Genomic DNA, 144,179 nt, shown 5'->3' on the forward strand with positions numbered 1-144,179 from the left:
TTCAGCTAAAATCTAACAGTCAACTGTGCAGCAATTTTTACCCAGCCGATTTCGTCGAAACTTGCTCACATGAATTCTTGGATAATTTGAACTTATTCACAGCAATAAGATAAAAATCTATCTCCGCGTTTAGAAAATATTTGCGTTTTATTAAAAAAAGGTTAATTTAAAAGTGCTAATATTTCGTGTCCATTGTTTTTGTTTGTTCCAAATTTTAAAGCTTTATAAAATTTAAACATTTGTTTTTCGACTACCAAAAATCAGAGAAATCGGTTAAGGTTTCCATGCCCAAAAATCGATTTAAAAAATAGCACCTCCGCTCCCGGAAATACCCGCGGGCCTTAACAAAATGATCATAACTTGTTCGCCATTGGTTCTTTTGATATTATTTATTAGGAAATTAGCTATTCCATACAATATTTTTATCTAAGTAAGAAAATATCGGTGATCCAAAAGTGATAACATCACTTTGGGAAATATGACACCATAAAAGACGCAACGATACTAGAGTAAATATTTTGGATGCTTTACATGCCATACGAGTTTCATAATCACAGCTTAATATCTTTTTCGGCTATAAAGGGGAGCAATTTGCTACAGTCTCTACTTGACCAACGAACACTAAAATAGCTCACTTTACTTTTACTCGGAACAATTGTATCTTCGAAGTAATTTGGCTGACAAGGAAAATTAAGTCCCTTTTCAATCTGAAGGACAAAAACGCCCACAAATCACACGTGGTAAACGAAGGCAATTGTGACTGTGGTACCAAGTCAAAGAAATTCCAGTGTTCGGATTGATGAACATTCTGACAAAACCAAGGTCTCAGAACCTGCGAGACATCTACTTGAATTCCTAGAGCACTCATTCACATGGAATATAATTACCGGCCAACACAATCGGCAAAAACGCAAGATCTTGGAGGGTTTGTTTATTGCTTTAAGAAAGCCAGAGCTAAACGAAAAACTGCTGGCTCATCCAATTCAAATGTTCCCCACGGGAGTGACTTAACATTTAAATATGAAAGTACGCGGCAAACACACCAATACTGTATATAATAATAATAATAATAATAATAATAATAATAATAATAATAATAATAATAATAATAATAATAATAATAACTTTATTAACGTGACAAATCTGTAGTAGCTGAGGGGAAAAGTCCCCTCTACTAATTGTGGACACCTAACCTGACTAACTAAAAAACGTAATTAATATATATAAAATAGAAAATATAATAGCCTTTGAAATTTTAAAACATTTTATCCATTTAGTGAACATTTTGTTGAACATATTATTATTGTCTTTCTGATTCAGGAATTCAACGGCAACAACGACCGGAACACCGCTGTTTATAACGACGTAAACCCACCAATCACAGCTCGTTACATTCGATTTATACCAACTGAATGGGCTGGTAGTAATGGAGTAGGCATGAGGGTGGAGCTTTATGGCCGTCAAGGTACAGTAGAAAATATTTTCTTTTAAATTGCGCGATATGGGTTTTTTGGCGCTGGCATATATAAGTGCAGGCAAAAATGATCATCCACGGAATTATGTTAAACATTTCAAAGGAGACATTTATTCAAAGCAGGTTTTCAAGGTCAGAAGGTGCTGTTTAAACTTGCAAAGATTATAACTTGCAAACGTTCTCGATGGACTTGGATCAAACGCCCAGTAAAAACTGGAAAAAACTGAAAAAAAAAATTAAAAATGTATAATTTTCTCCTTTTATTATTAGTGTATTTTTACAATTAATTAAGGCGAATTAGTTAGTCTTTTTATCCTTTTTAATTCTTTTATTAACCTTCTATTTTTATTATATACAAATTGCAACTTTTTTAATATGGATATGTAATTTTCAATTGTAAATAACTTGTAAAGCGCTATTGGTTAGTAATAGAAATAGCGCTATATAAATAAAGTGTTATTTATAGTATTTAGTAATTTAAGCAAACCTCATGATTCCAAAGTAGACGCATGCTCAAACAGCAACTTTCCTCAAGGTCTATTTCTCGAGTTTCCGTCGGTGAAAGTTCCCAAAATTTGGCAGAGGGGTCTAAGTTATTTTGATTCACTTGGCGTTTATTTTTGAGGAAATGTATAGCACCAGTTTTTTTTTTTAACACAGAGTTCAAATTATAGTGTAAAAATGAATATTACCTACCTACTCTACCTACCTACCTACCTACCTACCTACCTACCTACCTACCTACCTACCTACCTACCTACCTACCTACCTACCTACCTACCTACCTACCTACCTACCTGCCTGCCTGCCGCCTGCCTGCCTGCCTGCCTACCTACCTACCTACCTACCTACCTACCTACCTACCTACCTACCTACCTACCTACCTACCTACCTACCTAACATCATTTAACCTAATACAATCTTAAGCAAATATGTTGAGGCATTGCGATGATAGTTTGTGATCTTACTTTGGCGGGGTTTTACACACAACCAACAAGCTTGCAAAAAGTATCAGAAACTGATAAATTATCCAAATTGAAAAGTGATGTACTGGAATCCCGCGAAGCTGAGTACCAAAGGGCCATAAAAACCTAGCCATATATTTTAATAACGTGGTGACCATATTTAGACTATTTAAGGGCCTGTAAACAAACTTTAAGAGTCGCTGATTTAAAAAGACTTTTCATTGTTTTACAAAGAGAAGGTAATTACTTGAATTAATAAAGAAATATTGTCAAAACATTTCTCTGTAGTAAAACCTTAGTTTAAATTCCAGGTTTTGGAGGAGAGCATTTTGGTAAAACAAGAAAACGAGGCCCTGCTTCGTTTTTTCGTTACCTTTTTTAATTTCCACTATTGTGAACTTTTAATCTGTGGTTATGTTAATGAAGATGCTTACAGATATGAAAGATATACGTATTAGAGCGGTTTTCAATCGAGTGTCGTAAAACCAAAACAAATATAATCACTCTGCCCAATCACAAAGTACACAGACAATCCAGTGAGCCTATCAAAAAATGAAGCAAATGCATGAAGCCGGCACAAAGCGCGGAAAAACGTGCGCGAGTAAGTCACAATTGGTTTGGGTTTCACTCCTGATTGGTTTTTGAAAGTGGCGCGGATTTTTTTAACCAATCACTAAGCCTAATAATACAAAACGGAAGCTAGTGCGAATTACATTCGATACACATTTGAAAACCGCTCTAAACTAGTTTTTTATATTTTCAGCATGCACAGCAAGGTCTCCTAAATGTCGAGTGGCTTTTGGCATGGAGGACGGTAGAATCTCTGACGGACAAATCAGCGCCTCTTCGGAACACAGTGACGGGCTTGCAGCCGCGCTAGGCAGACTAAATGCACCAAATACTGGAACCAACCATGGAGCATGGGGAGTTTTTTACCTAGATGCCAACCAATGGCTTCAGATCGATCTAGGTTGGACAAACAGTCTTGTAACACGTGTGGCAACACAAGGAAGACCTGGCAGTGTACAGTGGGTGACCATGTACAAGTTACAGTACAGTAACGATGGTGTGAACTTCCGGTACTTCATAGAACAGGGCCAAACCACAGACAAGGTGAACTGTTATACATTCTGCTCATCTTAGTACTCATTGTCCCAACGCATAAATCGAATTGCGATGACATATCCACAAACGTGGAGGCTTATGCATCCAGTCTGGTGTTTTTCCTACATACATTTACCTAAGTAGTATAAAAGGGACCGGTAACTTCACTTTTTTGGGAGGAATCGCATTAGCGTAGGGAGGAATAAATTAACGCCGATGACGTCATAGACTCATGAATGAAATGCAGTGGATTTAATTAAACTGTGGGTGTTCTATTTTTATCCTGGTTGGTATAACTGGTTTGACTGGATTCACAGTAGCGGTTTAACGTATTGCGCAATATTCGAAATCACTGAACCGTATAGACAGAAATTATGTAAGCCCTTTTTTCGCATAAATTAAATACAGCCGACATAATTGTTTTTGAAAAATAGTTTCATACTCGATACGCTGGAGTGGACTCAGTGATAACAAGCGGTTACAAATTACTCCTAAGCAAAAACGTTTGTATCTCCCCCACCACCACAATTCTATTGTTTAACTCCACCACCATGATTCTATTGTTTTCCTCCTCCTCTTCCTCCTCCTCCTCAATTCTATTGTTTTCCTCCTCTTCCTCCTCCTCAATTCTATTTTTCTCTTCCTCCTCCTCCGTCGCTTCAAATAAATCAATTGTTTGTCCGTCTGACATGTTAAATGAATTTTAAACTTCTTAGCGTTCTTATTGGTTTGAAATTGTTGGCGACTTATTGAATAAATATAAAGTTATGAGGATAACAACTTAGCTTCTCTTAAGGTCGACATAATCCGATTTGCCTTCAATTTGTCTTTAGTAAACTCTCTTTTTAGTGCATCTTTGTATTTTAAAAAACATAGTATTTAATGAGAAATCCCTAACAGCTTTGTTTCTTAAGGCCATGTTACACGGGGCAATTTTTCTTGCGACTTGCAACGCAACAAACTGCATCGTCAGTTGCGGAAAAAATTACATGTAAACACCCCGTTTTTATAACCTGCAATGCATCAAAATGTTGAGCTGCAAGTTGCAAGTAAAGTATAACCAGGTTCTTAATCCATATTATTATGAACTTGTCGTATAACTATCCTCTACTTTTCACAATGTTGCGTAGCAAGTTGCTGTGTGTGACATGTAAATCGCAACATGTCACGCGCTACTAACATCTGATAAGTTCCAGTAGGTGCGTTTTGAACAAACACTGCAAACGCGCAACTTGCAATGTTTTTCAGTCTTCATCGTTGCGTTGCAAGTTGCCAGGAAAATTGCCCCGTATAACATGGCCTTTACTGGTTTAGGAATTTGCTGGAAACACAGACAGCGACACTACTGTATATCATGATCTAAATCCAGTTATCAGAGCACGTTTCATTCGTTTTCGACCAGTAACTTGGGTTTCCTACATAGCAATGAGAGTAGAGGTCTACGGCTGTCAAGGTAGCGTAAAATGTTTTGTTTTACAATCATGTTAGTGTAAGAAACTCCAAAGCTAGTAAGGTTCGTTAAGCTTTTAATCAAGAGGAAAATCAAGATGGCTGACTTACATGGTTAGAGGGGCTATGTCACGCAATTTTAGGCAATTTCGGCACTAAGCAACTGGTCATAGAATTAACTGAAATATCACAATAACTGCTTTAAAAAACTTGAAAAGAACTCAAACGAAACACAGAAAGGCTAAAAAGGGGCATGTTTGAGCAAAATTCAAGAAGATTAAAACGGATTGCGTCCTTGTAAACTTGAAAAGCGTCGGCCCGATTTTTTTCAGGTTTATCTTAATTTGTATGAAAGTACCATTTACAACGCTCGAAAAATCATCTTTGTTTGTGATGTGGCTATTATTTTGTCAATAAAAGACTTTTGCTCTGCCAATTTAAAGTTTTAGAGTTCTTAAACAACGAAAATAAAAAGAATTACTCAAAATACCCTCACTTAGCCCCTTTAACAACTCGGATGAACAAGCATCATGGGAAATCAATCAGCCTCGCAAGGCATCAATCCGCGCCATAAAGACTTGGGACACCCATTTCAGCAAGTATAACGTGACATTTCGTCACGATTTCTCAGAAATGGAGAACCCCCTCCCCCCGAAACCAATGTTGTAAAACAGACAGCAACGGTAGGCATTGGTTTTTCAAGGTACACAACATTGTAGTGGGGCGGGGGTGGGGGGGGGGGGGGTAATTATTGATTTTTTGCCTATTGCGAAGTGCCAAAAACGACGAGTGTCCCAAGAAAAGTGGCGTGGATTGATGATGGCTAACATTAGAAGCCACCAATTTCTTCCAAGTTAATAAACGTTATTTTTTTAAAAAATGTCAGCGTATGATACGGCACAGCTGATATTTAACGTTAAAGTAAAAGTTGGTTCCATTTCAATTAATGGAATGGAAGAACCGAGATTTACTCATATGTCGATCACTAGTTTCTGTAGCATAAAGAGATTAAGAGTATTGCTACTTAACCTTAAATGGGATGCTGGTTCATCACTTGTTACCCCTAGCATTTTGTCATGTTGCCTAAACGGCTTATTATGATATGATATGATATAAGTGCTTATATAGCGCATTTACAACGCTCATGATCAATGCGCTTCACAATTTAAATCTATGGGATGAGACCGGACATCAGCATATAAGGCGCCTATGGCAGCCGCTATCCGTCCATGTGTATTATCTCACCTCACCACCTAACCCATGGAATAGAACAGACCACAACACCGGGAACTTCATGCCCTACTCTTTGCGATGATTATGCACCTGGATGACGAGAGACACTCTGAGAGAGCCCAACAATACAACACAATGATATCAGTCGTCAGGGCGTGAAACCCTACAAACTAGGCCAAGCGCCTTCCTCAAGGGCGTCTCAGTTCCAACGTATAAATTTCCTGACCTCTTATATGATCCCAGTCACTTTTGCTACCACTTAATTTTAGATTCCCATCACTTCCTATGCTCGAATTTTCTCCCACTTAACGAGTATAAACGACTGCGTCACTAATAGTGAAGAATTTGGCACAGGTTGATAACAAAATGTTTGCCTTTCAATAGAACATTGACCCAATCCGGTTTTGTACTTACATGCTGTACAGGACTAATTATAAAAGTCAATATTTTGCTTTTAAACTTAGCTCTGTTAGGTTATATCCCAGGACATGTAAAATATTACGACTCTTTGTTTATTACTTGTAACATAAATGTAATGACCAAATTTCTGGCCCGCTTAAAATTACAAAAACACCGATCTTTGGAGCGACAAATCAGAATAACATTTAATATACCGTTGGCTTTCACTTTGCAGGAGAACTGTCCAAATTCTATTCATTCAACAACGATGCACCAAGCCCAGGTAAGATTGACGTGCATTTTACGGTCGCTCTGCTGGACCAATCTCGTACCCAAATGCTTGAATTAATGGACCTTTCCAAAAGCGACAAGACCTTTGTATCAAGCGGCCCATTCAAAGCGACAAAGTCGCAAAAACGAGCCACGTAAGTCGCGATAGGTCGACCGTCCCGGCGTGTTAAATTAATAAAGACGACGGTGACACAATTGTTATGTTTAGTTTACAAGTGGGTCACATACATTTAGTCTTCATGTAATCCTCAAGTTCTTCCATGAAATAACAGTTACACAACCATTATTTCGTTTGAGACGAACGTTTTCATGTGTAAATACAACTCGAAAAGCATTGTACCATTCGTGCAAATGTGTCCCAATACCGCCGCGTTTGTTCCAAAGTTTCCTAAGCGTGAAACAACCGTACCATGAGTATTACTAGTGAAATTAAACTGCCTTCGCTAAAAACATTACATAAACCCCCCCGTAAACCCTCTAACCCGGACTGCCCTATCCGGCCGTGAAAAACGCATCAGAGATTAGACCCAATGCACGCCAGTGATGTAGTTCCTGCAAATGCTCTTCGATCCGTTTTAATAAAGCTACTCATCCAGTTTTTGATTTTTCCTTTATTGTCATGTTATAAAAACTTCACAATGTGTTTATTTACAGTTGCGATGAACGACACCACGTGGTACTTGGGATGCCACAATGTGAGCAAAGGTGACGCGGAAATGGTTTACTCGGGACTAGAGAGCTATGCAGAGATCGACCAAAAAGCTTGTATAAAGAGGTGCTCCAAGCTTAGTTTCAGTTATGCTGCCATCCAGTCAGGCCTGCTGTGCTTCTGTACAAATGATTTGCCATCAAATCCTATGCAGTACGAGTTTTATTGCATGCTGCCGTACTTCCCAGAGTGGTCTCACAACCAGGTTGCTATGCGATTTTTCCGTGTCCCAACAGAGAACCTTGCGGTTAATGAAGTCAGTATTTCTCACAACAGAAGAAGAATCGGTGAGATTTTTACCATTGCAGCTTCAGTGAACATCAATGAGATGAAATGGGTGACATTTACTGTTCATCCCGGGGATGGCAATGAACTCGTTTTCTGTGATTCCCCCGTAACATACTTCTATAAAAACCCGGGCTCTTACAAGCTTTCCATGATTATCGAGGATGTCAAAGGAAACTATTTCAGCTTCAGTGACTCCATTCTGATCGCCGATAATCTCACGCAACTGGATTTCAAGTGTCCACATGCAGTACCACAAGGACACATGGCAGATTGCACAATAAAACTTGCGAGAAGTCTGGATGCGACGGGGATGCTGACAGTGGAAAACAAGACGATTTCCTCGCGAGAAATCCCAGGTTAGTTTTAGTCCTTCACTTTCAGGGTCCAACTCAGTTCATAGTGCTTTAGCGGTTTAAAGTTATCGTCCTCTGGTTGATGAACAGGTCTGAGTTAGTTCCATTCAAACTCATCATATGAGTTCCATGTTGCAACGATTGTTCTTATGCTTCACATTTATGTTTTAATAAAAACCAATCAAATTTGACTTATGAGAAGAATGATATGGCTTGTAGCAATTCGTGGTTTTCATTAACGTTACAATGACTGCTTTTCAGAATTAAAAACATCAGGAATCTATTTAGAATAACAGATTATAGAGCAGGTAGAAGTAAATGTTACCACCCATTTAATTGGACCAATTTTAAAACAAATTAAGAACAATTTACCGTGGATTAATGACTGTGACACGATATATCAAGTCATTTCCTTTTTTTCAGTGTACACCCAGTCTCGAAATAATAGTTTACTAATAAGACAGACAAACACCAAAGAAGAGTTAATTACCCAAACCAGAACAAGGATGGTTTAGATTCGAAAAGATTTAGACGGATTGTTAATGAAAAAACCTGTAATATTAGGAAACATGCCCTGGTTTGGAAATCCGACGATGTATGGATCGGTCATGGACACTGAAACCATCCATGGCGCCTTTCTAAGGTCTCGGCAACTCATGCTAAGTGAAAGTAATGCCGCATTTCTTCGATTAAGCGCCCTGAGCGCTTATCAATGAAAATTTGGAATTTGGGAGTGGGCGCTTATTCAAGGCTCGGCGCTTATTAAATTTTCACTATTTTCAGCACGTAGCAAGTTTATTTTGCAACAAAACAACAAATGATAACAAACCTTGATTATGTACCAAAGCAGAATTTTAACTATTTACTGAAGCTTTCTGTAAAATATTAAAAAAACTCGGTCTTCGGGGAGGCCTGTTTGTAATACTAAGTCGATTTCAATCTCATTGATGCTCCTCTTGTGGACTTAAGTTTCTTGGGGGAGGGGGGTAGGCGCTTATTCGAAGCTGGGCGCGTATTCGAGGTTGGGCGCTCAATCGAATAAATACGGTACCATGAGGGTGTGAAATGACCTCTCGTTCATTTAATAAAAGGTGCTTTTTGCTAATGTGTGTCTCTTAGATTCTTTCATGAGCCGTTTTGGTGAGGAAGTTCCACGCCACGTGCCAGCAACAAGTGCTGTGCTCGATAATTTATTGAACCAGAACGAACGAATCTATGTGCTTACAAAGAACCAAGTCCAAGAAGAAGGATATCTTGCCAGCCTAGAGGTTAATGTAATTCAACCGGGTCCTATTCGTATCCAGGTTAGTATCATAAACGATTAGAAATCTCTCTTTTAATGTTCACAACCTCTGGACCAATGAAAATTACTTCAGGGAAACCTTGGAGGAGCAGGGATGGCGCAGTGGTGAGAACGTTGGCCTCCCACCAATCCGAGCCGGGTTCGATTCCCGGACCCGGCGTCATATGTGGGTTGAGTTTGTTGTTGGTTCTCGTCCTTGCTCCGAGGGTTTTTCTCCGGGTTCTCCGGTTTACCCCCCTCCATAAAAATCAACACTTCTAAATTCCAATTCCACTGGGAATCCGAGGGCCACAGGTTTGTCAGTTGCAAGATTGTTACGTGCTACCCTCGTAAAATAAAGACGATTTTTTTCCCGGCCGATCAATAAATAGGATCTGAAAGCGTCGTCTTAGCTCAAAGTCAAGGTTTTAGTCCGGAAGGTAAAACGTTTACAAACTGAACCACTTTGATAAGAAATGACAGCTGAAAAAGTCTTAGTAAATTATAACATTAAGTACTACCTTCTAAATTGTCGCTCAAAATGTCACATTCTTCTTGATAGTATTTCGAACTCGGCCTTTATCTTATAGAGCAACCTGTATGTAGCACCCTACTGTTAAGTTATTGCTAAGTCAGGAATCTTATTTTGAGAGATTGATTTTGTTCTAGATTTTGAGGCAAGTGGATGATGAAAAAGAAATGGAATACACTTCAAAAAGTCACATCACTTGCACAGCAGACTCACACAGGCTGTTTATGGATCACGGGTGTTGTGGCTCTTCTTCGTGTGTGCCATCGGACAGCGCCTCATCCAATTTGTTTATCGTCGTGGACGTCATCATGATCCAGCACCTTAGTGAAGGATATCACTCCATAGACTTCACCAACGTCACTCAGATTAAAGTGCTTCCTGGGGATATGCTAGGCTGGTATAGCAGTTCTCAAACTGGCAAAGTTGCCGTCGTTGAAAAAGCGTCGGACGACCGAGGCCTTGTGTTCGAAGGAATCACGGATGGCGGTATGGCAGGACAAACACTTGACACTGGCCTCAACAATTTTCCCTCTGATGGGATATTTGCATTAAGTGCCAATGTTGTTCCGCTATCCTCTTTTGAAGCGTCATTTAATCTTGAACAAATAGCCCGTCAAAAAGTGACTGTAAAAGTTAACGATAATTTTGGAAATAAGGAAAAGAGCAAGGCATTCATCTCGTATCAGCAGGTAATCTTGGGACTGACTTTGAATTTTCCAGAGTTTGCCTTGTTAGGAAACGTTCCCCTTGGTCTAAGTGTTACTAACGGAACAAACGTCAGTTACATCATAGACTTTGGAGATGATCAGGTCAAGGAGGCTTTCAACCAAACAAGTGTGACTCACAATTTCACCTCAAAAGGCACTCATGAACTTACAGTTATGGCCTTCAATGACGTAAGTGCTGCAGTTAGTGAGTGTACGGGGCCATATATATTGGATGCGATAGAAGATCTTACCATTCTACCAGTAGAACCGGTCTCTGTCAATGAAAGCTTTCCGATCACGATCAGTCTCTCACAGGGAAGTCTCGTCGACTTGAACGTCTCCCTTGGAGACGAATCCCCATCGTTTAACGTGAGCATTTTGGATGTGAATGACACTTTTGTGGTCGTCAAAAACCATTCTTATAGAACTGCTGGCATGTATCGCGTCACAGCCTTTGCTACAAACAATCTTACTAGCGCTTCGGCGGAACTCTTAATTACCATCCAGGCACCAATTGCAGGTTTACATGTTTTGGCACCAAAGGGAGTCCACTCCTCAGGTGACGATTTGGTCATCAACGTGTCAGTTACACAAGGAACCGATGTTCAGTATAACGTTACGTTTAATGGCGAGTCAAAGAATGCAAGCGGAGGTTTTGCCACTGTCGTATTTTCCAAGGATGGTTTGACGCCAGGCTTGGCTTTACTTAAAGTGAAGGCGTACAATTTGGTGTCTCACAACGAAAGTGTTACAAACATTTCCATAGAAACGCCCATTTATGACGCGAGGCTTAGGCCTGATCCTTTGGTTATCGAACCAGGGAAAGGTTGGATCTTTGTTTTTTATTATGGAAAAGGTTCAAATATCAAAATAACCTTCTGGAAAGGTACAGGCGAACAGGGTGTTGATGTACCACCACCAGGCGAACAGATAGCTCATTACCGTTCAGGCTACATTTATCCTAATCCTGGTGTATACACAGCACGAGCGAATTTCAGCAATGTCCTTGGATCTGTCATTGTCGAGAAAATAGTAATAGTTCAACACCCAGTGAGGGATATAGAGGTCATTACCGAAAGTCCGAAACCTTTTCCACCTGGTGTGGTCAATGTAACTGTCAGGCAGAATGGAACCATAGCTACCAATGCATCTGTCACGTGTTCCTATGGTGATGGCACGACAAGTGAAAGCGTGGACTTTACCGGAGAATTTAACACTTCTCACAGGTAGTTATGCGCATAACAATTAGAGGGGCTTTTCGGCTTTACTTTGCGTACGCAGCCGACCTCATTCGGTTTATGAAACATGCATGTATGCTCTAAACAATTTAATTTTGGATCAATAACGCAAAAATTAGGGATCAACCAGCGGGGATCTCAGCTCCGGCTCTCAGTTCGTCGAGTTAGCGCAAAAACAATTGAAAAAAGGCCGCGCAGACACTTTTTACTTCCCCTATTTTTTTTTTGGCTTCTAAGTCGACCAACTAAGGGCCTGGAAAAAGAGACCCTTATTGTTACTTATTTTCGCGGAAACTTAATTTGGCGAAAATGGAACGGGCGTATTTCGAGATTTGGGCAGAAAACACGTTTAAAGGAAATAAATTTTGCGAAAATTGTCCAAAAAATACTGGTCGGCATTGTCAAACAGTAAGTCTCAAATTGGCACAACCGATTTTAAATTTTCCACAGCAATACAGTGGAACCCCGATATAATGATATTCCTAGGGAGCAGTAAAATTATATCGTTATATCGTGGAATCGTTATATCGAAATTCCCGATATAACGATATGGCCGTAAAATAACGGAAGATATCGCTCTATCGGGGTAAACAACAGGTACACTTTTTTTACTGTATAAAGAGTCTTAGAATACAGAAGCATTTTCGTATATCATTGTACAAAGCTGTTGTCAGATATTTTAGAGATGACTCGATTACTGTTATGTTATTGGATTAAATTCAATGTCTTGCTTGAATTGTGACAGTGTACTGATAATATCGTTATATCGGGGAAGATTTTACGTTCGGTTCGCTAAATTCTCATCGTTATATCGGGAATATTGTTATATCGAAGATCGTTGTATCGGGGTTCTATCCCATACATTTTACTGTAACTTTTGCCGAGACATAGAATATTCATCGTTATATACCGGGAATATCGTTATATCGAGGATCGTTTTATCGCGGTTCTACTGTAGTTTCCAATGACGCTGAAAAAAAACTTAAAACAGTCCCGCGGAAATAAGTAACAATAAAGTAGTCAGGTTTCGAGCTGCAGGTTTCCTCGTAGCCCTTTTGCTTTTGTCTTCCTAAGCTTATTCTTAGAAAAGATAACGAGAACATTCATATGATGAAAACGACAACTCAAAATACGAAAACATTTGCTAAGTGTAGTTTATCTAGTTGTAAGAAAGCTGAACAGTACACTATTATGATTGGTATCCTCCTTATCATCATCACCTCAACGAGTCTTTGTCTTTACAATGTCTTACTTTTCTTCACAGATACTCCATGGCCGGAGACTACAACATTGTAGCAAATATCACGAATTTGGCCAGTGATGTGTCGACAGAGGCTAATGTTACGCTGATCAAGACTGTAACGTTTCTGGTAATCAAAGCAACGACGTCCGCTGACATAGCGTCTCTGTTCCCTCCACGCAATACTTTTCCTCTTGAGGTCCCAGTTCTTTTCGAAATTGAACGTGATGGCGATGTCAATATAAGTCACTATCGTTATACTTTTGGAGATGGATCTGATTTCAATGCAACGACTGGTAATCACACTGTAGAACACACTTACGTCTCAACAGGAGAGTTTATTGTCACCATCACACTAAAACATCAATTCGGTGAGATTTCAAATTCAACCACAGTGAACATGAAAGAGAGTATTGCTGGTTTAACGATATCCGACGACGCTCCGACGGTTGTGAATTCGTCCACCAATTTCACTTTCGAATGGATTAAGCTTGGTACTGGTACTCTTATTGCAGTTGACTTTGGCGACGGACAGAATGCCATTTTTGGTGAAGACAGTAGCAATATCGACGATTCTTTTATGGGAATCTTCCGACCTATGAACGCTTCGGCAACAAACTTCACATTTCAATACGCCTACAAGAAGGAAGCCCTTTATGAGGTTAACATACATGCATGGAATGATGTGTCCTCTAAAAAATTCCCCCATCGCACTGTCGCTGTCGAAGAGGAATGTGATTATCCAGACCCTCAAATCTTAAATGTTGGCGCAAATCCAGAGACGGCTCTGAATGTTACAAAAGACAGTGAAATTGTCATTTATTCGAAAATCACCATTTTCTGCAAAGCATCATACGCAACCATCTTTGAGTGGGGAGTAGAGGGATATCACTTGCTTAACGAATCAATACCAGTTAAGATGGAAACGGATCTAGATAAGCCAAGTCTAACCATTCCGTCACATGCACTTCCAAATGGAATCATAAGTTTACAGTTTACAGTTAAAATGGAATACATTATAGATGGAATTGAAAGTCAAACTGTTGGATATATCAACGTCCTTTCAACGAATCTCAGCGCCAAAATATCTGGCGGGGATTTTCGCACGGTTAGTTCTCAAAGACTGATAGTAATAGATGGCTCCATATCTGAAGACCCTGATGTAGGGCGGGGAAATCTGTCTGGAATACAGTTCCACTGGTTCTGTCGACGGGTCAGCGAGAGTTTTCCCACGGAAGTAGAAGAATATCCTCCCGTTAGGTTTAAAAAGATTTCTTTGCATTCGGCATATGGTGGTTGTGAAGGAAGCGGTCCACGGATGCTCAATTACTCAGCACCCGAATTTGAAATTGGTCCCGGAATGTTAATAGAAGATGAAACTTACGTTGTGAAACTGGTAATCAGAAAAGACAATCGCGAAGCTATGGTTGAGCAAACATTACAAGTATTTGCAAACGTCCTTCCAGAAGTTGCCACAAAGTAAGTATCCCATGTTAGCCTTTTTATCCCCAGCTTCCATTCTCTCTATTAAATTACCCAATTGGAACAAGGTAGATAAGTTATTTTATAAGACTTCGATTGCCTTGCCTTAGCTTAGTGGACTCCTTTTGTTAGTTGTTGTCATAAAGATATCTGTTTTGATGAAAAGTAAAATCTGTTTTTCATTTCTGGAGTAAATACAAGTCATCCTGCACGGCAACTTATCACGACTCGTGGGGCGTGGCCGATTCCTATACTAACACTCCTCAACTTCAGTAAATAGCGATAAATATTCACCTCGACTTAACAAAATAAATGTTACATACCATTATTCACGGTCCTTTCAATGACCTCGCCTTAGAGTTTACACCAATCCAACCACGTAATATAGGTGTTAATTAATTATTTAATTAATTACATAATTATATTTGAACAGGTGCGAAATCAACTGTGATGACAAAGTGAACACCAACAGCCGACTGTCTATGAGCAGCATCTGTGTTAATTGCGACCAGGAAGGCTTCACATCAGTGTCCTATCAGTGGGAACTGCACGTGCAAAACGAAAATACAGGGAACTGGACATTAGTGGATGATCTTGATTCGAAAGCAATGGTAAAAACTTCTGAGAAAAACCTTGTTCTAAGGCGTAATACCTTGGATGTTGGGAAGAAGTATAAACTAAGTTGTCGCGTGAAAAATGAAGGTGAGTGGAAGCATAGTGCATGCTATCATAACCTCCTGCACAGATAGTCTGCGAGACGATGGTAGGGCATGGCTCCATGAGGGTAAGGGAGCTTTCATTTATGAGTGCACGGGGGTGGGGGTGGGGTGTGTTGGCAAGATTGTGGGGGGGGGGGTGGAAGTTTTGGAAGGTAAGTAGGGGGTACAAGAAATTGTAGGTGAATTACTGGGGGGATTTGGCTTTTTTTTTCATCCAACGAGGGGGGAGCTCGGTAATATTTTGCTACTCCAAGTGATTTTGCCAACCTCCTCTACCCATGCATTAATAAATGAAAGTCCCCTAAGAAGAGGCTTTTGAAAGATGCCGCCTCGCTTCTCCTACTGAACTATTTTGTGTAGTGTTTCATATAAACGAACCAACAAGCTGCAATCTTTAACTCACACCGTGTATAAACATCACACTTGATCTTTGTGTTTAAGTTAGGCAGAAAAACATCAGAGCAGGCACTAGAGCATCTCCTAAGACAATCATCGACACAACATTAACCGATAAAAAAACCGACGTAAACATTTCCAATGGCCCTTTGTATTATATGAATACAAAAAGTCACATATGGTACAAAAAGCGTCATGGTGAATGACAAAGCGACGTTACATTCTCAAAAACAAAGCGGCTTCAGCCGGCCAGCCTTGAATTTTCTATGTTTGTCCCAAGTTCCTTTAGATGTCCCAGAGCAGGCTGTCGTATTATTTTGTACCATGTGACTTGCTTTCGCAAACGGCCTATTTATACTCACGCCTTTTTATCTCCTTTTCACAGAAGGCTTCGAAGGTCGCAGTGAGTACCACTTCATAACAAATGTTCCCCCTCGGAATGGAAATTGTACTGTCTCTCCCACAGAGGGGAAGGTGTTGGAGACGTATTTCAACATTAAATGCCCAGGATGGCATGACGAAGATGGTGTCTTTATTTATAAAGTCCTACACGGGGAGAATCTCATTCAGCATGGCCAAGAAGCAACATTGGTTCCTTCTCTGCTGCCTCAAGGACTGGCTCAAAACAACTATACATATAACTTGACAGTGCAAATTTTTGATAAATACAACAGTTTCAGTGAAGAAACATTGTCAGTGACGGTAAGTATCGACCTTTGTCAAGATTTAGTCCTTCATTGTTAGAAGACACGATGACATCAAGGAACGCTTCAGTTTTTTCTCGCCAAAAATGCTATCTGTTATTTGTTTGAAATTGTTTACATGCACTTTTAAGCCTCTGCCTGGTTTCAGCCTTAAACATCAAAAACCAGATTTCTGCTATTTTTTTAATATACAGATGGGATTGATATTTCACTTCAAGGCCGTAACTAGCATGAGGCACGAAGAGGCACTTGCCTCATCTTGATTTTAACCAAAAATTCAAAACAAAATATCTTTGGTTGGGAAAATAATCCCAGTTGAACAACATTAATTTTTTTAAGAGTTTGTTTCAGAGTTTCTAATTCTCCAAACTTTCTGAAGGGCATGCCCCCAGAACCTCCTAGCAAAATCTTGTCTCGTCTATGCCAAAGGGCTGGTTACGGCCCTGCTTTTGGGCATGCTACTGTCGCTTGAAAACTAGCACATTCCTAGCTATTTGAAGCATTTTCCAACTCGACGAGAAAATGTAAATATATCATGTTAGTTAAGTCATGTGCGGCTTCACAAATGCGTATTTCGTGGAGTTTGCACCAACAAGCAATCGAAGACCTCACGAAGTCACATATCTAAAAATTCAAGGCTCTACCTGTTCTTCATGAAGCGTTTAAACCATAGCATCAAAATCGAGATTTTCTTTGCTTTTTTATTCAATTTTATACCGAATGTAAAGGAAAATTTACATGTAAAAATTAACCACTGCTTTTGTAATTAAAAATTCCAGGTGAGAGAAGCAACGCTGTCCGTAGAAGAGCTAGATTCCCTTACTCATGAAGATGGCTTACTCACGAACATGCGCATTTCGGGGAACACACAGGGTATCGCTCAACTTGTTACAGCGGTCTCTACAGTACTTGATAACCAGGCTGCTGAAGAAAACGAAGAAAACCTCAACCAGAACGCCACTACAGGAGGTGGTGGGGAGCTTAGTCCTGAAGACAGCGAGGCAAAGAAAGCTCGTATGGAGGTTTGTAAAGAGCATGGTAAATTTAGATGGTAATAGTTTCCTCGCCTGTATTCTGAAAAGGCATAAATTGCTTTTTCAATAGAAGTAATGCAAAGCAGAGTTAAAATGTAGTTTATTTACCAACATAAGACGAAAAAGTTCTCAAGAGCTTGTTTAAAGCATAATTGCATCGATAACAAAATAGAATTTGGAATGTTGGTTTTTGTGGCGGAAGGAAGTCCAGAGAACCCGGAGAAAAACTCTCGGAGCAAGGACGAAAACCGACAACAACTAAACCCACATGTGACACCCGAATTAGGAACTGGGCCACATTGGTGAGAGGTGAGCATTCTCTCCACTGCGCCAACCCAGTTTTTTCAGTAGTTTTGCGATTACAGAACGAGCTCTCTGTTTGTTTCAAGAATATTTGTGCCTCTAAACATGCACATTGCCTTTGCAGTCCTATTAAAATGGTGTTGAACGTTACATACAATCAGAAGTGAGGTTATTTTTTGCGCAGTTTCATTTCTTTTGTAGATAAACAAGCAAGGTAATGGTATTTCAGTTATTTTTAACGTTGTTTTTTTTGTGCGTATTTAGATGAAGGAAGACTTACTTGGAGTTCTTCAGCAAATAGAACCTGAGTCTATAGACACTGCAGAGTTAATGGTGGAGGCAATGTCATCTGTTACTAATAACGTCGAGGAATTGTCGAGCAACGCGCAGGTATGTCAAATTCTAGGACATATTCCTCCATCGATCCTCCAAGCACTTTAATACGTGGAAAATATTTTACTGAAGATCACTGCGTTCAAGGCAAGCATTCTATCCCAACACTGATTGTGTCAGTGGGGTGGTAGTGCAGTCTTGCGGCTCTGCTTACCCATTTTCTTCTAACGAACAGGTGTTTAAACGAGACAAGACCTGCAAAACATCACTGCCCGCACTTCAGGAACTCCACCAAACCACCTATCCACCAGCATTCAATCAGTCAGGCACGCAGTTGATCGGTCATTTGGTCGTTCGTTAATTCGGTCGGTCGGTCGGTCGGTCGGTCGGTCGGTCGTTCGTTCGTTCGGTCTGTCGTCCTTTCGATTGTTTTCTTCGTTTGTTCGTTTGCTCGTTTGTTCTTTCGTTCGTTCGTTCGTTCGTTCGTTCGTTCGTTCGTTCGTTCGTTCGTTCGGTCGGTCGGTCGGTCTTTCGAATGTTTTCTTCGTTTGTTCGTTCGTTCATTTATTCATTCGTTCGTTCGTTCGTTCTTTCAGTTGGTGGGTCGGTCGGCCAGTCTTTTATTTAGTCTATATCTAGAAAAGACATCTTGAAAGAACATTTTTTACATTAACTACAATCATTTATTGCATTTTGAAATTTTCATTTTTTTACTCATTGCAGAACAGCATGCTAACTGTTTTATCAAAAGCTGTAACGACACTTTCAGCGAAGAAAAGTGCTGACTCACTGAAGGCATTAGAATCAGTCAGTAATGGCGTAGTGGCGAACCTAGGTAAGTATGTTTGTTTGTTTTTTCAGTAAATGCGAGCTTCATCGTCGAATAGTCCAGTCCCAGAACTCTTCCTTCCGCGCGCACTTTATAGAGGTTGAACCCAGTCGTGCGAAGAGAGAGTCCAGGATAACTTGCATGCGCATACTCAAAACAAACCAATCAGAAGCGAGGAGTGTTGCGTCACTTGCTTGAGACGCGCGTTTAGGTTAAAAATGCTCGCTCAAATGACGAATTCAACTACGCGACCAAGCGCGCGAATAAATGCAAGAAAAATATGTGCTAAATTGCATCCAAAACCAATTCTTAAAACAGCTACAAAATACTAGGAATAGTTGAAGGATAGCTTTTTTGTTGTGTTTTGGCCGTTAGCTTTTAGTAGACACCGACTGGCAAGCTAGGTTTTTTTAAAGATATTCCGGGGATCCTGCTTTAGTACACGCTCGCGTACTCGTCATCTATGCATGCGCGTTTAAAAAGTTGTTCCAAATATGGTTTCCCCCCCAATTTAGGGGAAAAACTGGCGCATGCGCATGCAAGTTATCCTGGACTCTCTCTTTGCGCACCTGGGTTCGACCCCTTTTCAGGGCGCGCGGAAGGGAGAGTTCAGGGACTGAACTACATGGTCGAAACGCTGAGACACAATTTAGTCCAAGCGAGCGCTTTTTTATTTCCAATTTTGCTCCCTTTTACGGATTGTTGATGTTACCGTCTACAGCACTACGAGTCCTGACCAGTTGTGTAATTCTTTAAATCACGTTTAGAAGTTCAATGGGGAATGGTCGTACCCCGCGCCAAGATAAATGTGACCCTCCACGGGAAAACAGGGACAAAGGTGATAGCACGCTCACAACACGCTTCCACTCTAAAACAATAGATTTCGATTTTAGCACGCTTAAAGCGTGTTCTGAAACTTGCCTCATTAGTAAACCCTTTGTTTTACAGGACACACTAAACACAATAAAGCGTGCGTAGCCAAACAAAAAAGCGTGTCAAGCACACTAGGTGTGCTCGCTCGCACGCCTAGTGTGTTGTGCTCGCACGCCTAGTGTGTTGTGTTCGCACGCCTAGTGTGTTGTGCTGACCTAGTGTGTTCAGCACAACACACTAGGCGTGCGAGCGAGCACTAAAAGCGTGTCCAGTCTATTTTATAAAGAAAGATCGTGTTTTTCTTAACCTACCATTCCTTCGCGAAAACGAAAATACGAGGAAACAACTTGTGTTGAAAGGGGTTATGTTACGAATTTCAATTCTCGAGAAAACATCCAAGAAAGCTTTGCACCGTGTATAGTTCAGCAAAAGCTGCAATTCCAGTTCCTAAGGATTTCAATTCTCTTGTTCAGTCTTTTATAGCTTTTCGCTATGTTTTAATTAGTCAGCGACGCCATTTTTGTATCGCGGCTAGAAGATTCGATTCCAGTATTTCGCGGCTTTTCTTTTGTACGATAGGAAAAAAAAAACTTAAAAAACTTTTAAGAGAATCAAAAGAGCAACTGAGCCATGTTATCCACAGCGCGTGCCTATTGAAGGAAGCCCGCACTAAAGCTGGATTTCCACCGACGCGTTTTTTTACCTGCGTTTACGTGCATGAAACTGAAAATTAAGAGACAAGGTATGAACGACTTGAATACATGTTTACGCAAGTCGTTCATACATTGTCTCTAAATTTTTCATGTACGTAATTAAACACATGTAAAAAATTTCTCGTCAGTGGAAATCCAGCTTAAGTTGAAAACCAGTCGTTTTGCCTAAGAGTCGGTTCGCTTTGACCAGTTCGCTAACGTCACTAAGTTTAACGTCAACTGCAGTATATTGTGTTGACGTCTAACAAGCTTTTTAAATTCACACTTGTGTTCCAATAACAGGGAGTGAAAACCCTGAATACTGTTCGGTATTGAAGCCTGAGCAAATTAAGAGAGATTACTAAGAAGTTGAAACTTAATGGGCATTTGTAAATGAGTCTTTCTTTTTTTCTTCCAGACAAAGTTTAAGTAAGTTAAAGGAATATTTTTTACGCTCATTTTCATAGTTGATTTGATCATAACACTGACGGTTAGTTTGGTTCGGAAACGGCCGGGAAACGGTAGATAATAGCTTTAATTTTTGCGTTTTTTCCTCGTGTGCGTAAGTTTGCCGAACATAATCTGTACTGAATGACTGTTGTTTCAGTCATAACCCTAGCGTGTTCTCGAGTGTTCAAGCGTGTTAAATCGCACGCTAAGCGTGACTTCGAGTCGCACGCTAAGCGTGACTTTGAGTCGCATGCTAAGCGTGTCTTCGAGTCGCACGCTAAGCGTGTCTTCGAGTCGCACGCTAAGCGTGACTTCGAGCACACTTATCAAAACAAAAGGTTTAGCGTGCGAAACAAGGCTTGCGTGTCCTGCATTGTTGTAGTGATTAAATATGTGCATATCTGTGTCACAAGACACGCTAAGCGTGCTGTGTTAGCGTGTTGTGAGCGTGCTATCACCTTTGTCACTGTTTTCCCGTGGAGGGTCACAAATGTGAAATGAATGACAAAATTCGTAAGGGTGTGTAACTTCATGGAAACGATTGGCAAAAATAGCTTTCCAAGATTAATTAAGTTTTACACAAATTAATAAATTATAAAAATTAAGGTCTTCACACAAATACATGGAAGCTCAAACGTCGGGAAACGTTCTCCTCGGTTTACAAAGCAAATGAATTTTCAGTGCATAGACGATGCCTTATATACTTTTTACTTACAGGGAACTTGTTTGGGGCTTCAAAGTATCGGCAAGATAAGAATGCACAGAAGTTAGCACTATTAAAAGCCAAGGGCGGCCCAGACCAAAAGGGCGGCCCAGACCAAAAGGGCGGCCCAGACAGAAAGGGCGGCCCAGACAGAAAGGGCGGCCCAGACCAAAATGGCGACTCAAAAGACACAACGCAACAGGTAAATGGTTCTTTAAGTGTTTTGTGCTTATCCTTTGAAATTTCAAATTCCACGCAAGAATTAAATTAAGTTAGAGGATAACCAAAACCCATACATCTTCTAGCTCGATTTATACGAGGTAGATACCATAACGAGAGAACAATTTTAACAATTTTGAACAGTCTGCCTGATTTAACTGTTTTATTTCTTCAAGATGGCTGACCTAGATCAAGAAAGTGATGAAGCGAAAGAACATGTGAGTACTGCGACTTAATAGTTTTAGCTTTATAGTTAGAGAACAGAAAAGATAAACTGAAAATGTCTCTGAAAAGTTAAAAAATTAAAATAAAAATTCCCGCTTATCCTGTATTAACTTAATCCATGCTTTAAACAACCCGGCTCAAGTCGCCTTTAGTCTTGTTGAGTGCATTTAACTTTCGGCCTTCCAAAAACTTTGTAATTCCGTCTTTAGCTGGTGTTTTGACTGAGCTGAACTTAAATGTGCCAACCGTTGCTGGTGCTCCGTCTTTACTTTTTGCGTCCAACATTGTGGGTCTTCCATTTTGTATTTTTGAACAGAAACAAGTCAGTATTTTTGCATTGTTTGTAAGTAACTTTGTCATGGGACATGTAACAGCTAGACCGGTCTGGATGCTGGTCTAGATGGTAAAATCTAGACCGCGGACAATATCAACTTCATGCCATCAAATTCGTAAATTCGGTAGTTCCCAGGCAAGGCCATATAACAACAACTCTAAACCTCATTGGTCAAGCTCGAAATATCAATACTCCTTACTGGTTGGAATTTACAACCGTTATGATTATTGTGAGAATAATATATAACGAGTTATTCATTGCAACTCATTGTCATTAATAGGACAAATGCATAACGCGCGCACGTGGTACGCGTCATCCATTTGCCCGTGGGTTGCACGCTGAGCAAAGCTTGTTTGCTGCTAGCACTGTTTTCTGTGCTACAAAGACATGCACAATATAGCTACTCAGACCGACAAAAACAAGTAAAAATTGGGAGGCTCGCTAAGTACTCAAGAAACTAAAATCGTCCGGGCGATTCTTACTTGATCGTGCCTAACAACCTTCCACGCGCATTCACAACTCGATGGTTACACGTTGCAAGTCAATTTGATAAATTTGTCGATGTAGTAGGCTGTGTCACCGATTAAAAAATATCTACTCCCATTTTTTGCATTGTTTAGGCTCGTAACATGACAAAAACCGCCATGAAACTTCTAGACGACATATTGAACATGCTCGTGACATATCAAGCGACTGGCCAGGAGCCTCAAGTGCTAACAAGTGATCGCATGTCCGCAATCGTCGTGAAAGTGGACCATAAGGATCTCGCAGGGTCCAGCTTTTCTATAGGTGGAGGGTCCTTTGGTCTTCCGTCCAGCAATGTCACCGGAATTTGGGCAGATAAAGATTGTTACGCATTAGGAAAGGTACTAGAGATTACTTAATATTTTTTACTTGTAGCTAGATTTGTGACTTTTTAGCTGAGGAAACCTCTTTCGTCTTGCGTATACCAAAGATTGACAACCAAGAAAAAATGAATAATATCCATGTAAAATATAATTTTATTACAATTATATTTTATGGCTGAGTAATCGGTTAAAATCTTTGTTACTATTAACTGGACTAATTATATTGGAAATTAAGTTTTACTGGAGGTCAGTATTAAATGTTTTAGCATCATCCATTTTTGTTACTCATGCATTTGTGAACTATGAAATCAATGAAAAATGATTTATTGAAGATGTGTTTGACGCTCTAAGAAAGAAAAACGATAAGGAAACGATATCACCAAACTAGTAAGAATTAATAGAGTATTTCTAACCCACGTTTATTACTTGCAGGGAATCAATGCGAAAGACAACCCTTTTATTTGGGATAATTCGTCATCTGGAGTGGACAGTAACTGTCTTGGACTGAAGTTTGAAGATTGTCATGGCCAGGCGGTCAATGTCACGCATCTTCAAGACCCCATTGCTATAACCATCCCGCGGGAAGAGGCTGGCGAGGTACCCGAGGCAGGCAATTTCACCATCGAGGAGGAAACAATGAAAACACATAAATTAAACGTTGATGGTCCCAGTTATTCAATAAACGCTGTTGTACATTCTGGGGGAATAAATTGTTCTCACGAGTTTAAGATCTTTCTTCGCAAAGATACATATCCAACAACTGAGGCGTTTGACTTCAATTGGACCATGAGAGTTATTCCTGGAATTGCTGAGTGGAAAGATGGATTTTCATTGTCTGTTTCCAATTATCAGCTAAATCAATCCAGTTCGGACACTGGAGTTTACTATTTGGGACTTTATTTAACTCTCCATGATGAGTCCCGGACAGATGACAAGTGCTCTAACTTCAACTACACTTTGTTTACTTTTCTTTCTTCTTGCAACTTCTGGGATGAGCAAAACGAAGCATGGATAACATCTGGTTGTGAAGTAAGTAATTGAAATTGAGAAATTGCACTTACCACTTATGAATTTTACAAGGGCTACATATTATGGTACCTCAGGGTACTTTTTTTCAATGCAATCCACAAATCAAATTAAAAGGAACTAGTTAAAATGAAATCGGCACTTAGTAATCTCTTCTGTCTTGGACGTCATTGATATATTTTGGTATCAGTCCCTGCTAGAGGTAAAACTGAAATTACTTGCGTCACGCCCCATAAAATGGATTCTCGTACGAGTAAGCCCATCACTATTGATTGTTTTTATATGGAATCGAGTGGACTTTTGAGCTCGACCTCCATTTGTCCAAAGTTTTCATTTCTGCTTGCAATCAAAATGACAGGGAGTACGAGTTCGCAACATTTAGCGGCTTCCAGAAAATTGAATTTTTCTTGTGCACCCATTTGTATGGGAGAATCTTTACCAAAGTCAAGATTCTTCCATACAGACCTCACGCTCGGTTAATAAGAAATAGATCATGATTATATATGCACGCTCTAGGCTTAATAGCCAACGGGTTCTTTAACCTAAATTTTAGATCGCTAGGATTCTTTCTTCCATTGACCCTTTGAAACAAAAATGAAGTTGTTTATTGTTTTTATTGTTATTTACATTAGGCTGGACCGGAAACAACCTACTCTTCAACAGTTTGTCACTGTACGCACTTGACAAATTTTGGTGGCGGCTTCATGGTTGCTCCGAATCCAATCGACTTTGACGCCGCTTTGAAGGGTTTCACCGATATTGCATCAAATCCTGTTGTGTTCGCGACAGTTATCACCATATTCGGATTGTATTTCGTTGGAGTGATTTGGGCGCGATGGAAAGATAAGAAAGATTTGGAAAAGGTAACTCTAGTTTGGTTAAGCTCATCTGTCATCTTAGGATTTCTCATCAGATGATGACCTCTTCCCTATTTCTAAGTACCACAGTAACAACATCCACTGGTAATGATTATGTTGAAGTGAATACAACATATATCACAAAAGGCGATCTTTTTCATGTAATTGTAGTAACTATTAATAACTATTTTTAAACTATGTACAGAAGCCTATAGCTAGCCAATCCTTTATTTAAATAACTTTGAAAGTTAAGGGTATCGGACTTAAAATAAAATAAATAAATAATGATGTGCAAAGTAATTAGGGGACAAAATTGTTTCAACTATGGAAATCTGTGCGTGGTAACTTTGTTATACGAAGAGTTACCTACCGGTGGTGGACAAACCTTCGTAAATATCCAAACAATTCGGCTTTACAGATACATTGGAAATTTCTCATCTGCCCTAATGGCATGCGAGGTCATTCTCGCCTTTTTGAGATTTCTGTCCATGGTTAGCTTAGAAACAGTGTCAGCCAACACGGGTTGTCCCGAAAATGACTAATAATTTTGTTAAAAACCTGGATGCAGTAATTTTCATTTGTTTTGCAGGTTGGTGTTACTCCTCTTTTGTCAAATGACCCCCGTGATACCTACAGCTACGAGATCACTCTGCAGACTGGATTCCAACAAAAGTCTAGAACAACCGCTGACGTATTTATCCAACTGATTGGCACTTTAGGGGACAGTGAGCCTCGGATGTTAAAAGATCCAAAGCGTCCCAAGTTCGGACGCGGAGAAATCGACCAGTTTCTGTTGACAGTACCTCAGAGCCTCGGGAGCGTCAAGGAGATCCATGTCTGGCACAACAATGCAGGAAAATCTCCAGCCTGGTACCTTTTTCGCGTGCTCATCCGGGACCTACAGGCAGATTCAAAATGGTGGTTTGTGTGTGACCAATGGCTTGCCGTCGAGGAAGGTGACGGCGCAGTTGATAGACGAATTAGACTAGCAACAAAAGAGGAACTTACCAAGTTCAACATCTTATTTGTGAACGCTACCAGAAAAAACCTGCTTGATGGACATCTTTGGCTTTCAGTTTTCACGCGCCCGCCGAGAAGCCCATTTACTCGTGTCCAGCGGCTGTCTTGTTGCCTCTCTTTGTTACTAAGTACAATGCTGGCAAACCTAATGTTCTATCAAGTTGGCGCCGATGACAATTCAACCGCAAGCCAATCAATACACATCGGGCCTTTTATTTTCAGTGTGAAACAAATAATGATTGGTGTGCAGAGCAGTTTCGTGGTTTTGCCGATAAATGTGATCATTGCGTCGATTTTTCGCAAGCTAAAACCAAAGGAAGACAACTCTAAGTCTAAGAAGTATGAAGAGGTCGGAAGAAGAAGAACAATTAACCAGCCCAAAGTCGACATCCGAGGAATCTATTGGAATTGTCCACTCTGAGTCCCAGTTAGCCTACATTGAGTCGCCTGAAGACAGTCAGAATACTTCCAAGAAGAAAGCCCTCTCCTGGAGGACTCTTGTTAGCATTTTCAAAAGGGATGACGATTCACACTTTGAAAAAAAGAAGGCTAAAAAGAAATTCTTGTTTCCTCATTGGTGTATTTACATTGCCTACATGTTGGTCGCACTTTCGTCGTTGACATGTGGTTTTTTCTGCATGTTATATGGCTTCACTTTTGGCAAAGACAAGTCACTCAAGTGGCTGACGTCTATGTTGGTGTCATTCTTCCAGTCTGTGATCGTCATCCAACCGTTTAAGGTGCTTTTACTTGCAGCATTCTTCGCGTTGATCATAAAGGATCCAAATAAAGAGGAGGAGCAGGAGGATGCACCTGATCCTGCTTTGAACGCTGATGAAGAGTTCCTTGGTACCGATGCTGACAGGGAACCACGAAAGTTAAGCTTGTACAGCAAACCCCCAGACGCAAAGAAACTAGAAGCTGCAAGAAAACTACGATTAAAACAATGCGAGATGAAAGCCATAATTAAAGAGATCATCACGCATTTCTTGGTTGTTTGCGTCGTGCTGACTGTTGCCTATGGAAATCACGATGACAGATCTTTTGTAATGACCAACGAGGTTAACAACATCTTAGTGGATGGAGACCCAAACTTGATTTCGTTTGACGTGGTAAGAATAGCTACGATTCATGGGTTTCGTAATTGATCGATTAAGGTTAAGAACTTATAAACAAAGGGAATGAGATCTTCGCAGTTATAATATTGAACTAAGGCAGCTGAAAAAAAGCCTGAAAAAATGAAAACGAAAATTCATCAGGCTCTAAAGGGATACTAACCAAAGGCAAACCTACGATTCCCGGTACAAACGGTCTACTACCAAGCTGACAGCAGTAGGAGCTGCAGGTCACTTGTGATTTCAATTTACATCCATGAAATGCTGAATATGATACGATGAACATATAAAATAAATTATACATATGAACTGCGTTAGAAAGAACGAAAGATAAGGAGCAGTTTAAACGAAGGCCTAAAAGGGTGGCTCTAACAGTATTCAAATCCAAGATATATGACATTCCCGATTGAAATGTCCTACCACTGAGCTGTGAAGCCACTGGTCAATTGTGGGTTCTATTTCTCATTTCTTTTTTTGTACCATAGTTTACACATGTGATGTTTTTCAAATATTTATCATCTCATTCTTTTTGAAATAGCTTGTTTTACTTCCTTTTTCAGTTGAACAAGAAAGAAATGTTTTGGGGTTGGGCGATAACCAACTTAGTCGCAAGTCTCTTTCCGTCAAGCACATCACAAGAGTACCCTTATGTTGGAATCATTAAAAGCGGAAAGGTTTCTAACGTCTTGGGTGTCGGCCGCATCAGGCAAATCAGGGTGAAGAAAGGTAAAGGTGTTCTTCTATTTCGTTCTCTTTATATATTTATGGCACTTCCATAACGAAATATTATTACTTTCTTATATTATTTGTAAGCACGTTGAGAATTTTTTTAAACGCGCCACAAGATCTCGGCGTCGTCGTCATAGTCGTCATCATCATCATCAAATAATTGATTCGTGATTGTTATGAATGCTGCTTTGTTTTTAAATCGACACCTATTATTGCATATTTTATCTCAATGTATGCATAAAACCGTTAGTTAGTGTCGTTGAACATTGTTTACTTTCAAATATCTTGTAACTTTTCCTGTCTTCATTTTGTGCTGTTCCGATTGATGTTGTAAAACACTAAGGTATTCATTTTGGTCTGCCTCCTACTGAAGTAGCATTGTACCTTACCATTATCTCTCATAAGACTTTGATGATTTGAACCACGGTTCAGGTTCCTCAATGCTAAGCACTTTATTTTACCTAGAAGAATTGAATTTCGTGTTTTGACTATAGCAAAGTGCCAAATAAAGTGTTCACACAAACACTTAAAAGTAACAATATTTGGTGCGTTCGGAAGGTATCGCTTTAAAGAACTTTGCAACTTTGTTCTAAGAGTCTAGTTCCCTGGAGTCCCCTAAGCATTCCAGGGATCGGGGGAAATAGAGAGACCCTGTGAACGCGGTTGTTTGAAGGTGTGTTAATAACCGTCGTTTTTAACATGATGTTCCATTATTGTTATCAGATACATGCAAAGTTCCAAAGATGTTCTCCGAATACATAACAGAGTGTAACGACTTTTACTCTTGGTCAGACGAAGAACAAAGGGACTTCGGCATCGGATGGTCTGTTCAGTCACAAGAAAATGACACCAAAAGCAAAAAACCCAAAGAAATAGGACCTACATCCCCATGGCATTATCAAAGTGTATTAGAAGCCAGCAGTTTTCCATATATGGGAAAAATGGCTTCATATCGGGGCGGGGGATTCATAATTGAACTTGGGCCTGATGACGTCACAGCTATAAATAAACTGGAGGACCTGGAAGCCAACAGCTGGATTGACAGATACACCAGAGCACTGTTCACTGAGTTAAGCATATACAACGTCAACATCAACCTTTTATGCGTGGTAACTTTGTTATACGAAGAGTTACCTACCGGTGGTGGACAAACCTTCGTAAATATCCAAACAATTCGGCTTTACAGATACATTGGAAATTTCTCATCTGCCCTAATGGCATGCGAGGTCATTCTCGCCTTTTTGCTTATAAACTGGATCATGCGAGATGGAAAGAGACTATGGAAAGAAAGAAAATCATTTTGGAAAAAGCCCTGGAATGTAGTCGACATTGCAGTAACGGCCCTGTCCATAACAGCGTTATCACTGTATTTTGCACGCCTGGTTTTCCTGAACTCCGCTGTTGGAAAGCTACGAGAAGATCGGTCAAAGTTTGTCAGTTTTCAGTACGTGGTACTCCTGAATGAAGGGGTTAATATTATGATCGCACTGGTCGTACTGCTCCTTAACCTGAAGTTTCTGCGAATGCTGAGATTCAACCGAAAGATCTCCGTCTTGTCAAGTACAATAAAAGCCAGCGCTAATAAGCTTGCGAGCTTCATGATAATGTTTCAGGTGATATTTCTGGCGTACTGCTTCTTGGTGTACCTCGTTTTTGGCCCTGTACTCGAAGACTATCGCTCCTTTATAAATTGCATGGTTTCCATGATGTCGATGATACTCGGAAACTTTGAGTTCTATGATTTGGTGGCTGTCAATCGCTTCATTGGACCTGCAGTCTTCTTTACCTACATGGTCGTTTTCCAGTTCATACTAATCAACATGTTTATTGGCATTCTCTGTGAGAGCTTTGACGAAGTTCGTAATGACTCCGACAAGCAAGCCAACGAATACGAGATTGTGCAATTTATTTCCAACCGTATTAAAGCGTTTGCTGGTTTCTTTGTCGAGCCACCCATTCGACCCGAGTACAAATGGCCGAAGAGCGGCTTAGAGGAAAAAGTAGAAACGATAGAAGAAAAGGCCGACACAACGATGTTTTTCATGCGAAACTTGTGCGATGAAGACGTGCGCCAGTTAAGATGGTTTCAGCCAGACAAATGGTCGAGCAAGAAGAGCAAAGTTATGTCACTGGTGTTAAACTCTGATGCTGAAATCCTGGAAAATGACTTGTGTGATGGAATAGAGGCAATGAACGAAATTATCGAAAAGTTTTCTGAGCACGAATTAGATAGAATGATTGCCACCTCGCGGATGAAAAGGAGTATGGCTTCGGAAGGTGCTTCATTGACGTCTGCAAGCAGAATGTCACGCCACGACGATTCGGAAGATGAAGATTCGGACTCGGATGATGAAGATGCTCAAGAAATCCTTGGAGAAAACGTGTTGAAAGTGCAAGAGTTTGAAACATCACAGGACGAAATAAAGGACGTTTTAGAAGAAGATGACCAAGAACAGCTCGGCAAAATTGATGAAGAAGAGGAAGATGTAGAAGAAATCGAGGAGGTGGAGTGGGAAGAGGAACTAGAATTACTGGAAGAAAGCCTAGAAGGCAACCCATCACAGAATAGTCCTGGTGAAACGGCTGGCACTACCCTAATGGAAAGCACAGTTTCACTGAACAGCGTTTTCCCTTCAGTTGCTGAAATTTACAGAGATCCAGAAGATGGCGCCGACAAACCCTGCATGGCGGACAGTCACATCATGAAAAGCCCTGCTTCGTTGAAGAGTCTTTCTCCATCAACAACAGAAAAAAACGAAGAAACAGAGGGCAGCATTGACGAATCCGGCTTGCAGCAAGAAAATAGTGATGACGTAGCCAGTCCTTCACCAAATAGGTTGCCCAGTGCCAAAGTTCCTGATCGTATTGCAGCTTCTCCTCCTATGAGTTTGTGTGGTGATAGCACCTCAATATTCATACCAGAATCCGACGGAAGCATGGAAGAAGTGTTTAGTGATAATGAAGAATTCATCGCGGACGGAACGGTGCTGCGTGTCCACCCGAGATCTGACAGCAATGCTTAGAGTTTACCTAAGGGTTACCTATTTTAGCCGATTGTTTATTTATGAATTTTCATTTCCAGATTTCGTGACAAATCGCAAAGTTAAGTTCATTAGTTCATTACAAGATTTAAAATTCGCTTAGTAGTTTTATTAGAACACCAAATATCTCTTCAAAACGGAGAAAATCTCTTAATCAATATAAACAGCAGCTTGAATGGAGGAAGGTGAAAGACTTTTGGAATGTCTGTCAAGTGGCTGTCAATTGAAATGAGTGAGACATTGCCGAAGCTCTGTTTGTCCTGTTTATACCTGCTAGGATAGATGATTTTGATGATGATGAAATCTTGCACTGCTAAAGATAGTAACCTCCAGGTAGTTATCATTCTTTTGAAACTGAAATATGCAAATTGAATTTTTCATACACCTTATGGGAGCACAATGGGGTCATTTTTTAATTATAATGTGTCCATGCATACTGTATCTTTTAAATATATAGGAAAGATTAATCCTGATGACACGTCCCTGTTAATGATATTTATCTTCAATGGTATGAAGTTGATCATATTTCTTGGTTTGGTGGGTTTATGCCTCAATATCAACATGTAACGTTTCTCACTGTCCCACACATTTCTCATAGTGCTAGTTGGTAGAGTTTCCAAATAAAACCTTTGGTCATTTTCTTACTTTCTTTTTCCTTTTCGTTTATGCTTTGATTGTTTACTGATATCACAAGTAGGTTGCTTAAAGACAGTTCTCTATGTGCAATGCCACGAAATTGACCACCATTGGGGCTTAGGCTACGTTTACACGGACACGGTTATCAATCGACACGGTTTTATGACCTCGAAACCGCATCGAAAACGACACGGTTTCGAAGTGTTTACACGGAGCCTATTTAACGATTTTCCGACTGTTTTCGAATGTGATTGTATAAGCAAGCGCTGCTCTCTATGCTTGTTTCACCATGTTTACCCTTCGTAAGCCAGCCAGTTCGTGCCAAAATACATGGCCGTTTTCAAATCGATGCGGTTTCGCCGTTTTTGACCGTTTACACGACAACGAAACCGCATCGTTTTGAAAACGCTCCACTTTGACAGCGTTTTCAAAACGACCCGGTTACAGTAGTGGTCTCGATCGGTGCCGTGTAAACGAAAGGCGTAACCGCATCGCTTTCGATGCGGTTACAAATGAAACCGTGTCCGTGTAAACGTAGCCTTAATGGGATACCACTAGGAAAGAAAAATAGCTAAATCGAGACGGTTATTTATTACAGGGACACGATAACTACTTTTATAACAGGATTAGTTCTCGACAAATTAAACTGGCATATAAAATATTGCAAACGATAACGAAGATAGCAAAGAAACAATGGCATTTAGCTGTTAGGGACCAAGGTCTTATTTGCTACGATTAACGTATATTATATCAATTCGTACACTCACTACTGCTATAGCAGTATTATGTAAATAAGGAAGCAATGAAAAACGAATACAAATTTCAGTTAACACAAGACTTGCTGTGTTCTGTTTGTGTTTTATTACGTAGATATTTGACAATGAAAATGTTTTATTGGGAGCTCGCTTTCGGGGAGTAGTGTGTTTGGTATCCACGCCTTGACGAATACAGCCAATATGATTGCGTAGCATGCCTTTCATGTAGGATTATACGTATTTGGATAATGTATTTTCAGGGTTTTGATTGGCTTAGCGGCCATTGGCTATCAGCCTTTATACTTGCCCGACAAACGAGGCTGCCAAAAATCGTCATCCAGTTTTTTTTTAAATAAAATTAGTAAGCTTTACGGATATTTCGTGGTTACTGTTAAATAAAATTATTGTCCGAAATCTCACGCTACCCCTCAATCGTTGTATATATAGCTATCGCGCACCTGTGGAATGTAATCAGTGAAACCCCACTGACACAATCCCTTAGAAGACAATGTCATGAGGTGTCGTTTGTAGGGACAAAATGGTTGACTGGGACGACGTGAGCCGGCCTTGAAAAAGATGCCCGGCCTTGCAGCCTACGTACATGTCAGCAATTTGGAAGTTGCGTATACATACAAGTTGAATTCAACTGTATTCTCCTAGCGCTTATCGCGGTTTTCCGTTGAGTGGGAAGGTAAATAAAGTTGAAAATACGATTTGTTGACAAATGGTATAACTTCGTATCTTCTCCGGAAATCTACGAAAGTCTTTGACAATCGTCAGAAAATTACCGGGAACGATCGAAATACCATTGAACAGTTTTTGCTTGCCTTCTGAGAATAGACTAAAATGCTCTTAAAAAGTGCGAAATCCACAGCCCATCTTCATTAAGTATAGGATACATAGTTAAGTTATAATATTACAGCAAAAGGCATAACGGGGGAAGAAGAGATCAAATCTGTTACGAGTTGCTTTGTTGGGGCTTACATTGAATATCGCCAATGGTGATTTAATATTTCTAGTTTATGTACGCACTGGCATATAAAAGCGTTTGGCGGTTCTGAAAATCATAATTCGTGGGATATTTAATTTGGAAGTAGATCATTCGTATATTGACACCTTTAATGTTAATCTTTGATAGTTTTAAACACGAGGAAAATGGAAACAATTGAAAAAAGGATATGTCTTTATCCACCACAAGGAATAAATTAATGCATGTTTGATAGAAGTTGACAGCTACCAATCAAATTTGTTGAACGGATCCAGAAAAAAATCTATCGTTAAAGTTCGATTTTTTTGTAGTGTGGCCTCTTGTAGGAATCATGAGGAGTGCCTCAAAGTACCGAATTAGACAACGTGTTCACTGATAATCTATTTTTTGACATGAATAGACTCCTTTAGCTTCGTTTGTTTGTTGTACCATTTCAAATCACGTGATGTTACCCAAATTCACGTGGAAATAAATGGATAATTTCACATGATCGGAAATGGGCAATTTACATACGTAGCTAAAGAGGTCTATTGTTCCATACTCGGTTTCCATACGCAATTACAATCCACCGTAAAAATTTGGGAAAAAATGAGGCTGTACATTTTATTACAACACCTTGTGAACCTAGCACAGCCAAAAGAGCACAAAAGACAGCCACGTTTCTGCGAAATTTGCCCTTGTACTAGCAACATTGTTCATGCGGGTTAAAAGTTTTTTTAAACTTTTCTATGCGTTTCTATTAGCGTTTTTAGCGTTTTCGCGCGCTAGGAATTATAGGAAAATGTACCAGTCGCCATCTTTTTTCGAAAGGAAGATTCAGTTCAGTTTAAATCAATTTTTTTTTACTTGTGGTCTTTGCGAGACGAATGATCATCTCTCTACGAATGTAACAGTAAAGAACCGTCATGTTGTAAATGTGCGCGCTTTCATAATTACACGTGATTTTATGCGCAGAAGGAATGCTTAGCAAAATATCATGTCTGCTGCGCGCGCGCTATAGAATGCAATCGAGATAGCAACAAATGATGTCATAGTTGGCATCTTGATGCGCGTGGACTGAATTGCGATCAGTTTCAATGAATCATGAACATTTTGATCAAAGCGCGGTCCTAACCAATAGGATGTCCGATGATGGTCGCTGTAAAATGAAGAATTTTTCGTGGCGATACAACAATTATGGTTTGTTGTAATTGTCATATGCGAATCTAATGGCTTACGGGGCATAAACCACAATGAAGCTGCGATTAATTATTTGGGTACTCTTCTTCTCAATAATAACAGTTCAAGCAACCTTTTGGGACAAAGAAGTAGAAGTCGTCAATTCAAAGTGGTCAAGCGTTCCAGTGGCTGTTAGGCACGTTGAATTCATTGGCACTTCGGACAACGGCACGCTGGATTGCTTCATCCCTGGTTTCTCTCAGTATCGCTGGGAGCTCATCAACAAAGCAAGCTCGGGTCCATTCACGGAATCCACCAGCCTTGTTTTGGATGATGACATCAAGGAGCACCAAACTACGTTAAGATTTGGTAAAGGTGGTTTTCCCATGGCAACCGAAATGCTCGTTGTTTCTTGCGAGGCAATGGTCAACAGCCGGCCGAAGTTTCAGATTATCTGGGTCATTACTCGATTGCATTCGCCACTGGGCTATCCCACCGATCCTAAGTTATGTCAATTTAATCATGATAAGTACACATTCACAACGTGCGATGATTACAAGTGGTGGTTTAACACAGACTGCTACTACGGTAAAGGAAAAGAATACAAGGGAGATGCCTTCCTCACAAAGAGTAACCCGCCCGCTAAATGTCAGTATTGGTTTCAGGATTATCCAAACGATGATAGCAGTGATTACGATGTGGACTTCAGTAAAGAACACAGAAATTGCAGGAATCCAAGTGGCGATTACAGTCCATGGTGTATTACAACCTCAACTAAAAGTGGTTTAAAGAAACAGTTCTGTGTTGTACAAGAATGTTCGGAGTGCATGTATGGCAATGGAAACGGATACTTTGAAATGTATAGTGCGGAGCCTGATAGATTCACATTAATAAGACAAATGTTTCCCAAATACGAGGGACGCGTGATCGCGACTCTCAAGGAGGATGACAAAGGGTTGCCGCGATTGTGCATGTCTGGTAAAGGCTGGGAATCAAATCTTTGCCGACCAAGAGATGATGACTTTCACTCTAAACCGCAGTGCTTGGTAGCTCGAGAGAAGTCCGACGAATCCAAAATAACAGATGATGATGACAGCAGGTTAGAGTTAGTCGAATGCAGGATTCCACAATGCACAGTAAGACAGGTTTGGTTCTTGTTTTTTGATTCGTTTGGTCGTCCCTACCTCAAAGAATCCAACGTCGAAGATGTAGAGATAATCTTGGTGAACGGGCGAAATAGCGAGACAATAAAATTTGGCGCATTTGGCATTCACCTGGCGAGTGGTCTTAGTATCAATTCTGAAAATTCGAAATTAGTTAGATTTGCACAATCGTTCATTTTAAGAGCTTATGTCCCACCACAACATTTATGCAAGATAGAAATAAAAAACGTCAAGAAAGAATACGCTGGAAAATACTATGTACAGTATACCTTCGTCGAAGGAAATCCGAAAATTCAGCAGAGCACTTACAAGGGAAATTTCAGACTCGATGTGCGGGATCCTATGAGCTTGTCGTTGCGTCCAAGTGTTTTACAACTTTGCCAAGGGGAGAGAGGAAGTTTAAATGTTCAAGTTTCTGGAGGCTTTAAAGTCTTGGAGGAAAGTATCAAATGGAAATATGGATTTTCAGAAAAGAAAATAAATAAAGAAATATCTCTCGAGGAGGACCCATTGTTTGAACTGTCTGCCAATTTAAAAAAGATAACTATCAAAGAAACTCAAAAAGACACTTGGGTCCAAGTGGATGGTTCTTCTTATTCTGGGACCTCCAGCGCAGTGGGCCAATTTAAAATGAAAGGTGAGTGTATTTTTATATATATATTTTCAGTTAAAGTAATTATAATTTTCATGATAGCCTTGACTGAATATTAGACGGGCATATTTCGCGGGACTTAAATTTCGCGATTTGGCCAAAAAAATACGCTTAAAGGAACTAAATTTCACGAAATCTTGTCGAAAAACGGGTCTACATTAACAAACAGTAAGTCTCAAAATTGGCGCAATAATTTCCAATCACACGGAACAAAACCATACAATAAAGCGGAACTTAAAACTTATTGCCATGTCCCTCTGTAACAATTAAAATGAAGCAATTTTGACTACTTTACCAAGATAATTACTAATAAACTTACGCTTACGTTGATTAATTATAACGAATTATATAGACAGGTATTTCGCGTCGTTGTTTTTCGCGAGTACCTTTTTTCGCAGGTCTTTAATTTCTCAATTTATTGAAAATCGCAAGAATCGAGAAAATCAAGTCCCGCAAAAAAAGACGGAACAATAAGGATTCAACAATGATAATCTCACATTAGCTAATAATTAAAAATTTCTTTACAGCACAACCACATCTCATCGCGAAATCGCCTTCACAAGTTTTCGCTCTGCCAGGCGATGAAATATCGCTTTCAATAGAGACAGAAAGAGGCTTGAGGACTACCTGGACTTATGACGCGCAAGTGATTCCTGAAGTTCCCGACGACCCTGATATGGCATTCCAACGAACTTTACAAAAGGACAAAATTTCCGAGATCCTCGTCATTAGTTCTGTAGACTGGAGACACTTTGGAATCTACGTCGTTGAAACGGAGAAAGGTGGCTGTAAGGGAACAATAACATTTCATTTACAACAAGACCAAGGTGAAAGATTTTTAATAGTTTATTTTTTTCTTTTCTTTATCTTTTGTAGTCTTTGACAGTTAAATCTAAGAAGAGGGCGATCATTGAGAGTTACAGTCAACTCTCTCTTAACGGACACCTTAAATACTTAATTTACACGACCCCACAATCTGTAACTTTTTCTTTTTTTTTTAAATATTATAAGACGGACACCTCTACAAGACGGACACCTGGTGATGGTCCCTGCCGTTTTTCAGTCATTTTACTGTAACAAAACTCTCTGTAAGACGGACACCTCTCTAAGACGGACAACGGACACCTTGAAACCGCAAACGGACACGCACAAAAAGTGATTTTTTTAGTGAATTATACTTCGAAACTTGAAGTCAGCCCCTTTAGAATACCAATCTTACCAAAAACAATCTGCTATAACGTATTAATTCTCTGCGCAAGTGTATGGGCACCAAAGAGGTAGTTTTCTACTTACAGTATTACCGTTTGTAATGAACAAACGAGTCGAATTTCTGATATTATTTTTGTTCCACTTTATAGGTTTTACTAAAGTAAGCTTCTTAAAACAGACGTGTATTCATTGTGCATAGCCGTTTAGCTTTATCATCTCAAAATTCCTGGTGTCACGTTACCTCGACTCTCTATAAGGCGGACACTTCTCTAAGACGGACAGTTGGGGCCAGTCCCGACGGTGTCCGTCTTAGAGAGAGTTGACTGTATTTTCTAACTTTTAAGTCTGTGGAGACACTCTAGTGTGTGACCATTCAAATGAAAGCTTTGAACAGTACTCTCGTGTGGTTGTGCTTTTTTTACTCATATGCTATACAATGTGGTTTTAACTAAGTCTACACTACAGTCTATGAGACCATTCCAGTGAAGGGACTCAGCATTAATTTATTGTTGCTTTATTAGTATTTTGGGGGGAGGCGCGGTGGTCTAATGGTTAGCGCGCTCGACTCCGAGTCGAACGGCCCGGGTTCGGGGCGCTGCGTTGTGTCCTTGGGCAAGACACTTTACTCTCACAGTGCCTCTCTCCACCCAGGGGGTACCGGCGAATTTACTGCTGGGGGGTAACCCTGCGATGGGCTAGCATCCCATCCAGCGGGGAGTAGCAATACTCCTAGTCGCTTAATGCTACGGTAACCGGGATAAGCTCCGGCTGTATGGGCCACATGGCTCGGACACAGACTTTTATTAGTAGTTTGTAAAACAGACTTCTCTCTTTTCTTTCTCTTGACTGCTTTCGACTATTGAATCTTGACTTTTCAGCCCTTTAATATATATCCAGTTTCTCATGTGTTTTACGTTCCTTGCTTTAATATGTCCAATAGAAAGAGAAGTCACCGTGGGAGAAGAGTTATATCCACTAGATACTAACAACAACACAGATGTTGATGAGGAACAACCGATCGAAAATGCAGGCAAGATCAATAATCATTTTATATTACTGGTAAAGTGGTTCAGCATAAGTGTAGTATACATGAAATTGATCTCAAGGTTCAATTTTTTATTTCCTTGGAGCTCAGGCTTCTCAAGTTAGGTTTGTGTTAGTGTTATGACTCTAAACACATTCGGCATTGTCAATACTATCAGCTGTTAGGACTTTAAGCACTCTATAAGAGAATATGCAGATGTTAAAAATATTTGCCCCCATTGAATAAAAAAAAATGTTCCAATATATATTTTTAAATTGTTGTGCTTTTGACCAATTCAATTAGCCGTTGGTGGGAGATTTGCCATTTCTATCGCAGCCATCATAAGGCAGGGACCGTCTTATGATGGCTGAAACAGAAATGGCACAGATCATTAATTTATTTGGTTCTTTGCATCCTGAAATTGGGCAGTTGTGATTGGGGGCGGGCCTCGAAGGGACTGCCTCGTTTAAGATAATAATAAGCCAATTTTTGTTGATGTTGCAGGATTCTGTACTGTTCGTAAACTGAAATTTAAAGAACACAAAGAAGGAAACTACTCAACAAGTTGGAAGATTGGTATGTATTATTGGTATAATAAAAATCTTAAACAATATGAGCAGTAAAACAGAAGTTAAAGAAGGCACATGCAGTCGATCTTCTTCAATACGGACAATACGGGGCCGAACGAACTGATTGTCCGCGTCATAGAGGTGCTTGTCTTATCGAAGTGAAAATTATATGAATTATGGTTCTTTGGGACCAGGTGAACTGTCCTTAATCAGGAACGTATCGCAAGGGGATATACCCCTGCCGTAATATAAAGAGGTCCGTAAGGAGACGGAGGACAACAAAGCTAGTGTTTGTTATTAGCGGTTTCAACACCAAAACATATACTCTGACATGCGCAGTGAATACAAATTACTTAACTCTTGCTATCAACAACTTTGGCCACTAGAAAAGCTCTCTCGTGCAGAAATAGTTGTGTACTCATTTTAGATGTCGTCACCTAACTCTCTTTTCTTTCCGGATAGATGTGCCATGTTATGACGAAGAAAAAGATGGTTCAACATATCATGATCATTCTGTCGAAGAGTTGTCTCCATGCAGTGTTATCACGAGTTATAGCTTTATAACTCATTTTCATAGCCCACCGCACAAACTCTACACCAGTGTTAACGACAGTTCGTCATTGGTGGAATACGAGGGTGATGTCAACATGAAGGTATATCCACAACTGGCTCTGTAAACAATTCCTCCAGTTATGCAGGTCAAGTTACTAAGCCTCGGTTAACCCTTATTATGCTAAGCCCGGATTTTTCCGGGACTATACCTGTACTTGATCATGGTCTCGTTTCCAGACTCTTCCATTGATTAAGATAAAAACCTTTCAGAATAAAAAAGCAGAGAAAATGAAAAGGAAAGGAGCAAAGAAAAAATCGGAACGGTTCAGCAAAAAAGTCCAAATTTTGGCTTATGCGCATGGGTCAAAGTAAATGTTACACATTTGTACACGAAAACTTCTTCAAAATCTTACTGCAGTGTGAAAAAGTGCATTTCTAGCAAAGTTAAGAGAAATTTAGCACCGTAGCGCCAAAGAAATCAATTTAACTGTAAAAACGCTTTCTTTCTTTTAGAAATTGCTATATATTAAGGGTTAAAAAAACGTAAGTAGCTTCAAGTAGAACTCGGCGAAGTGTAACTGGAAAAATATTTGGAATCATAATTCAGTGTCCCTTCAGCAACTTGGAACGACTATGCCAAAAGTCCCATAATCATTGAACCAATGCCGAAATTGTTTGAAAAGGCCCCTACATGTCTGTGGCGGGCACATGATCTGTAACGTTACTCTTGGTACAATGCTAACCTGTTTCCTTACTTGAATCTTCTTTCTTTTTTCAGTCAACTTATATTCAAAGCAATTATGAAGATGCCTGGCAGTATCATTACTTCTTGCCGGAACCGGTTTTCGCTCGCTTTATGCGATTTACCGCTGATGAAGTTGAAAATTCAAAATGTTTGAATGATTTAGTTGTGGGTGGCTGTACTGTAGGTATGAACTCACGTGTATGTTTGTTTTCCTAATTAATTGTAACACCCCTCTGTAATAGACCTGGTCAAACTTGATAAAAACCTCATTAGGCCAAACAATTCAGCAGCGTCTTTCTTAATCATGAAAAGGGATGTCCAAAAAACTCTTCTCCAAAAAAGTAGAATCTTGCTGGGACAGGGATGTCTGATATTTTACCGGGGGTGGGCAATTTATCGCTCTGTGTTGGGTTTCACCAATTCAGTTACAGAGGGCTGTCCTATATGAAACACAGGCCTGGCACTTGCAAGAAAACACAGTGATAATACAAAGTCTACCACGAACTACTCCAAAACGTTCATGGTCTTGCTCCGTACATGGTCTTGCTCCAGCCTACATAGGTGAACTTATTTCCGTTAGAGAAACTGCTGGAAGACATTACCTGCGTTCCAACAATGGTTTACGCCTTAATTATAGCCAATGCAATGTAATCACCGCAACGCTTGGGGATCGCTCTTTTCATGTGGCCGCCCCTATTATGGAACGATCCAGTGAAAAAAATTCATCTATCAGTTTCAGAAGCCATCAAGACCTTATTTTAGCTTTTATTGTACATTTCTTATAGTCATTCATTCTTTAGCGTGTTTTTTTAGTTTTTTACTTATTCTATGCGCAATGTTTTTTGTTTGCGCTTAAGTTATTTATTTTATTATTATTATTATTATTATTATTATTATTATTATTATTATAAAATTAATTTATTTACCCAGCGAAGGCAGCGCTTTTAAGCAGCTTCAAACCAAGATTGCACTGTCAGAATCGAGGTGGTCATTTTCTCATGCTGTACATGCGAATAGATTTTGGAGTAGAATCTGTGTAGTAAAAGATTTACCAGACTTAAGAACTGTGCGGTATTGGTCGAATGTGAAATTTAAATGCACGATTAAATTAAAACAGCAAAAAATAAAATGTTAATTTCATGGTGTATAATAAGCAATTATTGGATGAGGTTGAGCATGATATCGTGAATTATCAAAACCGAGGTCTGTGTTATTATATCTGCCTCAGCCTTCGGCTTCGGATAACACAGACACGCGTTTTACTAATTCACGATATCATGCGAAAACAGAATTAAATATTTGTTTTTACGTTTTGAAACAATTTGCCATCACTTTTTCTAGCGCCGGCGTAAAACTTCGTCAGAACATTAGCCAAAGCGGTTTTAGCTTGTGGTTCCTCCAGGTTCTTCTCCCTCAAATAATCATTCAGAATTTTTACACTTGTTTTTGTTGTCCTCTTGGTGTTTTTAGAATCTTTGTTCGCCATCAAAGCTTTCAATTCCTCTTCGGAAACGGAGGCGAATCGATCAGCCATATTTTCAAAAGTTTGACAGCACTACACGGACGACGGGCTTGGAAACTTCTAGGCAAACTTTGAACTCGACATGATAACCCAATATCTGCTGTAGATATTGGGTTATCATGTCAAGTTCACATGCTACTGTGTATTGAATGAATGCCTCGACCAATCACATGTTTCAAAGTAATTCTAATGTATAATATAATGCAGCTTATCTCTATCATGTTTGAGACAAATACAGCTGAGAAGTAAAGTAGAAAGTAAAAATAATTCATTTTCTCATTTTGTCTTGTTCTTGCTTTCAGTGGAGTCTAAATGTGACCCTGAAAAATTCACATCTGATGACATATTGTGCCATGATCCTCAGAGTTCCCTTTTTAACAAAGAAGACGTAAAAAAGTTTTCAGCCTGCAGTTTAATCACCAGCTACCAATTTGCATCGAATGGAACTATACGCCACAAAATGCTGACCAGCGGTACAAACTCTATGCTGTTAAAGGAATATGACGGACATATTGAATCTGAGGTATAATCTTAAAGCAAATTAATTTGAATTTGAAAAATCTCTCATCGTCTTTATAAGGATACGGCTGCTGAGTTGCGGAAACAAAACAAATCAAATCAGATCAGATAAAATAATAAAACAATTAAATCAATGTTTTCCAACTAAATTTTCACTCAAATCAAACCTTATAATTCCTTTCAAAGAAAATAATGGGTACTGGCTAAGTACTTAAAATAAACGTTTGATAATATAACCTCCTTTCTAGGATTCCACACAGCTGCCGTTTTGTGTCATACTCATTTCTTCGTCACTGGAATGTACAAAATATTTGCCTATTATAAAATAAGGGTCGGAACGACAGATTTACTTTACTACCTTCATCGACGCCGTTTTACGGTGAACCCTCGTATCGTGGATAGATAGAACATTTCAGTGGGAGCGTGGGGGGAGGAGGGGGCAGAGGGAGGTGGGACTAATTTTTTTTATGCGGCTATGGCTCCTCACCGATGTCCAAAACCTTACCATTTTATGTACCATTTTTGACTTACAAGGTAACTCTAGCATATATTTCCCATAGAGAATGGTACTCTTTTCACATACCTACAAATAGGATACTGCATCTCTTTCCTTAATTCGTTTTCTTTTTTTTTTCTTTTTTTCTTTTTCTTTTATTCTTTTCTTTTTTTCTTTTTTTTTCTTTTCTTTTTTTTCTTTTTTCTTTTCTTTTTCTTTTTTTCTTTCTTTTTTTCCTTAATTTCTTTTTTTTTCTTTTTTCTTTTTTTTTCCTTAATTCTTTTTTAATTCTTTTTCTTTTTTCTTTTTTTTTCTTTTTTTTCTTTTTGAATTCTTTTCTTTTTTTTTTCTTTTTTTCTTTTTGAATTCTTTTCTTTTTTTTTTCTTTTTTTCTTTTTTGATGAATCGACATTTCGGTGGGTCTGTTCGAAGTTTCTTGAAAGGCCTCTTAACTACCTTTTAGTAAATGACAGTTTGTCTACCCTTTTGTATACTCTGACTCGTGAAATACCTTACACCCTTCGGGCAGATCCTCGGGCGTACCCTTCCCGGGGATTATTTGAGTTCCTTCACTCGTAGCAACAATGACCTGAGTTACACGCAAACTTCCATGGTTGGCCATTAATTCCGAAGGCATTTTAATATTTGGTAGCGATATTACCAGTGCAATGGAGAATTCTAACTGTTAGTTGTTAATTTTGTTTTAAGATGGAGTTTGTGAAAGGTGAATGGCTATTTTACAATAGCTTAGATGAACCAATCCCAGCACGATACGTGCAGTTCATTCCAGATGAAGCTGACAAATCTCTGACGTTAAACAAATTACAGATCAATGGCTGTAGATTGGGTAAGTCAGCAATGAGTCACTGGCACGTGATATGGTTAAACAATATATAGTATACGAAAATAAGGAGTTAATTAGGGAACTGATTGACTGCAACATTCGAAGCTTGAACAATAAAGAAATGACTTTTAAATTAATACCATTCGAAAGTTCTGTAAAATGTTTTGTTCTAAAGAAAAAGGTAACTGGTTAACCAAACCAACTTTACGAGCTAAACTAGCTGGAAAAGAGCAGCTTGAAATGACTTAATTCTGACCAAAGCCTGCCGGTTACATTAGCGGGCACTGCACGTTCCTTATAGAGAACTTTGCCAATGACTTCCAAAAAGTATATGCATTTCTGCTTAAGTGTTTCCTTTGGATTTTTACTTGTAATTTTTTTTACCAGTTACAGCAAAGCAAGCCAGCTATCAAACCAACCAGCCAACCAACCAACCAACCAACCGATCAACCGACCCAGAAACCAACTAACCAACCAACCAACCAACCAACCAACCAACCCACCGACTGACTGACTGACTGACTGATCTCTCTTCTTTTTCTATCAGATAAGCAGTGGTGTGGCACTAAATGGTCTAAATTCAGAGAGCTTGGCATGGAGTGTGATGAAGAGGATTTAACTATTATCTATAACGAATATCCATTGTTTGATTTGCCGACATGCAGTTTCATCTCGAGTTATCAATTTATAGCGAAAACTCCTAAACGTCATGCTCTGTTACTGAGTGGTAACAACCCTGAACTGCTAACGAACTACCGCGAAGGTCTTGAAATTGAGGTGCGTGAATAATAATAAATAAATAAATTAATTCCTTGTACTTATTGATTTCTATACAATAATTTTAAATAGTACTTCTAAGAATTAGGTGGCGGTTCATTCCTTAGTATGTTACCTAAAATATTGATAACTTGTTTTTTAAAAAGTAATTGAAGTGCTTTTAACGGCCATTTATAGGTTAGTTGGTCTGTCTATCGTGTACATAAGTATTCTAGTCTCTCTTTCTAATTTTTTTAGGTAAATGAATTAAGTTTCCTGATCATAATTTCTTTCTCGGCTAAGTTTGAAAATTGACTCTCATAAATTTCCTAGATGCTGCCTCTTCGCTGCAAGTGGCGTATTGATCCCATGGCTATTGACAATTCAATACGATTCAAAACACCAACTAAATAATGCTTCTTAAATCCTGTCCCAGGTTGAGTCGGTGGCAATAAATAACTCGTAATAAAAGTGTTATAAATAAAATACCTCTTTCCTTCAATCATCACCTCAGTTTAACAAAAAATTGTGTACACAATGTGGCTTTTATCTTTCTTATTTCTGTCCGTCACATGCGCTTAACGCCTTGCCCACTTGGATACCTCCTTAAAAGTGGTGAAGAATCCGGTAGAGAGTGCAAGTATTGGAATTGAACTACGATGATTCGGCAAGATTTATTACAGCTAGAATCTTCTTTTTCTTTTGCTTTGTAGTCATATTACTACAAGAACGATGAATGGATCTTTATGTGCAAATTTGCTTCACCGGTCGCAGCTCGATACCTTCAATTTGTGTGTGATGAAGCTGGGAGTGCTAACTGTTTGGACAAATTATCCATCTTTGGATGCACAATAGGTAAGGTTCCCTGGCGTAATCAAACATGTGGCAAAACCCAACAGCTTTTTTTCGTTGAAGCTGCAATGTACATTTTAGGTTTTCATTTTCTACGTGCAAAATAAGTTGAGACCGATTAGTAAGATATATTTTTCTTCCCTTTGTTTCCAGCTTCCGGCGTTGGCTACGCTACAGCAAACATTAATTTGTGTTTAAACTTCCCTTTAAAATAAATCGTGGCATGAACGTGTTTCTCTACAGGGATCAGCTAACTGTAATCTGTAAAGAGTTTATTGCTGCCTTTTCAGTAAAGGTCGGCGCATCTTAAGAGAACTGGCCATTTTTCAATATTGTTGTTGGTATTCCTCAGTCGCAGCCAACCTTACATATGTTTGGTTAATTATTATTTTTGTGTTTTTTTCGTACCTGGGGAAACTAGGTTTCCTTTTATTTGAAAGCTATTTTGTATATAAGAAAAATCAGTGATTCAAATCTATAACGAACGTTAAACTTGACCGGCTGCAGCGCAGGCTAGAGGTTTGTAAATTGATAGTCATCTTAAGTAGTGTTATCCGTTAAACGTTTTGTTTGTTTGTTTGCTTCCAATATTTAGCTAACTCTTGGTGTAAAGAACAATCATTCAAGACTGTAATCAAGGAGTATCACGTGAAAACAGACTTCTTTAACAGTAGCCTGGGACGAATTCTCCTGAAGACAACAATAACGTCGGTCCTCACACCAGTTTGGATGTTTATAGTGGGCAGATACAACTTGGATGGCAGGTATGCTGCATTAGCCGTGTACTCTGGTCGGGGGAATAAGTACCACTTTTGGTAAATCTTCGTTGAAGCACTCGAAGAATTTCAGAATTATTTTATTCATAGTTAGTAGTTACTATGTTTTATTCAATCAAAAACTAGCGCGAGCGCTCACGAGTACTCCGAAAGCCGTCGCGCGTATAAATACGTCGTGTTACATAGCAACCTCTGGGACGAAAGCCGCGGGCTCAGTCAGTTCTCGGGGAAGTGATCTCGCCATCAAATGGCACTTGTTGCACCGACTGTACTCTATAAACGACTTATTTCTCAAACTAAGCAGCTAAGGCTAATTTTGTAAACGAGGTTTACGTTTTGAACTTTGCAAAGTCATAGAAAGGAGAGGAGGGGTTCTTTACGAGGTTGCTAGGTTTCAATTGTGCGACCAAAAAATAGCTTGCAAACGTACGTAAGTTTGGAGCCCAATTAAATGTAAAAGGCCGTGGCAAAAGAGGGCACATTGTTCCGGTCACATTGATGCTCGTGATGTTTCTTGGATGAGCAAATGAGCGGGATACAAAAAAACTGTTTTGTTTCCCTGCTTCAGCAAACCTGGAAACATTTGTTGCGGACACAAATTGTTCTGAAAGGAAAAGAAACAAACAAACTTAACAAAGCAAACAAACAAACCAGAAACATTTTTGTGTCTTGGACACAAATTTTGTGTCAAAACAAATTTTGCGAGCTCTGGAAAACAGTTCAGGGAAACAGTTTTGCCCACAGCATTGTGCGTTATTATCAATCAATCAATCAATCAATCAATCATCAATCAATCAATCAATCAATCAATCAATCAATCAATCAATCAATCAATCAATCAATCAATCAATCAATCAATCAATCAATCAATCAATCAATATCAATCAATCAATCAATCAATCAATCAATCAATCAATCAATCAATCTAAAAGTCTTGCGACAGGGGGGCGGGGGAAGAAAGTCGCCACTTTTCTTTGGAGACATAGCAGTGCCTGGAAACGGTGCGAGTCTATATCAATCAAGCCGTTGCTAAGAAAGACGCCACCCAAAGTTTTGTTTGAAATGCGAATAGTGGCGGTGTTTAAGCTTGATGTTTCACGCCACTGATTTTTCACCTGATGTTTCACGTCACTGAGAATGTTTTGGAATACCAAGCGAAAAATTGGTCACGGTTAACATTTAACAACCAAAAAATGGTAAATCATTTCAGAATCATTGGAGCTATTTTTAATTGGTATAATTCGCAAGCCCTACTTTTGCCAGACTGGCCACCATTATCACTGTTTGTTGTTTTGATGTCCGGCAAACTTCAAAAGAACAAACAAAATGCAAATATTATAAAATTTGAAAACAATCTCTGACTTAAAAACTTTAAAAATACGAGCTTTCGGCTGTTTGAACTACAGCCTTCGACGGGTAAAATGTAAAAAGGTAAAATATGCAGTGTGTGAAGTTGCAAAATAAAAATGCTAATAACTAAGAATATTTGTTAAAAAGAATGTTGTACTGTCCAGGTAGAGGACAGAAATTGTTATCCGCATTGGGAGTTAGCTTCGAATGCCACGCTTCCAACGTTTTTCTTGTTCTAAAGCCGCCTTTGTTCAATGACAGATGCATTATCAAAGTCAATCGCGTGATTGTTGGACCAGACGTGATTGGCAATTCTTGAACCTTTTGCCGCGGTTTTAACATTTCTCAGGTGTTCTTTTTCCTGGTGTTGAAGGCTCTGCCCGTCTCACCAATGTAACACCATGAACACTCAGCACAAGGATTTTATAGACAACGTTTAATTTGTCTGCGATTCCAAAGAAGGTCGAAATTTTGGAGCCGGGAACTGTTGTTGGAGGGTGGTCAGTGGTTTGTTTACTACTGTGATATCGTGCTTTTTGAGGACACGGGTCAGAGGTTCTGTTACGCCTTTAATGTATGGTAGAGAGGCGAATGACTTGTGTGATTCGGGCGCCTCGACCATCTTGAAAAATGTTCCAACAAGTTCCTCCGGGGACAACACTGTCGAGGGTCGGGTTTTGTTAGACTGGATGTTTTTAATGAACTTCGATGGGTAACCATTAGATTCAAGTGCTGAATGAACTCGGTTAAGTTCTCGTTGTTTTCCTTCGGAAGGGTTGGGTAAATTTAGGGCTCTGTGTAAAAGAGTTGCCGTCGTGCTAACCTTGTGTTTATTATCATGGTGAGAATTATAATCTAGATATCTGTCTGTGTGCGTGGGCTTTCTATAAACATCGACAGCGATGGCACAATTTCTTCGGGTGACTAAGGTGTCGAGAAAAGAGATCTTTCCATCACATTCAGTTTCGATGGTGGAAGAAATGTTAGCGTCGATTGAATTTAATGTGTCATGGAAAGCTGACACATGACCACTGACCACCCTCCAACAACAGTTCCCGGCTCCAAAATTTCTACCTTCTTTGGAATCGCAGACAAACGTTGTCTATAAAATTCCTTGTGCTCACAGAGTGTTCATGGTGTTACATTGGTGAGACGGGCAGAGCCTTCAACACCAGGAAAAAAGAACACCTGAGAATTGTTAAAACCGCGGCAAAAGGTTCAAGAATTGCCAATCACGTCTGGTCCAACAATCACGCGATTGACTTTGATAATGCATCTGTCAGCTGATCTGTCATTGACAAAGGCGGCTTTAGAACAAGAAAAACGTTGGAAGCGTGGCATTCGAAGCTAACTCCCAATGCGGATAACAATTCCTGTCCTCTACCTGGACAGTACAACATTCTTTTTAACAAATATTCTTAGTTATTAGCATTTTTATTTTGCAACTTCACACACTGCATATTTTACCTTTTTACATTTTACCCGTCGAAGGCTGTAGTTCAAACAGCCGAAAGCTCGTATTTTTAAAGTTTTTAAGTCAGAGATTGTTTTCAAATTTTATAATATGTTGTATCCTGGCTGCGGTCCTTCAATATTTTCACAAAATGCAAATAGCTATTGTGTTCTGTGCACGGTCAAGACCAAGAAATGCGAACTAGGCAATGACTTTGTCAAGCTATTCACTGTGCCCTTTAGCTTAGCAACCATTCGATAGCTACTGCGCACATTCGGTTGCCCGGCACCGCTATGACCGCTTTTTCAGTCGTGTAACAAAGGGAGTTTCTTCCCCCCCTGACTTGCGATAAAGTTCCTTACGCACCGGCAACTATTAAAGGATTTATGTGATACAAACAGGGAACTTGACATAAATAGGCTAGTTTATTATGATGCTTCACTCCTTAGCGGCATCCTTAAAATCAATCAGTCTCACAAATTAACAAAGAAAAATGTAAATGGTTTCACACAATCGTACGAGTGCTCGATGCAAATACATGCAGAGCAGGATACTATAATTAAAAGATTGAGACTGCACGGACAGTTACTTGAAGTTTCACGCACGAGGCGATCATCAGACTGTGCCGTTAATAGCAGTTGAAAGAAAATTTAAACTACATTCATGGAGGGCGGTTTGAGCGATCCTGCTTTTGATTGGCTGCATAAAACTTGTTTTCGTGCCTGCACTTGGTGATTATATTGAGGAGAGTAGATCTGTCAGCGGATAGAATGCAGAGCTTCTCTGTCAGACACAAATTGCAGCGAGACGGGTTTCCCCTGTAAGAGCTTGCTCGCGTGACAATTGACCACTTGATTGAGAAATCGGTGTTTTTGTCTCTTTGGTCCCAGATGTACTTTGATAGGACAGTGTCGTGGGAATGTTTACGATGCTTGAAAGAGACCTTGTGGTTGTTATATCTAGTTTTGAAGCTGTGCTCCGTCATGCCAATATAGACCTTCGATTCGCCGGATGTGGTGACAGTTGCTTTGTAGGTGACGTTGTTGACAAGGCATGCACCGTCAAGAGGGCAAAGGTCCTTGTTTCTGCAGTTGCATGATTTAGACTTGACGTGTGTGTCGTTGTTTGTCAGCTATAGTTGCACGAGCCAAGATCCTAACAAACAACGACACACACGTCAAGTCTAAATCATGCAACTGCAGAAACAAGGACCTTTGCCCTCTTGACGGTGCATGCCTTGTCAACAACGTCATCTACAAAGCAACTGTCACCACCACATCCGGCGAATCGAAGGTCTATATTGGCATGACGGAGCACAGCTTCAAAACTAGATATAACAACCACAAGGTCTCTTTCAAGCATCGTAAACATTCCCACGACACTGTCCTATCAAAGTACATCTGGGACCAAAGAGACAAAAACACCGATTTCTCAATCAAGTGGTCAATTGTCACGCGAGCAAGCTCTTACAGGGAAAACCCGTCTCGCTGCAATTTGTGTCTGACAGAGAAGCTCTGCATTCTATCCGCTGACAGATCTACTCTCCTCAATAAGAGATCTGAATTAATCACCAAGTGCAGGCACGAAAACAAGTTTTATGCAGCCAATCAAAAGCAGGATCGCTCAAACCGCCCTCCATGAATGTAGTTTAAATTTTCTTTCAACTGCTATTAACGGCACAGTCTGATGATCGCCTCGTGCGTGAAACTTTAAGTAACTGTCCGTGCAGTCTCAATCTTTTAATTATAGTCTCACAAATTACATGTTTTAACAGAATTGACCACTAACGCAAATTAATTTCCAGGAACGATATCTTATTTTGGTTCTTCTGGGGCTTCATCTTAGCCGTGGAAGAAAAATTTAATAGGACTTTAAAGTACTATTTTTAGTGAACATTCAAGCTAGTTTGCAACCTTGCAATATTCATTTAACATTTTGCTTCTCTTTCCGTGCAGATTGATCACACTTCTATCAGGATTCCTTCAGAGAATCAAGAAGTCAATACAGAATATAAGAACCAAAGATAAGAAAAAAGAAAAAGAATTCGAAAAAGAAGAAGAAGAAGATGCAAAGCCCGATGAAGATGACCAAGTTGAGACTCAATAATTTGCACTTGTAAATAACTGTGAAAGAAATAAATATGTCCTTGACAGCATTTGTGGTTAGATAGTCAATGCTCTGATCAGTTCAATGCACATAAGTCCAAATTAAAATCCACTGAACATTGTTCTCGGATTTGCACGCAAAGTTTCACTCTTGAATAACTTTGTTTCCTTCTGCTAGCAAATCAAATATAAATTAAATACTTTGGGAGTTGCCACGTCGCTTGCGTGGTATATATATTCTTACCAAAACAATGTCCATCTTTTTTTGGTTAATCAAAGATATGCTCTCTTTTTCGCCTATCAATATTAATCAGGGTTAGGTCGTTCCGGACGGCGGGAAAAATATCAGGTCTTTGTCATTTTTGGGATGCGCGGTGTCCTAATGGTTAGCGCACTGGACTCAAGAATGAACGGTTCGGGTTCGAGCCCTGGCCGGAGTAACTGTGTTGTGTTCTTGGGCAAAACTCTTTACTCTCACAGTGCCTCTCTCCACCCAGGTGCATAAATGGGTACCGACGAAATAATTCTGGGGGGTAAGTGTGCCGGATGGACTAGTATCCCATCCAGGGGGAGTAAAAAAATATTCCCAGGCGCTTAATGCTACCGAAACAGGGATAATCACCGGCAGTATGGGCCACCTGGCTCGAGGATAACCTTATTTACTTTGTCGTTTTGCGCGGATACAGCGATTCAGACTGTTTCCGGAAGCCGCATGAAAGCGAGGCTCAAAGGCTTAGATTGTGTGGTAGCAATGGCGGACGAAAGAGAAACAAGTACATTCACAAGTACAGCACTGCAGTGCTATGTTAACACTACCGAGAACTAAACATCCAATAAGAGAACAAACCACAAGAGAAAGGCTTGTGATCTCACACAAAAGATATTCCTTTCAAAATTGGCCTGGAACGGTTTTATAGATCTAATGATGACGATAATTTATCTTTGAAAATAGCACAAAGTAAATACGTGGGCTGATTGGTTAAAAATTGTTTCTATAACTCGATGGAGACATTGTCCTGGGGATTATTCAACAATAATCACTGAGCCTGAGGCGAATAATTGTTAAACATTTACCATCTCATGAGTACGTTCGTGCGCTTATATGAAGTTATTGTGAGCTGTTGTGGCATCTTTTTAACGAACGAAGATTTTCCAGAAGTCCCCAGACGATAATCCACCTGCTTTGTCATCACAGTCCTTTCGTCCTGCGTAGCTTGTAGCAATTAACCAGTGATATACGCCTACTTTAAAAGTAGGGTAGTGGAACAATCTTCTCGCGTTTTCATCGTGCCCCCATTTTCCAACTTCATACACGCCGTTTTCTTTTCCCCACTTATTGCAAACTCCTGCTAGTCGCGAGTTGTCATCGTCCATTCTTAAAAAAGAGCCACAGGCGTCAGGCTGGACATCCGTCCGACCGCTGAAGTACTGGACTACAGCTTCACCAGTGCTGTTAGCGACCGTGGTCACGTGGAACGTACGTCCCTGTTGTTTACTGCAGTGGAATCTCAGTTGAGTGAAAGGCAAGTGTGTTCTTAGCTTCTGCATGGCACTTTTAGCCAGAACCATCCTAGAGCTGCTTATTCCACGGTATGACGTTTCAACCGGCACCTGAGCCGGGGAGGATGGACTGTCAATCACAACACTGGAGACGAGAAGCCAACCCCCTGAAATAAGACAAGCCTTATTGCTCGCGTGACTTAACGATGCTAGCAGGTAAAGTACTATAACACTGCAATTTATCATGAAAAACAACAACAACAACAACAACAACGAAAGAGCATCAAAACGTTAAAAGTTTAGAAAGTGCAAATACACGTCACATGCTCTCTGTTGCAATTCAAAAATCAAAACTATGGGATCGGAATAAATAATTGTCTGACGGAAATATTTTGTGCAACGGCCAGTGTTTTGAAAATTAATTTGAAGCTTTGTGCAGTCGTTATGAGAACAGAATTGATAAAATTTCCATGACATTACAATCCTCCATTTACCTCCGTCAGTTGCCATGTCACAGAAGACATTTAAAGGGTTTCCACTCTTCTCAGGGTCGATCCAGTACTTGCCGTCTCCTTTGGAGTCTCCAGAATCCCGGATGTCCTTGCAGGAATGAGCAGGGTGATGGGAATACCAACCTTTCATACCTACAAAAAAAAATAGAACGTGTTTTAACGGCAATTTTGGCAATTCGATTAAAACTGCTAAAAATTATTGAGACACAAATTATCACTACTCACGTGTTTCGCACCGTTTTCCCTTGTATCCCGGGTGACACTTCTTTGTTTGATCATTCCGCTCACGGGGAACATCGATGCAGGAGACCTGGGTTGGGTTAAGATGTGAAAGAAAACACTTTAATATCATAATCTAATCTGTTTCACGATTTATCAACATTGTAAGGAGCCAATGGATTTTACTGACCTGACAACAAATCAAACAGGCTACTTTTTTAGCCAGGAAATGAGAAAGTATGCTATTGAACTAACCTGACCAGGGCCATAGTATGTAGATCCTTTCTTCCATTTAAAATCACCTGGCTTCATCTGTCGGGTTTTGTTGTTTAGCTCACAAGTGCGTTTTGCATTGCTACCATCGGGATGAACGTTAAACGACTTGCAACTGTTATTTCCGAGGCATTTTAGCTGACATTCAAACTCGTCAACAACTTTAGCCTTGCTCATGACGTGACCAAGTAATACATGATCTAAAAGGAGTAAAATTAAAGTATTTTTTGTCTAACACATGTACTATTATAAATAGACTAAAAAGAAGGAAAGAAGAAAGTGTTAGCCTCAGTTTATGTTTACTTACCAATTTGAGTTTCAAAAACGCTTCCGCAAAAGTCTTCTCTCGCCACCACAAATAACACTACCAGGAATATGTTAAAAATGACAAGGGCTATCTGAGTCAGTCGTAAGCTATCCATCGCGTTGTGCGACATCTGCAAACAAGGTAAAATTTCAATTAATATTTTAGCAAGTCCTGTTCATTCATAATTGATAATTTACACATTTGTCCACAATCCATTAAGTTAAGGCTTTCTATTATTTTTGTCTTATTTTAAGTCTCTAACATAAAATTACAAGCATATTTCAATCAAAACTATGACGAACGTTATATACTAATGTATTTTTTTCTATAGACAGGAGAGTCTTAGCTACTTCTCTCAGACAGTCTGTGATTATCAAAGGTTGATTTGAAAAAACATGAGAACCAATAACCAGAAGCTAAAAGAACGTTTATGTAATTTTGGAGGTGCTAAGATTATGGGGCGAACTTTGCTAATAAAAAGTGTGTCACTTTAATTTTCCACAACTTGCTCTTTGAATTTTTGAAAAATTTTAATTAATATTTTGACAAGTCCTGTTAATTCATAATTGATAATTTACACAATTGTCCATCTTCCATTGTGTTAAGGCTTTGTTTAACTTCTGTGTTATTTCAAGTCTCCCACTTAAAAAAATAACGGGCTTTAGTTTATATATATTTCAGTCAAAACTATGACGAACGTTTACTTATATAATGCGCGAGAAAAACGCATCTTTTTTTACCCGGAAAGGCCAACCGTCCATTCTGAAACGGCGTTTTTGGTCACTGAAAACGGTACTAATCAAAAACGCTCTCCAAAGTGGGTATCGTTTTCAAATTTACCCGGGTTAATGTGGACGGAAAACATTTTACGCGGCGTTTTCAAATTTCTCCGTTTTCAAATTTACCCGGGTCAGTGTGGACGGGGCTTTAGCTACCTCAGACAATCTGTGATGGTCAAAGGTTGATTTGAAAAAAAAAAAAAATGAAAACTAAGGACTATGAAAGGACTGAAAAAAGATAATGTAATTTTGGCGGTGCTGAAACGATTGTGCCGGACTTTTCAAGTGAAAAACGTAACATGATGAAAGTCCACGATAAAAATACTTCATTCACCAACTATTTTTAGAATATAGCCGCCGTATACGCGCGATGGAATTCTAGCGGGCATTATTTTTTATGGAACATAGCTGACAGCTATAGAAGCCCGGTACCCCGGATGTGCGAAATGTTTGTCGAATTGCGCTGAACGCGCGACTTCGTGGACTTCGCCTCTCTTCTCTTGTTTTGTTGTTTAAATGATGCTTTAAAGCACCAAGTTTTTATCAGAAACGTTTTACATGCTTAAATGGAAGTAAGACAGTGCCAAAGGAAGCGACAGATAAAGAAAGAATCGTTGAAATTTGTTGTTTTTCTTTGGAGTTGTGTACGCCACTATTTTGCCGTGAACTGCCGAAATTGATTGGAAATTATTTAGCAAAACAAGCCGGACACTAGAAATGCTTTGAGGTAAGAAACCTTTTTTAGCCACAATCTGAAGACAGAACACTCCACTTTTGTTCTTTTTAAATCGAAATTAGAGGCGAATTTGAAAAACTTGCTGCGAAACGAACGCATGGAAATTTTTCATTTGAATGAAATTGAAGTAGGCTTAACCAAACTTGAATGTGTAAATATTTCAACTAGATTTGTGGGCTTTGTGAGAATCTTTTGGTAGTCGGAGAAAGGACAATAAATGGGAAATATGAATGAAATGGTATCTTGGTTTATTTATAAAGAAGCCGCCAAAGAAAAGAATAAACTAAACTTTCACTTTTACCGATGTTGCGTGCGTTTGTAAATGCCGTGAGCGGCCGCGAGTCTTGTAAGTTCTTTGCTATATTCTAAACCCACTAGATGAGATGGTTTTCCTATGTCCTATAAGAAAATAATGCACTTTTGAGGTCTATAAAAGCAGCTGAATGCCCTCGCCTTACGGCTCGGGCATCCACTAGCAGCTTTTATAGACCTCAAGCGTGCATTATTTTCTTATAGAACATGGAAAACCATCTTCTAGTAGGTAAATAATAAATTTGCATCAAATTAAAACGAACGATGCGGTTGACAGAAATGATGTGAACCCCTTTTTTTAGCAGCGCGCCCACTAAAGAAATTAAATATTCTTGTTTTTGGAACTGTAGAATGTAAACCTAGCATAGTAATTCACTATGAGCCATGCTTGTTTGAAAATTCGTTTTATTTTAGCTAAATCAGAGGGATGGTGGTTCGACCAACATTCGCGTGGGCGCCGCCCAAGTGTTTTTCCGTTGCTGTTTCTCTGCGGGCTTATATCGTTATTTACCGTTAAAGGGACTATGCAGATTAAAGGGATTTCGCAGATTTTTGGTCTTAACTGTTCTGAAATAAGTGGTAGGCAACTTTACCCATGAAAAAAAAAATTATCTCTGAACAATTAACTGAAGATATAACCTTTATTTGGGGATAAAAATCAAACTTAGGCTATAAGTGTTGATTGTTTTGAAGGCGCGGAGAAACAAATTGAAAACGTTGGCTAACGTTTTCAAATAAATTTATTGCAATCCATTTCAGATAATTATTTTTAAGTTTCCTACGGCACAATTATAAATTTTTGCTTCTCAAAAGTCTGTTAAAATCCGTGACATAGTCCATTAAACGGTTTAGTGAGCATTTTTTGATTATTAACAGAACTCAGATGATAACGATGATAACCATCTTCTATGATTAAAATAGTTTTAAAAATCTAGTTATTTAATTTTGATTGATATGTAAAAAATTGGTAATAAATTGAAACCAAATTTTGAACGAGTTCTTCTTTTGTTACAAAAGCTGTGTTACTTGCAAAATTTCGTCGTAAATATCGGTCTGTTTTCGTCGGCTCTCGTTTGAATAATCCATAGCATTATCATGAAACACGGGAAAAGAAGTGTTCCGTGTGAAGTGATAATTAAGCGACGTTTCGTTTGAGATCGTCACCCACCACTGAAATATGTTTGCTTAGCTGGTTGAATGATAATTAATTTAACTCGAAATATTTTTCACGCAAAGCTGTAAAATAATTTAATTCCTAAAACGTTCCAGAAATGAAAGCTAAAACAGTGGCTTGATATTTATTTATCTTGCTTTATTTGAATTTCTTTTTGTTTTACTTGCTCTAGTAATGCGGTCGGTGCATGTGTAACAAATGATAAATTTGGAAAAAATATATCAAAAATATATTAATTATTTTTCAAAATCGTTAATTAAAATTTACTTAGCTAGATTAATTTTAATTTTTAGGTGGGAATTTAACGGCTGCATAGCTATAGGGTGATCGTTGCTGAAGTCATTGTTTGCAATTTGCCTCATTAGAATACAACTTTGCGTTGAGAAGGCATCATGCTATAAACGAAGTGACTCCAGATATTTAAAGAGCTTGTAAAACTTAATTATCGGCTTAATTTTAAGCTATTTGTGTGCAATGTAAAAGGAGATATAAGCGTTTGAACACTGCAAAATTTCTGGGTGGCAAAAGCGCTAATAAGCCCATATGATCTTTGTAAAATATGAAGTTTTCGAACCTGCGACACAGAAAAAGTATTTAATACATCGGTCTCAAACTTATAGTGAAAGTTTATCGTGCCTTGTATTTACAGTATTCAGAATTTATATTTTAATAGCTCGATCAAAAGGTGAACATGGTGAAGCGCTTATGCTAATGAGGCAAACGTTGTAGACAAAGATTCCCTCATAGCACAGGAAATCATAGGTAGCACTTAACGTTTCCATTCATTTGCCTCGTCGATGGAGTGATATTTACGTTATCGATATGTTACAATCAGCGATACAGTTTCTTCTTCAAGAGAAGGATGAGAAGAAATCGTTTATTGCGATTGTGTTGGCGTTTTCCACGGTTTCTAGTAAAAAAAAATCATTTTTTTAAATTATGTATTTATCAAGCTCTAACCCTCGATGAATAAATGACGATTTTTCCGATCAAGTAAAATTAAATTGGATGCCAATATTTTAGATATTGACTTTTTATGCTGATCACAACAAGCAAATATTTTTTCAGTCGTTTTGTGAATAATTAAGAAAAACTCCTTTCTAATGGACGCTGAAAATAGGGCAGGGTCAGTGGACGTCCTGTAGCAGATCGCAGCGGTAAAGCAAAGGCCACTTCACGATTTCTCTCCTACAGCTACAAACATGAAACGTTTGATTTTTTTGCTTTCCTTAATTGGAGGCTTAATAACAGCTTCAAGGTACGGTTAAAGAGATTAGTATGTCACGGATTTCAACAGATTTTTGAACAGCCAAAATTTATTTTTGTTTCATAGGAAACTGAAAAATAATGGTCCATTTTTATTAACAATTGCTATTTTAGATCGCTAGAACTGTTTAAAAGCGCGTTTGGCTGCGGAAGGTTCGGATGAAAATGGATTGCAATTTGAAAACGTTACCCAGTGTCTTTAAGCTATTTCCGCGCGCCTTAAAAAACCCCCGATATTTTATAACCGAAGTTTGATTTCTATCGCCAAATAAAGTTTATAGATTCAGTTGAATTTTATAAGACAATGTTTTTCATGGTAAGGTTGCCTACCACTTATATCGGAACAGTTTAGACGAAAAATCTGCGAAATCCCCGTGACATTGTCCCTTTAATGTATTCTTGGTTTTCACGTGACGTCATCAAAATTCTTAAATCCAGAATCGCAAGGCCCCTGAGTTTTCATTCTTCACTGGCTATTAGACGTCCTTAATACATATTTTTTGAAGGTTTTTAGCTCGATAGCATTCGCCGTCTTTAAGATAGAGCATTTTGAATTTTGGAGTTTCACGCCACACGAGATCAAAGATGGCCGCCAAAAGGCTGTCACGTATACTTAAAAAAATGCTTTATCTTATGATTTTTAACAATCCGAACAGTTGAGATTTTGCGAGAAGTGTTTATCTGAATGTTTACTTGTTCATGATGGTGATCTGACCGCTTTTTGTAGCAGTATTTAATGCCAGATGTTTTTGTTGATTTCCGGCCGCCATGTTGGAGCCCAAGCAGTTAGGCTCCAACATGGCGATTCCATACTGTGCTCTCTAAATTTGCGTGAAACATTTTGACGAATAACTCGAGTACGGAATACCGTACAGCCCTGAGACTTGGACGAGTAGTTTATATTGTACTTTTCTACAACCTGTAATATTCTTGATTTTTTTGACACAATAGTTTTGGATTTATTTTTTCGCAGCGTGACAGTGAAAACCACCCATATTTGGTTCATACTTTAGCGTGTACTATCGAGTTATGGTGCACGCGGGTTGTTTGGAGATCACGAAAGAAGCTTCTTGAGTGCTCTCCAAACTTCTCAAGTGTACCATATAAGTAGACATAAGTAAAGAGTTCGGTTCCATACTAAGTCTTAAATATTTTTCTGGACCGATGATTCGTGGTTGTAGACTGGGGTTATAATGAAAAAAGTTTTTCTTTTGGAAACGATGGAGGAATGAATCGCCCGCTGAATATTATATTTTTCCCGAACGGTAGAAATCGCAACAGAGCCGTGTAAGGCCCATAAACGCAAAAACTTTCGTTTGGTGGCTACAGTTTTAATTTCACCGAACTGTTGTAAGACCTTGTAGTTCATGCTTGGCCGTTTTTCCACATCAGGGTCGTGAAAAAATACTTTTAGTCCTCCAAAAGACTCGAGCGTTGGTTGTTGTTGCTTGAATGAAGAATAGCACACGTCATCAGCGTGCACTATCGGATTTGGGCACGCATACGTACACTGAATTTGATTGCGCGACTCTGCTTACTATGTTATAAACGCTTTTAGAGATCAACAATGAAAACTTAACTTGTCAATTGCTACCATAACTGTGAAAAGGTGTCGGGACTTTGCTCACGCACAACCGCGTTGCTATATACAACCATATCAGTCATGTGCAATGAAGAAACACCAGCTATATTTGCTTTATTTTAAGTGCAACTAACCGCGGAATTTTTTATTCGTCGAAAAAAACTTCATATTCCCTGTATTAATTTCCCGAAAAAATTTAGTGTAGCGTTTTTCGTTTCCTCAGTATGGGCTTTCAAATATTTTACGTATATTTTTTGATTGTGATACTCCGACTGTTGATAAAGATGAAAAGTTCATTTGTCACGAGTGTGGGACAAAGAACTTCCAATGTTGTTGTGAGAATACAGCGAGCGATGGTTTGCGCGGCTTCGAAATATTACGAGGTGGAGCGTCACTGATTTATTTTTAATACCGAAATTCCAGCTTTTAGGAACACTCAGACAATGAAATACTGGTGTCGTTCGAGATAAAAACTATAAAGTTCCACGTTTCTTATAAAAATAGTTCGTTTACGAACTCTTAATCATAAATTTACAACAAAACAATGCCGTTTAGAGAAATAATATGAACTATTTTTTATAAGCAGCCAGCGTTAGTAAAGAAAATTTTTGTATTTTTTAGAACTGTCTATGGAAGTTGAAGTTTTAAAGGAGAATTTAAAACTAGCATAGGGATTCAACATTAGCTCTGTTTGGTTAAAAATTCGTTTTTGTTTTAGCTAGATTGGAGGGATGATGATTCGACCGACATCTAAACGAGTGGGCACCGCCCACTGTTCTTTTGGTGCTGTTGCTCTGTGAACTTATATCGTCACTTACTGTTAACGGTTTAGCGAGCACTTGTTGATAATTAACATATCTCAAAGCGGAATTTTAGCTCCATTGAACCGAATTGCCAAGAAAACACGGAAAATTAAAATACATTCATTGATTCAGCTTAAGATATGAGTAATTTTTCCCTATAAACTGTATAAATCCATTATTTATCAGTTAGCCGGATGATGCTCTCGGCAAAAGAATTATAATTTATTGTACACTGGCTTCGTTTCTAGTCTTTCTAAGCGTATCAAGAAACGTGGCTCAACTTCGATAACAATAGGCTTTGTTTTACGACCTGAAAAGGCCCCTATATGGCCATTTTTGAACAATGGCGGTAACAGCTTCTAAATACTCGCGGGAGTTTTTGAAAGTTAAAATTACCATACGAGCGGGAGATTTGAAAGATCGGTAAGACCGAAGGGAAAACAAATTTTACCCAGGGGAGGTGGTACTGGTATAGTTTGTTCGGTGCAAATAGTTACTCTCGAGTGGCTGGTAGGGCAAATGTTGTTATCAAAAGAAGAAGCTGCCTTGTGGCTGACAGGGATGCCATCGGCATTTGATGTTCATAGTGTTGTTTCGCGTCTTCACAAATATGGATAAAGAGTTTAGTGCGATTTCATTTTCAAAGCTTCGGTTCGCGACTTCACAACAAATAAAAAGTTAAGCGGGATTTCATGTTCCATTTTTTAGTTCGCGTCTTCACAACGAATCAAAGATTAGCGGGATTTCCCGTTCAATGTTTCAGTTCCCGTCTTCATAACAAATAAAAAAGTGGGATTTCGTGTTTAAAGCTTTAGTTCGTGTCTTCACAACAAATAAATAGTTAAGCGCGTTTTCATGTTCAAAGCTTTAGTTTGCGTCTTCACAACAAATAAAGAGCTAAGCGGGATTTCATGTTCAAAGCTTTAGTTCGCGTCTTCACAACAATTAAAAAGCGGGATTTCATGTTCAAAGCTTTAGATTGCGTCTATACAAAAAATAAAAAGTCATGCGGGATCTCATGTTCAAAGCTTTAGTTCGCGTCTTTACAACAAATAAAAAGCGCCGGGGATTTCATCAGTTCAAAGCTTTAGTTCGCGTCTTCACACTAAAAAGTTAAGCGGGATTTCATGTTCAAAGCTTTAGTTCGCGTCTTCACAACAAATAAAAAGTTTAAGTTTATGCTTAAGTTTGCCATGAGAATTTAAACAGTTTGAGTTTGTTCTGTGTCATGGAATTAACTTTATCTTAAGTCCTAACACAAACTGTGATTTGTTTTATTTTACTAAAATAAAAAAAAAAAAAACGTCGGGAATGCCGACCGCATCTTTGTCCCGGTTCAAACGTCGAACTTTACATGTGCCAAATCTAATAATTAGGTTCGGCACATGTAAAGTTCGACGTTTGAATCAATTAGGCTCGACAGATTTGTATTGGGGTCTACCTGCCGTACTATCCGACAGGCCCAGTCGGATAGAACGGCAAAATTTCGACACCGATTCAGACGTCGCACTTTACATGAGCCGAATCTAATGCATATATTACGCTAATGTATTTGTAAATATAAGAGCTAGGGTCTGTGATTGGCTAGTGAGTGGTCATGAAGGCGGTCATGCATAAAATTTAAGGCGCCGCGTAACGCTCTGGACCGCAAAATAATCATGATTGCTTTCAAACGCTCAAACTCTCACTGTTATTACATTGCATTCGTATCCTGTTTCGTCGTTTGTTTTTGAATATATCTCTAAAATGAAAGGAAACAAAAAACAAGACTGTAAACTAAAGGTAGTAGTTAAATTACAGAACTGGTTAATACTAAAGACATTTTACCAAAGCCTGGCAACTGTACTTCAAAAACTGCTGTTTGTATTCTATTTTAAACCACAAGAAGATATGTTCTCCCACTGAACAGTGTTCTTGTTCATTTTATAAAGTGTGCGACTTGAGAAGTCATTGTTTTCCTCTGGACACAGAATGAGTTCGGCATATAAAAAAGTTCGACTTTTGAATCAACAGCCGAACTTAATTATATGGGTCGACTCAAATAGATATTAGAATCGGCACACGAACGACGTTTGACCCGGGCCTTAAATTTTACGCGACTGATTTGAATTATTGTGAAAATCACTTCAAATGTAAAGACACGAAGGAAATTTCAATCCACGGACTCATTTCTTGTTTGTTTATGTGTAAGATCTAACTTATTTTCGTGAAAGAGAAATTTGTAGCTGGGCCACAGGCTTCCCAAGCTCAAAATTCGTCTTTTTGATGTGTTTTTGAGCCTTTCGGGCGGCCGACTCTACATACGTGGTGTATGCGACAGCTTGTGTATATAGAGAAATGTATGGGAAAATCACGGGTTCTCTAAAATCGGGTAAATAAATATATATTTTGAAATAAAGTTTACCTACCTCAAATGTGTCGCTTACTTGTGTCTTGTGCCGAATTTGGAGTCATTCCGACGCCATTTAGCGAAGTTATTCGAAGTCGTTGTAGGAGAAACAACGACTTCGAATAACTTCGCTAAATGGCGTCGGAATGACTCCAAATTCGGCACAAGACACAAGTAAGCGACACATTCTTAGGCTAAACAGAGGCCAGGATGAGGCAAGAATAAAGAATAAAGAACGAATACAGTTGCACCTGGACATGTAAAATAATAGCAATGATTTATTTTAAATTTGATCATAAAAAGTTTTAGACTTTGAATCTTCTACCAGTAATGCAAGGTCCTCATTTTCCTGCATCACATAAGCCTTACCATTGTGTTTGGGTGGGTACTTTTTTATTATAACATCAGGAACTGTGAAAGCGCTTTTTAGAAACACCATCATAAATGACTTATTTCAAAACTTTAGTCAATGACTGCATAGCTGATGTAGTCATTTCAACTGTGAAAACTTTTTTCAACTCTTAAACAATTTGCCCTCTGCTTGTGGTCTTTCCATTTCTTGAGTAGATGATTCTCTGTGTCTTCTTTTATCTGGGGGACTCCTTTTAGATTGTATCACAATTCATGTTTACTAGGATAGCTCTTCGCCTATGAGATAATATTAAAACCTTATTTTACTAAGCTAATATCAAACTCTATCTAAAAGTAACTCTTTGTTAAATTTATTCTTGTAAAAATGCCAAAAATCTACCCGACTAAAAAAAAACCGTTTGCAAAATTGGGAATAATTTCGTGATTTGGGATATTTATTTTACTGTAAACTTGTCAACAGTAGAGCATTATTGATGTAAAATATTATCAACATCAACTTCAGTGATAAGAAACAAGTAAACAAAAGTTTTGTAAACATTGCACATTATAAACCTTTCGTAAATCCCACCGGCTTACTCAGGCGTTTTGTGTATATATCCTTTGCTGTAATGATCTGAGTTAAGAACATTTGCTTTAAAGACGAAGAAATTTCCCTTACCATGCTGGCGCTTTATCAGATTACATCTTGGATTTCTTCGCTGGATCTCCTTGGGAAACCAAAACAAGTGAAGACCCGTGAGAAGCTCGCTCGCCTTTTTTACAGCCAAAAGCGGTCCAATATTTTCCTTACATCTTAGGAGATGACGAAGGAGTAATATTAGAATTGATAACTTTCGATTATTTTTCGAAAAACGCGAAAAAAGACGAGCAAATTGCCGAATCCTCACTGTAATCTCTCTTCTCGCTCAGGCGCGGGTCAACTCTAGCCTCGCTTTGATGTCTGCGCGGTTACTATTCCAATATGGCGCCACAAATTTTCCCACAGTCCTCACACTAACACTTCGTTTACATCAAAATGAAATGTCCAGTCGATTTATACTTAATGAACAATTATTACATTCGCCCTTGTTGGCTACGAGTGGTTATAGCCAACTCGGAGTAAACGACGGGAACTCGCAGCTAAAAAATTCGACTTAGCTAAATGCAAATGCACAGTCGTCATTTTATATACGCACTGATGTGCGTAAATAACGAAACACACCATGATCGCTCAATAGAAATTAGATAGGGCTTGCACGCGCTATGTTATAAAACGCTCCATCGCTTTCCGTGCATGGAAACTTTTTTCCAGGATGGCTGCTGTCCAACTTTCTTTTGCTGATGAGAAATTCGGGCGAGAGTGGGCGGCATAAAGTCTTCTTGGTCACGTTTATTTCCCAACCCAGTTTCTGCTGTTAGAAAAAGATTTGTTTGAAGCGGTTGCAAAGACGTGATTCTATTGAACCTATTCAGCCAACTGAGGAACAAAATTCGAAACTACCGAAAATTTAGCAAACACAAAACATTATCGGCTCAATAAACCATTTCACAGCAAACATTTACATCACTCTGTTTCATTTTTTTTTGTTTACATTGGTGAGTCTACATTGGTGAGTTTGAACCGCAGTGCATAGTAAGCTAACCGCAGTACATAGTAGGCTTATTATTCACTCCACTTAGCCTACTATGCACTTCGGTTAGCCTGTTTACGGTTAGCTCTTTTTATTTGTAAGGGTAACACGACAGCCTCCTCCTCAGGCGCCTCGATTTTCGCTGCAACAAAGCGAGAACATAGCGAGCGCGATGTCATGTGAGTCAATTCAGATAAAGGTTTCGTCTGTTTGCGAGAAAGTATTTTCTTGGAAAGTCACTTTAGTTGTCATTAACTGTCTTTCTCATTTACTAAGTGCTTTTAAACAGTCACGTTATGTTTCCTTGAAACTCAAATGTCAACAAAAGCTTTCCCTGAATTTAACCAATTATCTTTAAATGTAACCATAAACAAACATCCTTCGTCACTCCTGCTTGGAACCCAAAAGCAAACAAAGCACTGGATCAATTAGAAGGCCTTTTACTCTAATGGAATAATTGCAATTTACTTTACGTGTAATAGCACTGGAATATGTTGCTATGGGAAAAAATCAGCTTATCAGAAATTTACCAAAATAATGAATCGACTCAAAACCAATTTCGCCACCCTCCAAAAATTGTGATCTGCAATCGTGAAACAGTTTCCCAGTTTCCAAATAGTAGGTCTCATTTCAAACAAGCAATTTATTACTCGCTAAACCCGGTTTCGTTAGAAAAACAACATTGCATGATCACATTTCGTTTCGTGATCTGTTATGGTAAACAATTAGCGCCATGTCATGTGAGACAATTCAGATAAACGTTTCGTCTGCTTTAGAGAAAGTATTTTCCTCAAAAGTCAGTTAAGTTGACATTACCTATCCTTTTCATTTAATAAGTGCTTTTAAACAGTCATGTTATGTATCCTTGAGTTTAAGATGTCAACAAAAGCTTTCTGAACTAAACTAATGATATTCATAGGTAACAACTGAAATTTTTCAGCGTTATGTTCGCCTTGTTTTAGCCTTAAATCTGAGTTTTAAAAATACAAGAATAACTGCAAGTATTTACACTCTCTATGGCTGCTTTTACTTTTGTTGAAGACTATATGATAAGTGAGAATTTGCAGCTTTTTGAACTCGGCGAAAATTTCTATATATTAAATATTAAAAAAGCCTTAGAAAGGTGAATGCAACTAAGCATGCGCTGTTTGCAGGCACAACTGGCGCCAGTAAGTCTAGATAGCTGTAACCAGCAATTAAACACAATTTTCGTGCTTGACAGATGTCAATTTTATATTTGATCGTTACTATCGAGGGCCACGTAAAGCACAGAAAGACACCGATTGCATTCAGTTCTTTACAGAGAGCTAACCAGTAACGAAGGCTTATTACGCACAAAAAAGAAAACACCTGAACGAGAAAATTCCACTGTGGTGAGTCATGTTTGTGGCTAGTTTTGCAATATTAATACTGATTTAGTTAATATGGTTGCTCTTGTTTTCGCGCTTTAAAGCCAAACGCGTTCATGAGGATAGTTTTTACTCAAAACCGTTCCTGTTCATTTTACAAAATACAAGGCTTATTGCAAAGCCGACCTCAAATGAAAAAACAATTATAGCAAAATCGTACATCTAAAAATTCAACGAAAACTGTTCATGCTAGAATTTCTTCTTCTTGGATTCTGTTAGTGAGAAAACCTATGGATGTTTTTAGCTTAATTATTTATTAGGCAAGATATGTCCTGACCGATCCTGAGACGATCGACGACCAGTTACCATTTTTAATTTTATCGCTTTTCGCCTTTCACAAAAAGGTCACTTCACGATTCCTTTCCTACAGCTACGAACATGGAACGTTTGATTGTTTTGCTTTCCTTAATTGGAGGCTTAATAACAGCTTCAAGGTATGGTAAATATGTATTTCAATTTCCAGCCGTTGAATTAAATTAACAATTGGTTCATGCTTTAGCGTGCACTATCGAGGTATGGTGTACGCGGGTTTTTTTGAGAGCACGAATGAGGCTTCTTGAGTGCTCTACAAACTTCCCAAGTGCTTTATAAAAGTAAATATAAGTAAAGAACTGGGTTCCATACTTAGTCTTTAATATTTGTCTGGACCGATCACATTCGTGGTTGTAGAAGGGTTTTGATAAAAAAAGTTGTTATTCTGGTGGTTGAATGAATCGCCCGCTGAATACTATATTTTCCCGAACGGTAGAAATCATAGCTGAGCCGTGTAAGGCCTATGAACGCGAAAACTTTCGTTTGGTGACTAGTTTTAATTTCATCGAACTGTTGTAAGACCTTGTAATTCATAGTTGGCCGTTTTTCCACGTTAGGGCCGTGAAAAAATTTCTTTTCATCCTCTGAGACTCACGCTTTTGTTGTCGTTGCTTGAATGAAGAATAACACACGTCAGCAGCGTGCACTACTGGATTTTGTGCACGCATAAGTATATAAACTGAATTTGTTTGTGCGACTCTGCTAGCTATTTTATAAACGCTTTTAGAGATCAACAATGAAAATTTAAACAATTGCTACCATAACTGTGTGAAGGTGTTGTAATTTGTTCACATACAACCGCGTTGCTATGTACAACCATATCAGCCATGTGCAATGAAGAAACATCAGCTTTATTTGCCTTTTTTAAAGTGCAACTAACCACGGAATTTTTTATTTGTTGAAAAAAAACCTTCATATTCCCTGTATTATTTCCTCGAAAAAAAATAGTGTAGCGTTTTTCGTTTCTTTTTTATGGGCTTTCAAATATTTTACGTACATTTTTTGATTGTGATACTCCGACTGTTGATAAAGATGAAAAGTTCATTTGTCAGGAGCGTGGGACAAAGAACTTCCAATGTTGTTGTGAGAATACAGCGAGCGATGGTTTGTGCGGCTTCGAAATATTACGAGGTGGAGCGTCACTGATTTATTTTTAATACCGAAATTCCAGTTTTTAGGAACACTCAGACAATGAAATACTGGTGTCGTTCGGAATAAAAACTATAAAGTTTCACATTTCTTATAAAAATAGTACGTTTACGAACTCTTAATCATAATTTACAACAAAACAATGCCGTTTACAGAAATAATATGAACTTTTTTTTAGCAGCCAGCACTTGTTGATAATTAACATATCTCAAAGCGGAATTTTAGCTCCATTGAACCGAATCACCAAGAAGACACGGAAAAGTGCATTCATTGATTCAGTGCAGGATATGTGATATGCTGAGTAATTTTTTCCCTTCCAACTGTGTAAATTCATCATTCATCAGTTGGTGATGGTGCTCTCGGCAAAAGAATAATTTTTTATACACTGGTTTCGTTTTTAAGCAATAATATCCAAAGCTAATACAAATATCCCGAAGGCTTATTTATTTTACCTTTCTGTTTCTAGCTATTTCCATCTATGTCATATTTCTCTTTCTGGATAAACTTCTTTTTTTTAGCAAGCCAAAGGTTCTGTTAATCCTTCCTTCTTCATACACCGCAGTACTCAGCCTTTGATGAGCATAGTTTTAGTCATGTTTATTAAGTTTACTTTTGCAAATAATGTCTCTTTTGTGAAATTATGTTAGACATTCTAATAACGTTGTTGCTTTTGTTGTTTTTTAATTTATACGCCAGGTAAACCGTTAAGACAAAACAATATCAGCAAAACAATATCAACCGAAATATATATAATTCATCCAAGTAATTATGAACATGAAAACAAATAAAAAATGCTTAGTATGGGTCTTGAAACAGCTTTGTTCTAGAAACCAGTGATCTTTGGCAGCGTCCGGCCTTAAGAAAGTGAAACAGTCAACTTCAGAAGTTGATAACAAATTAACCTCCGTAGCGAATTTGGAAAGCTGGTGTTTCGAGCACTAGCCCTTTGTCAGAGCTAGTTTATACCTCTTTTTGTTATCTGATGTTAGTTATCACATAAAAACCGCGGCGGCGCTATAGCAATTAAGGAACACAATATCAAGTCAGTATCACTAAAAATTAGCAAAGATACGCCCTTTGACCATTAGCCCTGAGTCAGTAAATTGAGGTTCAACTGCTTACAGCTTGCACGAAAACGAAACCAATACTAACATTTATATACATGTTCTTTCAAACTGGTTGCACCAAAGTTTAGAGTTCTTTTGAGTGCCATCACGGTTGCTGATTATAACGATGATTATTATTTGTGCTACTACAAATTAAAACGTTAAGGCCCCGCACATTTGAAACATGAATCTTTTAAATCGCATCATAAAACATTTTCTTTTCAAGACCAATATTTAGAGAGCTCGAGGGCCTTGACATTTCACAGTTGACAGAAAATTGAATGCGTCAGTCAAGATTAAAGATATACATATGCATCAGGGTCCTCATATTAATTTTTTTTATATAAAATAATACATAAACGCTTTTTTGGACAAAATTGCAAGGTCATCATTTGCTTAATACTTATTTTTACCTTACAAAAAAGTTTACGTGATTTTAATATGTATTTATCCCACGCTTAAGTTCTGATGCACGTACGAAATTAACGCATCAACAAGTGACGATTTTTCCGGTCAAGTGAGTTGAAATAAATGACACAATATGAAAGATATTGCAAAACATTTGTGCTCCACTCAACAATAGAAATACCTTTCATGTGTTTTTGAATAATTAGGAAGAAACTTTCTATATAAAGGACGCTACAAACAGATCAGTGTCGGTGAACGTCCTAAAGTTAATGCGTGCAGTACAGAAAGGTCGCTCCACGATTCCTCTCAATCAGCTACGAACATGAAGCTTTTGATTGTCTTGCTTTCGTTAACTGGAGACTTAATAGCCACTTCAAGGTATAGTAAAATTTTTCATTTTCTTTTCCAGTCGCTTGGAACACGTTTAGAGATCAAACAATGTCACAAACAATTGTCATAATTATTCAGAAAGGTGGTATGTATGTTGTAACTTTTACACATGCCAAACCCACATTGCTACAGGCGACCATATTACTCATGTCGTTAAAGTTATACTAGAATAGCTTTATTTGTTTTTGATTTCTTTTGGAAGTAATATTTATTTACAATGTTTGCGGATATTTCTTCACCTGTGACAAAATTTGATTGTTATGAGCAAAAATAGGCTGAGTCATGGAGTGCCCATAGCTCTTCGAAACATCACCTTGTCAGGCTATTGCTTTTATAAATCTTTTTTTTTTATGGTAAAACTAATAACTTATTTATCGATCAGAATAAAAATGAAAGACTTCATCATTTCTCATACACTTTACTTTTTGATAAACTATTTATCAGAACACAACAATTCAATTGGCAGAAACAATATGAACCTTTTCAATATATATGCGGGTGCGAGTAACTGCTCTTTTACAACAACAACAAGAACAATACTTTATTTACCCACGCGACACCTAGGAGCGCAAGCGCTCGTTAAAATGTGTGCGTGAACGCAAAGTTGTATAAAAGGAAATGTTTGTTAGAAGAACTGAAAAAGAACCAAAACCACAGTGATTTGCCATGAGCTCTTTGAGTGTGTAAAATCGCGTTTATAGATTAGATGATGATTTTATTGAGAGCCGAGAAAGAACGCCTACATCAATGTTGATAATTCGTTGTTGTTGCTGCTTTGCGGGCTTATATCGTCACTTCAGTTAACGGTTTCGTGAGCATCTAGATGCGGACTTTTTTCGTCATTGATCTAAATAATATAATTGCACATTCAATTCCCGCAAAAAAGGAAACAACAACAAAAATCATCCATTTGTCATCAACTGTGTAGAGGAATTTGTCGCGTCAGCAGTAAAAGTTTTTTTAATTTTTGCTCGCTGTTTTCGTCTCTAAGCAATAATGTTCAAAACTAATGCAAGCAATTGTAAACAGGCTTTAAGTGTTTTAAGCAATAAAAACAAAATAATTTAAAAACAGAAGGGACCAGTGTTGTTTGGTAGCATCGGCGAGCGACTGGAGGGATAGCAACACTTGTTTCATTATCATTGTAAGACTGAAGTTGAATAAAACTGATAAAGGTAAATTAAACCTCCGTAGCGAATTTGGAAAGCTGAAGTTTCGAGCGCAAGTCGTTTGTCAGAGCTGAAATGCACTGGTGTCGTAGTCTCGCAGCTCGATACTGTGAGCACCTGATATAGTTAGTTTAATTTATCAACAGGGCGAAACGACGCGTAAACTTAAACCGAGGCGTCGCTGCTGTTTAAAATATATTTTTAAACCCTGAAGATGTTATCATATCATATCAATATCACTCAATACAAGCACAGAAAACTGGGCCTGGGTGTAAGTTTGAACTGAGCTGTAACTATTTTACAGCTTGCATGGACACGAAAAAAGAATGAAGATATGTCTAGTATTTTAAGTTTGAAAGTTCTTCTTGTGCACTTGCTCACGAAAAATTTCTGCGTCCTATTATTTGTGTCATTACACAGACCGTTAAAGATTGAAGGCGTCGCACATTTAATCGAAAACAGTGTAGAACACGCTATCAATACTGATCACATAAGCGTTATCAAGCCCCGAAATCGAACAAACGAAAGCCGAAGCAGATATATACCATCGCTTTAACCAACCGAAAAAAGGAAAAATCATTGAAGGGTGAGCTGAATAACACAGCACTCAATGCACTTTGTGGGCTTACATTTGGGAATAATTTTACGCACGACAAGTTTTTACCCTCGTTCCTAAGTCGTTTCACGAGTGAAAGTAAGGGCCGGCTTTCTATGTAATCAATTCGACTTTTGTAAAGTGGAATGTACGTATGTTGTTTTCCTTAACATTCTGCATTTCCTTACCAACCCCCGTCCAGCCGTACATGTAAGGCAACGAAATGATTTTTCATAATAGAAAGGTAAATTCAGGACCAACCGTCCGACCGATCAAAGAAGACCACTCTCGAAGGTAGCCCTTTCTTTCTGGAAATATATCTGACCTGATGATACGCAACCTTAGATTCCTTTTTTCCGTGACGCTCCACAAATAAACTTGGAAAGATTTTAAACACTGCGAGTTGCCATATTGTCATACGACAGCATGCAATCTAGGCTCATTGAACTGTGTCCCTAAAATGTAAAGACCATATGTGATGGAATGTCTGATTGCAAAAAAGTTGCCAATTAATTACCCTGAAAAAGTCAGTCCTGGTTGTGGACGGCATTTATTTCGAAATTGTTTCTAGACTTCTATAAGAATGTACCAAAATGTTGGATAAAGTTTTCGTGAATTATAAATTATGTATTATGCTCAAGATAGCTCGGGTGGGTACTCAAAAATTTTTTTTAATGGAGGCTCCGCCCCGAGGTCCAAATCGTTACCCTTTCACATACCATTTTGGCAGAAAAGGTTACCCTTTGGTATAACTTCGATAGGTAAATGGTACCCCTCTCAGATACCTACAGAAGGGATACTCCATCTCTTTTCTTGTCTTCACTTGAATTACCCCTTAAAATACTTAAATGAATCGACCGTTCGGTGGGTCTGTTCGAGATATTTTGAAAGGTCCCCAAATGACAGTTTTCCCTACCCTTTTGTAAACTCCGACTTGTGAAATCCTTACCCTATTTTATACTTACAGCCAGGAATAACGTATCACTTTCCGGCGGGGCCTTCCTGCATAGTCCACCATAGGGATTATTCCCCGGTCCCATGGTCTATTTTCTCATTGACCGCCAGCATACAGCTAAATCACGCTGGCATCGAATTATGACCTCATAGCTTAAATGAGAAGTTCACTCCAGAATGGTCATATATTATTTTTAGGCCAATGAAAAGTTTACACAAAGATATGTTATTCACCAAAATTTCAGCCTCCAACGTTCGTTATAACCTTACAAAATCTTTCCCAAAACTCGACAACTGAACGCCGCCATCTTGGAGCAGGTAATGTATGCGTGACGTCAAAGAGCTCAGCCTGAAGGTTGGCGGGAAAATTTCAATAGTCGAAACTCCTTGTTTTTTGTATTTCTTGGAGCTCTGTTTGTGCAAAATGAAGCTGCACAAACAGGCATTTTGACAAACAAAAGCCACTTCGAAGAAACAAATAGTTTCGAGTATTTATATTTTCCCGCCAAACTTCAGACTGAGCTCTTTGACGTCATGCATACATTACCAGCTCCAAGATGGCGGCGTTCAGTTGTCGAGTTTTGGGATAGATTTCGTAGGGTTATAGCGCACATTGGAGGCTGAAATTTTGGTGAATAACATATCTTTGCATAACCTTTTTATTGGCGTAAAGAAAATAATGGCCATTCTGGAGTGAACTTCTCCTTAAAGATAGTGGGATGTATGCATCCACTTGTCACCACACATTTACAGGCAATACAGTTTATTATCGACACATTGCTACTGCCTGTTATTTTGCATGTAGTTTCTTTTTGATTTTTTTGCAAATGAAAACAATTTGTGAGTCAAGAAGATTTGTAATTTTAGGCCGCCCTTGCTAATCCTGCACATTAGGGTGATAAATATCTTTCCTGTTGTTCTAGGTATGCATCAGCCGTCAACTGTGATGTCTCCCTTCCTCAGCACTCCAATCCAGTCTGTAAGGCCATCAGGAATGCTGCTCTTGCTGAAAACAAGAAGACCTACACTTTGATACACGACCCAGCTTTGCATGGCTTTGCTCTGTTGAACATGACCGCGCAGGAGCTGGGAGCGGTTGCTCTGAAAGACCCGTTCATGAGATATGTTACAACAGCATATGTTGGAATGACACAAGCGAGCAGTAAAGTTTTTGATACGTACATCAACATAACACATGGACAAGAGTTCACGGAAATCGCAGATTATCTCAAGTTGTCAGCGTTTTTCCAAACATATTTTGAGCCGGTAGTTGGGGTAAATACTACATTTCTTTTTGGTTTTTTAAATTTTTAATAACATATACTTAAGTGTATTTTAATTTTAGTTCTACGTTTTATACATGAGCCTCTGGCTCGGACATTGAGGGAGACCTCGTCCCACGTATGAACAATAAAATTGTATTGTATTGTATTGTTATTATCTATAAAGAATACGATACCAGAGTTGAGAAAAGCTATTGGGTCTGGTAACTAAGGTAAATGGCCAGTCCAAATTGGGTACATTGTTGATATTAAAAAGTACATAAAGACTTGAAATTTATTCAAAGGCCTTGTTTCTTTACGAGTTTGCGATGTCAATCCAGCTTTGTCATCATCATCAGCATCATCATTTGATTGGTTAACAGGAAATAGTATATGAGCTCATATACCATTGACCACAAATATGGTAGCCAAAACGCGTGAACGAAAACAGCTGGGGAGCTCAAATATTGCAATTCTTCGGGCGTTTTTAATAAAACAATTATTCCACTCGCGCTTGTTGGATATGAGATGATAGCGAACTCGGCGCTACGCACCCCGTTGACTATTTACCATCTCATATCCAACGCGCTCTTGTGGAACTGCTGTTACATATAACAGCCTATTGTTCTGGTACTTAAAAATGAAAACCGAGGATAAAAATCTACTTTACTTAATATATTTTTTCTCTTTTAGGAATACGTGAGGCTACCATCCAAACACGAGGCGTTTATTAACGACAAAACTAAATGGATCAGTGATAAGATCTTCACTCAGCAGCGTCTGGCAGGAGTTAATCCCATGTCAATCAAAAGGGTGACAATTCACGGAGAAGGTAGGACTGTTTCCTGGGTAACCATTAATACATTCCAGTACTTTTTTTCACATCAAATTACGTGATGACAGAAAAACAAACGTGCGATGGACACACGGAAAGGGGACTGATGAACAATTAAATAATCAGTTAGCCAGAGACCGGAAGAAACCCATCATTCAGAGAAATCCGCCATTCTTGTAAATGTCCAGGCGCAGATCGCCTGCTTGAATGTCCCTCCGTACATTGGATAATTCAAGTTTTACAATGTTCCTACATCGATTATAGCTGGTCTAACATATAACTTTGGCGATGCTTGGCAATCTGGCTAATATCATAATTTTTCTACGTAGGTATTATGAATTCGTACTTTAACGTTCCTTCTTGAATGTACTAAAATAGATGTTGCTGCATAAACGAATGTTTCTTTGTCGGTAATAATGCAAGTTTGATATCGTCTGTGTATAGCTATAATGTTTCTGCCTCCCTGTCATCTTACCTACTTTAACCTCTATTATAAACATGTCCCTTATGACTGGTATAATGCCACATGCTCTTAAAGTTGCCGTATTAAGACCACTTCTCAAGAAACAAGACGCCGATACTGAGCAACTACAAAACTTTCGGCCAATCTCAAATCTGAAATTTGTGTCTAAGCTGATAGAGAAAGCTGTTGCTTCGCAATTAAACGATCACATATTGAAGCACCACCTTGGTGAGACATTTCAATCTGCTTATAAAAGATTTCACAGCACAGAGACAGCCCTTGTAAGAGTTCACAATGATATTCTTACTGCTATCGACAACAATAACTCCGTTATTCTACTTTTACTTGATTTATCGGCCGCCTTTGACACTGTAGACCATTTCATCTTATTATCAAGGCTATCTACTCGGTTTGGGATCAAAGGAACAGTACTTTCTTGGCTAAAATCATATTTAACATCACGTACACAGTTCGTTAAAGTCAATAACAGCAGATCTTCTCGACGTTTCTTGGAACGTGGAGTACCACAAGGATCAGTCCTTGGTCCTCTCTTATACTTACTGTATACATCACCTCTTGCCGACATTATTAAGCGTCACAACTTAGAGTACCATTTCTATGCTGACGACACACAGCTTTATGTGGCGTTAAAAACTGACAGTCTTGATAGAATGGCACAGTGTAAAACTTCGATTGAGCAGTGTGTCTGTGATATTGACAACTGGATGGCTGTCAACAAGCTCAAATTAAATCAAGAAAAGACTGAAGTTTTTCTTATCAGCTCAAGGTATCGCCCTAGGCCTCCTTTAGAGTCTTTTCAAATTGGCAATGTGAACGTTGTACCCACATCCTCAGCTCGAAATCTGGGCGCTATTTTTGATCAGTGTTTTAACCTTGAGGAACACATCAAATCAATCTGCAAGTCTTCTCATTACCATATAAGGAATCTAGCCAAAATTAGAAAGTACATTGATGAAGAGAGTGCCAAAACTGTTGTTCATGCCTTTATTACTTCGAAGTTGGATAACTGCAACTCACTGCTATATGGTCTTCCACAGCATCTACTTTCAAGATTACAATCCGTTCAAAATACGGCAGCTTGAATTATTACACATACTAGGAAATTCGATCATATTACCCCTGTGCTTAAGAAGCTACACTGGCTACCTGTCCGCTATCGTATAATTTACAAAATTCTCTTACTAGTCTACAAAGCTCTCCATGGGGCAGCGCCTTGCTACATGCAAGAGTTACTTTACTGTCACACCTCTCGGAGATTTTTAAGATCATCTACACAGCACCTTCTGGCGACCCCCAAAGCAAAATTAAAAACATATGGAGAGAGAGCGTTTGCCGTGGCAGCCCCAAGGCTGTGGAACACAATCCCACTTGAACTTAGATAAAGTCCTTCTATTGACATTTTTAAGAGACATTTAAAAAAGTACCTTTTTAAACAGGCTTTTTAATCATTATAATTTTTTTAGGTACATTTGAACTTATATTTGTAAATATCCGTTTTTAAAATTTTTAGAGCTTTTAACTTTTTAACATCATTTTATTAATATTTTTTTATTGTAAAGCGCCATGAGCAATTAGTGGATTTTGGCGCTATAAAAATACTTTTTATTATTATTATTTTTTTTATTATTATTATTATTATTATTATTATTAATGTTCCTTCTTTTATGCAATGTACGGCGTTATAATGTCCCTATTTTGATAATATTAATATCGCTAAATTCGTCATATTCCTTATAGAAAAAAGGAGATGTACAGTAAAGACAGAAGACGGAAGATGGTGTCATTTTCCATTTACCTATCGTGGTAAAGTTTACCACAAGTGTACCACTGTTCGCCATCATAAAGCTTGGTGTTCAACTGCAGAAAAATACAGACCGGGCAGATGGGGAGTCTGTGCAGGTAATATAAGAATTCAATATGTAATCGACAGGACTTAAAAATTCCAATGTTCAAATATTTTTTTTTTATCTATTTATTTTAACTATATATTTTTTTGTTTATCTCATTGTTTAGAGGAAGACAAAAGCCCAGAAGAGGAACGTAAGTCCTACTATTAACTGACTTATATTTAGCAGTAATTAAAAAACAATGAACGATCGAAGCAAGCCATTGCGGAAGTATGCTTTAAATATAAAAAGGGTAATTGGCTAACTACCTCCTGCCAGTTGGGATTTTTTTATTTTAAACTGAAACTTGTTCTTTGGCAAAAGAAACTGAAGCACAAGTATATTTGTTATTCCAACAGTATTGTTGAACCGTTTTTTTTACTAACTTATTGTTACCTTTTCAGAAGCTTTGGACTGCACCGTTAAAACAACAAAAGGCGAATGGTGCCATTTTCCATTCACCTACAAAGGAGTGAAATATGAAGAATGCACAAGAAAGGACTACTTTGCACCATGGTGTGCTACAAATGATAAAAACAGATGGGGTGTCTGCGCAGGTAATAGCTCACATCTTCATAATCTTCATTTGGACGTGTTACGAGTAGCCCGGGAAGTTTTAAGCTTTAGCAAACTAGGATGGCTTTTGATGTCGAGGTTCATGTTCTCCTAAAGCGAACGATATCCCATCCTGGGTAGTAAAGCAGGTCAAGTCGCAGGTTTGTCGGTGGCGTTTAAGAACCAGATTACACAGAGAAAGAGGTTATGTACTGTCTTAGGCTGCAAAGAGATCATGGGAAAAAGCTCCTTCAACGTACAGTATTAGAGCCCAAATGTAATCATTTCATTGCTGAAGCATTTTTTTTCTCTTCTAGGAAAAGAACAGGAGAAAGAAGAGCAAGGTAGGTTTTAACAGGTTTAAAAATATAACATTAATATAGTATCGATTCCACCAAGGTAAATATAGCATGCATCACATGATCAATTTCTCATCCCGTCAAAGGCAGGATACTCAAAAATAATCTCCTAGAATATCAGATAAAGGAAATTCGATTTGTACTTCTTCAGAGCCATCTCCCAGTCTTATTCTCTTTATGAATGTAATGCAGTAGCTGATATCCTACTTGTAGTTTATGTTACACCAGTAAATGCTTGTTTATATTCACCTCTCCTTTTGACGATCAAATGCCTTGATAAGCAGACTGAAAACTCCACCTTCAAGTAATTGGCTTGGGTATTCTTCATCTTGCCCATGCAAGTCAGCAGTACTTATAATGCACCCGAACCTTTCAAAGTCCTGCTAGGTTACTTTGCTTGAAAAATAGAAAGAAACATTAATTTGTAATGGTGATAATGTGTTTTCTCCTCAGGACCAGTAGGACTGGATTGGAACAAGTTGAAGGAGACGCTGAATCCTGAATTTGACTGGGATGCCGCTGTGCAAGCGGCTCTGAAGACTGGAGATTCTTTGGAAGATGTATGTCTTTTTTTGTTGTTGTTGTTGTTAATTTGGTAGCTAATAAAGAGAAGCACTATACCTTAAACTTGTAGCCGGGTTGGCTGCATTAAAAAGGACTTTGAGTGAAACATATTTATTCCTCCTGATATCATAAGCTTAATAAAAAATACAAATAGACTGCAGAACATGTTACTTATAATTTTCAGGCAATAAACCAAGATCGTATCTACGCTCTGCGTTACGAGTTGTGTGATGACATGGACAGATCACCAGACCTTACCGACAGAGATCCTGGAAGGACCATGTGGAACTTTCTCTCTCCCATTGCGCTCTTTGCATCTACGAAGGTTGGTGAATATAACATACTCGTGCCCGTCGCCATACAGATGGACTACACGCCAGGTTGGTAAAAACTAATCAATATGTATATATACCGACGTATGTTAATGCCACTGAACATCTTCTTGATATACTCGTGCCAAGAAAATAAGTTTAATCTCGTCAGGTTTTCAAATATGCAACCGTTTACTCAGACGTACTTGAATCCGCCTTACTGAGGATTGCTTAACTGTACTGAATTTTTTTCTTTTGGCGGACTTTTCCTAAAAGCAGGGTTTAAATTTAGTTGTGTTCTTCAATGGCTGATGTAGAAGTACTCATAGGCGCGTGGAGGTTGAGAATGGGTGTGGTGCAAGTGAAAAGAGGGAATGGGGGGGGGGGGGAGGGGGAGAAGCTAAGTGCCGCATTGTTCCAATAAAATCAAAAGCTTTTGGATCTCTTGATTTTCTACTTTTCAACAAGTTAAAAAAGAGTGGCCCAGCCCCAGGTCCGCCACAGTTACTGTAATGTGAGCCAGCAGTGCGTTTTTCATTTGAGAGGATTGCCTCATGTCCATTTTTTCCCGTGGCACTTTGTTGTCTCATTGCTTGTATTATTTTGTATTGATTTTAAACCCGCGCGGTTTTTTATCCTGACCGATAACTCTGTTTCACCAGATTCTGTGGTTTACACTCCAAGCGACGGAGACAACTGGTTGATTGCCAAACTCAATGTTCAAATCACGGATTTGGGATACTCACAAATTGTTGAGCACCTCGCTAAGGTATGATTTGTTCCTTACACTTATCATGACTGTAAACTATAAGGCAATTGCAAATTTATAGTCATGCATGTAATTTTCCCAAGTGACCACGGCTGCTTTAGCCGTTGCAGTGGCGTTCAGCTGCTTTGTGAATCTGTTTTCATCTTTTCAGGTCCATTATTTCATCGAGCCATTCTGTGTCTCCTTAAAACGGACCTTGCCTCCTGTACATCCGCTGAATCAAATACTGAAGTATCACTGCCGAGAGGTGATTGTCCCTAACAAATTTGGAACTCCTGCTTTAGTGAATGAAGCGCGGTTCATGGACCTTCTTTTTGCATATGGAAACGACGGTGCAATAAGACTCCTTCAAGATGCACATCCATTATCAACATGGGAAGTGACAGATTTCAGGCGCAACATCAAGGTACCGCTTGCCTCACAATATATAGCGAGCTATTAAATTTGGTAACTAGCAACCACCATAGAATGAAACTGCAGAAGAAATATAGTACCATTTTCATCAGGAATACTGCGTGGCTGACCTTGTTAAAGGGTTCATTGAGATCCAATTTTAACCTGAAGTTAATTGTGAAAACGTGAAAAATGAACGACAAAATTGTTATTATTTAAGTATTTAAGTCGACAATACGCAACTTAGACCTTCCAACTTAGATTCACTAACTATGCCTATACTACAAACAAACTGCATGGAATAAAACAATATATACAAAAATGTGTCCACGGTGCTTGACTACAAAAAACTGAGACAATTTTTTATATAGAACATGCAAATTTGTATTAAAACAAAGCGTTTTCTCTTGCAAACAGGACTCGCATTGACGTTGGCCTGCTTGTTTGTTTTCTATCTTCCTTAAAAGGCCTAGGGAACGCATATACTTTATTTTCATCCACAAGTCCAAGATAAAGTGTACAACTCAAATGCAATCGTAGCGCATTACCTCGATCCTAAGAAACGATAACGTAAACTAAATGATGACAGGTAAAAAATGCCTATTCTAAATGACACTATCTATCTGTCTGTTTCCTTTTTTTTAATAACATGTCAAACTTTTCTTTTTCTTTGACTTTGCAAGAAACGCGGACTGGATGACAAAAAACTCCTGCCATACTTCCCTTACCGAGATGATGGTATAAAGATATTGGAAGTTATTGAACACATGGTGAAGAACTATGTGAACTTGTAAGTGAAATAATAAAAAAACAACCTGTTTGCCTACCAAGTTCACTCTATATATATATATATATATATATATATATATATATATATATATATATATATATATACACCCGTTTTCAAAAACGTTTTCTTCAGAGAGATATATAGATAGATAGATACCTTTTGTTTAGAGTCGGTGAACCATGTTATTTTTGCATGAACCGCACGCTTGTTAACACCAGACTGTTAACAAAAACACACCCACGTGAGAAAACAAACTGAATATTCGAGTGTCTCAATTCCCTTAGATGGTTGACGGTTAAAAATAAGCCGTTTTCGCGGTTGATGGCGGCAAGGCCAAATGACGGATGACGGTTAATTTTATGGAATGACGGTTATAACAAGAAATTAAATCAGCAAATTTGGCTGCAATTTTTCATAAAAGAGTACAATTTCGCCCACATTTTGACTTGCTCACCATCAGAGATCAAATTTGACTAATGCTTCTATTTGTCTTCCCGATGTTGTTATGGCATTTCTGTGTTCAAAAAGCTCCTCTGATTCAGTATCGCCGTAGGCACTGTCCACGGGTCACTTTCAATTTCTTGCCTGTAGCCAGACGAAAATACTACAAAGACAATAACAGAAAAAAGGCCCACTTCCTTCATATTTATATTTTTAATTCATAGCCTCTTACAGCATACTGAAACAAATGAATAAATTCAGAATTTTTACTGAGGCACCGTGCCTCGGTTCGCCAGTTACTAACTACAGCCCTGAAATTCATTTACTTCAAAAGGTTCGCGCCCATTGATTGTCCGGCGATTCCTTGTTTGCTATTCTTTTCTGAGGCCCCGTCCACACTGACCCGGGTAAATTTGAAAACGCATCTTTTTTTCTCCGGTTAGGCCAACCGTCCACACTGAAACAGCGTTTTCGGTCACCGAAAACGGAGCTTTTCAAAAACGCTCACCAATGAGCGTTTGGACTTGGAGCGTGAAATAGTGTATTTTTATATTTTATTGTAAATAATTTTAGAGGGCCACTGGTTTGTTAGTATTTTTTATGTTATTTTAGTGCTACCCTCGTTAAATAAAGACTTTACTTTTACTTTTACTTACTAATGAAGCGTATCGTTTTCAAATTTACCCGAGTTAATGTGGACGGAAAACATTTTACGCGGCGTTTTCAAATTTCTCCGTTTTCAAATTTACCCGGGTCAGTGTGTACGGGGCCTGAGACTGAAGTATGTGCTTGATATCGTTTAATCAGTTTTTCCTTCTTACTTCGATGAGTGCTTACTTCCGCCTGAACAGTCCCCCTCAAAAGACGCTTGACATCGTGCTTGGTAGAAGAGAAAGAGCCGCAAAAGCGAGATCATGCTTAGTAATTCTCAGTGACTCGTTTATGATCTGTAATTATAACACCAGTTATAAATTGAAAAGGCCGACGTTCTTCGACACCGGAAATGTTTCCAGACGGAAGTCGGTTTTGAATATTTAAACGAACATTTATAAACAGCTTTACTTGACTTCATTTTAGTCACTCGTTGATATCCGAGACAGTCGACGGCTAATATTTTGCTGGCTTTATTGACGGTAAAAAATATTGCATTTTTACTGTTGAAGGTTAATTTTTTGACCATTTGACAGTTGACGGTAAACCGCATTGCGATCCTCATATTGTTTTATCAAAATAAAAGGGTATTGATTGTGAAGAAATGAAGCTTTTCAGAATATCGTATCTCTTAGCTTTGGCGATCAAACATGCCAATTCGCGAGGAACGGACGTTCGCAGATCGTTCGCGAAAGCGTTGCAAAATGTTTGTTCGTTACGCCTAGTAACTTCGGTTTTGTGAGCGCTCTTCCGAGCTCCTAGAACAAGTCAAATAATTCGCCAACGCAAATCTTTACTAACAGGAGCGGGCATTTTCTGTCGCCTTTCTGTCCACGATCAATTCATTTTTATTTTGAAACAATTAATATGAGATTCATTTTGTTTTCTCATGTGGGTGTGTTTTTGTTAACAGTCTGGTGTTAACAAGCGTGCGGTTCATGCAAAAATAACATGGTTCACCGACTCTAAACAAAAGGTATCTATCTATCTATATATCTCTCTGAAGAAAACGTTTTTGAAAACGGGTGTATATATATATATATATATATATATATATATATATATATATATATATATATACACCCGTTTTCAAAAACGTTTTCTTCAGAGAGATATATATATCTCTCTGAAGAAAACGTTTTTGAAAACGGGTGTATTATATATATATATATATATATATATATATATATATATATATATATATATATATATATATATATATACACCCGTTTTCAAAAACGTTTTCTTCAGAGAGATATATAGATAGATAGATACCTTTTGTTTAGAGTCGGTGAACCATGTTATTTTTGCATGAACCGCACGCTTGTTAACACCAGACTGTTAACAAAAACACACCCACATGAGAAAACAAAATGAATCTCATATTAATTGTTTCAAAATAAAAATGAATTGATCGTGGACAGAAAGGCGACAGAAAATGCCCGCTCCTGTTAGTAAAGATTTGCGTTGGCGAATTATTTGACTTGTTCTAGGAGCTCGGAAGAGCGCTCACAAAACCGAAGTTACTAGGCGTAACGAACAAACATTTTGCAACGCTTTCGCGAACGATCTGCGAACGTCCGTTCCTCGCGAATTGGCATGTTTGATCGCCAAAGCTAAGAGATACGATATTCTGAAAAGCTTCATTTCTTCACAATCAATACCCTTTTATTTTGATAAAACAATATGAGGATCGCAATGCGGTTTACCGTCAACTGTCAAATGGTCAAAAAATTAACCTTCAACAGTAAAAATGCAATATTTTTTACCGTCAATAAAGCCAGCAAAATATTAGCCGTCGACTGTCTCGGATATCAACGAGTGACTAAAATGAAGTCAAGTAAAGCTGTTTATAAATGTTCGTTTAAATATTCAAAACCGACTTCCGTCTGGAAACATTTCCGGTGTCGAAGAACGTCGGCCTTTTCAATTTATAACTGGTGTTATAATTACAGATCATAAACGAGTCACTGAGAATTACTAAGCATGATCTCGCTTTTGCGGCTCTTTCTCTTCTACCAAGCACGATGTCAAGCGTCTTTTGAGGGGGACTGTTCAGGCGGAAGTAAGCACTCATCGAAGTAAGAAGGAAAAACTGATTAAACGATATCAAGCACATACTTCAGTCTCAGGCCCCGTACACACTGACCCGGGTAAATTTGAAAACGGAGAAATTTGAAAACGCCGCGTAAAATGTTTTCCGTCCACATTAACTCGGGTAAATTTGAAAACGATACGCTTCATTAGTAAGTAAAAGTAAAAGTAAAGTCTTTATTTAACGAGGGTAGCACTAAAATAACATAAAAAATACTAACAAACCAGTGGCCCTCTAAAATTATTTACAATAAAATATAAAAATACACTATTTCACGCTCCAAGTCCAAACGCTCATTGGTGAGCGTTTTTGAAAAGCTCCGTTTTCGGTGACCGAAAACGCTGTTTCAGTGTGGACGGTTGGCCTAACCGGAGAAAAAAAGATGCGTTTTCAAATTTACCCGGGTCAGTGTGGACGGGGCCTCAGAAAAGAATAGCAAACAAGGAATCGCCGGACAATCAATGGGCGCGAACCTTTTGAAGTAAATGAATTTCAGGGCTGTAGTTAGTAACTGGCGAACCGAGGCACGGTGCCTCAGTAAAAATTCTGAATTTATTCATTTGTTTCAGTATGCTGTAAGAGGCTATGAATTAAAAATATAAATATGAAGGAAGTGGGCCTTTTTTCTGTTATTGTCTTTGTAGTATTTTCGTCTGGCTACAGGCAAGAAATTGAAAGTGACCCGTGGACAGTGCCTACGGCGATACTGAATCAGAGGAGCTTTTTGAACACAGAAATGCCATAACAACATCGGGAAGACAAATAGAAGCATTAGTCAAATTTGATCTCTGATGGTGAGCAAGTCAAAATGTGGGCGAAATTGTACTCTTTTATGAAAAATTGCAGCCAAATTTGCTGATTTAATTTCTTGTTATAACCGTCATTCCATAAAATTAACCGTCATCCGTCATTTGGCCTTGCCGCCATCAACCGCGAAAACGGCTTATTTTTAACCGTCAACCATCTAAGGGAATTGAGACACTCGAATATTCAGTTTGTTTTCTCACGTGGGTGTGTTTTTGTTAACAGTCTGGTGTTAACAAGCGTGCGGTTCATGCAAAAATAACATGGTTCACCGACTCTAAACAAAAGGTATCTATCTATCTATATATCTCTCTGAAGAAAACGTTTTTGAAAACGGGTGTATATATATATATATATATATATATATATATATATATATATATATATATATATATATATATATATATATGCAGAATAATATGGATTTACCAAACGATGACTTCCAGTAGAAGGATCTAAAGAGATACGGTGCTTCAATGTAATTTTAGTTCAGTGTGTAATAAGGCGTCATTGAGGCAAACTTCTAACTGTTCCAGCTTTAATTGACACGACGTTTCGGCCTTCGGCCTTCTTCAGATGCGGAACTTAGTATTTACAAGATTAAAAAATAAAATGTTAAAAATTTTTAACATTTTATTTTTTAATCTTGTAAATACTAAGTTCCGCATCTGAAGAAGGCCGAAGGCCGAAACGTCGTGTCAATTAAAGCTGGAACAGTTAGAAGTTTGCCTCAATGACGCCTTATTACACACTGAACTATATATATATATATATATATATATATATATATATATATATATATATATATATATATATATATATATATATATATATATATATATTATATATATATATTCAATATTTTAATATTTTTTATTTTCAATTTTTTATGGGTAGCATACGTAACATAAGTAAATTAAATTTTACCTTAACGCGTTTATAATATTTCTTGACCGTGAAATAAATGTCAGTTAGAACCCACCTCACGGACTTAAATCCAGTTACTAAACGACTATGACAAACGCTGGCGGTAGAAAACACAAGAGAAGTGGAATAACTCTAAATATTTTTGTTAAGCGCAAGAGATTATTAAGTTACTGCCGAGTTCTTTAAGCGTGCTTGTGTAATTTGTTTTATAAATATAAGGCAATAATTGTACCGTATTGTTATAGCTTCGTGTGGCACAGTCTTACTAAAACCAACCGACAAATCTCTGTCCATAATGTTCGCTTGATAAAATATATACTATTTACAAGGCTAAAAAAATTAAAAATTTTAAAAATTAAAATGTTAAAACCAAACGTTTTCGGCTAATTTTTACATTTTTTACCTTTTTTAGCCTTGTAAATAGTTTATAGTTTTTGCTATTGTCATAGTTTCTTTTTACAAGGCGATGAAATATTGCTTTTGTTTAGGTACTATAAAGAGGATAAAGACGTGAAAGAAGACGTGGAACTTCAGGCGTACCTCAACGAAGTGTCACTTAATGGAACAGGACCGAACGGAGGCATTGGAAGGGTAAATATGAAGAAGAAAATAACGTACACTTATCCTCAAACTAAGACGTTGATTCATAAATAACAGAATCTCTTTTACTAATAAGTTAATTAGGGTAAGGTAAATATGAAGACCGACGATAGAACATACTAAGTGGCCTGTTGGTTAATACCATCGTTATCAAAAGACAGGATTTTTTAGTTTTTGTGTTGGCTTTGTTTGGTAACAGTTTTAATTTGAGAGACGATCCAAAAATTTCTGCCTGTCGCCTAACCCAATTAAGTTGGGGGTTTAGCCATGATATACACAAATGTCTCGAAAGAAAAATGCCCTGTGGATTGACCGTGTTCGATCCAATACACACCTATAAGTTGCCACGTATCCAGCGTGGTGACCCGATGGTGTAGTGGATATCACGCCTGACTAGTAACAGGGAGACGCGGGCGAACTGCGGGGATGTATTTTTCTTTCATTTCAGAGACGTGTGTCGAAAGCCTTCTGTAATTTATTTACATCTTTCTTTCTGTTTCTAAGGCTTCATAAAAAAATTATGTCTGAGTTTTAATTTGGGTAAAACAGGTTACAATACGGATTACAGTTAGCATTCTAATTTACAATGTTTCCTGTTCTTGATTACATTTGGCATGACAACACGCTGGTTTATCAATTAACACACCCGAATTCCACTCTTTTTACGATGTAAAGTGACTAACTCACATGAATAATACATAAAAAAAATCGTCAAAATTACAAAAGCTTAACAACAACAACAACAACAACAGTGATGCATTGCATGTAAAAGGCCTCGAAGAAGTAGAGTTCTTCCTATCTCCAAGCATAGTAGATGTTATACTTCGCAATTATTAAACAGACCAGAAGTTAAAAACAGAAGTTTAAACAGTAATTTAAACCAAACTGCTGTCTTAAATTTGCTCTCAAGCGTTGTACAAACTATATCAGAAAATGTTCCACTTTTGAAACCATAGTTTCGGCATTGTTTATGATTCTGGGAAGCCTGTTGAACACGTTTCTTTCATTTGTCTTTTGAACAGATTCAAGGCTTGCCTGCGAGTATTGATTCCAAAGAAGAGCTCTGTGACATTGTAAGCCGCATCATCTCTCACGTGACGATCCAGCACGCCGCGGTTAACTACGAGCTGTCAGATTATGCTGAGTACATTCCCAACCTTCCGACTAAACTGTACAATGACACCAGAGTGAAAGAAGGGGAATTCTCTGTGTTCCGTCTGCCAAACAGACTGACTTCAGCTGTAAGTTCACGTGCAGTACTAATTTGATACTTTTAGGGGAGAGGTAATTGGAAAGTGTTTCAGAGAAATTAAAAACCTGAAACAGTTCGAAACAGCTGGTCAAAAAGAGCGACAATTAATTGTTGAATATTTACTTGATTTACGAAATTCCCACAGCAGACATGGTAGCATTTTAGTATTTGTATTTCCCTTACGAATTAAGTATTGAGTGTCTTAAAAAGTAACAATGCGACCTTTGAGAAGTATAACGAAAGTATTATTATTGGTCTTGTTATAAAATAAAACACAATTCTTGGGAAACATCAACTTTTTTCAGTTTGGAGAATTAACTTGAACCTCATTGGATTTTTACTTTCTGTGGCAAGACGCACTTTTAGAGAGGTCAAACGGCTTTATTCTGTTTTTAATTTTCAGATCGAGGCTAGCTTCAGCAACTCCTTGGCAACTTTCCGTTTCGATTCCTTGTTTGACTATGGTAACGAGCTTGAGGACAGCAAGGCTGTAAACCTCGTCAATGGTTTCTATAGTTACCTAATGCACGTTGTCCAGCCTCGCATGCAAGAAGAAAACCGGAAACGGAAGGAAAATGATGACCTGACCTATCCATACCTTATTCCAAGATGGCTGCCAAATGGCATTCATACCTAGAACGTCTCAGATACCGTTAGATTAGCGCACGCACTAGCCGTGAGATGCGTTATCAAAGAGGGCACCATTGTAAGGGTTTAATGTTTTAAAGGTTTTTGTTATTAAGCAAGTGTGAGTCTTTAGAGGAGACACGGTGTTCTGAGTGTATGCACTTCAAAGGCAAATAAAATCATTTGTTATGATTTTTATTGTGTGCAAGTATTTTGTTCATTTGATCTCGCAGATGTATAACGATGTGAATCTGATCATCGCGAAAAGTAACGTCAGGTTTTCAAGCCATACTTTGTCAAGTTTATTGATTTTTTTGGAAATGATCACAGGACAGGCTCTAGGTTGCAAAGATGAATGCGCATGAAACTGTTAAAACAAATGGGATGTGCCAGGCTAAAAGCAACTTCATACCCAAGATTTTCGTTCCCCTTGACCAAAGGTCGGGAAACGAGCGACCCTGGAAAGTTTTGATTGGAAGTCCGAAAATATCGGACTGAATTGCGCTTGCCTAGCTTTCAAAGGAATGACTCAACGAACTTCTTGGGGTTTTACTTCCGGCCATTTTTATTGTTTTCAAAGCCGGCCAATCAGAATCGATCCTGCAACTGAACTTTCGAGAGTCGCTGGTTTCGTCAAGCAAGTTTGAGCATTTAAAGAAAATTTATGTTAAATGAAGAAATAGTGAAAAAAAGCGGTGACGTTATATTTGATAGCGAATGACGTTTAAATGTATTTTAAAGAGAATATGGACAAGCGACTTAATATCATATCAGCATAATTTATTTTGTTTTTTTTTTCGTTTTCTTCTTGTTTGAAACTTTAATTCTAAAATATAAGAAACCATATATAATTTATATCCGTCACTTATTTGGGGAAAGTTATGTGTTATTGCTTCAAGTATGTATAAATAAATTTGTATGCTTACAAATTTACAATATTATTAACGGATGGACCATTATTTTCTTGGAGAGTGGGGGGGGGGGGGGTATGAAAAATTTTCATCTTGTACTTTTTTGCACCTCTGCAAACATTTTTCCGAAATGCAAACTATTTTTTAATACTTATCGTGTCTGCCATCAATTAGGCTCTACAAACAATGTTTTTCATTTTTTTATACTCTCTCCCCCAGCTTCCAGCATTCACCGATAAAGTATTCGATGAGATATTCAGCTTGTACATGATAACATGCAGTGCCTTTGCATCTCATCCGGGTAGGTTGTCCAGGCTAGTCCGATATATTCCGGGTGATAAGATGCACTTGGAAACTTGCGTTTACGTTCTTTGTTTTGCATAAATTTACTACAAACCCAGTATAAAACGATTCAAAGTTAAAAGAAAGTTTATCAGCGGAGGGACTTTTACACCCACACAGTGAGGAAGGCGGGAATTCTTTTAAATGGCTCTTCTTCATAACTAGATCCAGGGGTATTACCGTGTAAAAAGGGCAAGGATGACTCGTGCTTTTACAAAACGAAACACAGAGAAGGTTCTGTGTCTTAAAAGCTGCCGACACACGAAGGCTGGGCATACAATACAATACAATACAATACAATACAATACAATACAATACAATACAATACAATACAATACAATACAATACAATACAATACAATACAATACAATACAATACAATACAATACAATACAATACAATGTTTAATGTGGTCATTACACTTAGCTATGGTTTCGATGCGTCCCGCAGATATGGTTAGCAAAATCTGCGGGAACGCACCAGCTAGTTTACAGGTAAGCCACAATGAAAATAAAAAATAAAAAAATTAAAAAAAATAAATAAAAATAAAATAAAATAAAGTGAATAAAATTCTTCAAAGCTTTAAAGCTTTAAATATGTGCGACGCATTTCCTGATTAGAATATATACAATTATTTAATTAAAAATTACAAAATTACAAATGACGACTAATATCTACAGCATTTAACGCCTTTCTAAAGGTTTTATAGCATATTGAAGTTCTGGCAGTGTCTGAGAGGCTATTCCATAATTTGGGGGCGAAATATCGCCAAGATTTGAGTCCGTGCTTGGTAGTTTGCACTTTAGGTAGATTGAGAATATTTTGTCCTCTTAAGTTGTAGGAAGAGTTTCTAGGTTGTATCAGCTCACGCAAGCAGGGAGGGCTAGGACCGCTTATTGTTTTGAAAATTGAGCTAGCAATTTTGTATACTCGTTGCTCGGCCAAGGTTGGCAGGCCAAGGGCTTGTAGAAGGTCCCTGTAAGGGGTGTTCTTGTCCTTGAAAACAAAGCGAATGGCCCTTTCGTTAACCTTCTCTAGCTTTGTTGCAGAGGTTTTGCTGCAGAAGTGCCATGTCTCTGCGCAGTAATTAAAATGCGGAGCAATAAAAGACGTATAGATTGTCTTTCGTATTTCGTACGGTAGCATTTTCTTCATACGCTTTAATACTGCAACTTGTTGAGACACTTTCCTACAGACTTTAGTGACATGCCTGTCAAACTTGAGTTTGTCATCCACAGTTACACCAAGTAGATCAAAATCCTCGGCAATCTGAATAACTGCATTTTCACAGCAAAATAATGGTTTGTTCTGCGTTTTACCCATCACAATCGCTTGGTACTTGGAATGGTTACCACAACGACTGGTTAACACGGGGTAAAATGTAGCAACGACGTAAAGCGATAACAGATATAGCTGCAACAAGAACACAATGTGTATGTCGTGGCTCAATTTTACCGTTAGTATACTTTGGTATTTTTTTTTTTTGATTTTATATTCTAACTTTTAGTACCATACACCTTTTAAGGTGTTAAAACAAAGTAAAATTCCAAACTTCATCACCGGTAAAATTGAACCACAACATGTATGTACACACATTAAAAGTGTAGTTAGGATATTCCCCAGGGTCATGTTGCAGCGAAACGCGCGTTCCTCGTGTGTTTCTGGCACTCGCCTTAATAATAATAATAAACTTTATTTCCGTGTCTAAAAATGTTTAGCTGAGGGGAAAAGTCCCCTCTACTAATTGTGGACACCTGACTAAGAAAAGTTTTGTTTTGAAAACAACGAAAATGTGAGGAACAGGAACGGTTTAATGAACAGTACAACGGCTCCACACGTGCGTCGTGGTAGATAACTAAGATATTTTCTGCAGATAAAACGCGAATCAACTAAATTTCGCGTATTTCGGAGAGGTATTTTTTTGTAAGATTCGTGCTCATGTTAAAGACGATGCAGGGAACTTTGAGTATCATTTATACATTTGGTACTAAATAAGGCCTTGTTGAAAATAATCCGTTCCAGAGAAAACAGTGTGCTTTCATTCTCCTGGGAAACAAACTCGTTGTTGCCCTTGGAGCCAGACATTAAGAGTGTTCTAAATACTCTGAACGTGACAAAGTGGTTTCCGAATCTAATTTCATCATACTTCTGTAGACGAGACGCGCACACTAATTACCGCAGTCATAATGATAATTTGTGAGTCAATTGTTGAAGATGTTTTTTTCCTGAGTGCAATACAAGTTGTTTCCGCGCAGAGATTTAAAATGTTGAAGAGTGCCAATGGAAAAAGGGAGTCCAGATCCCGTTTCTACGTATGCATTGATTTCTGACACTTTTTGGCCTATCGTCCACTTTGATACCACTAAAAACTCAGTGTTTTGGAAAGTCTCGGTCTTCTGTGTTCACAACGATAAGATTGGTCTCCGTTTCAAATGCTTCCACTCAGAACGGCGTTTTCAAATGTATTCCATTTGAATGAAATTGACGAGCATTCTCAATCGTTTCACCGTGAACGAGAAGTGAAAACGAATCAACGAAAACACACTAGTGTGGAAGAAGTCCCAGTTGGGGAGTTAAACAACGTCTAACAGCGTTTAAAATAAATTGTGCTTTGCTCGAGAATTATACTTACAGTGTGAACCAGAAAACCGTGAACACTTTCCTCTATCTTGTATAAGTAAATTTATGCAGCAAACCATCGAATGATAGCCCAAACTACAAGAAATATAAACAAATGGATAGAGATGGAGCCGGCAGGTTATTTTTCGTGAATAATTTGTGAACTATTTCCTCTACTTGCTTTTTCAAAGTATAATGAAAGTGTTCACGGATTTCGTGTTCTCACTGTAAAATGGAAGGAATTGTGCTTTGGTTTCACAGGACCATTGTAAACAAAGGCAGGCAGTGAACTCGTGAAAAAATGTTAAAAGAAAGGTGACATAAATAAGACTATAGAGGTCGAAAGTGTTTTATTTACCTACAAAGGCAAATGGTTCTCGTTACACTTAGAACAACAAGCTAAACGGCGTCTACCTTTAAGTATTTTTAAGATTCCTTCTATATGACAAGTTTAACAATAATACAAGCTTTTAGAAATAACACCCTTAGTATAATGTTCTCGTACATTTTGTACCTACTTCGATACTAGTGGAACTTACAAACAAAAATTGTATTACGACACAGCAAGTGCGCCGATCGAACGCCACAAACTAGGACTGAATACCATTCGGCAGCCATCTTGGAATGAAATATGGATAGGTCAGTTGACCTCTCTCCTTCCGTTTCCGGTTCTCTTCTTGCAAGTGAGGCTGAACGACATGCATTAGGTAACTATAGTAACCATTGACGAGGTTCACAGCATTGACGTCCTGAAGTTCGTTTCCATAGTCAAACAGAGTATCGAAACGTAACCTGCCAAGGGAGTTTTGCGCGGTGGACTGGAACTACAGAAAAAAAAAAGAACAACACTCTAGAATAAGTGTTTACATAAATACAATCAACAATGAGAATTTCTGTTTGCTTTTTTCCGTTTCCCATTCCGGCGGAAAACAAATCCTTATTTATTACCGTATCTGAGTGTTTACGTGTTGTGTGCTTGTAAAACAATTTATGTTTGTGTTTAGTCTTTTAACAAAACCAACGTAAAGTAGTCAATCAGCCCGAAATTAAATTGACTTGTTCCAATGAAGAACAGTTAGAAACGCGTTTTATTGAAACAGCTCATTGTGGGTGAGAAAGCCCTAGGAGAGTACTGGGTCTAAGGACAGCGATGCCAAGCAAAGGAGTTTGTGCAGCAGTAGCAGTCAAATAGTTGCTAAAACAAAGATCATCAAAGCAACTGCTGAATTTCATTTGAAGTATACAAATTACGAATGTTCAATGGCCCGAAGAGTCGATAAGGCACAAGGAGAAGCTATTGTAATCAAAGATATGCCAATTCTCGGAGGGTGTTATCCGCCGAAGCCGAACACCCTCTTCGATTTCACTCTTTTCTTTTCCTAAATGTTCCCTTTTATCTATTTTATGCACACAGGCTAAGCTAATACCTAGCCTGTATTGCAATCTTTTCTATTGTAAGTTTTGTCTATACCTTTATAATATAGGATACTATGTAACTAATCATAATTACTTTTGTGCCACCTGCTTCGATCAGCAACTAGCTAGTTTTTGGTAGCGAATAATTGTGAATCCTTATTTTGTATATAAAAAATAACTTTACGTTAAAGTTATAAGGAAGAAAATATTACATTTTTAGCAGCAACACTACAATCAGTACAATAAGTGACCAAAATGTTGACACATTATCATTTTACGCGCTATTTTATTGTAACTTATACTAATAAAACCCACACTTTTCCAACTCCCTTTTACCCTATCAATGTTGTAGATTGTTTTTAGTAGCCCTTTGCTACAACCATGCAACATTGGATGGGGGGAGGGGGTATTTTATCAGAGTGTGATAAAATTTCCGGCCCTTTGCCCTTGGGTTGGGTGATAAAATTTAAAAACTAGTGTTCAGTTTGCCATAAAAACTGCAAAGCGAAGTCAACGTGTCAACTACGTTTATCTAAGATTGTAACTTTTAATGTACCACGTGAGTTAAATTACTTATTGAAGACATCAGATACTAATCTTCTCTATTCCAGATCTTCTTTGTTAACCCATTAAACTACCAAGATCCCTCTCCCTCCCCTCTCCCGCTCTCCCTTCACTCTGGGAAATAGTCAAGTTTTACTTACAGCAGTTGTGAACCTGTTAGGAAGACGGAAAACAGAGAATTCACCATCTTCCACTCGGGTATCATTGTACAGCTTAGTTGGTTGGTTTGGAATATATTCGCCGTAGTCTGTCACCGCGAAGTTAACTGCGGTGTGGAAGATTATCACTTGGGAAATGAGGCGACTCAAAATCTCACAGAGCTCTCCCTTTGAATCAATAGCGGCAGGCAAACCTTGAATCTATCGAAGAGAAATGAACGATAAGATGTTAAAAGAGACGCAAAGTCTAAATTTAAACAATCTTTTCGGGAGGAAAATTTTAATTTTGGAACCATATTAGTATCAACTCAAGTGTGCTTTAAACTAAATATATTTTACAATTAATTTCATGCAACTAAAACATAAAATATAATTACTGATAAAAGAGGTTCTATGTTGTTTATGCATCGACGACCTGTTTTGAGGATTCCCGCTTGTGTTTTGTGTTTTGTTTATTTAATAAATACTATTTACCTTTCCAATGCCTCCGTTTGGTCCAGTTCCATTTAGTGACACTTCATTGATGTACGCCTGAAGTTCAACGTCTTCCTTCACGTCTTTATCGTCTTTATAATACCCAAAAGAATTTCATACCTCGCAGTCTTAATAATTGAAAGCACGGTATACCACTCTGAGCAGATATATTTGACACCCGGGTCTTAGCTGTGTGAAGCAGTTTGAAAGACGAGGCTACCTAAATCGCTTTCAGTGAAAAGAAAAGAAACAAAAGTCCTTATGTTTGTTTCACTTACAAGTTCACGTAATCTTTCACCATGTGTTCAATAACTCCTAAGATCTTTAAACCATCATCACGGTAAGGGAAGTAGGGCAGCAGCGTCTTGTCATCTAGTCCGCGGTCCTGGTGAAATGTAATCAACATAAGGTTCCAAACACAATGGCAAGGTAATTGTGCGTTATTTGGAGTTCCAGTTAATTGTTTCTTATATCAGGAAAGGTATTATTTAAAAATAATGATGATAAAATCATAAATTCTTTCACTGCCAAGATGGTCGCATTTCAAAACCGATCGTAAAAGCGCAAAATCCTTTTGAAAAAAAAAAAAACGGTCGAACCGCCCAACATGTCAAGCCTATGTGGTCGCGTACAGATAATACCATTGGTGGGTCTAAATTTTGAGTAATAGACTGTAGTCGTTTCAAAGGCTAGATCTATGCACAACAAGCTACAACTGTATCTTTAAACGCTAAAACGACTAATTGAAGAACATGTCTAGCAATTTTAAGAGATTGCTGTGCTTTCAGTTCATTTTCTTAGATAAAATAAAATGTAATAGAGTCTAAAAGAGCGGCTATTGGTTCATTGAGAATATCAGATATGAGAAATGAAATGTTCCAATGTAAAAAACTTTAGTGTCATATCAGGTTTGTACTTTGTAAGGTGTCGGCGTTTTACGATTGGCCACCGTAGTGTAGTCGATCACGTGAAATGATCGCTTACCGGAGGTTACAGACAATAGAAAATTTTGACTGGCAAATTTATATCTATATTTTGAAAAAGTGGTTGCGTAGGGAGGTGGTCGCTTACGAAAGGTGTTCGTACAGGGAGGTTCACACTATACTGAAAAAAAGAGAAGAGAAGGGAAATGAAAAAACAGCAACACGTGGAAGTGTGCTCAATAACTTCCATGTGCATGAAAATACGCTAGGACTCCTCCGGAAAGTTTGGTCCCACATTTACTGGCTTGAGTTGTGACTATAGGAACTAAAACTCACATGTTTAAGATTCCGTGAGAAGAGTAGAAAGGGAGAGTAGGGGTAGGCACAGATCGAGAAAAAAAAAAAAACGACAGCACGAACTTATAGGGCAGAAGTGAGAAATCGTCATAACATCAAATAAAGAAGAAGAATTTTATTAGCAATGGGCGCCATGCTGTACTTGAAACTACTCAAGCAAGACGATACAACTTACCTTGATGTTCTTTCTGAAATCTGTCACTTCCCATGTTGTAAGTGGATGTACATCGTGCAGCATCCTCAGCGCTCCCTGGCTTCCATATGCAAACAACACAGCCGTAAACCCTGCATCGCCGACCAGGGCAGGAAGTCCAATCGTGTTGGGGACAATCACCTCTCGGCAGTGATACTTGAGTATTTGATTCAGTGGATGTACGGGAGGCAAGGTCCGTTTTAAGGAGACACAGAATGGCTCCACGAACAAATGGGCCTGAAACATGTAGTCAAGATAAAAAATTATAAAAGTGTTCCTGCATGCAACGAACACAAAGACAGCAGCTTGGTTATAACTTTAGATTTCGAACTATGGACCACGTCAAGAAGTCGCTAAAAGGGTTCATATATCCCATTTGTAAGTACGGAATATTTTAGAAATAAATAACTCAATTTGAGATAAAACCAATGGTGAAACATCAAGTTTGCCGTTGTCGTCAGTGTTGTTAATGTGGGTTGTGATGATATCGAATTGCCAGTAAATGTATTTTGCACCACAAAGCCAGTATTACCAAAACAATATGAATGAAATGCACCTACGTTGGATTTAAAATAAAGAACAACACTACACGTGCTTGCATGATCAGAATTTGCTTTGCCCTTCAATAAGCAGGTTTTGTTTTTACCTTGGCGAGATGCTCTGCAATTTGAGCATATCCTATGTCCGTGATTTGGACATTGAGCTTAGCAAGCATCCAGTTGTCTCCATCTTCAGGAGTGTAAACCGCTGAATCTGGCGGAATAAGAAGTTAAAGTAAAAACTTTTATAGGAGACTCGTGAATCAAAAGATATGACCATAATTTTGTAGCACAGAGTGGTTTGGAGTTTTTGTACTTCTCCTGGATGGGATTCTAGTCCATTGCAAGCTTTCTCCCAAAAACTCGGCGGTACCCATTAATAACACTCCTGGATAGATGGAAAGAAGTCCTGAGATGGTTTAAGTATCTAAAGTGTCACCCATAGGGAAAATTGCCCAGTTTCAGTGGTGTCATCAAAATCAGAGTTTAAATGCCACCCCTGTTACTGAACTGATGGAACGTTGATATTAAGCAATTAGATAAAAACGTTACCAGGCCAGAAAAAACTACACTGGGGTGTATCTGGACCCCGAAGTATGGACGACCAAATAGTCTTCGTTTTTATGGGTTTGAAGTTTATTTTACGCATGTGATACATTCCACAAGGAAGTAAGAAAACTGACGACGAAATTCTTTTAAAACCTATCAGGTCTAGCCGAGGGAGGCCCTTATTTCACATTTTATTTCACATTTTTACATTTACAGGAAGGGTAAAGAAAGACATGAGGTCTGGTTTTACCACGTCTTTCACAAGATCACTTTATTTTTCTGCTTCGTGCCAGCGAGTTCGCTCACTGTTCGTACAATATGTCCCAATTGACATTTCACTACTCTCCGTTCTCCGTTTTTTGGAAAATCCTACAGTTTCTCGAGTTTTAGGAAAGTTGTCTTAAGTTGCATTACAAGGTAACGTCATCTTATGATCTATACTTCACTAGCCTGACTAGCAGCCTTCGACCAATAAGTACGGGAGAACTATTCAAGTTAATGTAAATAACTCCTACATCATATAAATCTGATGGCAACTATATGGTAAAAAGTTTCTATCTTACTATACTATACAGATAAATCACAGCCGTTCAGCCGTGCAGTTTCACCCGTTCCACACGGCTTTGTGAGCCGTGCGTTACCCGTTCAGTAGCCGTGTATTTTACCCGTTCGGTATAAAGCCCTTAGTGTACGTTTTCGCGTGAGAGGTCAAATATAAAATAATAATTTTTGTCTTACTAACCTGGTCTGAAGTCCATTTGTATGGCAACAGGCACAAGTTCATTATATCGACCAACTTTCGCAGATGCAAACAAAGCAATGGGAGAAAGAAAGTTCCACATGGTCCTTCGAGGATCTCTGTCGGTAAAGTCCGGCGCTCTGTCCAGGTCATCACACAACTCATAACGCAGAGCGTAGATGCGACCCTGTTTTATGGCCAAAGCGAAGAAAAACGCGACACATGTCCAGGGAGGTGGAGAAAAAAACAGAAGAAGGAGTCGGCGACGAAGGAAGAGAGCCGTGGGAAGCGGAGTGAGAAAGATCCAAAGATGGCAGACACGAGGACCCCAAACCCCCAGTCACGGCCCAAGAACGAGACGGAGACCAAACACCACCACCCCCCACCACCCCACCCCAACCAACCAACCAACCAACCAACCAACCAACCAACCAACCAACCAACAACCCACAGCGGACGCGGGGGGAGAGACAAGGGACCACCCGGACGCGAGCCGCGACGCAGCGCCACAGGATCAGCGCCACTCCAGTCACGCGGAGAACCGTGATCCCACACCCCGCAGGGACTGCTGGACAGCAGACGGAAAGGAGAGGAGCACCGCGACCACAAAAAGTCATGACCACAAACCCCCCGAGAGGCAGGGCGCCCACCCGCGGGAGCGAAGACGAGAGAGGGAGAGAGAAGAGACGAGCGAGAAGCCAGTGGCCACCACCCCCCAGAAACCAACCGGAGGGCGCCGCAGCGCGACCCCCGCGCACGCGAACTGCGAAAGGAGCGAGAGGAAGCCCGACCAGACAGCCCTGCACAAGGACCCCGCGACCGGGAAGCCGGAAAGGAGAGAGACGAGGGCGAGAACAGAGGAAAAGCAACCCCCCCCCCTCGGAAAGGGCCCGAGCAGGGCGGGAGGGAGGGGGAGGAAGTGGAGAAAGAAGAGGGACACGGGGGGAGGGGAGGAGAGAGACATGAGCCACAGGGGAGGCAGGGGGGAGGGGCAACGGAACTAATGACCGCCCACGGCGGGGACAAGCACGAGAGACTGAAACTGTCAGCCAACACCGCCGAACGTTGGCCATCCGTACCTTCTTTGTATTTGCTGTGTTATGAAATGTTTCTTCACTGTTTTAAGAGGTTATTTTTATATTTCAACGAATTTGATGGTCATTTTACATGCCTTAATTTAGCTACAATACGTGACACAGCCCTTTTATTATATAACCTTAGTTCAAACTGAAAAACCTTAGGCTCATTAAATGAGTCAGATGTCTCGAACTAAGGTGTACACGCCAGTTGTCAAGCATGACACGTAATTTGACAGAATCACTAATTTTGATGCGCATTAACCGATAGAAAGTTTCCATTTTCTAACTGGGTGCAATATTAGCACACAATCGTTACAAATGAAAATGTACGGCGCACAGATAAGCGGTGACCGAAAAGTGCCCGTTAAGAGAGGTTAACTTTGTAAAAGGCGTGTGACTTAGGTTACAGAAAATATAAAGTGTCCGTTCTGTGTATTAACCAGCGTCCGTATTAGGTGGTTAAATGTAAAAAAAAAAGACTGTATGAGCTTTTTGACGGGACAAACAAAACAGTCCGTAAAGGCAGGCATCCGTAGATCGGGGTTCCACTTTTTAAGTTCTGTATTACCTTCATCACAGACTCCCCATCTGCCTTTGAAGTTTTCTGTTGTTGAACACCAAGGTTTGTGATAATGAACAGTGGTACACTTTTGGTAAACTTGACCACGATAGGTAAATGGAAAATGGCACCATCTTCCGTCTTCTGTCTTTACTGTACATCTCCTTCTTTCTGTAAGAATCATTTAAAATTAAAGGTAGCATCCAATATGATGGAATCAATCTATTACCGAAGCCATTATCAACATTATCAACCAGAACATTGTATACATGAGAACATTCAAAATTCAAGTAGAAAGATTATTAAAGTTGTTATAATATTATTAATAAAGCTATACGTGGGGAGAACATAAAACGAACAGTATTAGGAATATTTCGCAGTAGGAGCATTATTACAAGAAAGAAAGATTAGAAGATTTTAATGTATCTTAAATGGCAGTCGAGATTATTTTATTGAAGTTTGCGTCGATCAAGAGAAAGTAATGCCTAAAACATTTAAAATAATGTCAGCTTTCTTCCGAGAATGTATTTTGATGGATTTCCGGTAGTCTCTGACTAGCATACAACTCAATAGGCCATTATCGAATTATTTTCTGAGTTACCCTTTGCCTCCGTTTCAATACGAGTTTGATTTGCTTGAAAGTTAACCTGTTGGTAAAACTCGTTTTCATATGAATAGTTTCGCAAGTAGACTCGTTTTAAAACAGAGGCAAAGGGTAACTTGGAAATGACCTATTGTTCACCAGTCCCCTGTCCGTGCGTCCACCACATATTCAACTTTTACTGTTGCTTTGCCTGTAAGCAAGTGAGCCATTTTTTTAAAAAAAAAAAGAAAAAAAAAACCAACACCAACAGCAGGCTAGGAACAATAGCAACAACAACAACAACAACAACAAAACAAACAAACAAACAAACAAGCACTGGAATATAATAATCGTTACCAAGGAAACCGAGTCCTACCTTCTCCGTGAATCGTCACTCTTTTGATTGACATGGGGTTGTGTCCCGCTAGGCGCTGCTGAGTGAAGAACTTATCACTGATCCATTCAGTTTTTTCGTTAATAAACGATTCGTGTCGTGATGGTAGCCTCACCCTTTCCTAAAAGACAATGTTTTAAATCACTGTGTTAATACCGTAGGAACTCTAATTCCTCAATGGAAACTGACGGAATTGACATTCGAGAATCGAGGATAATCATACTTTTAGCTTTGTCAAACAGCCTTTGCATGTTAGTTACTGTATTAACTGTCTGATTTTTGAAAATTACAGAGAAAAATCTAGGCCACTTTTTGTAGCATTAAACATTCTTAATATATACGAGTTAAATATATACCAAATGCCACTCTTTGTGTATTCCTACTTTAATGGTAATCTACAAAGTTATTTTTGTTACTATTTTAGATTAAATGAAAAGATCCCTAGTCACAATACACGAACAGACTCAAACATATATATTGATTATAAAAGGACAAGTAATAGGACATTTTCATTAAAATTTAGGGGGCCCAAATATGAAACAATTTACCTAATGACCTGAAAATATTAAAATCATATCGACTATTTAAAAAATCAACTAAAGACTATGTTCAAAATTGCATGCTTTCCTTTAAGCTAGGTTGTAATTAGTTTTTAAAATAGCAAATCCCACGTTAATATATTCAATCAATACTTACGCATCCATCTGCTAAATTGTAAATAGTTTAAGTATGCATGGGGATCTTCTTAGAAAAGCTCAGTAGAGCTTGCTAAGATCTCCAACCATTATATACATTATCTTCTGCAGCAGATTTATTTGTCATTCTTGTAAAAATAGAATAAATATGATGGAAATAAAGAAATTGATGTCTGTACAGGTCACTTATTACAAATGAGAGGAACGGTATTATGGAAATCAGGTGTAGGTAATGATTCTTGTAATGTTTAGATTAATAGTTTATTTACATGCATGTACCCGAAGATTTTTTTAAGTTTGGGTAAATAAATGTAATAGATAACTAAATAAAATACGTATCTTAATCTCAAGATGTTAGCAGGGAATTATTGTTATGTTCTGGCTGGTTTTAGAAAAAGGGATTAGGCCTTATGCATGATAATGTCATTAGCTAAAAATTTCAAGTTACCACCAAGCCTCGTTTACGCGAATTATTCTCATCGTTGCTGCTTTGGGAATTCGTTCATGATAAAATTTGCAGGTTTGCACTTTGAAAGCGAGGCTTGGTGGTGAAAATAGCCAGTCTGACATAAACACGCATAAGGGCTATTCTGGCGATTTTTTTTCGCTGGAGGTTCTAGCCGCTCTTACTAAACAAGGTGAGGGCTGGTGACCAGGAAAGCGAACCTTCGTCGTGTAAAGACCAACAAATAACAGAACACAGTAGATTAAAGGGGCAGTTTCACCATCATTTAGCGCAATCTTAAAGGGGAGTTTCACCATTTAGCGCAATCTTAAAATCCCGTGAAGGTGTTGTTATTAATTTGAATTCCATTGAAAGTGGCCTGGCGTTGCTAAAATGTAGTGTTCTAGTAGTAAAAATTTTTAAACAGTAGTGTGGTCATGGACTGTTAGGAAAGAAGTGGCCTAAACCTTGAAAACGTCGGGCCGACGTTTTTAAGTTTGAAAGTATCAATTGAATAAAAACACATAAAAACCATTGATTGCGGTCACATGCAAATTTTTTTTGCCTTTCTGTCGTTGTTCTAAGGCTATTCTGTTAAATAGTGAGTGCACCTTATAATTCTAGCATAGTTCAGACAAAAATTTAGAAGATTTCTCGTGACACTGTCCCTTTAAGGTGATTTCCAGTCCGTATTGCATTGCGCATCCTTTCGGGGCATTTGTTTTCGCGTCATTTAGCGCGCGCACGAGCGCGCGCGCACACAGACTCTTGAGTTCTTTTTCGTTGCTCTTTGTATATTTTTTTTTTTTTTTTGGCGGGCCCCCTTTTTGTTTTGAATTCATTTAAATGTCATACGGTTGTCTACAGCATACATCGCGAAGTTTTAAAAATTTAATTATTTTTTTTTCAAACTTTTTAACGTCCGCCAAATTTACATTTCGTTTCCATTTCCGAAAGAGTTTTCCGATGAGCTGAAACGTCGGTTTTTGAAATAGCGTCAAGGTTCCTTTACTCGTTATTATTTGTTCTGCAAGGATATCTGGCGTTAATAATGAAGAAAAAGGCTAAGTTTGTCGCGGAATTTTTAGTTTTGCTATAATGTAAACATTTTACACAAAACCCCCCCCTTCGTGTTTTTGGGCTCACATAAACATTGCAGCCGAGACCAAGTTGCAGAAAATTGCAGTACTCCTTCTATTTGAGTGGAATTCATCCTTAAATGTAAAAAGGCTTTTTTAAGCATATTATTGTTACATATTATTTGAAATTTCTATTGTTGAGATCTACAACTTTAGATATGTGTTTTAAACGAAAACGTACTGCAATTGGGCTCTCGCCTGTCTTTGGTTTATGTACGAGATCTTGCTTCACAATCACGCTCAGTAATTACCTAGACGCGTTTTGTAAAAACGAGGATAAGAAAAAAGAAATATAGTGCTTACCCCAAGAACTGGATCCAGAGCTGTTTGAAAAAATTCTGATATTATGAGGTATTCTAAGATGTCGGTTATCTCTTGTCCAAAGGTTGCGTTGTTGTACCGCTCTAAAATTTCAGCGTTTGCTCGTGTCATTCCCAAATAGGCCTGAGTGTAGTATCTCGAGAACGGGTCTTGTAAAGAAACCGCTGCTACCTCTGGTATGGTCAAGTTCACAAGGGCAAAGCCATGCGAACCCTGTTCCGAGGTGAACGCTTTCTTGTTTTGAGCAAGTACGGCATTTCTGATGGCCGTGCACGCAGCAGTGGAGTGCTGAGGAAGGGAGACTTCACAGTCCACGGCTGAAGCATACCTTGAATACAAAACACAAGTATTGATTACCATAATGTACACGTTCAGCAAAGGATTGAAATTGGTGCTTGCACTAATCTGTTAAGATGCCTTATAACATAGAGGGCAAAATTACTGAATTCTGATTGGCTGAGACAGAGGGCAATTTTTCTTAATTTAAGTAATTGCCCGGGGGAAATTTATATTTAGTAGATAAAATATGAGCGGGAGATCTGTATGGGCGTTTACAATGGCGAGCCGATAGGCGAGCCATTTACGCCTATACACATCGGACGCGAATATTTTATTCCACTTGTGAAATGAAAACAATAAATTGAATTCAAAGTATAGTTATGCCAATCGGTAGAGATCTGTATCAAAAGTTAATGAATACTAATTAGCTGAGCAGAAGTTTGTATCAAAAGTTAATTCTATTGTTTGATTTGTATTGGGGTTTACAGTTGTGTACATGTGATCTGAATACTGTGCTGGGATTGGTTTGAACCCTCATGAATAGTTAATGAATTTTACAATACTTGATCCTGGTTGGGCGAGCAGAAAAATACGCGTTTCTAATTGGATGAACTCGCTGCACTTAGTTGGCTTCTTGACGGCGGGATTCTGAGAAGAATTTTCAAACACGACGCCCGCTTACAAGAATGTCGCTTCGGAATTTGACGTCAGCTTCCAGATATTTCAGAACTTCCAAAATTATTTCCATCTATGTCACAAACAAGTAATCGCATGTTTCCTCGTAAAACTAAGGATTAAGTAATCAGAAAAATGACTTAAAATATCGTGACATCACTCCTTTAAGGGCGGAGTTTACTTTGTAAAAGCAGGAACAATAGCTTAATTCGTCCTTCTATCCATCGCCATTCAAGTGTGAAGAGCTCAAGGAAATATTTCCTTCACCAACCCTGACCGCCGACCAATGGGTTCCCAGTATCAGTCATTTTTTCCCAATTTTTATTCAGTTCTGTTCCTTTTATTTTTGCGGGGGCGTTTTTGGCGCCCCACGTTTACATTATCGGTTAATTAATATGTTCAGATATCTTAATATTGTGTAACCTCTTACAGATAACGGTCGTGGCCAATATTTTCCAATAAATTTGTAAAATTGCGTCCTAGCGCTCTCAACCCTTCGGTGTATCCTGTTTAAGCAAAGCTTGAGCCAGGGATCTATTTCCTAGGAACTTGCATCGATATACGGTAAATATAATTTTTTTGGCTCGATGATTATAAAAAAATCCGCATCGAGGTGTATTTAAAGAATGCTTATGCGCAAACCGTTAACTGAAGTGGCAGTTCGAATAACCGATCAAAATAATTTGGAAGTGTCCGGTTTTCTTCAAACTTAACCCTACGAAGAGCCATTTCCGAACTGAAAAGATTTTTCAGTTAACAAAAAAAAAAACGTTGCTATGATACTATAAACAAATTCACTGTACTAACCAAATATTTCTGCAAGAATAACTATTTCGAAATAAGGCAAAACCGACTCGAAAACTCGGTGCTATCTGAGATTTACATTGAAATAAGGATAACTATAAATTTAGTTTCTCTAGCGAGGTCAGCTTGAAAGCTTAAGTTGCGATAAGTTCTTCATAACTGTATTCAAAATGTGACCATGTTGTGAGTTTTTAACTTTATTTTTGCCTTTGTTGCTCGAGTGCGCAGCGGAAACCATCTAAATTGCTTTAATGCAATGGACCGGAAATTTTCCCGTGAGCATTAATGCGAGCGTAGGATGAGTGCTTACGTATGAATATCAAGTTGTTGTTTTTCTCCAAACGGGGTGCATTTGTTGTTGTTGTTTTTAAAAAAATATTATTCACATCATCAATAAGAATATTAACGTCTAGAAGTCCGTTTAATGGTTTGTCCGAGATACAGTTCGTCTTGAATGTCAATCTTGCAATAGGTACACATGTAAGTAGTTGAAAAGATCAATAATTTATGGTCTACAGACCATAGAAGAAAGCAATATTGCAATCTTATCTAATATTCTAGCTAGAATGTAGTGGTGCCGCGAAGAGACAGGGCACGAAACGGGAACAGAAGGACCACGGGGAGGCAGACGGAACAGGGGGAGGGAACGAGACCGAGAACAGAGGGGGGCGGGAACCGGCGACCGGACGCCCAACCACCGGGCTCCAAGTTATCCACAGGCCACGAAGCAATCGGACTCAAATAAGACCAGACTGTAGTTCGAACACTGTTCTTTCGACGACCGGGAGAACTGACAAAAGCGAATCGAGGAAAAAAAATTTTTGTCGCAGTGAGAGGCAATACCAAATTCTACGGTCTTGATGTCGTATGTAAAAAGCGAATATATATGCACTATTTATTTGAATTAATTTGGAATTAAAGGAAGCAAAACCTTAAACCAGCGCTTTCTAGTTGCTTCGTAGCATGAAGCAAATTAAGATCACCTTTGCTGATGTTAAGTGGTAATCCTTAATAATTTCTTTGTTGATTCTACTACCTTATTATATTCTCTAAAATGATCTAAAAAGTGAAAACGTAATAATACCTAACCTTGAAGCTGTTATTAGGCCTCCAATTAATAAAACCAATACAACCAGAACTTTCATGTTTGTTGCTGACAGAGAGATATGGCTGCTGAGCCAGTTCTATGCGTTGGGCGTCGACTTACCCTGTTCTGTTTAAAGCAAGCCCTGTATAGTCGACTATGTAGCAGCGAGGTGTTGTCTTATTTACATAAAATATACGGTATATAAGATATTTCTATAGGTCGAAACATTGTGAGTGCGGCATTTTATTTGTGTCAATCGGCAATGGGCTGGAAATTTTTCCGCGTACATTGTTAGCAGCGAGCTGTGGTCTCATTTACGTAAAAAATACGACATAGAAATAAAGGCATTTATTTGTATAATTTGAGTCATTGTGAGCGTATTTTATTTGTGTTAATCATATCGGCAATGGGCTGGAAATTTTTCCGCGTTCATTGTTTACTACGTTTTTGTTAAGTTCTGTTTGTTTCCTTTTTCACAAACAACCTCTATTTAGAACACGAACGTCTAAATGGCGTTTTTAAAACGGTGAGTCGAAGGTGCAGTCTGTTTTGGGCTTAAAAAATAGAAGTTGAAAAACTCGACAATTTATGGCCTTCATGATCAGGGTTGCCTTTATAAATGACACGACCTTGCGCCCACTAGTTAAATCTATCTCAATCGAATCTCAAGATGCCATGTCATTTAAAGTCTTTGTTTAAACGGAATAAGTCCTTAAAATATTTAAGACTTCACAAAGCTGGAACCGACAATCAGACACAAGCCGTATTGAGCCCGTCCATACATAAACAATACTGTGTTCTAAGTATTCCTGGAACGTGTTTAGTGCGTACATCGATAACAAACTTAAGTAAAGTCGGAACGCACGATGCGGCTTTGCACCTAACAACAACAAAATTCATTTGAGTCCACCATTGGACGCGGTTTTTGTGCATGCTAAACGTTGCGTGCAATGATAAAATATTTTTTGCCAAGAAAGATGACGGCGCAAAAATTCTCAGCGTTAGTAGGTAGGCGGCTACGAAACTTGTCGTGCGTTTAATTATGCTCCAGTCTAACAGCCTTATCATTTTCAGAAACTATTCGGCTAAACTAGGGTCAACTAAAAAGTGTTTCATAAGAGAGTTCACCCTTGAGTGATTTTAGATAAATTTAAAATAACACATGGGTCCGCGGAGGTATCGACATTTCTTTTCGATTGTTCAACTCGATATCTCAAGAGTGAAAGCAGCGTACATACTAAAAACGATGTTTTTGACGATTTTCCGAAGATTTTCGACCATTTTTCAAATATTTCTTAGTTCTTCGGATGTTGTCCGAAAGTCTTACGAACGTTTACCGACGCCTTTCGAAAATAACAAAATAACCGAAGATTTTCGATGTTTGCCGAAGACTTCTAAGGAACATCGAGAGATGTTTTGACTACACACCAATAAAATAAAGTAAAAGGGTCAATTGTGGTCTCAAACATAATTCTGACTTGATTTAATGAAATGTGTCTAAAGAATTTTGACAGTTCTGAGGCCATATTTATTTAAAACTTATATAGAAATGTCATAACATTGTTTATATAGAAAAGTTTTAGTAGAAATTTAAAAGCCCTTGTGAAACTTGCTGATTTTATAGAATTCCGAAGGAAGTGAGTGGCATAAAGGGGGAACAGAATACGAAAATTCATATTACCAGTCTGTTTTTGTTTAATCAGCTTGGTATATTGTTTTCTCAGCTTCACTGTTAAATGCATTTTTTTTGGGCACTTAAATGGTGCTTAATGAGAGACCTCACTCCTTCAGTGATTTCTTGAATAAAACAATACCATGAAAAACATCTTCTGGCTATTTTTTTTTCTTAAGGTACAAGCTTTTGACTGTTTGAACAAGAGTACTTCGACGAGAAAAATAAAGTGTTAAGAGGCAATAAACAAATTAAATATAAATATGAAAAAGTACAAAAGAATATAGAACATGTAAATTGATTATGAAAATTTGCTGCAAAACAATATCGATTATCCGTCTAAATTTGTTTATGATATATACAGACGGTAAAAATTCAACACTCGACAAATGTATCCACTGAGGAACTTGTTGAATTTTTTTTCAAACTGGTTGAACCCCCCGACTCGCGCAAGTCTTTCTCGTCCATTTCTGTCCGGCCTAAAAAAATTCGGTGTCCCACTTTTTCTTAGCTGATTAACACCATACAAGAAGAGTAACCGGGCTCCGAGGTTCCTACCTTCACCGAATTTGCAAGTTAATATTGTATGCAAAATGCATCGCATCGATTGATCTAAGTAGGTGTTCAAAGGAAAGAACGCATACGGAATGTGAATGTGAATTCAAAGTCAATGTCATATCATGCCATTGACTTTGAATAAGAGAGGATTTATCTTTCATCATCTCTGCCATTGACTTTGAATAAGAGGCTTTATCTTTTATCATATCTTGCTTTGAGTAGAAGAAGGTTATACGGAAAAATAAAATATACGGAAGGTTCTGGAATCTTTCTTTGCATACCATGGCAACCCGTTTCGTGGGCAACAATTCTTGCCCACTCCTTGGACAATATAACATAATGTTTAAAAATATTCATAACGATAATTTTATTCGTTTTAATTTTTCACATTTATATTGAGCATTTTGTACCGCCTTTTAAAATTTTATTTTACCCATCGAAAACAATAGATCAAACTGTAATTTGTGAAAAATATTAGCCTGAGAATGTTTTTTTTTTTAATTTCCTATGGTTCATTTTGGCTACCGCCCCTCTATATTTTTACTGACTTAAGGGTTTTTTCAGCTTGGTTTTGTAATGCAAAATCACATCTATTGAAGTTTTCTTCCAATTGAGGAACATGTCATGGTACCATAAGGAGTACCCTAAATAGATTACACTTACAACTTAACTCGATCATGAAACCAAAGGTGCTTTCGATTGGGAAATTCGGATTTCCCAATAAAACACGAAATCCAAAAACGGATATTAACACACCGAAATTTCTCTCCGAGATGGATTTCAATTACGAAATCTAACCTTGGATTTTATGGATTTGTTATTTTGCGTTTTTTTTTTGCGGGTGAGGGGGATCAGAAAAAAAGATTGGCAAATTTGTTTTCGTGATTTGATTGTTTCTCTACAAGAATGGTGAGGTCTGTACCCAAATTTCTCTGTAAACTGTAAAGGTCAAGGTTAAGGTAATTTATTTAACGTCAAGTACACGGGAAGTGGTTTCCCAATCTCCGAGTCAGAGGCTCATGATAAGTGTTTGACAATTAAGATACTAAGAATAATGAAATGGTACTAAAAAGAGTTAAAAAGTACATATTAAAAATATAAAATTAAATAGATCTTAAAACTACATGTTAAAAATATAATATTAAAAAACGATTTAAGGTACAAAATGTCTGTAAAAGGACCATTAAATGCAAGTACTGCATTGGCAGCCCCCAAATTTTATCGTATTTAAAGGTTTGTTTCGTGTAAACGCATTTTCAAGTGGCAATATATATAACTAAACATTTCGAGTAACCGATCACAATAACCGTTTGCGAGTCTCCAGTTTTTGGTTGTTAAAAATCCATTCCCGAAGTGAAAACATCGAAACGCCGCGATAGTCTCTAATAAAATAAAATATGCTACATTACTGGAGCTACTGACTAAGTATTTCTATATTGAAGAAAAAGCTGTCACAGTTAAAAGTACATGAAGTTACTGAATATTTGTACGTAAAGCTATCATAGTTGTTTCATGGCAGGACGCAAATTAGATCACCTTTGCTGAAGCTTAGTGGCATTGTTGATTCTCTAAAAATGATCTGAAAACAGACAACGTGAAAATATTTCACTATACCTTGAAGCTGTTATTAAGCCTCCAATTAAGGAAACCAGAACAACCAGAACTTTCATGTTCGCAGATGACAAAGAGATATTTTTTAGACGGTTTTATTTTTTTTTGGGGGGCGAACGACTAATCCTGGTCTTTTGAAGGGGGCTCGATCGGGTTTTGGAGTGACGATACCTTTCAGCTTTTAGCAACTTGTTTGCCACCATAAATAATACAACTGAAGATCGATCAACACAGCTGTACTAATGAAAGATGAAAGTGTCAAACTAGGCAAGTATTACCAAATTCGGAGTTACCATAGCGACGTAATGACGTCACCACCTTTTTTAACACAAGATGGATTTACTTGTGATTAATGGATAATAGTAATAATAATAATAATTTGCTAATTATATAGCGCATATTTTCAGTTCTGATCAATAGCGCACATCAGAAAATAAAAATAAAGTTATAGGTTATAAAAATAGCTATCTTAAAAAGAGCTTCGACAGGAAAAAATTTGCTAGGGGTCCGTGAAAATTTAAGAATTTCCATAAGAGCATTTTCGAGAAAAATCAGGATGAAGTTTTGAGGTGTTAAAATACAACAAAAACAAAGCAATCTTGAAACGTCATTGAAAATAAGTTCACAAGGCCTGATCAAATAAATTTTTGGTCGTAAGTAAATCTTGTCCTATCCAATTACGCTGAGTGTAAATCACAAGGAAATCGTTTTATTTGATTTGTTTAAACATCGGCTTTAATATGAACTGCTATGAAGTGTTATTTTGCTCTTCGAGCCACGACTGAAATTTTTCACCAACACGTTTGGTTTTCATACCTTGAGTACATATGAGCAGCAAGTGGGAGTTTAAGCCCCGGAGGGATCAGGTTTTTTTCTTCCCACCGTTTTTTCCCCCTGAATTAAAACAATCAGTCGTAAAAATGCGCCCTACAGTTAGTAAATAATCGCGAAATAAAAAGCAGTTGATTTTTTTTGTTACTTAAAGCAGGCAATCAACATATCCTGAAACTCACAAAAATAAAAACTAAAGAAGAAAACAACTTAATATAACTCGCTTAGTAAAGCTAGTGAAGTTAGTAAAGTTGTAAAGTTAGTAACGCTGAAATCGTGATAAGTTATAATTTAACTCTCTCATTGAAAACTCGTAGAACGATGAACTCAAGCTTGCGGAATTTGGCAAAAATGGTTTGGGGAAGTTTTGAGATTTTTTGTTGAATATCCTTGTCTCGTTTAAACTAGTCATACAAAATACTTTGTTTTAATTTCCTGAAAGCTAATAAAAATAAAAAAGAATACAAAAAATAAGAAGGAAGCAAATTGATAAAACCCTTTTATAATAGCCGCTATTTTGATATTTACATGACATGTATTATGCAAATTAGACACGCGATTTCAGAGGGGGCAGTCAAGTTAAATTCAGCAAATTTCAACTGGTTTCCTGTCCTTTCTGATAAAGTTTTGGCAGCCATGCTATATGCGTTCAGTATTTTAAAAAGAAGTATTCCACGTTTTAGGCAATTTCGGTCCCTTTATGAAAAAAAGGCTTGCGTCGCAACAAGTCAAGATATCGAGTTGCTATTCCAAACTCAGTGAACCGAATTTTTTCTTTGTTGCTGTGTTTGGCAGGCAGTGAAGCTGAGAAAGAATGGTAAAAGAAAGACGACACAAATGAGCTTTAAGTCGTTGAAAAAGTTTTATTTAAGGCCTTCAAAGCACATTCAAATGGGTCGCGTTACACACATAGTAATAGTAAGCTTAACAGCGTCTACGCACCTTTCAGTATATTAAAGATTCCACATTATGACTAAATTAACAATACAATCTTTTAGAAACTACACCCTTATTATTATGCCCTCTTACATTTTGTCACTAGCTCGACGCTAGTGGAACACACACAAGAAAGTTACGACCCATAGCACATGCGCTGATCGAACGCCACAAACTAGGTCTGAATACCATTCGGCAGCCATCTTGGGATAAAGTAAGGATAGGTCAGTTGGCCTTTCTCCTTCCGTTTCTGGTTCTTTTCTTGCATGCGAGGCTGAACAACAAGATTTAGGTAACTATAGTAACGATTCACAAGATCAACAGCCTTGATGTCCTGAAGCTCGTTTCCATAGTCAAACAAGGAATCGAAACGGAAAGTTGCCAGGGCATTACTGAAACCAGCCTCGATCTACAAATGAAATACAAAAGAACGTTGCTGATAGTGTTTCGTACAAAGATCAGAAACTAATAGAGAACAGGAAAGCAGGATAGAAGGCTTTTTCTCTGAAGAGGTTAATATCCATGTGGATCAGTGTACTGTCTCAACACCTGTGACCCTTACGGAAAAACTATGACGAGAAGGCTGATAATATAGTGGAAACGTTGGAAAAATATGAAAGGTTGCGACACCACATCTCCTGATACTCCTCAAAGTGTATGTTTCTTACTCATGATCAGTCAGTTTTACATTTCTGAGCCTAAAAAACTATTGTGAGATTTCAAGGCGTAATTGAGACAGCAGCTGTTTCAAAACGCCCCCTTAAACTGCACTTCCCTCCAGAATAAAATAAAATAAAAAAATAAAATGACCACACGTGAACTTACAGCTGAAGTAAACCTATTTGGAAGCCGGTACACAGAGAATTCCCCTTCTTTTACTCTGGTGTCATTGTACAGTTTGGTCGGAAGGTTTGGAATAAACTCAGCATAGTCTGACAGCTCGTAGTTAACAGCGGCGTGTTGGATCGTCACGTGAGAGATGATGCGGCTCACAATGTCACAGAGCTCTTCTTTGGAATCTATACTCGCAGGCAATCCTTGAATCTGTTCATTAGACAAAGAAAAGAGACGATTTTAACAGAATTACAGGGATCTTAAATTATTCTGAGCTTCCTTTTACATGGCCCAAATGGAGAAACTGCGCCATTCGTCAGGACACCAAAATATTAAAATTGTTTATGGAATCGTGTTTTCTAGTAGAGGCATGAGGGGATTTTATAATCATCTCTGCCCTCCACCTGATTGCCGAAATCTAACCATCACTAAAGGTAAAGGGCGGGGAGGAGGAGAGGAGAAAGGAAGTTAATAATAAAGAAAAGTAAGTTGTCGAATTTTTATTTTTATAAACATTCTTCTGTTTGCCCAAACATTGCAGGCGGAATTGCGCAGTACGGGCTGGAAATCATCTTTAAAGGGACATTGCCACGAGCTCCACTTTAAAAATTCAAGAGCGTAAAGACATATGGGAACCTTCAAAATAGTGGCCCAGTTTTGTTAAAAATTACCATGTCCGTATACTGAAGCTATAAATACTAGAATTAACGATAATGATAACGCGATTAAATTCGTTAATTTGAATAAACACGTACAAACTACAGAAACAAATTCGAACGTATTTGAAAGCCGAATAATAAGGTAAGTCATGTAATTTTGAGGCCATCAGGAAGTTTGGATATCAACTTGAAAAAGTTAGGCAGACGTTTTCAAGTTCTGCCCTAATGGCCTGAAAAAATAAATAAATAAATAAAAAACAGCTAAAAACTAAAACTGGCTTCCCTCTCCCTTTACCACAATTTGCTTTATACCTTCATCTTCATCTTTATGTTCTAGGTTTATTTCGTTTACGCCAAGTTTAGAACATTTTACTGAAAAGCAGAAAAATGTCCGTGACAGGGCGGGAACCTTTAACAATTTTGACAAAAAAAAAAAAAAAACACTTATTGTGGATGTTTAATATTCTATCTTTATATTTACCCTTCCAATGCCTCCGTTTGGTCCAGTTCCCTCGATTGAAACTTCATTGAGATATGCCTGAAGTTCTACGTCTTCTTTCACGTCTGCATCAACTTTATAATACCTAAAAAATAATTAATATACGTAAACAACTTGAATGTTGAAATTATTGCAATGTCGACAAATATTATGTTAATTTCGGCCAGTTGGTTTTCGCGAGACCATGTACACACAGTTATAAAGTCACAGTATATTTACTGCCTTATCTTTGCAAGAGGATGTCACGAACGTAAAAAGAATTCGGGTACACAGTCGAAATTCCATTTAAAACGGACACAAAAGAGACAGGGAAAATCGTTCGTATTATGGAGGTTGACTTTGGTGTCTTTTGCACCAAGCGTAGCGTTTATGATATGGAAGTTTCCGTATTATGGGTGTCCATAAGGCCTCGACTGTAAGACTTAACCAAACCTCTAACTAAATTTTCGTGCTTTACAAACATGTTTGACGGTATTTCCACTACTCTTGTGTTTCCATCACGCACTAGTCTACCACGCGCTTTTTTTTTTTTTGTTCAGTTATCGGTAGTTTAATAATTGGCACTTAATGGGTTTAAATGGCATTTATGAAAATATTTCAAAACATTCATTAGTGTGAGCTTGAAACACATTTTTTTATATTATAACACAAAAAATTGTCCTTTTTATAAGAATTCAAGGATTTTGTTTTTGTTTTACTTACAAGTCCACGTATTTCTTCACCATGTGCTCGATAACTTCCAAGATCTTCATGCCATCATCTCGATAAGGGAAGTATGGCACGAGTTTTTTGTCAGCCAGTCCGCGTTTCTTGTAAAGCAAAAAAAGAATGCAAAAGTTTGAAATGCTATCCGGCATAGGATAGAGGGACAGACAGACAGACAGACAGACAGACAGAGGGACAGACAGACAGTAGGACATATTTTTGTCAGTGAGATTTGAAAGATGAGAAAGAATAAAACATAAAAATAATTGGCATGAAAAGGGTTCGGGAGGCAGAACGAATATATAAAACACTTTAAAGGGACTGTGTCAAGGATTTTAGCTACTGGATTTAGGCATGGGAAATGACCATAAAATTCGTTGAAATGTTAAAATGACCTCTCAAACCAGTGAAGGAACATTTCAATAACACACCAAATACAAAACAAGGTACGGATGTGGGTTTTTGAAATATTGTTGGGGTGAACAATTTTCAAAGTTAATCTTGTTTCTTGTTTCGCGGAAGACACTTGGGATAAAGCTATGGTTTTGTCATTTAGATCCAGAGAAGTAATATCTTTGCAAACATTAGTTTCATAGCGCGTATTTGGCAAAACCTTATAAATGTAAAATTAACTTAGCCATGACACAGTCCCATTAAAAGCTTGACCCTTTAATTTATTTTTTCAGCAATAACCCCAGTACGTTTAACTTAAGACAATCTGACTTTACAATGCCTAGGTTTAATTCGGTGAAATGTGGTAAACACTCGATAGATATCTAGGACCCAAATTGTGTCGAAATTACCAAAGAGCATAAGAGAGGCCACATCTCTTAGCAATTTTAAGACGAACATCAGAAACCTTAACAATCTTGATGCATTATTAGTTGATGGGTACAGAGGTGTCCCTTTGCTCCTCATAAATTTTTCTTTAAGTATTATTATTGTATTATATAATCCACTGCACATAGTCTCATAACATATTTTAACTAAGATCTAAATTTTAGTATTGTAAATAGCTATAGGTTTTAGCATTTCTTTTAGTTTAACTCTTTTTTGTTATGTCTCCAGTATTAGTAGGGGCGTTTTTCTCCAGGTAGGCGGTTGATCGAATAACTCAGCCTTAATAAAGTCCCTTCTCTCTATATAAATGCAAAGTGGGAAACATCTTATCGGATGTTCTTTGTTTAGTAGTGTGCACCTGGATGTTGCTCCTGAAATCTGTCACTTCCCATGTGGATGATGGATGTGCATCTCGAAGGAGTCTCACTGCTCCGTCGTTTCCATATGCAAAAAGAAGATCCATGAACTTCGCTTCGTTTACAAGTGCAGGAGTTCCAAACAAGTTGGGGACAATCACCTCTCGGCAGTGATACTTCAGTATTTGATTCAGCGGATGCAAAGACGGCAAGGTCCGTTTTAAGGAGACACAGAATGGCTCGATGAAATAATGGACCTGAAACAAGGTCAAGGGTAAAAATTGACAATCATTGGACGATTGTTCGTTTGGTATGAAATCGTAGATAGTCATTGAGGTGCGTATCACCGTGTTGGTTTTGATCTTCTCATATAAGAAACAAGCACAAATGGAATGATTAGCTCGTTAAAAAAATAGCACGAAATGACGATAAAGCTTGCTTATCTGATTTTGTAAAAATGGACCGAAAGACGATTTTTGTCTGATGCTAATGGCTAATAAGCAAACCAAAGCTCTTGAAAAAAAACCACACAAAACATTAGATTTATACGACTGAAACCAGAATCCGGTTGGAAAACTTGCATTATACCTGCATGGAGAACATATCCATAAATTACACACATTTCCGATTACCTTGCTTTGACTGCATCCTTTAAAAATACTCTTTTGTTTATGATGAGTTTATTTGACAGTTCATACCTTAGCAAGGTGCTCAACAATTTGCGAGTATCCCAAGATCCGTGATTTGAACATTGAGTTTGGCAATCAACCAGTTGTCTTCATCGTTCGGAGTGTAAACCGCAGAATCTGGAGTAAGAGAAGAGTTTTGACAAAGTTTTGTGAGGTTAGTAGCCAGACGGGTTTAAAAATCTGTCACGTGACACGTTCTGTCCATCTACAGTACGTTCCTCAGAAAAATAATTGACAGGAAGCAAGTCATTTTATAAACTTTTTCTTGGGACTTTTCCAGAACATTCGAGTATATTTCACCTTGTTTCTTTCAAATAGAGGCCAGCTAACAGTAGTCATCTTCATAATCATAAGAGTGTTTTCAGTGAAGCATTATGATTAGACAGTGTGGATTGTACGGGGCATACATGAATTGTTCAATATAAGCCACTCACCCGCTGGAGGGCCTCATTAGAGTAGCCCTATATTCTTAAGGTGAGTACATCAAGCTAAGAAAGTGCCTGACCAGACAAATAGCCTTGAAACCGAGATTTCGGTATATATAATTATCTTACTTACCTGGTCTGTAGTCCATTTGTATGGCAACGGGCACAAGTTCATTGGAACGACCAACTTTTGCAGATGCAAACAGAGCAATGGGAGAAAGAAAGTTCCACATGGTCCTTTTAGGATCTCTGTCTGTAAGGTCCGGTGATCTGTCCATGTCGTCACACAACTCGTAACGCAGAGCGTAGATGCGACCCTTGTTTATGGCCTAAAAGTCAAAAAGTAATATCTCGTCACAAAGTAAATGTTTCAAAAAAGAGATATTGTCGTAAAAAAAAAAAAAATGGTTTTCGTAACATTTTTCCAGGATAAGCTTGGGTAACCAGAAAAATAAGTGAAATTGTTTACCCTGAAATTGTATAGTCGAAGTGGAAGTTAAAAAATAACAGTTTTTATTTTAAAATAGGAAGGAGTGCCTTTTTTGCGTTCTTTTCATTTCATAACAACAAAGTAAAAAGAAAGCATACATCCTCCAGAGAGTCTCCAGTCTTCAGAACCCCTTGTACAGCGGCATCCCAGTCAAATTCAGGATTCAGTGTTTCCTTAAGCTTATTCCAGTCCAGTCCTACTGGTCCTAAGGAAATAACACGCCATTATCATCATTTTAACTGCCACTCCTTTTCTCACCGTGCTTACTCACATAATTTGTAGCCATTGAAATAAAAATTTAATCGTTGTCTTGTCTTGGGGAGGCTAAATTAGAATAAAATGCTTCACATTACAGGATACCGGGAAGGTAGGAGTTAACGAAGCCAATAAAAGAGAGGCCAGAAAGCAGTATTTACTTTGGAAGTGGCGGGAACCTGGCGAAGTAACAGGGACGGCGTAGCCGGGGGGCGGGGGGGGGGCGCCCCCCCCCCTTTTAAAAAAAAAAAATAATTATTTAAAGAAAATATTCTCTCCCCCCCCCCCCCACCCCACCCCACCCCCCCCCCCCCCCCCCCCCCCACATATAAAAAACCACCCCCGCAGTAAGAAAAATCATTTCGTGATAAAAATAGCAGAGAGAGGCGGAAATCGCTAAGGAAGGGGCAGGAACCAGGAGTAAAAATTACTGGAAGCGGAGGGTTCAGATTCCCCTGTTCCGCTCTCCATACGCATATGCACGGTACTAACTATGGTATAAGCAAAAAAAAACAAACAGACAGACAAACAAACAAACAAAAACAAAAATATGCTTCAACTAAGGAAAGCTTCCACATATCATTGAAAACGGAACGACGATCCAAAAGAATGGCACTCATGCAAACTGAATATAACCCTAGCATTCGTCATGTCATTGTCGCGTGAGGGGAAGGAGACGAGAGGTGAACGGCAGCGATAAGCGATTCACACTGAATTTGTAGTTTTCTTTTTATCTTTCCATTAAGGTATTCCTGAAGCTGCTCATAGATTCCCTGCAGTTGGTTGTTTGCCTTAAGGGAAGCTAAATTTTGAAATAAAAAAGGGGGTCACCGTATTCGTTTAGGAGCAGGAAGACCTTGTATTTACCATATAACTCCTTATATTTCCTTAGCAAGTACTGCTGAAAGTACACATTTTCGGTGATAATGTATTATTCTGCCATAGAAATTGATCTGTATTCCCTTTAAAGAAAGAATTTGATCGCTTCTTTCGAACTAAGAGAAAAAATGATAGGTCACCGAACTCGTTTACTTTGAGAAAACGATGATTTCTTCTCACGCGAGCCAAGCCGCATCGAAAAAAGCCGCCATTTTGTTTATGTGCGCGCGCTAATTACGGGTAACAATTCTGCGCAGTAAGGATGCGCAATGCAATACTAGGGAATCACCTTAATCAAGGCGCGTTTTTGCCATAAAGGCCACGTATGAATCGACTCAGATCTTAGTTACCCACCTTTAATTTCTTCTTCTCCTGAAAGACAAAAGAAATTAAATCGATTATGCATTTGAATATAGTATTACTCCCGGTCCTGAGGAGATAAGACGTGAACATCGTCATTAAATAACCTCAACTTTCCTTCTCGAAAAAAAAAAAAACTACAAGGGCTCTAAGAGAGTTATTTGACTGTATTTCATTATGTACAGCTTAGGAGTATAAGTGGAAATGGTTAACTATATCTAATATATATAGTAAATGGTTTGAACCCAGGAGTATCAGTAGGTCGTATAGTACAGTTATAGTGTGATCGTCTGTGTGATAGTAGTTCTGAGAAGAACTGTTGTTGGTGACGGACGTTTAATTTCGACAACCTAAGTTTACGTAAAGTTTACGTAAACCTGAATTTACCTGCTATACAAATAAACAAGATAATCATACATTTTGTCTCACTGAGAAAGTCATCGTCTGATGTTGTCTAACTTGGTGCACGGTTGTATTTAATACTTTCGTATTTTGTTTTTACGGATAGGCCACTGACATAACCTAATTTTTTTTTCTTTAATCTAATATATCAAAAACGAGAAAGTATCCTGGAGGCCCCGTCTCCTGCTTCTTAAGTGTTATGGTCAGCGGGGGACGTTAAAGAACTCACACATTTATCGCAAAGAGTAGGGCACGGGGTTCCGGGGGTTGTGGTCTATCTTATTATCATGTGTCCATGGGTTGGGTGGTGGGGCAAGATCATACACATGGAAGGCGCATGACATGCTGATGTTCGATCTCTTCCCGTAATTATAACTGTAAAGCGCATTGAGCTTTGTAAATGCACTATACAAGAACCATTACCATTACCTTCTGAATTCAAATTCTGATTTTGGGCCTTTTTTGCAACTTCGATGCACTGACCACTTAACTACGTGACGCATTCTCTTTTAGGTACGGGTGCCAGGCGCATCTTTAAATCGAAATTGTTAAAGTTTGTCGCCTGCGGTTCGCAATTCATCCTAATCTTCCCCAAATTTCAAACAATTAAGCATCTTTTATAACTTATCTTCTTTGACGTTTTATAAACCTTCGAAAGCTAATCTCCTTTAATCATTTTTATTGATCAAGAGCTAATCTTCTTTTAATCCTTATTAACTGAAGTTTGCATGCTTGTATGTTTTTAAATGTACTAAGGTTAAATTAAAGTTTTTACCTTCACAGACACCCCATTTTTCCCCGTCATTTGTTGCACACCACGGCGCAGAGTAATCTTTTGTTGTACATTCCTCATATTTCACTCCTTTGTAGGTGAAAGGAAAGTGGCACCATTCGCCTTTTGTTGTCTTGACGGTACAGTCCCTGGCTTCTAAAAAAAGTAACAACATTTATTTTGTTAAAAAGAATCAAGCAGGGACAGGTAAATGACTAAGCATCATAGATGGCAAAAGTACTGATTGCAACCTATATGGTTCAATTACTTTATTAATTTGATCGGTTAAACAAGAGCATTTCTGTTCTTGAAGGTATAATGTTTCCAAACATTCTAAAAAGTAGCTCTAGGACACCCCTCTGTAACAGACCCAGTGGAATCTTTATCCTCGCCGGGGTTTTAGGGAAAAAAATCACTGGGTTGGCCGAATTCCCACTGGGTCGGCTTATTTTCGACTAGGTTTTTTGCAACAGGTTTATTCCAGGAGGGACTCCTGGTTTATTCGATAAAAAAATGGCCAATTGTGGAAAATGCGGGGTAGTTCACAAAGCCCTTTTATACATAGTTGTTACTTAAGCTACGTCGCGGACAACGTATCTTGAAAAAACTGGCAAGTTTTTTCAAGTTTCTCATACGTAATCCGTCTTAATCTTCATGAGTCAAGACCATCCTTGTTTATTTTCTAGTTTTAAATACATTGTTGGTGTTTTGTGCGTCAGAAAACTATTATCTTCAGGTTTGGTTTCTTTTAATTTGAGAGTAATCAGAACTTAAATTAACGTGACATAGCACCTTTAAGTACAACTGACTCACCTTCTTCTTCATTGTTATCCTCTTCTAAACAATCAAAAATAAACGAAACAAATAAATAAAGGAATAATTGAATACAAAACTTTTGACATAAAACGAATTCATCATCAGTCTATTGAATTTGTCAATAAAGTAACGCTAAAGATTAGTTTAAGTATATAAACTGACTAACCTCCTCCACTGCTTTCCTCTTCTGACAACCAGAAAAAAAAAGAAGCATATCAGATAGATAGTTTTATTGAGGTTTTAAAGATACAGCAAGGGCTGAATTTGATAAAACAAATGTTAATCGCTAAAAAATATCTACTAGGTGATCTATTTACATAAAAACAAGTTAAAAAAGTTAAATTAATTAAGTTGAAAACACAAGCAAATGCAAAAGGGAAAAAACCCGACTTTATACAATTACTATAAAAAAGTTATTTTATCAACCTGCGGAATCGTCTTTCTACTTCTTAGATCAGTTAAAATTACATTTATTGGGTGCAGGTAAAAATTTGAATAATTTGTGCTCACGGTTATTATTTATATCAAGAAACATTTTGACGGTTTGGGTCTGTCTCCGATCGGAAAGTTCCTCTAAACTCGCAAGTCTTAGAGCCTCGCGATAAATAACATCAGAAAAGAAATATTTTAATACAAACGTTCGACATAAGAGAATTTCAAAATCGTGTCTATTGATTTTTAAAGTTTCAAACTAATGTATTACCTTCACAGACTCCCCATCTGCCTCTGTACTTTTCTGTAGTTGAACACCAAGCTTTATGGTAATGATCAGTGGTACACTTGTGGTAAACTTGACCACGATAGGTAAATGGAAAATGGCACCATCTTCCGTCTTCTGTCTTTACTGTACATCTCCCTTTTTGTGGAAGAAACATTAAATATTAAAAATAGTCTATATCAGTATCAAAGAGCGACCTCTTAAAGTCTTACATTAGTTAAAGTTGTTATTAAAGATCATCACATTTTTTTTCATCAGAGTATTGAAAATGAGTTCGTTAAAATATTAGCACGCGCTAGGCATGTTTGACTACGCCATCCAATCTTTAATTTCTTAACAGTGGAGTGTAAGCGCGTGCTAATATTTTATCGAACTCATTTTCAATACTCTGATGAAGGTGGACAGAGGCCACCGAAAATTTAGTGTTTAAAAATCTTAGATCGGATGAATCATTCCGACTGAAATTAAGTCTACCGATCGCCACAGACAAAGTGTATACGAATATATGTTTATACATATATAATCGGGTCGTGTGTCTTAGTTTTTTTAAGTATCTAGCTGGCGAAAACCGTCTCCTCCTCTCATCGCTTCCGCACGATAGTGGTAGCGTGATGTTAGGAAATTAATAAAAGATACTGTTATATTTACCCCAATTGTTGGCTCGAAAGTGGACTGGAAAAACTCTGACAACATGAGGTATTCTGACATGGCCTTGATCTCTTGGCCATACGTTGCGTTGTTGTACTTTTCTGTAATTTTATTGCTCGCTCCTGCCACTCCAATGTAAACTGAAGTGTAGTATCTCATGAACGGGTCTTTCAGAGCAACCGCTCCCAGCTGCTTCTGGGTCATGTTCAAAAGGGCAAAGCCATGCAAAGCTGGGTCATGTTTGAGAGTGTATGTCTTCTTGTTTTGAACAAGAGCAGCATTCCTGCTGGCTTTACACACAGCGCTGGCGTGCTGAGGTAGGGAGACTTCACAGCTGACAGCTGATGCATACCTTGAACAACAATTAAAAAAATATATGTATTACCCTAATGTGCAGGTTTATCAAAAAATTAAAATTGCTGCCTGGTGTACTTTTCGTGAAAATAAATATTGTAATACTGGTTGTTGAATTCATGGTGGTATCTCCTTGACGTAAAAAATAGTTTCCATTTGCAGACAAATAGAAGCAGCATCTTCATATAAAAGTGCTGAATAATCAAGAAAATCTATAACCTAATGAACGCGGAATTTAATATTAAATTTCACGTGATATGTATTAAGAATTCATTGATTAATTTATCAAAGGCTTCTATCCCAAGTTACAATAACTGAGCATAATTTTAACGGATGTCAAAATCTAAACGCCTTTACGAACTTCAACCGTGGCGGTGCTGAAATTAATCAGCTTTGAAATAGCGTTGAACAGTGCAGCTAGAACCTTTTTTTTTTTTTTTTTTTTTTTCTTTTTTTTTAAAAAATAATAAATATGTGTTTATAGTGGTTATGCAATTAGCTTCATATCTCAACGAGATAGCTAGTTCACAGGCATGCCACTGAAACAGAGGAAACAAATAATTTATAAATGAACATAACAAGGTTAAAAATCCCAACTGGCAGGAGGCAGACCAGTTGGCTATATACAAAGCGTGGTCGAGGATTTGAACTCGAGACAACCGAGATACAAATCCAGCTAGTGGCAAGGGCAGGCTTCGAACCGGTGACCTCCGGATTACAACACCAGCGCCCTAAACCACTCGGCCACGCTTGCCTCCTTAAAGAAAGACGTTACCTTGATGTAACGTTTTAAATTTGCCACGTTTGTAATAAAAAAATAAATGTTTATTGCCATCATAGATGAAAATGTTTGTGACTTGAGAGCTAAGTTTTCAGACCTCAGGTCGCAAAAGGGAATTAGTTAATTTGCACTCGTTGCATAACTTAACACTTGTTGATTCAAAACAACACTTCGAATTCATTCAAAAGAGAATAAATTCGAAGTTAATTATGTAAAAAAAAAACGATCAAGTTATTATTTTCTAAAGTGTAAGTTAAATAATGTATCTACCCGAAATATTTGGGCCGGAACGGAACGAACCAAAGAAGTGCTTTTGTTTATGACCTTTTTATCAAACATCGAGCACACCACGACAGAATCGTTCATTCAACCTTTTTTGCCGCTTGTTGGTTTTTAAACAAGATTTGTATCACGGTCAAACTATCTAAAGTGCCACTTTAACAAATTGAGGGTTCTTCCACGCGAATAAAATTGCAGTCTTTTCGTCTCCTGGAGGACTACGCCCCAAACAGGCAACATTAAAAAAAATTCTTTATCGCCATTTCTCTGACACTATGAATCAAATCACTAAAAATTCTTTGGCTTGTTAAGTTACCATGTTTTGTGAATACTGTAGTTTGTAAAAGGTTTGTCGCTGACTGTTTTTGATGTTAAATTTTTAAGACGTTTCGGCTGTTACTTAAGCCTTCATCAGTTATATAGTCAGCGACAAACCTTTTACAAACTATGTCATCCCTTGACTACAATTACACTATTTTGTGAATCACTGTTATTCCTCTGGTGGTTTCCGCCATTTTCTTTCCCACCGTTTTTAAGCTTCTTTTAACCTGGTGCTAGTGTAAAGCATTATACTGATTTAATCATCTTTTGTTTCGTTGGTAATAACTTTGGATAATAAATATTGCAAAGAAACGAAAACAGAGCATAAAATCGCATCCAGCATTTTTTCTTTTGGGGCGAAGGTGTAATAGCCTGAATATTATAAAGCACGAAGGGAAAAATGACTCATATCTCGCCGTAAAAGTCTTTTTTTCGTTTTTTTTTTTTTTCATGTGTAAATTGATAATTTTAATTTTCTTAGTAATTCGGTTCAATGACGATAAACTTTAGCATTACACTGAGGTGTGTTTTGAACGAATGCTCACTTTTTGACGATATATTAACCCGCAGAGAAACAACAACATTGAAAAAAACTTGTGGGTGTGTGTACAAATAGTTGTCAATGGAATCATGATTCAATTCCAAAAACAAAATTACAAGCTGCATGAGGCTTGGGTTCAACACAGTACTTTTAAGGATTCGGACATAATTTAAATGAGAAAAAAAAAAAACAATAGCTTTTGTACATTAACATGAAAGTACGGCTTATGGCGAGTCACTATATGCGCTTTTTTATATAACTCAATTTAAACACTCCTTGCTATAAGGTCACAACAATATAATTTTACCAAGAATATAAGTTTCCCTTCTATCCTAAAAATATATAAACTGCAAACGATTTAAATACGCACTCAGCTTAGGAATTTATGCTAATATTAAATGATATTGATGTGATATTAAGATTAAAATTGTTTTAAACAGCAGCGACGCCTAAGATTAATCCGTTCGCGTCATAACGCGTTGAAAATGTATTATGTAATGACTATTAATACTAGTGTATTATCATTCTGATAAGGGGCTTAAAATGACCTAAGAGTTATTTTCTTTTTGCGAAACAACGCGGCATATTAACCGGTTTAGTTTCTTCAAAAGCTAAGTGATATGTAGTATTAAAATTTAAGTATTATTGTTGTCTATTCCACGAACCTTTTTTTCGGTTAAGCTTTGACCTTTTTGAATAAGTTGTGAAATATTTAAAAAACGGATGTTTTCGTTCTTGTAATGCGGCTTTCTTCGACTGAAATGAAATGGCGTCCCGCGATAAACAATTCAAGAATAATAAGTTCTTAGTTAAAAGAAGTAAAAACAAAACAACTGCTACCCTTCGGTTTAATCCGTACGCGTCATAACGCGCTGAAAATGCATAATGTGTTAATTAGTTATCCCAGTGCATTCTTAAAGTAAAAGTCTGTATACAATTAAGCTTTGTACTTTTTTATTTGTATTCGCTTTGAATGTAAAATTGCTCACAGACAAGAAACGTATTCAATTCGATTCTGTTTGGATGCGAGAGCGACGCGTTTTAAAGTGACGAATTCCAATCTAGTTTTTATAGTGCGAAAGCAAAAATTACTTTCTTCTGCTGTACATGTTAATCAATGAACGCCTTTCTTCCATGTGGGAATTGATGTTTAAATTATCTTGTGATTCAGTTCAATAACGATAAAATTTCGCATTGTCATATTAAAAAAATGTGAACAATAAAAATCCAAAAGATTATGTAACCCTATTCTGCACAAACAAATGAAAGTTTTTGGGTCGTTTTAATTTTTGTGATAAAAATCAGGAAAATGTACGCGTTCGACAAGAGAGAAAAAATCTTGCATGGAATGCCACCCTCTAGCAGCAATCTACTCCTGTGTTGGACCGACAAATGTGACATTGGCTGCATAAAATTTTTTATGTTATTAAATCACATGCAGTGTGACTGAAATAAACGCTGTTGCAATTTTTACCTACAAACATGCACAACTCCTCTGGAAAAAAAGAAAAGAAAATGCTTGTACAACGCTGCGGGGAACACTTTAGCCAGTGTCGACTTTTCTCGTCGTTTCCCAAATGACTCTCCCGGCAAGGACTATTACATTTTGTAGTTCCACATTCCTAAGGAAAAACTCACATCATTTCTATCGTAACTGTAGAGTTGCGTTATAAAAAATGCTCCATGAATTATTTCTATGAGTACTTCGAAGATGTGCAATTTTAATCTTGATAAATAAATGTTGTTAGTCTTAATAACTCTGTCGCGAAAATAACACCTTTCCGCCCCGTGATATTTCGAAGAACGATGACAAACCACGACTTATTCCCTTATCAAACAAATCAGTGTCATACAGTAAAAAAAGCAAATATTTTGCTTAAATAATAGTTTTGGAAGAGCGCAGTAAAGTTGGTGTTTCGTTCTAGACATCACTGCTTTGGTCGCCTATAGCAATGCGGGTTTGAGAGCAAATTATGCCTTTCAACAATAATGGAAGCAACTGTTTAAGATTTCATTAATAAACTCTAAAATTATTCTAAACGACTGGAAAGGGAAATAAACATATACAATACCTTGAAGCTGTTATCAAGCCTCCGATAAATGATAGCAGCACAATTAAAAGTTTCATGCTCGTAGCGAGTTGAAGAGGAATCGTAGAGTGGCCTTTCTGTCCTAAACGCGACTTGCACTAGAGGGCGTCCACTAACCTTGCTCTGTTTACCGCGTGCCTTTTATATATAGCACAAAAGGATTTAATGAATACCACTTTTCCACTTGGGAATTGATATTTTAATTTTTTGGTGCCTCGGTTGAATGACAATAAAATTTCTCATAAAAAGTGTTTTTTTTAGTGAATGCTCACAAAACCGTAACAGCGTCTAATCAGAGCGGGACCAATTAAACAACCCGTACCAATCATCACAGCCAGAACAGAAACAACACATTCCAACATTTTCGAGTACAAAACAATAAAATATCAACTCGTTCGCCCGCGATGAATGCGCTTTTTGATCTCAACTGCTTTTTAACTTTTGTATTTTGGCAGTGCGATTTAAATATAAATAAAGATGTAACCAAAGTACGTCTTGAAAGTGTGAAAGAACTCCAAAATGCGTGAAAACAGAAAACGCAGAGGCCGTATGTGCCGCCAATGTACGTGATGAAGTAGCATTGTCGAAAAATAATTAAAACCTCAAGCGCTTCGCTGGTCTCACGGGTTAAATTTCTGATTTTTCTAACAGAGTAGACAATTACAGAATATTTTGCGTATTGCATGATGAACAAATGCCTCAATCTTACATCCTCAACTAAATATGTGTTTGTTTTCCAATGGCGAATTGAAAATTCAACATAACCTTGTTGATTCGGTTGGATGATGACAAAAAATATGCGAATGGTGGTGTTTTCAAGAATGCTGACTAAACCGTTCGCTGAAGTGTTATAGATTTACACAGTTCGTTTAACCGATCAAAACAACTGATTTTGGAGTTTCCAGTTTTGGCCGAATTATATTGTGCAGCCGGTTTTAATTTCGATGGGCGTCGATCGACTAATCCTGGTCTGTTTAAGGTTGCTCGATCCGGTTTTGGAGTGACGATACCTTTCAACTTTGAGCAACTTGCATGCCAACATAAAGAATACAACAGAAAATCGACCAACACAGCTGCACCATTGCTGAAATCGATCAACACAGCTGCACCTTTACTGAAATCCATCAATACAGCTGCACCTTTACTGAAATCCATCAATACAGCTGCACCTTTGCTGAGGTGTAGTTGCATTGTCACTGATTCTCTAAAAATGATTTTAAAACGTGAAAATATGTCACTACACCTTGAAGTTGTTTTAATTTCGTTGGGTGTCGATTGACTAATTCTGGTCTGTTTAAGGTAGCTTGATCGGGTTTTGGAGTGACGATACCTTTAAACTTTGAGCAACTTGTTTGCCACCATCAACAATACAACTGAAAATTGGTCAATACAGCTGTACTAAACACTGTTAACAGAAGCGTCTTGGCCCAAATGATGTTTTCATCGCAAGTGCTAGACCTACACAATCAATCAACACCCCCTCCCCGTTCCCCACCTACCCTTTGCCCCTTTCCCTGCCTACCCTTTGCCGAGGGGCACTCCGCCCAAATGAATCGTAAAGCAAACAAATTTATTTTCATCGGATTCTTCTACAACCACTGTAATTTTTAACGGCGTTGCCTACCCGCCAAGATGGCGTCGAAACCGTAACAAGGTCTATTGAATGTTTGATAAGTGATAGATACAATATGGGCGGCCGATCTGTATGGGTATTTACAATGATCGACGAGCCGAAGGCGAGCCAATGTAAATATTTAAATTTATCAGACGCGAATATTGTAACGGACTTGTTTCTATAAGCTTCAAAACAGTAAATTGATGCAATAGATCGGTGCCATTTTGAATCAAAAATAGAAAATGTATATTCTGTATTGAGATTTACAGCGCATTCATAGAACCTGAGTAGTGACTCTTCTCATTGTATCCGTTCCTTTTGAATTATTAATGAATTTTACAATATAGAGATGATTTCGTTGCTTGCTGTTGTAAATCTTAAGGTAGGAACCCACATAGAGGCCTACCTTGCAAGTAGAGAGAAAATACAGGCACTTTGAATACAAAGCGTTACCTTATTATACTGTATTTTTTTAGCTTCTATAGTAGAACGGAAATGTATTTCATCGAATAGAGGAGATGGGCAATCAGCACACTTAAGAAACCAAACAACTCTCTCAACTGTCCAAATGTACTGCTAGCTTGTGTCAAATAAACCGTGTAAAACATCTATTTGATAAATTAAACCAACGCTAATAACCACCATCAATTCTCTGGTTTTCAGCAAAAATGATGTTTTATTGTTCATCAGTTTGGGCTAGTACAACAAAAAAAACATTGCTCGACTTCAGAAAGTGCAAAACTTCAGAAACTTTGCGGCTAGGGTTGGCACCGGAACAAGGAAATTTGATCACATCACCCCTACGTTAAAGCAACTCCATTGGATGCCGGTTGCTTGGCAGCTTGAAGTCAGAGACGCTGTAATGGCTTATAAATGTTTGCACGGACAAGCCCCAGCATATCTGCGCAGCAAATTTATTGTTAGATCTGACGTCCATTCTATCAATACAAGACACAGAAACAAGTTGGATGTCCCGCTATTCAAAACAGAGCTGCTCGACTTTGGAACGAGCTACCTCTGACTCTAACAGATGTAAATAGTTTGAGTATTTTTTAAGGATGCTATAAAACGTCGCGCTTGGAAGAATTTTATTGATACATAGAACCCTTTTAAACGAAACCCTTTATAATATTTAGAATGATTTTATTTTTTAGCTGTACAGTTTTAATATTTCATTGTAATTTACCCTGAAAAACTATTTTTGGAGAGGCAAATAAAATCTTAACTCTATAAACGACATTTTTCCCATTCCCTAGGAAACCCATGCATAACAACCGTGACTCAGAATTCGAATGGCACGCAACTTAGTAGAATAAAAGGGAACTGTCTAAAACAAAAACGAGAGCAAGGTTTATCTTGCAAACAAGAATATCGGGCAGATGTGTATATTTTTATCTGTATTAACGGTTTAATGCTTTTCCGATCAAGGACTACAAAACAATCTGCACTTCTTTGACATCGCTTCGGCCCCATGTTTTACCTTTTTGGGGAATTTTGACTGAGCATTAAACTTTTTCAAAAACCCATTTATCTGATAGAGACATCAGAACAGAAAAGGGCGAGATTCGTCCTGCAAAAAAATAAAACACTTGCACACATACCACAATGTCAAATTCACCTTTAATGTGATTATGTAAGCTTCACTGCATAACACGAAACACCGCATAACTTTTTGGCAACTATTTGCAGATTCACACTTATTTTAAGAATACATTTTAAAATGTAAAGAAGAATTGAAACCACGCCCTTTATATCACCTATGTGACATGGAATTGTGGCTAACTAAGCCTTCTTAAGTCTGGATTCCATTCGGCAGCCATCTTGGAATAAAATATGGATAGGTCAGCTGACCTCTCGCCTTCCGTTTCCGGTTCTCCTCTTGCATGCGAGGCTGAACAACATGCATTAGGTAACTATAGTAACCATTGACGAGGTTCACAGCATTGATGTCTTGAAGTTCGTTTCCGTAATCAAACAAAGTATCGAAGCGGAAACTGCCAAGGGAATTGAAGCCAGAAGACTGAATCTGCAGGAAAAAATAAGATTGGTTATGTTTTTATTTTTCTCATTTTTCCATTAAAAAAATATTCTTCATTTTAAGACAAGAGTAAGAAAACTGGCTCTTTAAAAGTAGTGGGTCGAATGACAGCATTGCCGGGCAAACTAAAACTTGGTTAAATGAGTGCTAAAGGCAAACTCGTGGCGACTGTCGAATTTACGCCAAATATAAAAATTACGAATGTTCAATGGCTCGAAAAATTATAGGGGCACAAAAAGTAGGTATTGTTAAAGCTTGGTTTAAGGGGAAATTTTTTAGCAGCACAGTTAACAATGTACCATGGCAGGTATAACGACCTGTAAAATTGCTATATTTATATACAGAGGAAGCCACATCAGTTCTTGCTGGCTTTCATACGGGTCCCCTATCCAGGTCGAATTCGATTTTGGAAATTGTTGGTTTTTCAGGAGGGAAAAAAACCGGAGAACCCGGAGAAAAACCCTCAGAGCAAAGCGAGAACCAACAACAAACGCAACCCACACATGGCACCGGGCCGGAATTGAACCCGGGCCACATATGTGGGAGGCGAGCGCTCTCACCACTGGGTCATCCCTGCTCCCCTGTCTTGCTTTACAGTCGAAGACCCCCCCCCCCCCCTACCACTCCCCCCGCCACAAATCTCCAGCTTCTCTTCTAATCCAAAAAATAATTAAGTTTAACTTACCGCAGTTGTCAGCCTGTTAGGAAGACGGAAAACAGAGAACTCTCCATCTTCCACTCGGGTGTCATTGTACAGCTTAGTTGGTTGGTTTGAAATGTATTCGGGGTAGTCTGTCACCAAATAGTTAACAGAGGCGTGATAGATTGTCACGTGGGAAATGATGCGACACAAAATCTCACAGAGCTCTTCCTTTGAATCAATAGCAGCAGGCAAACCTTGAATCTATGAAAGAGAAAAAGAATTAAATTAAAGCCATTAAGGAATATTCTGATCCAAAAAGAATAGAAAGGCCTAAATTTTAACCCTTTTCTCACAGGCAAATTTTTAATTTGTCAGAGGTGGCACGTTATTGACTCAAGAATCACACAAACTAAACATGCCTTACAATCGTATGCAACCAACATATCGCATCAGCGATATAAGATAATTTTTTTAATTGCTTTAAATGAATTTTATGCTGTTAAGAAGTCAAAAGAATAATATCAGTTTAGGGCTAAGAAAACGTGCAGGTTGTTAGTTAGCTTAAGGAACTTCTTCTTTGGTGATTGATCGACAACTTGGCGGCGAATGACCAAGTCAGGCCCCTAAAACAGGCTCACTAGAATTAAGTCATTGTAAAAGAGAGAAATTTTATGTAAATTACGCATCACTGTTGTGTATTGGGGATAAGTTTGTCTATCTTCATTCTTCACACTTACCATTCCAATGCCTCCGTTTGGTCCAGTTCCATCTAATGAAACTTCATTGAGATAAGCCTGAAGCTCCACATCTTCTTTCACGTCTTGATCCTCTTTATAATATCTAAAAAATATCATACCTCTTGGTCTTGAAAACTGAATTCAAAGTTGCAGTTCAAATTTGTTTTGGTTTGAACGTTTTCAAAAAAGTTTGAGAGTTTCCTTGTTTTGGCGACGATCTTTTTCGATTTAACCTGGCGTGGCAACAAAATGGAATCTGTTGAAATATCGGATGAATTTCTGTAATAAACAGTAACGTCATCAACGATCTGCCCATACGTACTGAACAGAAGACGCGTTCACACACTAAACTCTGTTGCCACGTAACTCAAAGGGGTATGCGTTATTAGATAGATAGATAGACAGACAGACAGACAGACAGACAGACAGACAGACAGACAGACAGACAGACAGACAGATAGATAGATAGATAGATAGATAGATAGATAGATAGATAGATAGATAGATAGATAGATAGATAGATAGATAGATAGATAGATAGATAGATAGATAGATAGATAGATAGAAAAAAACTCCCCCACTAGATAGATAGATAGATAGATAGATAGAAAAAACCTCCCCCACTAATACGGGAACATAACAAAAAAGGGTTAAAATAAAAGAAAATACTAAAAAACTATGGCTATTTATTCCACTCTAAGCATTTATATATTTGAAACATGGGCCTTAGCTTTGCCGTGAAGTTCGAAGACGCGGCTTCTGAATCACTTTGGAAAGAAAAGTGTGTTACACTTACAGGTTAACGTAATCTTTCACCATGTGTTCGATAACTTCCAAGATTTTTAAACCATCATCTCGGAAAGGGAAGTAGGGCAGCAGCTTCCTGTCATCTAGTCCGCGGTCCTGGTGAAATAAAATCGACATAAAGTTCTATACACAGTAGCATTAAAAAAAATGTAAACTAAAAAGTCAAAAAATATTCCAGGTATATGCGTTATCTGGAATTTGGGTTACAGTGGAACCCCGATATAACGATCCTCGATATAACGATATTCCCGATATAACGATGAATATTCTATGTCCCAGCAAAAGTTACAGTAAAATGTATGGGACAGAACCCCGATATAACGATCTTCGATATAACGATATTCCCGATACAAGGATGAAAATTTAGCGAACCGAACGTAAAATCTTCCCCGATATAACGATATTCTCAGTTCACAGTCACAATTAAAGCAAAATATTGAATTTAATTCAATAACAGAACACCAAAAAGGTTATCTTTAACGTTTCTGACAACAGCTTTGTAAGTCTTTTGAACGAATTGATATACGACAATGACACTGTATTCTAAGCCTCTTCATCCAGTAAAAAAGTATATGTTTGGTTTACCCCGATATAACGATATTTTCGGTCATTTTACGGCCATATCGTTATATCAGGAACTTCGATATAACGATTCCTCGATATAACGATATAAATTTACTGCTCCCTTGGCATATCGTTATATCGGGGTTCCACTGTATTAAATTGCTTCTCACATCGTAAACGTTAGGCGTTGGAACGTTTTTTTTATTAGCAATGCAATGTGTACTTGAAACTACTCACTCAAGACACCGCTACAACTCACTTTGATGTTCTTTCTATAATCTGTCACTTCCCATGTTGTAAGTGGATGGATATCTTGCAGAAGTCTCTGCGATCCCTGGCTTCCATATGCGAACAACAAAGTAGCAAGCCCTGTGTCTCCAAGTAGGACAGGACTTCCAAACGTGTTGGGGACAATCACCTCTCGGCAGTGATACTTGAGCATTTGGTTGAGTGGATGTACGGGAGGCAAGGTCCGTTTTAAGGAGACACAGAATGGCTCGATGAAATAATGGACCTGGAACGAGTTGTCAAGATAAAAAAATAATTCAAAGTTTACCTGACATGCAACGGTCATAAGAACAGCGGCTTGGTAAGTTTAGCTTTCGAACTATGGACTAGGCCTGTCCCGATTGTGCACGGCAGCTTTTGAGCAAAGTTTTCCGTTTGGAGGACGTTTGAAGCAACTTTTTGCGGTTCTAGCAACCTCGAGCAAGTTTTGCCTTTCTGAGTACCTTTTGAGCGAAATATAGGGTTTAAAGCACATTTCAAGCACGAAAACGTCAACGATTACATAGAAAACTTCAATTTATGCGAATTTGTCGAATGTTTATCAACCTTTTGAACACATAAACTGTCAATTGACAAAGTTTTTTCAGTCAGTTAGACTTCAGAGTATTCTTAAATATTTTTGTGCAACTGTTTAAAGCTAAGTTTCACGCTTTTTTTCTTGACCGATGTTAGCAATTATTGAGAAGAACGAAAAATAAAGCTTTTTAATAACGTTAATTTAAAAATATCAAGAAATTTAGAAATCAACTTTTTTGTATTTCTGGCAATTGTTTCTTTAGCAACTTTTTGGCATTCCAGTGAGCAACTTTCCAGCATTTTGCGAACACAATCGGGACAGGCATAGACCACGTCAATAAGTCACATAAAGGGGTTTAAATATCGCATTTGTAAGTGCAGAATCAGGTTTAAGAATAGTATTTTATAAAATATATAATAACTAATTTTGACGCAAAGCCAAGCAATGGCAAAACATCAAGATTTTGTTGCTGTGGGGTATTGATGATGATAGATGTCAGTAAAACAAAATTACAGTAAAATTTTTTTGCCAACCTGTTTTGCCGGGAAAATAATTATGAATGAAATGCACCTATGTTTAACTAAAAACCGACGAACACCTGCATGCATTTTCTCGACAATAATTTGCCTTGTACTTCAGTTAACAGTTTTTTTTTTCAGTTACCCTAGCGAGGTGCTCCGCAATTTGAGAATATCCTAAGTCCGTGATTTGAACATTGAGTTTGGCAAGCATCCAGTTGTCTCCATCATTGGGGGTGTAAACGGCTGAATCTGGCAAAAACACAATTAATTTCAGGTAAGGAACACACAAAAAAGTAATGAGAAAACATACATACTTCACGTGAAACAACGTAAGGTATGTTAAAGCCTTTATGTTATTTAAAGATATTAGTATAATTTTGTATAGCATCAAATGGTTAGGAGAATTTTTATTTCCCCTGGAAGGGATTCTAGTTTATTGCATGTTTTTTTTTTCAAAAATTCAGCGGTTCCCATTTATCGCACTCCTGTATGGATGAAAAGAAGCCCTGAGCGAGATGGTGAAAGTATTTAAAATGTCACCGATCGAAAGTCTGTCTTGTTTGGTTTTACGAAATCCAGAGTTGAAACACCACCTCTGTAAAAGAACTGATGATGATAAGCGGTTCGATTAAAACATTGACAGGCCGGACAAAAATCTACGGGGTGCTCTGTGCCCCGGTAAATAGACGTTTTATGGGTACGAAAATAATTTAACGCAAACGATACATCTCGCCAGGACGTTAAAGAAACTGACTATATCTAGGATTTTTTCAACTACCAGGCCTAGAACCGATATGGCCGTGTCATATGGATTATATGAATTTGATGCAATGATAAACATTTCCGTCTCATATACACTAAACAGATAAGTTGCAACAGTGGTATGAATATATTTTGGATATTTACCTGGTCTGAAGTCCATTTGTATGGCAACGGGCACAAGTTCATTGAAACGACCAACTTTCGCAGATGCAAACAAAGCAATGGGAGAGAGAAAGTTCCACATGGTCCTTTTAGGATCTCTATCTGTAAGGTCCGGTGATCTGTCCATGTCGTCGCACAACTCGTAACGGAGAGCATAGATGCGACCCTGTCTTATGGCCTAAAAAGGTAATTGAATTAACAACTTAGAAGCGTGTTGCTTATATCTTTCCTTATAAGTCAGAAGGTCAGTCAGTCAGTCAGTCAGTCAGTCAGTCATAAATCAATAACATACATCTTCCAAGGAATCATCAGTCTTAAGAGCCGCTTGCACGGCAGCTTCCCAGTCAAATTCAGGATTCAGTGTTTCCTTCAACTTGTTCCAATCAAGTCCTACTGGTCCTAAGAGAATGATAATAAGCTTATATTGCATTTGATATAAACTGAGTTCGTATTGATTGTCTCTATGCAAACGTTATCAAGACTTTAGGATGGCCTTTCTTAAGATATAAATGACCATCCCATAAAGCAGATGTCATAATTCTACGAAATCTCTTGCTTTGGCTTTAGGCAAAACTTTACGAATACAAAATCGCAAGCTTTTCATCAAAGCATAACAGCCTTGTTCAGCCTCACTTCAGTTATTGTAAATCTATTTAGGTCACTTGTAACGCAGGTCTCACTGAAAAGCTTCAGAAATTTCTGAATCATGTGGCCCGTATTTTGATGTCCACTCCTTGATGGTTTTCCCATCACCTGCTTAGGCGGGAAAAGCTCAATGCTACAGTGAAAATGGAGTGAAATCCCTTACGTGAGCCAAAACTCAAAAGAAGCTTATAGCTTCTTATTCCCTTTCTTATCTGTAAGTTTGTGCCATTTTATTTTATAAATAGAAAATAATAATAAAGCGCTTGTGAAAATTTTACTTCTAGCTGGGGTTCACATTGAATTTGTAGTTTTCTTTTCATGCTTCCATATAATTACGTTAAGCGTGTTTTTGCCATATCGGCAGAGTATAAATTGCTTTAATTACCCACCTTTCATTTCTTGTTCTTCTGAAAGACAAAAAATCGAATGGCTCAATTTGTGCATAAGAATATAGTTTACTTACTGTCAGTCAGAGTTCGGTTTATTCCTCAAGATTGACGTCGACCGGATAATCGTTTTAATCTCGTACCCAGATGTCTACTTACCACGGTAGTACACATCTGGTTAAGTGCGTCCAATTCGCCAATCTGATTGGTTGATAAACAGCTTCAGCATTTGCGCGCGGATGATGCAAACTTTGTTTCGCACGCGCGCACCATGCGTTAGGTAGCAGGAAAAAAGGCTTTTCTACAAACGCGTCGTGCTTTGAACGTTACTAATGCAAATAAACTAAAGATACAGTTTGTAGTTCAAGCTTGTTAGAACAAAATGTTTTAAAATGACTTTATTAGTGGGTAAAAAGATGGGCAAAACCCTTTGCAAATCTGACACGTACTCATGACGCGTACAGCTAGCTTGCTGGTTTGAGTGTTTTAATTTATCAGCAAAAACACGACTGGCGGCTTTTTTTTCTTCCTCAACTCTATTTCAAGATTGTGTTACTTGTCTTTCCTTGTATGGAAAAGAAGTTTATCAGCTATTTACAGCGGCCAAGTGAGCTTTTCATCTACTAAATTGCCGAGCATGCGTAGTCGCGTTGTGTGTCACATTTCTGACACATTTGACGCGAGCAAAATCCGACTTTACCAGATGTTCTCTCCGAGGGTTGAGAAGATCTGGGTACGAGATTATAATCGTTTTACAGTTGGATAAACTGTGCTTATGCAGAACTTTGCATCACTTTGGATAAACCTTGGCAGGATAGCTTTTAATCTACGGATGTCGAGACTCGAGAGATACCTTAACGAAGACTTCCACCCATATGACATATATGGGTATCGTGACAATTTAATAGCAATTTATGAAACATATATTTCTGTATTGAAGCATCAAGGTTTATGAAATACAGGTATGAACAATTGAAATAGTTGAACGCCACGTTGGTTGAATGTTGAACTTTTCAAAAATACCTTCACAGTATCCCCATCTGTTTCTTCTGTATCTTCCTGCAGTTGCACACCAAAGTTTGTTATCTCTGTCAGTGGCACACTTATTGTAAAGTTTACCACGGTATCTAAACGGGAAAACGCAGCATTTTCCTTCGGTTGTCTTTACTGCACATCTTTTCTCTTCTATAAGACAAATTAAAAAGGTTTGTCGATAAACTGTGCAACATCACTATTACAATCACCTCCACCATAATCACCATGACTCTAGTCGACATTCGGTTGGTCGGTCGGTCGGTCGGTCGGTCGGTCGGTCGGTCGGTCGGTCGGTCGGTCTCTCTGTCTATCTATCTGTCTGACTGTCAGCTTGACTGTCTATCTGACCGTCAGCCTGTCTGTCTGTTTGTCTGTCAAGCTTCCTGACTATTACCTTTCTGTCCGACTTTGTTTATTTTTAGTGATAAAAATTTGAAACCCTGCGCAGCGTAGGTGCTGAATGTATAAATGAAAAAAAAAAATGTAAATACTACGCTGTAGTCAAAAAAACTATTCCCGACGTTTCGGCAATACTGCCTTCTTCTGGAGGACAAAACTATTTAGCCGTTTATTTTGTTTATTTTTGTTTCTTTCTGGCCTCCATGTGGCCAACCGTTTTTCTGTCCTCGCATCACTGCGAACATCCATTGGTTTGCTTTTAATTCACGTTAAGCATTTGGTACAAGATACGGGACACCACCAATTACTATGATAGCATTCCTACCTTCTCCATGTATAGTCACCCTTTTGATTGACATGGGGTTAGGACCCGCCAAACGCTGCTGAGTGAAGAACTTATCACTGATCCATTCAGTTTTGTCGTCAATGAACGCCTCGTTCCTAGATGCTGACCTCACGAATTCCTAAATATGATTGTTCTTAATCAGCGAATCCATGCTTTTCTTATTAATTATAACTACCATACTTAAATTGAAAGTTCACAAGGATGCGAGAGAGAAATATAGACCTTACTGATCTTACCCCAAGAACTGGCTCCGGAGCTGATTGAAAAAACTCCGATATCTTAAGGTATTCCATGATGTCGGTTATCTCTTTTCCAAAGGTTGCGTTGTTGTACTGCTCTAAAATTTTATTGTTTGCCTGTGTCATTCCTACATAGGCTGAAGTGTAGTATCTCGTGAACGGGTCTTGCAGGGCAACAGCTCCAACCTCAGGTATGGTCATGTTCAACAGGACGAAGCCATGCGAAGCCTCTTTTAAGGTGAATGTCTTCTTGTTTTGAGCAAGTACAGCATTCCTGGTGGCCGTGCACGCACCACTAGAATGCTGAGGAAGGGAGACTTCACAGTCGGCGGCTGATGCAGACCTTAAACAGCGAGACAGGTATATTTTTAAATTACTTTAATGTGCAGGTTCTATTAAGTAAAACATATAAACTGGCGTGTCTAATACGTGTACTCTGATAAAATACCTCAACATTCGTTAAATTGCAGCATTCCATTAGCAGCAAGGGGCCAAAGTGCTGATAACTCAAAAACGACCTCAGTGACTCCCTTTTTTATTACTGAGTTATGGTCAGTATGTTACGATACAACTTTTTGCAAAGATAGAAAAAAAATTCTTCGAAGCGGTTTCAGAGCCACCTTTAATTTTCGAAAATTTAATGTGGCTCTGAAATATTAACCCTCGGACGTACAAGCAAATTCATACCCTCACCACTGTACCGCGTATAGGGGGATGTATGGAACCCCTCTCCAGAGCTTTCGTTTTATTAAGGCACAGCGAAATTATTTTGCACTTAGTAAAAAGCTCGTCGCTTACTCTACAAGATGACATAATTTTTGTTGGCTGTGACGTTATTAGAGCCGCCATCTTGGATCCGCCATCTTGGGTTTCACCTTTTTCTTGGAAAGTCACAAAATAACGAAAATGTATACAAAATCAAGCCAGAATGCTTATGGAAGATAAAAATAATCATAACGTTGGATTCTGTTTAAAAAAACTGGAAAGAATAAAGAAAAATGTTAAAATGACGAATTTGGCCAGACCTGCTTGAAATTATGACGTTACCATGGCAACGTCAAATATCATGGGCACATGGTTGACATATCAAACTTTTTGCAGGATAAAAAAAAAAGCTACTGAAAATTTCAGCATTGTAGAGTAAATCCTCTTTTCAAAATTTCGGAAAAAATGGATGCCACCCCCTCCCCCCCCCCCCCCTTTGTACGTCCGAACAATATATACATTTTTTCTTTATAAGGTACATTTTCTTGACTGTTTAAACCACAGCCTTAAACGGGGAAAAACGATAAGAGGCGATAAAAAATTTTAATACTGTGGAAAAGTATAAAAGGCTAGAAAATATAAATTGGTTATGAATATTTGTCAAAAAAAGAACACCGGGTATCCGTCTACATTTGTTTATGACATACAGACTGGAAAAACTCAACCCTTGACAAATTTATCCCCTGAAGAAGTTGTTGAAATTATGTTTTTCAAATGACGCCAATTTTTTGCGTACCTTCTTAACATTTAGAGGCGTAAATAAGCATTTGATACTTGCCCTAACAAGTACGATATCTTAGTTCCCGTTTCCAACGTTCTGACTTTCGCCGGATTCGTAAGTTAACGTTGTATATGACGTGAAATCTGAATGTAATGTATTATTAAAAGGTTGACATATTGAGTAAATGCGTTGTGTCTATAATACAGGCAATAAATGCAAGGAATCGTTGGTGTACTTGTAATATTTCGATATAATTCTATATTATCAATCTTCAGTGACAAACAGGTAGCTGATAGTGATGAAATTATTCTTCATGACACGAGCGTGGGACAAAGAAAAAATCTGAGTCCCCAACGGGAATCGAACCCATGGCCTCCCAGATACCGGTTGGGCGCTCTAACCAACTGAGCTACGTGAGACTCGCTGTGAGCTAGGCCATTTACTAGGTTGATAAGTGACACGCGTCCTGCGTACTTCTAGGATCAGCAATGTCGAAATCATCAAATTTGTAGTAAATAATAAAGATGGTAGATTTTAAGCTCGGTGATAAATAGTGATGAAATTATTCTACATGACACGAGCGTGGGACAAAGAAAAAAGCTGGTAGCTGATATTTAATGAAACACAACTAGCAGAGTGTTTTTGCAAGAATCAGAGACTTCCAATACAAATTGGCTGAGATATCGTTTTCTTCATACTCGATGAGAATTTGGTTGAGTCTATGACGTCATTACTTTACTAATTTGCATATTTTAAAAACTTGAATATATCTGGAAAGAAAAAAGGGATTAATTAGAAAACAAAAAACGGAATTTTTCTTCGCATATAGAGTACTTGTTAATATTTTAAAACGGCAACGAAAGGAAAGATGGAAATTTCATCATAGTGGCACTTTAAGCCTATTCTCATCCATGCCTCGGCCACAATCTTTTCCCATATCTTATCCACGCCGGAAAATGAGCGGGATAATGAACGAGTGAGAATGGTTTACTATTCAGACCGGGCTTAAAAGCGTAAAAGCGTGAAAATAATTGCATTCAGTTATTTTTCATTAATACAAACACGAAAATTACAAATTTGGGAAAACATACCTGTCAAAATGCCGTTGCCATGGTGACGTAAAAACTACCTTACAAAATTATTCTCAGATAAATTGTTGATAAACTCGCAAAGTTTGGCAGCATTTGGTGGAGTCTTGAAAAAGTTATAAGCATTCAAAGTCAGCACGGGCATGTACTCCCCCCCCCCCCCCTGTCTAGATAGTGTTGACTATCAGTTCTTCCGGTAATGGATATTGATTACAGGACTTTCAGTTTACTTGTTTGTCGTACTGATAAACAAATACCTTGATCGGTCTTAATTATCACGACGAAACTTACGCACATCCTTAACTCAATATATATAGCCGTTGCATAACGTTTCCTATGTGCGAATTTTTAATTCAATATAATCTTGTAGTTCGTTTGGGTGGTGATAAGAAATTCCGTATCGAGGTGTGCTCAGTAACGAATGCTCAGTAACGAATGCTCAGTAACTCAACCGTTAACTGTAGTGGCAATATGTACAAGATACAGTTCGAGTAACCGTTTAAAATGTCATTTGCGAGTGACTTGTGAAGTTATTGATAGCAATTCGAGCATTTTGGAAATCTCTTCCATACACAAATTAAAACTTTTATCATACAGCTATAACGAGACACCGCCATTGTCTGCCTAGTATATTTATGTTTACTAAACAGCTAAATATTTTAATTTTGAAGAATTGAACGAGGCGCAGGCCATAGCTCAAATCATTAACAAATTCACTGTCACATGAGGATGTAAAGCACACGTAGTAATCGAATATTTTTGCAATAATATTAATTTTGAAAGACAGCAAAAGCCAAACACACAACGCCATTTGAGTTTCTACATGGCATGAAGCAAATTACACCACCTTTGCTTAAGTGGTAATCATTAATAGTTTCATTGTTGACTCCTAAAAAATATCTGAAAACTGAAAACGCTGTACCTTAAAGCTGTTATTAAGCCTCCAAGTAATGAAATTAGTATCACCAGAACTTTCATGCTTGTGGCTGACAGAGAGTTACCGTGGAGCCGGCTTCTTTTCGTTGGGCGTCAACTAATTCTGCTCTGTTTAAAGCGAGCTCAAAACAAACTATAGAGCAGCGAAGTGCATTCATTGTTTTAAATCAATGGACCCGAAATTTTTCCGAGCGTGGGTTGAGTGATTACATATGAATATCACGTTTTTGTTGTTTATGTTTTTTGTTTTATCAAATAGCGTCTATTTAGGAAATGCACGTCTTAATGGCGTTTAACAGTGGTCAGGAATACAGTCACTTTTTTTAAATATGTAGTTGAAAAATTCGACAATTTATGGCTTTCAGGGATACCGCATATGACACTGACGACCTTGCGCAAACGTTTATTAGCTTTTTCAGGATGCCATGCCATTTTGTAGACTGTTTTTTTTGTTTTTGTTTGGTTTTTGTTTCTTCTAAATGCATCAAGTTCTTTTGTTTTGGTTGAAAAATATACTTGATTTTACAGAGCGGGGAATATTGAGTCCGTGCACATATGAACAATATTGTATGTCCGACAATTTCTCGAATTTATGGAACGTGTTCAGTCGGAACGCAGGGTGCGGCATTGCGCGTAACACCGTTGGCGTTGAACACTCAATTGCAAATTAAGTTTAGTCCACCCTTCATCGATCCTTGACTGTCAATGAACTTTGCACGTTCACGTTGCTTGCAATGGTGAGCTTGTTTTTTCCACGAACGTACGTTAGCACGCCGTACGATAACGAAGCGAAAATATCACAACATTGATTGAAAGGTACGTGGTTTAAACTTGTCGTGCGTAAAATTATGCTACAGTCCGGCACCTAATATTTTCGGATTTCTAGTTGGCTGAACAAGTCGGTTTCATACGTGAGTTCACCCTTCAGTGCGTTTAGATAAAAGACTTTAAAATAACTTCTGATATTTTGATTTTATTTAAATGAAATGATATGCACATAACGCCTAAACTTATTACATGTATCATGATCCCGATTGATTGAAAATAGCTACACATAGTATGTAACATAACGTTCTGCTGTTTCTATTCCAGGTCCTACTTAAACTACTGACTGCTGCTAGGTTAGCTTCAGGATATTAAAAAGGGGCGTTTTGCATGACTAGTTTTCGTAATGAAAAGACAAGGATATTGAACAAAACGGTTCAAGAACGCGCCGACGCGAGAACGTCATATACACTGATGAGAACACTGTTTTCTGGATTTTTTAGGTGGCTCAAAATAGTTTCCTGCCGTTTTCAGCACCTCCACTTTGACGGATCAATACTACGACTCTCTTACAGTTGACGCAACAATTATGGTATCAAACAGATGGCCAAGCATTAGTGAACAAGTTTTGATTATTTTCTTGACATTACAAGTGCTTTTAATAATGCGAGGGAGGCTAGTAGTCTGGTGGCTCGCGTACGTGCTGCAATTACGTATAGTAAAATGTCGCTTGGTTTCGCCCACGTAAAGACAAGCGTTTACACGTAACAATTTGTCGGCCCGATTTGTTCCAAACAAATTTACTCGCTGCAATTCGACCGCCCGATTTTCTTTGAATTATTTGAAATGCGAGTATGAAAGTAGGCCCGATTACTACAATCTCTAGCACTGCAACATATTTTAAAAAATCGAGCCGATTTTTAACGGAGCACTAATTTTCTTTTCAAATCTGGACCAAATCGGGCCAACAAATCGTACCGTTTAAACCGGCCTCTACAGTCCAAACACAAGCAAAAACTTATCTACCACACAAGGACAGAACCCTCTATGGATAGTTGATTTCCAGCTGTTTTGGGCGAGCTCATAAAACGGCTGGAATGTTCACGCGCGTGCCACGTCGCTATAAAGTACGAATGAAAAAAGAAAAAAAAAACAACAACGGAGAAATGAGTTAGTCTTAAAACGTCGGCGCCTTCAGAAGATTGAAACTTAAAAGGTTAACTTTCGCTGTAAGAAAGTGGTTGAGAAGTTAAGGTGGCTCGATATAGTTTTTTTCTGGGCCATACCTACAATTTGCAATTGGCCTTTAGACGCTCTTCCCTGACTCTTAACCTTGCTAAAATATTCAAATTAATGTGCACTACATTCTGTGCTTTGTTACCCGTGGTGGAGCTTTTTGTATTTCTCACAAAAGAATGTAGTGCACATTAATTTGAATATTTTAACACGATTTTATAAACCGTGAATTGTAACGCAAGTTTTTCGTCCATTCAAAGGCCTCCTTTATCGTTTAATTTGAAAACGTTCTAGTGAATCAATGATAATAAAACTTTGCGACTAAATAGTTTACATAATCAAGTACGCGTACTGAAAGTCTAAAGAAAATCTATCAAGCCGTTTTATAGATTTTTCAAAAAACGCTTAAAACCGAAAATTACTTAAAAATTACAATACGAGTGGTCGCAAGAAAAAAAACAAATTCTAGGCATTGCACTGTGGAAACTCATCAAAACTTTCACGACGTCGAAAGATAATTAAGTTTAATACACATTTTGGCGTTTTTTG

General features: G+C 38.2%; 6 protein-coding genes and 1 pseudogene across 10 annotated transcripts; 3 read left to right on the forward strand and 4 right to left on the reverse strand.

Annotated features, from left to right (window-relative positions):
- Positions 1 to 3,444: 3,444 nt before the first annotated feature.
- On the forward strand, positions 3,445 to 32,685 carry LOC144632788 (polycystin family receptor for egg jelly-like). The gene is given in 21 exon segments (XM_078491512.1): positions 3,445 to 3,552; positions 4,858 to 4,996; positions 6,860 to 6,907; positions 7,570 to 8,268; positions 9,385 to 9,569; positions 10,217 to 12,012; positions 13,289 to 14,743; positions 15,180 to 15,448; positions 16,247 to 16,563; positions 17,345 to 17,587; positions 18,167 to 18,292; positions 18,959 to 19,070; positions 21,797 to 21,984; positions 22,178 to 22,219; positions 23,181 to 23,426; positions 23,841 to 24,437; positions 25,067 to 25,297; positions 25,881 to 26,666; positions 26,668 to 27,423; positions 27,987 to 28,152; positions 28,879 to 32,685. Coding segments are annotated over 21 exon segments (10,776 nt in total). The 5' UTR covers positions 3,445 to 3,477; the 3' UTR covers positions 31,179 to 32,685.
- A 1,936-nt stretch (positions 32,686 to 34,621) lies between these two features.
- LOC144632802 (uncharacterized) lies at positions 34,622 to 51,380 on the forward strand. Of its 2 annotated transcripts, none has more exons than XM_078491541.1 (12): positions 34,622 to 36,533; positions 37,076 to 37,375; positions 38,698 to 38,787; positions 39,286 to 39,357; positions 39,813 to 40,003; positions 40,681 to 40,831; positions 42,472 to 42,692; positions 43,893 to 44,031; positions 44,576 to 44,805; positions 45,498 to 45,639; positions 46,232 to 46,400; positions 51,171 to 51,380. In XM_078491541.1, exons 1-12 carry the CDS (start codon positions 34,808 to 34,810, stop codon positions 51,319 to 51,321), a joined length of 3,582 nt encoding a protein of 1,193 aa, XP_078347667.1. In that variant the 5' UTR covers positions 34,622 to 34,807; the 3' UTR covers positions 51,322 to 51,380. The 2 variants fall into 2 exon arrangements, with proteins under 2 accessions (XP_078347667.1, XP_078347668.1); XM_078491542.1 differs by having other exon boundaries at positions 42,472 to 42,662; positions 43,890 to 44,031.
- Positions 51,381 to 51,972: 592 nt separating this feature from the next.
- On the reverse strand, positions 51,973 to 54,253 carry LOC144632887 (uncharacterized). The gene is made up of 5 exons (XM_078491642.1): positions 54,132 to 54,253; positions 53,807 to 54,024; positions 53,558 to 53,642; positions 53,315 to 53,464; positions 51,973 to 52,987 (listed from the first exon to the last, which is right to left on the reverse strand). The coding sequence occupies exons 1-5, from the start codon at positions 54,244 to 54,246 to the stop codon at positions 52,455 to 52,457; spliced, it is 1,101 nt and encodes a 366-aa protein (XP_078347768.1). The 5' UTR covers positions 54,247 to 54,253; the 3' UTR covers positions 51,973 to 52,454.
- A 3,998-nt stretch (positions 54,254 to 58,251) lies between these two features.
- LOC144634034 (polyunsaturated fatty acid 5-lipoxygenase-like) lies at positions 58,252 to 88,446 on the forward strand. Of its 3 annotated transcripts, XM_078492973.1 has the most exons (16): positions 66,311 to 66,527; positions 66,908 to 66,997; positions 73,570 to 73,921; positions 74,602 to 74,740; positions 76,965 to 77,126; positions 77,241 to 77,267; positions 77,518 to 77,670; positions 77,986 to 78,012; positions 78,481 to 78,587; positions 78,776 to 78,971; positions 79,565 to 79,671; positions 79,823 to 80,077; positions 80,748 to 80,854; positions 86,261 to 86,363; positions 87,395 to 87,613; positions 88,028 to 88,446. In XM_078492973.1, exons 2-16 carry the CDS (start codon positions 66,942 to 66,944, stop codon positions 88,259 to 88,261), a joined length of 2,244 nt encoding a protein of 747 aa, XP_078349099.1. In that variant the 5' UTR covers positions 66,311 to 66,527; positions 66,908 to 66,941; the 3' UTR covers positions 88,262 to 88,446. The 3 variants fall into 3 exon arrangements, with proteins under 3 accessions (XP_078349100.1, XP_078349099.1, XP_078349098.1); XM_078492974.1 differs by lacking the exons at positions 66,311 to 66,527; positions 66,908 to 66,997 and adding an exon at positions 58,252 to 58,390; XM_078492972.1 differs by lacking the exons at positions 66,311 to 66,527; positions 66,908 to 66,997 and adding an exon at positions 69,766 to 69,916.
- A 4,007-nt stretch (positions 88,447 to 92,453) lies between these two features.
- Positions 92,454 to 106,241, reverse strand: LOC144633535 (allene oxide synthase-lipoxygenase protein-like). The gene is made up of 11 exons (XM_078492384.1): positions 106,097 to 106,241; positions 103,232 to 103,577; positions 100,632 to 100,770; positions 99,682 to 99,843; positions 98,038 to 98,277; positions 96,854 to 96,960; positions 96,190 to 96,444; positions 95,010 to 95,119; positions 94,735 to 94,834; positions 94,243 to 94,461; positions 92,454 to 92,946 (listed from the first exon to the last, which is right to left on the reverse strand). The coding sequence occupies exons 1-11, from the start codon at positions 106,150 to 106,152 to the stop codon at positions 92,713 to 92,715; spliced, it is 1,968 nt and encodes a 655-aa protein (XP_078348510.1). The 5' UTR covers positions 106,153 to 106,241; the 3' UTR covers positions 92,454 to 92,712.
- A 5,472-nt stretch (positions 106,242 to 111,713) lies between these two features.
- Positions 111,714 to 141,768, reverse strand: LOC144634091 (polyunsaturated fatty acid 5-lipoxygenase-like; annotated as a pseudogene). Its single transcript, XR_013567153.1, has 16 exons — positions 141,616 to 141,768; positions 138,117 to 138,462; positions 137,860 to 137,998; positions 121,387 to 121,539; positions 120,850 to 120,870; positions 120,681 to 120,704; positions 119,871 to 120,023; positions 118,688 to 118,705; positions 117,298 to 117,404; positions 116,843 to 117,038; positions 116,294 to 116,401; positions 115,598 to 115,852; positions 114,397 to 114,503; positions 113,677 to 113,779; positions 112,528 to 112,746; positions 111,714 to 112,111 (listed from the first exon to the last, which is right to left on the reverse strand). The product of XR_013567153.1 is annotated as a polyunsaturated fatty acid 5-lipoxygenase-like (transcript).
- Positions 129,635 to 134,269, reverse strand: LOC144634092 (polyunsaturated fatty acid 5-lipoxygenase-like). Its single transcript, XM_078493042.1, has 5 exons — positions 133,079 to 134,269; positions 132,245 to 132,351; positions 131,449 to 131,551; positions 130,754 to 130,972; positions 129,635 to 130,056 (listed from the first exon to the last, which is right to left on the reverse strand). Exons 1-5 carry the CDS (start codon positions 133,391 to 133,393, stop codon positions 129,823 to 129,825), a joined length of 978 nt encoding a protein of 325 aa, XP_078349168.1. The 5' UTR covers positions 133,394 to 134,269; the 3' UTR covers positions 129,635 to 129,822.
- Positions 141,769 to 144,179: the final 2,411 nt, after the last annotated feature.

This window comes from Oculina patagonica, chromosome 12 (assembly GCF_052425735.1).
Source record: "Oculina patagonica isolate OP01 chromosome 12, crgOcupat, whole genome shotgun sequence".
Taxonomy (NCBI): domain Eukaryota; kingdom Metazoa; phylum Cnidaria; class Anthozoa; order Scleractinia; family Oculinidae; genus Oculina; species Oculina patagonica.

Coding starts and splice junctions, on each gene's coding strand:
- LOC144632802 (XM_078491541.1), top strand. CDS start 34,808: ATGAAGCTGCGATTAATTATTTGGGTACTCTTCTTCTCAATAATAACA. Junction 40,832..42,471: donor TGTGGGTGGCTGTACTGTAG/GTATGAACTCAC, acceptor TCTTGCTTTCAG/TGGAGTCTAAATGTGACCCT. Junction 42,693..43,892: donor ACGGACATATTGAATCTGAG/GTATAATCTTAA, acceptor TTTTGTTTTAAG/ATGGAGTTTGTGAAAGGTGA.
- LOC144632887 (XM_078491642.1), bottom strand. CDS start 54,246: ATGGATAGCTTACGACTGACTCAGATAGCCCTTGTCATTTTTAACATA. Junction 53,465..53,557: donor GGGAAAACGGTGCGAAACAC/GTGAGTAGTGAT, acceptor TTTTTTTTGTAG/GTATGAAAGGTTGGTATTCC. Junction 52,988..53,314: donor TGACATGGCAACTGACGGAG/GTAAATGGAGGA, acceptor GTCTTATTTCAG/GGGGTTGGCTTCTCGTCTCC.
- LOC144634034 (XM_078492974.1), top strand. CDS start 58,335: ATGAAACGTTTGATTTTTTTGCTTTCCTTAATTGGAGGCTTAATAACA. Junction 77,671..77,985: donor CAGATGGGGTGTCTGCGCAG/GTAATAGCTCAC, acceptor TTTCTCTTCTAG/GAAAAGAACAGGAGAAAGAA. Junction 80,078..80,747: donor ATTTCAGGCGCAACATCAAG/GTACCGCTTGCC, acceptor TGACTTTGCAAG/AAACGCGGACTGGATGACAA.
- LOC144633535 (XM_078492384.1), bottom strand. CDS start 106,152: ATGAAAGTTCTGGTTGTATTGGTTTTATTAATTGGAGGCCTAATAACA. Junction 103,578..106,096: donor GGCCTAATAACAGCTTCAAG/GTTAGGTATTAT, acceptor TTTGTATTCAAG/GTATGCTTCAGCCGTGGACT. Junction 96,961..98,037: donor ACAAATGGACTTCAGACCAG/GTTAGTAAGACA, acceptor TTATTCCGCCAG/ATTCAGCGGTTTACACTCCT.
- LOC144634092 (XM_078493042.1), bottom strand. CDS start 133,393: ATGACCGTTGCATGTCAGGTAAACTTTGAATTATTTTTTTATCTTGAC. Junction 132,352..133,078: donor ATTATAGAAAGAACATCAAA/GTGAGTTGTAGC, acceptor TTATTTCACCAG/GACCGCGGACTAGATGACAG. Junction 130,973..131,448: donor CAAACGGAGGCATTGGAATG/GTAAGTGTGAAG, acceptor TCTCTTTCATAG/ATTCAAGGTTTGCCTGCTGC.